Source organism: Haliotis asinina, chromosome 6, assembly GCF_037392515.1.
Source record: "Haliotis asinina isolate JCU_RB_2024 chromosome 6, JCU_Hal_asi_v2, whole genome shotgun sequence".
Taxonomy (NCBI): domain Eukaryota; kingdom Metazoa; phylum Mollusca; class Gastropoda; order Lepetellida; family Haliotidae; genus Haliotis; species Haliotis asinina.
Genome location: NC_090285.1, coordinates 61,207,512 through 61,324,272, shown reverse-complemented (window position 1 = coordinate 61,324,272; position 116,761 = coordinate 61,207,512). Strand labels below are relative to the sequence as shown.

Sequence of the window (116,761 nt, the reverse complement as noted above, 5' to 3'; positions counted from 1 at the left end):
ATCGGCATGCAACTAAAGAATCTAGTCACTATACTGAGCAAATGTTTAGGTGACAAGTACAAAGTATAAACGTAACAAATACATTGATGAGAGCGGAAATGACCAGTTCATTGTTTCTGATTGTTAATAATGATAAACATTTATGAATGAAAAGGAGCAAATGTTCATTAGGCTTTTGAACCTTAAGCCTCATTCAAAAGGAACATTTTTTAATTTCTGGACACGACACGTGTTGTTGTTAAGTTTATTTTTACACTGACGTGAAAGCTTTTTTTCATAGAAATATGTATAATAGCTGAGGCAACTTACGGGGTTATTGCATGATCGTGAAACACAAAATATCATTATAGCTGTATACAAGGTCGATACTCTGAACTGTGTAATACTCGTGTATCAAGTACCCCTGAGGATCCCCGGGTAGAACAGGTCTTTCAGCAACCTATGCTTGCCATAAAGGGCGACTATGCTTGTCATAAGAGGCGACTAAAGGGATCGGGTGGTCAGGCTCGCTGACTTGGTTGACACATGTCATCAGGTTCACGTGCGCGTGCGTGCGTGCGTGTGTTTGTGTTTTGGATTTTTTTTGTGAATCTATGTGAATACTTCTAAAATTATTGTAAGGTCAGACATCATATGGTTAGCATGACGGTAAGATAAATGTGCTGTATGATTCTCCCTGAAGTAATGCCGTCTGATGCACACCTCTTTGTAGCAGTGTTACCCGAGCCAGCAGGCGAGGGTTACGCACTAAAACAAAGAGGCATACATAGTATTGTAATTACCCTCGAGAGAAGCATGAATGGACGTGAGGTAATTTTCAGCATGTTCACGTATGAATCAATAGCTTGCTAATGATACATCGCACATCTAGCTCTTAGACAGTACCCAGTTTTGTTGTCCACGATGGTTCACACCATACTGGTAGTTAGCTCTGATGAGACTACCGGTGAAACTACCTATAATGAACATACTATAGGCAGTCTTAGACAATGATGGGTATATATGCTGCTAAACCCTAAAGAAGGTGTTTCTTAATCGGGACAGACTGATTTCTTTTTCTGTTTTCTTTTCTTTTTTTCTTGCGTTCCACACAGCACTGTCTGGTGAAGTCCCACTTACACTGTTAACTTTAAAAGACACCACGTCCTCCCGCAACAGTTAACCCGTAAAGTCTCGCAAAACCATGGACGTCGTTCATTTATTTGTTTTGGGTTTTTTTTGTTTATTTATTTATTTATTCAGAATACAGGATGCCAAACTAACAAACAGACAACATACACGGCTCGTATTATAAATGAGCAGCCTGCCTCTAAAAGGAGAACATAGCCACATTATCATGACCAACACTCGGTCCAGACTGGCCACCTAACAAGTCTGGAAAATGTTTGGATGGCGCATACACTGTCGTCAACAATCACCATCCTTTCTCAACAAACATGCACGTAGGTATGGGATGGGATGGGATGGAATGGCGTTCTATTTGAAACACGTCTCGTTGGATCTGCGATTGTTTTGAGAGTAGAGGCGCATACAAGCGATATTAATGAGTTCGACTTTACATGGTAAATGACCCGACTAACAATAAGGCACAATCGCCATGGTCGCCTGATCATGACGTTCTACCGCTACTGCACGTTTGTCAGTTGTGCTTGTAACGCACGTTTACCAGTAGGGATATAATATGTCAATAGGTGTGACATCTTACTGAATAGCAGCTACTTTTGATGTAGTACATGTATATATATCCACGTCTATCACTTGTAATGTACTGTATTGTATGCAGGGTGTGTACATCGATGTATATCGTGTTGTATATTGTATATGTTATGAAAACCGCCTGAAAACCACTCTTCCCCCGTGGATCCGGCAATGATATTGTACCAGTTGGTACAGCGGCTTTGCTAGGAGTCAACATGCCAGCTACTGAACTGCACAGCAGCCACCAAACAAGCACTGGTTGTTGGGGACCAGTAATTATTCTCTCATTTCCAACACAGAAATGAATTATTTATCTTTGTTTTTCACAGTGCGTGTCAGCATGGCCCTGTTCATGCAGGTCACACACATCTGTAACTACGTATATGGCTACACGCTACTGTAATCAGTGCATCCTTTTTCAGCTAATAAGGGATGAGGCTTAGAAGCGATATGTGATGATCGCCAGTTCACCAGTGTACATGATGACATAGCAACTGTTACAAAGATATATTCATGTAAATACATCCATTTATCCCTACTATAAATAAATAATTCTACAGTATGTTATATCTGTCTGTACAATATCTATGCTTATTTATCAGTGATGCAATAATTAACATGCCTACCCTAACGGATAAGTACAAACTTTGTGGATAAACAGTTTCTTTGTTCAGGTCATGCGACGTTTCGATACAGATTCCCGTATCGCTGTCAAGCACCTGAACAAAGAAGTTGTTGTGCCATATTTTTTTTTACTTATCTGATTCACCATTTTCTAACTATGCCATTCAAAGAACTTAACCTCATGTACACATATTACGCCAATGAGTCTTTATATATTTATTTGCCAGGGGCCCGTTTCACAAAACGCTCGTAGCCTAAGATCTCGTAAGTTTTCTCGTAGCCATTGTACCTCCTATACTGTAACAAAGGAGCTACGGATGCTACGAGAAAAGTTACGAGATCTTAGGCTTACGAGAGTTTCGTGAAACGGGCCCCAGTATGACAAAACATAACTCTGGATATTATGAGCGAATAAATAGTCTAGAATCAAAGTGTTCATTATATTCACAAGTAACCATACATTCCCATTTACAGTAAAATGTGTGCAATCGACAGGGCTGTGTGTTTCCAAAACGTAATAACGTAATCCCCCCCCCCCCCCCCCCCCCCGTCCGTCATCCACCGCCTCTCATTGAGGGCAACCTTTTTCACAAACTATTTAAGTTTGCCAACTGAAATTTAATACACTGAAATAGGTTGCAAAAATTCGTGTTTTTAATTGTTTGTTATGAAACTTTCTCTGCGCTTGTAAACAGAATAGGAAATAGGGACATACCGAGTGATTGAGTGAGTGTGTGAGTTTAGTTTTACACCTCACTCAGCAATATTCCAGCTATATGTCTGTCGGTCTGTAAATAATCGAGTCTCGAATCCAGTGATCAGCAACATGAGCATCGATCTACACAACTGGGAACCGATGACATATGCCAACCAAGTCAGCGAGTCTGACAACCCGATCCCGTTAGTCGCTTCTTACTACAAGCATAGTCGCCTTTTATGGCAAGCATTGGTTTGCTGAAGGGCCTATTCTACCCCGGACCTTCACGGGTCAGTGGCATATTGAGCATACAGTGCTATCGATAAAGTTAAGAATGGGAACGATCTCGGAAACCACTGTATATGAAGCTACGGGGGATTGATGTTGACAACTGGTGCCGTAAAGTATTTTTACCAGAGAGGGGGCCTGTAGTGTGTATTTATGTCGCATTTATTACATTTCGATGATACTCTTGTAGTCTTAATATGTCAGTTTACACTTACTTCCGCAATATTCATGACTGTATGAACATACCCAATTCAATGTGCTCCGTAGCGAGAAATAGTTGTAATACTGTTCACATATTAACATGTGACCCAGGCTATCAGTTCAGGCTATCACTTAACTTCTAACCCTCGTGTTGCACCAAGCGTAAAGGGGAGTGCGTATTATAAGTTATGATTTAAGTCGCTATTAGCAGTTATTCAGCAATATCACAGGTGTGGACAAAAGAAAATGGTTTCACACATTGTCACCATGTATTCCGACCCTTCGGCGTAAAGAACAAGTGCTTTAACTACTAAGCTGCTCCACAAACAGGCTCAATACTTCACAGTAAATTGGCCTTGTTATGCTTTATTGAACTATTTACCGAAAATGTATAACGCCATACACGTTCGACCGACACTAACATCAGTCGATCTGTTTTGATTGATAAATACAATGTTTTACCACATGTAACGAGAAATAACGACAGCTATTGCGCAGCTTTCGGTCGCGTTGATCTGGAAATGGCATGTCAAGTTGGAGCTTGGAAGCGCCATTCCAAAACATTTTTTTAAAAACTCTCTGTTGTTTACAACCATTTCTTTCAAAGACAAGGCAAACGTACATTTCAGGAAATACAACATACATTTCAAGAAATACAACAGTATATTTAAATAAATCTGTGTAAAACTCCCAGTCCGGTCGCATATTCATTGTGACAAGGAAAATATGACATTTGCTAAGACATATGACGATTTACAAATTCAATGGTACTTGTGTAAATTGAGCAAGACAATGCAACATATGTCGTATTTGGGATTTCACTTTCTTATTGCAAGACAATGTTTCACACTTAGAGATTAAAGGTGCATGTATATTTGTTATTATAATTTAAATAGATCAATGCAGTGGGAGGAAACACATACATCTCTAACAAGCAATACTGTTTCATGGCGTCAATGATGTGTTAGTCCGATCTGCCGATTCGTTCACACATCACTTCGACAAAATTTATGAAAATAATACTAAATGAATTAAAGTGATTTTGGTTTTACGCCGCTTTAAGCAATATTCTAACAATATGGGGTATCGAGTCCAAGTCTTGGGCGTGACGGGCGAACGCTTTAGCCTCTAACCTACCTAATCGCCATTATGACGTTATGCTTAGTTCTACCTGATGATGGGGGCCAGCGCAAGCCCTAAAACGTTGTACTCTAGAATAAAAAGACGTAACCCAGAAAAATCTCTGTTTACCCTCCCACCCCTTGAATAAAGGTAATGACATGGATTACAAATGGAAGTGTAGATACACAATGAACATGGTCACGGCCGAATATCATAACGTGACAAGACTGCCTTGCGTGTTCCGGTATAGATTTCCTGTTTCCAGTTTTATGTGCTCACAATAGCGTCTATGTATAGTGAAACAAAATCGGAGCTCTTTCTAGGCATACATTATGCCCGCATTGGGAATGAAAATGAAGACTTTATTCCCGACTCCTTTCTTATATTCATCTATTTTAGATATTTTCAGGATAAGTTATATAAGAATTGTTTCATAGTGAGATTGTAAAAGCTAAAACATACATACATACATACATACATACATACATACATACATACATACATACATACATACATACATACATACATACATACATACATACATACATACATACATACATACATACATACATACATACATACATATGCAGATGGTATGTCAGAACACACGAGGCTAGTCAACACTTTGGTCAGAAACTATTTGTATTTCCGCATAGCCTTGGTGGTACCACAGGCAAACTGTTGCGCAATTCGCTCGCATATATGAAGACTTGTCATATTTTCTGCTGCGCAGGCCCCATTTGCGCTACAGTTTGCCTGTGGTGGTACTCAAAGTTGTAACATGAAAAATCAATGATGTTGAGTTTGTGGTTCATAACAGTGTGATATCTTGGTGTTCTTGCCAGAAGAACTGCCTCGGTGGACGTGGAAGACATTTCTCAGTTCTGTAATCACCAAGGAAACGATTACTATTTATATTCATCAGTATAATACGCACACTTCCGGGTTGAAAAACGGGTCGCCATTTTCTATATTTCGACCGAATCAAGTGTTGACAAGTCATGCCAATGACAGATAGATAAGCAATGCGTGCAATAATCACAACACTAAAACTGATTCAGCTTATCGCCTCTTCCATTAAGAACATATTGGTGGAGACGGAAACAAACCGCGAATATTCACAGTCTGAATTCAGACAGACTCAGCAGTATTTTAGTAACATGCTTAAAGTCTGTCAAGTCAAGTGGCAGTTCCAGTGAACAGGTATATGAATGAAAACGCAAGTTGTGCTGAGTCTCTCTGCAATCAAGGAACTTTACTGGCAAAGAAACAAATCATGTGCCTATAAAACACATGATTATTATTGAAACAAGTAGGTTTTAAATCAACATGGACACCACAGTAAGATATACCTATCAATCCACTTTCTCAGCACTAGAACATGTGATAGTCTGTGGTGGAGTTAAAATATTTCCAAAACTAAGACTGTTATAAATTTGTGTTGGCACTATTGTGTTCCTAGCATAAAGACCAATGAAAGTCTGTGTTGGAGTAATAATATTTCCAGCTCTTAGATAGATGTAACTCTGTGCTGGAGTTAGTGTTCCAAGCACTAAGACTGATGTAAGTCTGTGTTGGCACTACAGTAATCCCAGGACTAAGACTGGTGTAAGTCTGTGCAGGACCATGACTGGTGTAAGTCTGTGTTGTGGCACTACAATAATCCAAGGACTAAGACTGGTGTAAGTCTGTGTTGGCACTACAAAGATTCCCAGGACTAAGACTGGTGTAAGTCTGTGTTGGCACTACAGTATTCCCCCAGCACTGAGACGGATGTAAGTCTTGTGTTGGCACTACAATATTCCACAGCAGTAAGACTGATGTAAGTCTGTGTTGGAGCTACAATAATCCCAGCACTAAGACTGATGTAAGTCTGTGTTGGCTCCACAATATTCCCAGCACTAAGACTAATGTAAGTCTGTGTTGACACTACAATATTCCCAGCACTAAGACTGGTGTAAGTCTGTGTTGGCACTACAGTATTCCCAGCACTAAAACTGGTGTAAGTCTGTGTTGGCACTACGATATTCCCAGCACTAAAACTGATGTAAGTCTGTGTTGGCACCACAATATTCCCCCGGCACTGAGACGGATGTAAGTCTGTGATGGCACTACACTATCCCCCAGCATTAAGACTGATGCAAGAATGTGTTGGAGCCACAGTGTAAATATTTTATGTTTACTGTGTTTTAATATTAACACAGGAATTCATTCACAACTGATTAATCATTTCAAAGTTTATTGACAAAACAGAGGAAGTGTGAAAGTGATTTTACTTTCATGTTGCTACTGTACCTTATTCATGATACAAATTGTACCTCAATGCCATATACACAACCCAGTGTACAGCTAAGACTATTAAAACTTGAGTGTTAGAGTTGCATGGTGGTCCTATCACTATGCTTTGTACAAGGGTTCTGCTGGTACATTTTGGTAAATTTCCACTTTCAGAAACACAAATATATTTGACAAAAATTAGTTTCACCCTGAGTTAAACTGTGAAATATTCAAATATACATAGAAACATATCTTTCTACAGCAAATGCTTTTGAACACAGCCAACTGATTATCTGGAAAAGTGCTGTCAACCAACACCTGAAAACTCACTCAGGTGACTCCCATGAGATGCTCATATCTCCTCCTCCATCCTGTTATGAATTCACAAAAGCCTGACTATCTTAAACTCTTGTTTACTAGGAAGTAAAACTGATAACTTTAAAAGATGATTGAAAATATCCTCTAATATCACAAATACCTGTTTTGATGAACTGTTTTAAAATATATGTTACAAATGTTCATCCTACAGATGTGGGTTTGAATGCTTGATGGAACTCAACCCCCAAAAAGAACTCAAATCTGTAATTTACCAGAAACTGTAACACAAATTTAACATGTGTTATATGTTACACAAGCTTACCAAAGGTAACAAAACACTAATCAATAACGTTTCATAGGTAGTCCCCTGCATAGAGACTAACATAATCTTGAATCTCAAGCATCAAATTATATTTAACCAATTGAAAACCTTGAAAATTTTAATCAAATCCCAACACAGACTACTATGCAAAAGATTTGTATCATATACTGCCGGCATCCAGGCAGCATTACTGTACCACAAATGCAGGACAATATTGTGAAAATAATGTATAATATTCCTAAAGGAGCAAGAATTAGCTCTGAAAAGTCATATAAAGAGAAAAAAAGTTGTTATTCAGAAGAACCTGTCATGTAATGGTCGTGTACCCTGTTGTGCAACTTTAAAATGCCTTTAAAGAAATTCAATCCATGGTCCCACAATACAACATTCATACTGATAAACTGTAGAAGCAGGAAAATACCACTTGTGAGTTCCTAGGTGAGGCCATGACAGCAACTGCTCACCTGTGGGCAAGAGGACTTGGAATACACACTAACCAAATGCATCATTATTATGTGCTTGTCTAAGTTTTGGCAATGTCCAGAGTTGATTCATCTGTTGTCATACTCATCTATCTGGCTCATTACAAATGTGTTTCATCAGATTTAAGTCTAGGAAACTAGGATGGCCCACATATGACATCAACACAGACGTTATGTAGAACTGAGTAAAATTTTTTGCCGCTCTAGGCAAATATTGCAGCAATATCACAACGGGGAACACCAGAATGGGCTTCACACATTGTACCCACGTGGGGATTCAAACCCTCTGTAAGGTCAATAGCAGAGCTCCAGATAATTTTTCAACATCGGTATGATGCCTTATTCTTTCAATATAAGAGTGGAGGGAAAAGTTAGAGTACTGAATGGAATTTAATAGTGTGTGAGTAATTTCAATTTTCGTGTCATATGCACCAAGACTTTGCTACTCTTGTGCAAACAGGTTAACAGACAATTTAGCAATACTTTTTCAGATAAATACGTCCACAAATGATTCTAAGAACCTACACCATTGCTACATACGCCGATACGGCCCTTATCTGAAGCCTTCATCAATAGTATTGTCATGCTGAAATGTCAGCCCATGTAACTACATAACTGGATGAAGAGCTGAGGTCAATACCTGCTCTAGATATGGTAAGGCTGTAACATCCTTCTGACTCATAAATTGAGATGGACCACTGCCATGAAATGGTCCACAAGCCAGTATGCTGCACCTCCAATGACTTTCCCACCTCCTTCACCACATCTGCAACCTACCATTTGCAAGCCCAATTTAAAGTGTGACTAATCACTGAAAACCCTGTTCCACTGTCTCTGGCTGAATCTGGCATATCTGTGGACCTAGGTTATCATGTGCACGATGATATTCCATTGTAAGTCCCGTGCATAGTCATCCAGCACAGATACCTGCACAGTGCAGTCAGTTACTCAAACTCAAACATCAGCCTGCTACCAGAGGTTGCAGCTACACACTTGCTGTCTCTGCATGTGAGAGCACCAAGGTCACTTACTGCATGATTGTTGTGTTTCACATTTTACGACCATTTTCAAACAGATGACTTGTCATAATGACATCTATGGCACAAGAGGAAACTATGGACTACCCAGACACAACTATTACCAATAGTGATGATGTGAAGTTCCTAATTTTGTTGAGTATATAATAATCCAGTTCCTGCCATGACTGCTCATATTTTACCCATGTTAAATGAAGTATGCTCTGATTTTTCATCTTCATTCTGTCCTGTTGAAAAACACCATGATTCACAACCTTGTGTTTAACAAGAGATTTACTAGAATTGAAGAAATGAAATAATCTCCTTAAACAAACCAGCTGTGCATTTCCCTACAAATCTATAGAATTTCCATAACTATTCACAGGAGTCTGAATAAACATATTAATACGGAATTATCAAACAGACAACAAACAAAACAGACATTAATGTGACAGTTGGGAATAACAAATAGGTATTGTAGAGGTACTTTAGAGATAAGTGAGTAAACATGAATCTACTTTGAAAGTTTGCTTATTTAAATACAACTGTATGTATTGTATGTTTTTAGTTAACATTAACTGATTGACTTCAGTTCCTCAAACACTGAATGAGTAATCAGGGTATGAACTATATCACCCACCCTCACAAATTCAAGAGAACAAATCATCTGACTGTCAGATTGCAACCTGATCTCTCTGTGTGGTGATTCATGAATTAATATCAAGTAGTTTTGGAGATAAAATCTGGACAAAAACCCAATACAGGGAAACCTGTTACCGTGGAGATTGATACAATAAAAAGTCTAAAATGTCCTAAACAGTTTAAGGCACATGCTGCTCTTTGTGTGTGTAAAGTTTCATGAAAGATTTCAATTAGTGTTCAAGATATGATCTTGATGAAAAATTGATTACACATTTCAGATATCCAGAGAAACAGATGGACGGATGGACAAGTGCATTGCTATATGCGAACTCCACCATATTACATACTGGAGGAAGACTGCGGTAGTCTAGTTTTACACATTATTCAGTACTATTCCAGCTTATTGGCATCACTGAAATTGATGAAGACATTCCTGTAATCAACAGCATCAGCACTGATCTACACAAATGGTGTACAATGATGTGTCAACCAAGTCAACGACGGTGACCACTCATCCCATTTTCATAAGGAAAAGAATTTGTAGAACGAGGAAGGAATGTTTAACTTGTGAGCAGAGATAAATGTGATCTTTGTCTTCCTGTGCAATATGAGTCATGACGCCCATGTTTGTTTTCCTGTGTAACTGTGTTGTCTAGCTTCAGCTACTCGTCTCTCCCAGCATGCTCCAGGTTCTACTCGAACAGCCGTATCCACTTCCACCCCATGCTTGGTCATGTCACCACTCACTTCCATCGGCACTTGAAATAAATGTAACCTGGGTGTTCAGTAGATGTTTAGCATTTACAGTCAAACATTGCTGCATCAAACTTGTGAATGTCTCGAAGTAAATCTGTGCTGTCTTTGTATGCTTTCTTTATTACTCATATTTCGTTGTGTCTGACCATGAATAAATCCAAGTATTTAGACAGGACGTTTCAACACAGCAGCACTGGACTGTAATGTAGAATGCAGGACAGCTTGGAAAATCCAGCTATTTACAAATTCTTCTTTCTTTCTTGGACTCTCTCCTTCCGCTGCGCTGATGTTTCATAAGGCAGACATTTCATGTGAAACACGGGACAATCTATGCGGAATTCAGTGCCTGAAATATCACATTAAAAGAGTGGTTGAAAAACAGATGAGCCTGTGGACGAACACTATTACTGAAATGCATTTTATACAAAGACATCTCTGGCACTAGCTATATCAGCAATTAAAATTGGAGTATGTTTGTAGGGAAGGGGCCAAAGAAAAATATTCCATTGACTGCACATACAAACCATCACGCCCATTACACACATGCATGCACGCTCTCACGCACACGCACACTCTATATGCACCATCCCTCTTTAGTCCCCTCTAAACACAAACCACCTCTCTAAAACCCCTGCCATACACACATCCTCTCTATATACCCCCCTACAGACACCATCCCCTCTACACACTCCACCCTCTCTATACAGTCCCCACCACCCCCACACACCAACACCCCTCTATACATACCATCACTCCTATATACACAATCACACAAACCATCTACACACACCACTGCTATATACCCTCTCTCTATACAAACCCTAAATCCACCACATCCCATACATACCACTCTCTCTGTACACCCCACCCCCTTGTCCAAGTGAGTCAGTGAGTGAGTTTAAATTTAAATATATAGTCACATAAGCCATATTTCACCCATATCCTGACTATCTAGTCCAAAAAATTAGAAATAAGGAACCAAAACAAATTATAGGAAGATGGTAAAAGGATTGTTTTCTTCTGAAAGAGCCACAGCATTTTGTCATGGAAACATCAGTTCTTTTAGATCTCACTGTTTCAGTCCTTTTTGATACTTCTTATCACTTTCGTCTTTTCAAATGTCAGACTGAAAATTGTATTAAGACAGAGGACTGACATGCAAAGGTTGAGCAGAGTGTTTGCAATGCCTGATTGTTGCTACATAAAGAACTGTAGTAACTGGATGTCTGTTTTGAGTGTTCTGGAAATTAGGTCCAGTGAGAGGATGATCATGGATGAACAAGCCACAACGAGACTGAGAAACAGGTATATGATATTGATCAAACATCCCTACTCCATCAATAGGAATACATGAGAGGTCTGCTGACCTTCAACTCACCTTTACCAAGATTTATCATAACGAAATGGCCTTTCATGTTGCCATACGTTGTAGGAAATGTTGTTCCACTTTCCCAAGAAAATTCTTCCCCAGGAATCAGAACAGGGTTCTCACCTATATAAAAACAACATACATGTAGGCATGACAAGTGAAGCACATGTAATCTGGAGGGAAAAGAAACAGAGATCATAATAAAACTTTTAAAAACAAGAACATTATCAAGTGTTGGAAACTCTTCTGGGAAACTGAATCAGGTGTTGGGCACTTGTCACAACTGTAACAGAATCAGGTGTTGGGCACTCATGCCATAACAGTAACAGAATCAGGTGTTGGACACTTGTCACAACTGTAACAGAATCAGGTGTTGGACACTCTTGTCACAACAGTAACAGAATCAGGTGTTAGAAAAAGTTTTGTAACAATTTTACAATTTGTAATAGACCCGTGAAGGTCCCGGGGTTGAATAGGCCTTCAGCAACCCATTCTTGCCATTTAAGGCGATCATGTTTGTCGTAAGAGGCAACTAACGGGATCAGGTGGTCAGGCTCGGTGACTCGGTTGACACATGTCATCAGTTCCCAATTACGCAGATCGATGCTCATATTGTTGATTACTGGACTGTCTGGTCCAGACTCGATTATTTACAGACCGTCGCCATATAACTGGAATATTGCTGAGTGTGGCGTAAAACTAAAGTCCTTCACTCACATACAATTTGTAATAGATTCAGAGTCAACTAAGGGAAATAACTCTTTTATTTCCATTGACAGACCAAGATCCTGTCTACCTAATTGATTAACTGGTTGGTTGGTTGTCATATAATGCTGTGCTCAGCAGTATTCCAGCTATATGGCTGTGTCTGTAAATAATGAAGTCTGAAGCAGACAATCCAGTGATCAACAGCATGAACATCAGAGTACGTAAATGGGATATGCTGACGTGTCAACCAAGTCAGCAAACCTGACCACCCAATCCCATTAGTCGCCTCTTACAATTAGTATGAGTTGATGAAGATCAGTTCTAACTGGGATCTTCATGGATTCTACCTACATCTACATGAATAGATAGTGGTTTCTGACTCCATGCAGGATGTAACTGGTCAATATCAACACAAGATTCAATGGTCCTCTGTATCCATTAAAATCAAGTGGCATCCTGTGTGAAATTAGTTAGTTCGAAAATTGTGTAAAATTGCACTTGCAAAATTAACACATGCACAAGTTTGCTATAGGCTGTGACAGTCCTAATAACTTTTTAAGTATAGAAATGATGGAATGATTTAAAAATAACAAGGTAGTAAATATATTACTAGGTTTCTTTCATGTTTTTACGAGATTTCAAAAAAGCTTTCCATAAAACAAAAATGTATTCTAATGCAATGTAGTCGTGGGAATGATGGTGATATTTCTGCAACAATATGAACAAGAGTGTTATTTTATTAAGCAAACAGTATCACAAATCAATTGATTTGTGAAAATTTGGATTCCTGTGGACAGCCACAACTAATAATACTGACCTACAACCCCTGGTCCCTCCATAATTTCCTCATTCCCATCCATGTCGGTGATGGACCAGTACCGCGACAACAGCTGACAAGATTCTCTGCTTGGGGCGTCATCATGCATCTTCATCCTTTAAACAAACACTGTGTGTCAAACAGGCAGCAGTGGATGGCATATGTGAACAGGTACTAAAGAATTTATATAAACTACAAGTGATGTCTGACTGGCAAACTGATTCAAGTTGCTGCTTTTAGCAACATTTCAGCTATACTTGATAAAAAAAGTTAAGGATATTTGTAAATTTTAAAATTATTTATAATGATGTATTTTTTCACTGACATACTGACAAAATGATGAGTCATAAAAATACCAATATCCCTAACTTATTTTGTCCAGTATATATCAGGACAGGGGACTAAAAAAATGTGCTTCACACATTGTCCCCAGGGGAATCAAACTAAAGTCTTCAATGTGATGAGCCAACGCTTTATCCACGATGCTACCTCCCCACCCCCTATTGTAGATGAATCTACAGTGGTTATTAATGTAATGAGGAAACCAGGGAGAAAATGGTGCTATACTTACGTTATTCTATAGATGAAGAAGAAGCTTGGAGGATGTACAGTACTAAGGTCTGGCATGAAGCATGTGCCAACCTTCACTGTGAACATGTCTCTTGTCACTTTCACACAGTCAGGTACATCTAGAAATCTGCAGCACAGACAATACATGCAAAATGTTTGCAGAACAGTTTTTTTTCTCTCATGTTTCATGGCATGAAGACCACATTTACAACAAGTATGAGTTCTGTATCTGTTCTTGCAGTGGATGGTTTTCGGCCACACTTATTTTTGTCTCCTTTACTTAGCATTACATTTTATAATCCCCTCATTATAAAAGAGGATGTAATAAGATATTAGTCTCTTTTTATATAATATATTTTAGGGTTGGCACAATCACTGAACAAATTCACACAAAAATTTGTCTATTACTACATATTCGCAAGTCAAGCACTGCACATTTTAGTAAACTGCACAAACATTCTGCCAAAATGGGCACCACAGACCTGAAATGACATCCCTTTATTCTGTAGAATATTTCTTTGTCCATGAGTTCTGCAAGTTCCTCTAGCCATTCCATGTAGTTGTTACCTGTCATAGAAACAAGTGACCATTCCTAACTTCTGGCCAAACATTACATATTGTTTGTTTGTTCCTAATTTATTCTTCAGCACAGCAATATTTAAGCTACATACATTAGGTTTACACTGCTTTTTCAATATTCCAGCAATATCATGGCAGGGAACACCAGAAATGGGCTTCACACACTGTACCCTTATGGGGATTGAAAATATATTGTAAAAGCTGAGTTTAGAGAGTGTGAGGTTACCTGCAAGTTTGAATAGAATTTCAGTCAAATCGTCACACCTCAGCTTCAAGTTGGAAGAAAGCCTCAAAAGAGGGAAGTATTAGATATTTCACACAGGACAGATCTTGACAAACATAAGGACCTTTCCAAGGTAAATACGTCCATGGCTCTGGGTCTTTATAAAACATGTTTCAATAAGTTCAAATTCTCAAACATAAACATTACAACTCCACACAGCAATTATGATAGCCCAAACATGATATGCAGTAAAACTGTTTTTTTCCACTGTTATATTAGGAACAATGGCAGAGAAAGCTTGTGTGTTTTTCATATAAAAAAGTTAAAAAATACTAATGGTTTAGCCATACTGCTTTTATCAGCAGTCAGTATTTATCAAAGCCAAGACTACAATATCACAGCCTTGGTCATATAAAGCTAATCATGCTGTAGAACGTTTTCCTATCGAGAGTTGCTGCTGTCAGTCTAGTATCACTGCCTCAGTCTATTCAACTAATTTCAAGATATTGCTTATGTTTTCGAACTCTTTCACATCTGCAACATTTAGATCTGAGATGAAATGTTAGACATATGTAAAATCAACCCTAAAACATCAATTCCCACCCTGCGTTACCAAAGACGTATATGTATGTTTTGATAGTTATTTATCTCTGGATAACCATGGAAAAAATACCGACAGCACACTGAAAGGCTTGCATTAGGCCTGTCTCTAATTTCACAATATGAGATGTTTGTTTACAAGTCAAATACATGTACTAGTCCTGCCTACTTCAGCACTGTGGTCACCAAATGTTTCTTGTGTTTTTGCTGAATACAAAAATATTGAAATGTTAGACTTGTCAGTGTTATATTTTGCTGGTTCTGTGGGGATATCTTACACATTTTGTCATGGCAAATTTTTAACTGTAACACAAGTTCAGTTTCACATCTTGGTCAGCATGCAAAATCTTCATGTGGGCTGATATTCACTAAACATAAGTTATTTTCCTAACATAAGTCTTGAATGGGGAGTTAATTATTTTTACTTATAAAGATGTAAAATGAACATACATATTTTCTCCTGGACAAACTTTATAATCAGGGTATATTGTATTCACCTACATACTATGTAAGAAAGGTACCTAAAGACAGAATTCTAAATTATCTAGATACTTTCATTTTTCACAGATGCCATGATGGCGGAGTTGGTGGGATCTCTGACTTTTCGGGCTGGCGATGGGTTCATGACTCTGGGCATGGGACTTTGCTAAAATAAGTACTAGAATCTGGACTTTCAAACCAACCACATATGAATGCATCCAAATCATCTTCCTTGGAATTTCCATCTGCACAGGGGAAAAATATCTGTCCTTTGGGAATCCCATACTCCTCCCTGAAGCTCATCAACTGACAGCGCTGTGTCATGCAGCAGTAGGTGATGGGACTACAGCCTGGGAGGGGGGCATCGTCCTCCACCTGCCAACAAGCATTGTTCGCACATTATATATCTATGTAACAGGATATTGTTTCCATCTAGGAATACATACCAGTGGAAAGTGTTTTCGTATTCATTACATACATCCACATGAGGGCCCTTATAATAGTGTTACTTTATAGCTAATTAAGCAATGGCTTGGCACTAGCAGGAAGAAAAACAAAAAGAAAACACATCTAGCCTTGCAGATTTCTACATAACTTCAAAAAAAAGGCAATGGTAGAGTTTGCACAAAAATAAAGCAAAAACCTGGGCTCACTTCCATCTATGTGTTATGAACAGTCTCATGTCAGACACTGACTATATCATCAGTTGAGTTTGTGTTGTGATATGTGAGATTTATCCTGTTAAATATCAAACTCAAAAAATAAATCTCCACGACTTGCGAACAAAAAGTAACTTTGTGAGATTTTGGTATTTAGCACCCTCACTAGATATATTAAATCTGGAGTAAAAGAATGAGACAAACAAAATGGCGGCTGATTGTGTCCATTTCTATCTGCGAATATACATTGTTTTGATTGATACTATTGCAATCAGCACAAAAAGTTTGGTCTAGAACCTTGCAACAGTTCTAGACTGACATAAAGTATATGTAGAAATGTATATATACATAGCTGAAACAATGATTTCTAATATATGTTTGAATGGTCACATCACGTCATGCACACATTCCATCATAGAAACAGTGCAAATAAACTTTCAAAATCCACACTGTCATTCACTGTCAAACTTTTGTATATTAAGGAACTCTCAAATAACACATAAAAACGTAAGCAATGGTTTAGTCTCTAATTGTGTAAGAGCGAAGTAAGACACAAGAGCGAAGTAAGACACAAAGTCAGCCGCCTAGCCTGCTCAGCCACCGTGACTTTGTATGCTGCCGATTAGGTGCCTGACTCTGAGGGTGCGGGTTCGAATCCCGGATGGAACTAAACCAAAAAGTACTAGAATTTGTACGAAACCCCAGATATGACATATGTTGCATTTGACCACTTTCTCAATGGCATCGTGTCTTCATAGAAAAACATACCTATGGCATGTGATTGTTTTTGACCAATCAGTAGCCAACATTGCTGTCCAAGTTGAGATAAACCCACATGTGTTATGTCAACACTGTTTTAGAGATCTGACTGTATAGGTGGATAGAGAGAAGCAGACCAGGACCCTGTTTCACAGTGCTATCCTAGAGCTACGACTATCATAAGTCAATGTTACAGCATAGCAGGTAGGAATGCTATGAAGGAAGTTATCAGATCTCAGGCTTACGAGTGCTTAGTGAAACAGGTCCCTTGCATAAACCACCAGAACATTTTTGAGTCCCTAAATTTCAATTTTTGTAAGTGGATAGAAAGTTAACAATCCAACCCAAACAGTCAATAAAGGTTCCATAACTGAATACAGGTAGTCTGGAAACCATATGTGAACACCTCTTTCAACATCGAAATAACAGCCTCTGGCAGAATGCATGTCCAGGTAAGCCCTTGATGAAAGTTTTGTCCCGTGACAAGTGTAAAACAAACTAATGCGCTGTTACATCATTTGACAACCTGTGTTATGGAGTCACGACCATTACCAATCTTCTGAACCTCATTTGCATTCAGTATATATATCTTCATAAATATTTGTGGGGATTCAACTGCAAGTGTATACATTATAACAAATCAGTATTGTGTCACTTTTTTAATTCTATAATACATGTACTTGAATTTGGATATTCATTCGTAACAATGTGCAGATTATATTTAAATGTTCAGCAAGCCATTATGTTTGATGTACTAATAGTGTCCACAATATGTATATGCAAATAAATACTATCTCTACGCCAGTTTAGGTATAGGGATACTGCACCACTTGTGAATCAACAGGACACGAAAGGACTCTTTGTTATGATTTAATTCCAACTCAAGCAGAACACGTGCTTGTCCGTGCAACCAGGCCTCTCCCACCTGAGAGTTATCCAAGGGGAATAACTCTCTTGCCTCATTTCACTGCCAAGCAAACCTGCATTGGTGTGACAGTCTTTTTCTTTCCTCTTTGAGGCTTAAGTCGCATAAACTATAAAGGTAATACAGTGCGAAGTGATGTGGGTGTATGGCACATGACGAGCTTGTAATTATCATGATACGAATACACCACACATGGTCCTAAGACCATACCAAACAATAGGCATGACTGCACCCCTTGAAAGTCATGTGGAACAAAACAGAGAAGGATAACATTCAAAAGTCCAGAACATAGTCATTAAATCGACATGGCCGTCTGTGTTCACGAGAAGGCCTTGCTCGTTGGCTGGGAACTACCTCTGGTGGAGTGTCAGAGTCAATGGAAGGCACATTTTCCTCTGATGTATGAGTGAAGCCAGGTTGTTGAATACTGTTGGGCTCCTGATATCCTGGCTGTTGTATAGGTGGAGTAAGGATTTCAAGAGGAATCTGTGGGGTTCAAGGTAGGTGAAGAGGTTGATAAGGTTGGTCTTCTCTGTCTGATGCGTCATCGTATGTGAGTTTGTCGTGAGAAGTCTTGAGCCATTGATTTCTCATCGTGAGTGTGATTTGATGTACGGCTAACATTTTGGTCCATAATCAGCTGTTTGTCGGACTGACAAAGAGTAAACTGATCTCTTTGTGTCCACATCTCGCGAGGTGATAAACCACAACAGCGAATACGTGAGTTTAAGCGAGCTACCACAATAGCAAGGGTAGTCGCAGTGGTTGGGTTACGTAGGGGACCTTGACGTAGAAGCTCGTCATCCAACTCTTGTATGGCCTTCTCAGCAACAGGGTTCTTGTTTCTGTTTTTAGCTCTGCCTATTTCAAGTGACAATCTGTGATGCTGAAATACCTCATTATTCTCAAGAGTCTTGAAACCTGGGGCAGGATCGGTGCGAATAACAGCATGAGGACCATCAACAGGACGGAATTCTATACAAAGGCATATCAAAGCATCGAAAAGGGACGAGCTGCTTTCATCTTCAATAATGAAAGCTGCAGTGTAGGATGTCACGCATTCCCGGAGGACAAGAATGAACTTGTTTTCACGTCGCATGACATCTGATGCAAATGTCAAACCAACACTTTCAGGAGGATCACTGGTGCTTTGATATACCCTAACGTGTGGTGTCTTCCTCAAAGAGGCACACTGATGGCAGGATTTGGTGACATTCTCAGCTGACTTGTCCAAATCTAGAGCAAAGAAGTATCTGTGACATACTTGCTTGAGCTGGTGTGCTGAGGGATGGTCCAACTGAATATGCAAAGCAGTGATAAGTCCATCGAGAACCTGTCTCGGAACGACAATACACTCTTGTGTTTGACGAAGAGGCTCTGTCTGTCGGACCACAAGTAAGCCATCATTGGAGATAGTTGCTGCATTCAAGTATCGCTTGACATTTTTGATATCTGTCAACTTTTTCGAGGGTCTTGTACCTTGGAGAAGATGAGCATGAGTGTGTCTAAGATCTGAGCACTCCTCCTGTAGGAAGCTGGTCTACTGGTAAAGGGAAGTTGACTAGTGTCATTCAAGATGTCAGAAATGGAGACTTGTCTGACAACTGAGTCCTCGGTGAGCTCAATAATAGAGCAAATCTGGCAAGACGGATCGATGCAATCTGGTGCATTTCTGCTTGCAAAATCTGATGGGGCATTGGCCAAGCCAGCAAAGTGTTGATCTGTAGCCTGGTACCGACTGACTGTTGACAAGAAGGTGGAGACACGTGGACTAGCAGAAAACTCTCCTCTACATAATTTCTCAAAAGCCAACACACAGGGTCTGCTGTCAGTCAGGATACATGCTTTCAGTTTAGATTGGATGATGAAAGGACTGAAGTGCTTGGTGGCAATGGCAATGGACAGTGCTTCTATCTCACAGGGTAGCAAGGCAACCTGTTGCCTGCGGAGCTTGGCACTATGTGCAGTGATTGGTCATGAGTTATGTACAGAGTAGCACTGATTCCTGGCTTCCTGACAGCACCATCAGTGACTATCCATAATTGATCCTCAGGACATGTGAGAACTGTTGACCTGTTTGAGAATAAGCCTTCCTGTGCCGTCTTAAAAGCTGCAGGTAGCTGGTCAGTCCATAGTAACCTATCCTTTGATCCTTTGTCCGGCAGCTGCATCATCAAGTGGGGCAAATGGGGCAAGAAGGGTGGAACAACCAGGCATCACACAAGACAGGACCTTGTAGGCACCAATAAACGATCATAGTCCATGCACTGTTACTGGAGGTGGAGATGAAGCTAGAGTAGAAATGTGGTGAGGGCTGACAGCATCCTGGTGCCAGCACCAACCTAAGATGGTAACTGATGTGGGTGAAATGACCGTCTTGTGAGGAGTCGGTCGTATGTTGTTGTGCTTTAGTACCTCTAGCACGCAGCGCCAATTGAACAGCAGGTACTCAGGTGTATCACCTCCACAATAAAGGTTGTCAGCAAGTTTGGCAACAATCCGTTCTTCCAGTAGATCTCCTAACACACGGCACATAACCTCTTCTAAAGCTGTCTCTGATCCTGGCATTCCCATGGCTGATCTAGCATACACCCTAACACCCCGAAATGGTCTACTTCATGGATTCCTTGGCTAAAAGGATTCGAATAATAAAAGGCATTTGTTAAGACTGTGGATATCAGATACTGGTATTTGGCGATTTGTTGGAGAGTTGAGTCCACATTTGGCATGAGTGCGGGTTGTGGCTTATTGTATCAGCCAACATCGGAGAATGCAGTCTGTAACCACCACTTGACTTCTTGACCAAGAAGGAGGGATTGACATATTCCACATGAATGCCGGCATCCTCTGGTCGAACAAACACAACCATATCCTCTAGTTTGTTAAACATCTGTTGAAGTTCAGAGAGTTTGTTTCTTGAATACTGTGGCACTCTGCCTTTTCATTGAGGAGGTTGTACCGGACCCATGTTAATGAAGGCTTCAAATGGTCCTGACGCGTTATTATACCCCTCAATGTGTGGGTCAAAAACCTCATCGAATTCTGTGAGAAGTGATGTCAGTCAACTAAGATCTAGTGGACGCTGGTAGTATGTTGTCTGGGTCTATACGGACTGGACCGGAGAAATTCTTTCCCTTAGTTTGAGGGGGTGCACTGGGTGTCGGTTCAGATACCTCTGAAAGGACGGTAACAGGAACTTCTGGAATGAATACTGGATGTATCTGACAAAAGTGCTCATGTTTCTTGAGCGTTTGTGGCGTAACTGTCACATAAGAATCCGTAGTTTGCCTTAGACACTAGAAAAGACATCTGGTTCTGGCCACATTGGTGACACTGTAGATGCTCCTGATCCGGTATCAAGGAAAACATGTCATCTGATGAGGCATAACTTTCTGGAACAGGTATCTCGATAAATTCCCAGGCCATATGGTTGCAGATTTGTTTGGGGCTCTGAGCACGCAGGCTCTTTTAACAGTATGCTTGTCTGACAGTTTTCCTGAGCCACGCATGTATTGAAACTGAATTCCTTGTTGTCATCGGCATAGAAGCATGCTTGTCTCTCCAACAACCTTAAAGGGTGATGAACCATCCGCCTGATGAGCTGACTGGGAGCTCTTCTTGATAACAACACCAAGATATGTCGCCATGGAGAGGTGGATCAGGTTTCCATTGGCTCCACTATCTATTATCAGATGAGCAGTCATGTGACCACAGAAGGTGTCCATGTGTGGAGATTGTCGAACCTGAACTCGGAATGTTGAAGAGAATCTGCAGGGGGTTCTTCAGCACCCACATTGTCCAGTGTGTAACCAGGATTGATACAAGCCTCTTCGGAGTCATCCAGGATAGTCACTATTTGCCTGGCCTTAAGCACGTACCTGCGATCATGATCTGGAAGGAACTTGCATTCGCTGAGAAAGTGACCATGGTCCCCATGACAAGCAGCTTTGCATACTGGACACGATTTGCTGACCTTTCGCATTGGTCGTGTAGTTTGTTTAGGAAGTGGGAAGGGTGAAGAGTGCTTTTAGTTTGTGGTAGCTCTCATTACCTTAGCATCCTCTGCAGTGTGAATTTCATCCAGTAGTGTGTCGAGAGCCTGAGAGTTTCTGGTTTCAGTGAGGCAACAGTACGTGAGTGCAGGTCTGTACCATAACGTTGTTTAACCAACTTTGGCAGGTCAGCATGAATTAGTCTAAGCAAAGTAAGTACCACAAAGTTTTCCAATGATGGTGAGAGCTCCTCCTCCTCGTCCAGTGCAGTGCCATGGTGTGTGATATCGCCGTCCTAACGAAGTAAATTGTCCTCCACAAAGGCCATGAGTCTCTGATATAAATCTTCAGGTCTCTTGCTGGGCTCGAGCTTAATGTCTGTGAAATCGAGGAAATGGCCACCAGTGGCCTGAAATCGAAAGTGAAGGTGTATGGGGTTCCATATACAGCCTATGGACGTAGAGTTCTTGATAATAGTATTTCTCGAGATGATAGGGCAGAAGTTGGCAATTTATCCAAACACTAGTTCTAAACAGCTTACTTTTTGTTGTGGAGTTCGCCTTTGGGCTTGTTGGACATAGTCACCATCATTTGTCATGCCTCTGAGCAGCGTTGTCCACGTCTTTTTCAGCCATGTATCCCCGCCGATGAGAAATGGAGCGGAGTGTGCATCAAGTGATAAAGTATACATGAGGTTTGCCTCCAACTTTCAAACAAAGTCACTGTTTCTGCCTTGGTAAGACACCACTGTTGCGGTGCCCGCTGAGCATTCGCCATAATGAAAAAATAGTTTCACGCGTTATCCAGCCGCACTACCTGTCAAATCTCAATGAACCAAAGTGACAAACTGTGAATCTGTTTCATGTAAGTCACAGACTAGCGTAGTAGCACTTTCCTTAAAATATTCAGTATACACTAGTAATGTATCAGTGAAATGTATCATAGAAAATTATTAAGCATGTACATAAATTCTTCCTTATTGCCATTTTAAGAAAATATGTATGTACATGCCACAAAAGGTCTACAAGAGAAAGTGCAATAATTAAACAATAATTAAACAATCCTGTAATCTCCGAAACCTGCTAGGGATATAAGGCGTGAATAGCCCTAATTAGTCTCACCACAGCCAGCCAGGCAATCAGCATGGCAGTTCCAGGTGTAGATCAGTGAAGTGACTCTCAGGCTTAATGAGTTAATGTTAAAAACTTCAGCTGAATCCAATCATGCCTTACTTGCACAAAACAATTCCAAGCCTAGTACTGACTACTCAAGTCTGTGCTAGAGCATGGGAGTTATGATCATGATATAGTGGAGACTGCTTTGAGGAAGTAAGCCATGACACATCCTTAAGCTACTTTACCTGGGAAACAATACAATCAACTTACACTGAAATTCTCAGCAATAGTTTTGCAATCCAAGAGCTTTTCTGATCTGAAGTGTGTTGATATTGCAATACAGCCAAGCAGCCTGAAAAGACACATCCTGCTGTACAGTGAGTTGAGTTTTACGCACCCAGCAATAGTCCAGCTATATGGCAGCGTGATCCAGTGACCATCTGCATGAGCATGGATCTGCGCAATCAGGAACCGATGACGTGTTAAACAGGTCAGTGAACCTGACCACCCCATCCCTTTAGTCACCTCTCATGATAAGAACTGTCTACTTTTGTGACAAGTGTGGGTTACTGAAAACCTATTCTACCCCCTGCAGAACAGATATCAGTCGCTCAAACTCAAAGTGTAGGAAACATTCAGTAATATTACAGACCTCTTGGAGCACTGAGGCATCATGACTTGACTGTATACTGTGATTAGGTCTTGGATGGTAATGACCATACAAGAAAATGTTTCAGTTTAACCATGTTTCATTAGTATGTCGTTATGTCTGGGTTCTATAATCACAGTCAATAGTTTGCCTACTGAAGTGATAATGCAGACACCTATGAAGATCTGGGTTAGAATTGGTCTTCAGTAACCCATGCTTGTCGTAAAAGGAGACTTACGGGATCAGATGGTCAAGCTTGCTGACTAGCTTGACACATGTCACCGTATCCTTATTTCGTAGATTGTTGCTCATCAATGCTATTGATCACTGGATTGTCTGGTCCAGACTTGATTTACATACCACTGTCATATATATGAAATATTGCTGAATAAACATGAGATTGGTTGAATGTGGGACCCAACAATTGAAGGGAAATAACTCTTAGATACTTCATGTCACAGGGAAAGTTTTACTTTGTAATGGAGATTAATAAACACGCATTGTCACTGTAGGTATTTTTTATGTACTAGTTTGTTGTAAAATCATAACTTGACAAATTGTGTTAAATGTGGAACGTTTGCTAGGCCAAAATGAATTTAGAGTAAAATTTCAAATTTCAGGCTTTTTCAAGCCTGTTTGAGCCTTTGGCATGTATAATAACATAACAATCTACACAAAAAATGTACAAGTATTTCTTTGTGTGATGTTATATTTGAGTAAATCATTGATTTCTTCAAAGAAACAATTTTGAGAAAGTCATTTCCTGGACCACTTAGAACGTTTTTAAGAAATGAACAATGTTTTAGATGCTGTTTCATGAGTCATGAATAAATTAATATGAATGAGAATTACAGCACCGTTTTTTTACTCATAACAAAAACTCACAAAAGCATATGATACTAGATAATGTCCTTTTCAGCCTGTGATAGAAAAGAAAATTTTTTATGTCAGTCACGTGAACATATATTAATGAACTGAAAAGAATGTTTCAATGTATTACTAAGAGTTCTAGTGCCACAAAGGGCTGTACTTCAGTCATGTTGTGGGCCCAGTTTTACAAAGCAATCTTATCACAACAGCTGCTTTAAGTCCATGTTAGAGTATGGAAAGTATGATCATCTTAGCACTAAAACGCTTTGCACAAGTAGACTCTTTGCAATTTGCATTTGAATTCACTTACCCTGGGCCTGCCCCTTGTTTCTGCCCATTATAAATCTTAAGAGAACACCTCATATCATCTGGGAAACGGCAGCCGAGTTTACTCTCCGCCTCTCGCAACTGCTCCTCTGTGGCAGGAGCTGAGAAATTCAGAAAGTAACATCATGAGATCTGTGTGAACATAGACATTAATAAAGAAAAATCAGCCACATTAGGTGACAGAAGCCTCTATTTTGCCTTTCTTTCAAAGTAAAGCAGGGTGTCACTTCGGGTCATGGATCTGCTGGTGCTGATGAGGCTAGCTCCATGGCATTTCAATGTGAAAACACTTGTGAAGTATACTTGTTTTAATAAATAGTGAATACTACACAAGGTCTCATTAAGTCTTTGAAGGGCATTTAGAAGTGAAATACATAAGAATGAAGATTTTATGGATATCAACTTCTTTATCATGAGAACAACGTTTTGGAGTTAATGCTTACTCCTTCATCATTAACTCCGAAACATTGTGTTCTCATAATAAAGAAGCTGATATCCATAAAATCTTCAATCTTAAGGTCTCACTACATATAAATAACATGAAACAAGTGTCCTCGGTCAGGTACCATAGAAAGGTCATGAAGTCGAATAATTTGTATGTAATGGGACTGAGTGTGGTATTTTATTTATTACCCACGTCTTACATTCATTAAATTGACAAAATGGCATATTTTTGTTATTTTTATGGTTTCAAACCGAAACCAGTTTCATAAAGAAGTTGTGAAAGTATTTGGTACTGCAATAAACTTTTTGCATGATGTCACACTGTAATGACATCACACCACCATTCACTTCTGCCCCCTTGGTAACCAATATCACAATGCATGTCATTTGTCATCACCTTGCACGGCCTCCTACAGTGAACTACTCCGTAGCATCACTATTGGAAACATTGGATTATAGTTGTCAACAGATAATTAGTTCGAGAGAGGTCATCGGTTATCCAATTGAATTGTTACAACTTCAGGTCAAGTCATTACGAAGGAGGCCAGTGTGATACGAAACTCATGTGACGTATGAGATTAGTATGCAACTACTCATACATTGACCATGTGGGTAATAAAGATGTACAGTCTGTGGCCAAAAAATGAGTTCACAAAACTGACTGCACTGATTACACCCTGGATGTCAGGTGAAGAATAATCGTTTCGCATCTCTGTTTATGACCATAAATCGTAATGAAACTCAGTATGGTAATATCATAGGCTCCAAATTCAGTCTAAAAGTAGTAGCAGCAGTTTACAATTATTGTCGTCTGATTCACGATGCCTGCCTACGGCCGTCAAGTGACACCCGACCAGAAACAAATAATTGTTTCTTTGTCGCAACATGGGAAATCAAGCTATAAAATTGCAGAAATAATCAGAATTAACCCTGAATAGTTCAGAAATTTCTACAACGTTTTCATGACACGGGTTCATGTGAAAACAGACCGAGAAGCGGTCGGCCCAGAAAATCGTCACAACGTAGTGGTAGGCAGTTATTTCGTCTTGTCAAACAGAATTGGCGTGGTAGTTTGAGGGACATTACTGACAGTTTAAAAGCTGTCGGAGACAATTGTTTGCCCAGGGCTACAAACGACGTCTTGTTTCAAAGAAAATCACCATATGACCCGTGAACAGAGAATGCCGACTCAAATTTTGACGCACTAAACTGAAATGGTGAAGAGATAAACGGAAACAAATTATTTTCAGTGACGAGACTCAAATATAAATTGGAATGGATCAGAAAGTTTTTGTTTGGAGGAAGAAAAATGAGAGATTACTCCCCCTGGCTGTTCACACCGATCGTGACAACCAGAAAGTGATATCGGTGATGTTCTGGGGCTGCATCACTTATCATGGTGTTGGGACACTCATTTCTGTTAATGGCAATATGAACATAAACAAGTATATTAACATTCTAGATGAAAATTTGTGCCCTGTTATTACTAGACATTTAACAAACAGACCATGGATATTTCAAGAAGACAACACCCCATGCCATGTTTCGTTATGAGCCAATCAGTGGAAAAATGACCATGGAATTCGTACTTTGCCATGGCCACCTCAAAGTCCTGACTTGAATGTGAAAGAAAATGTGTGGAAAACTCTGAAATATTGCCTGAAAAGACGAGTTCATGAGATCAGAAGCAGGGATGACCTAATTTGGATTGTCGGGGAAATATGGAGAGGTATCTCACTTGTGTACATCAGGAGACTGTACGATAGTATTCCCGCTAGAAGTTAACAGGTCCTTAGAGGTCGAGGTCATATCTCAAAGTACTGAAAATTTCATGTGAGTACCATTTCAGTTTACAAAGCTATTGAGCTTTAAATTTGAGATACAAAATCGGGAAATTCTGTGACGTCACACCGCTGCGAACACACTTTTGGCCACTGACTGTATATACAAGTAGATAGTTATACCAACAGACATACAGACATACTTACGCAGGAGAGAGCCTGTGATAACTTTGTCATACTTCTTCAGGTAACCCATGATCTTGTTCCATGCTGTGCGAATCCTTACATAGACACCGAGGACATCACCATAGTTTCCATAATATTTGACAAACAGCTCTTTCCATGTACTGTCCTTTGGGCATCTGTTTTGGAAATACAGAGAGAAGACTCTGAATTCTAAGATGCAGAGGGTGAACTTCCAGAGAAATATAAAAACAGAAGCACAAGATCTGGAAACTTCTATCAGTGGCATTTAGAAGCTGGTATGATGAAGAGGAACACTTTTAATGGACAGATAACTTCTTTATTGCATCTACTGCAATAGAGAAGCTGACTCTCCATAAAAAGTGTTCTTCTTCAAGATCTTGAAATAGAGAGATAAGGAGAAGTTGTATGGAAATACAGAGACAGATCAGGAGGAAGTTCATGGAAGTGATGTCACAAAATCTTTTTTTTCATAAGCAGAAAGTGTTTAGATGAAAACACGAAGGGTTTCTTTTTACATTTTTCAAGGTTCATGCCTTGTTGAAAAGTACTTAATCATTTGATGGTTATCTTACGCCTGTAATGTATGTACATGTGTTATTTCATGTAATCTAGCCTCATGTAAGAATGTCAAGTTTTGATTGGTCCACGTGCCTCTGATAAAATACCATGTACATCCATCACAATCCGCGAGCAGGAGTAAAATTTGTATACTCCCGCTACAAAAGTCATATCACCCCGCTATGCCTTGGTGACGACGCGAAGTGAGAAAAGCGTGCATCGACAAGCCTTCAGTAACGTGCAGTGCATTGAGGTCAAACAGTGGCATCTCACGTATACAAACACAAGTCGATTCAATGCGTGTTGTTTTGTTTTGATTTAGTGAAAACATTCAGCTTGATAAATGCGTTATCACATCATGTCTTGGGAAATACAGGGTTTTACCATTCCTTCATAAGGTTGTATTGGGAATACAACCCTTCTCGGGACTGATAAAACCCTGTATTTCCCGAGACACAATGTGATAACTTATATTGTAATGAGATATTGCAATAACCAGTTAGAGTTGTGTGTTATTGTGACATTACATTGACCATCCAGGAACCAAGTGTGCAGAAGTTTCTACTGATGCCAAATTCATGTGGTCCAAGGTGAAACTTACTCCTGAAGAATGAAGTATTTGTCACACTGTATTTTCCAGAGAGAATCATCAGTAGCTACATTGCAGAACAGGTTGTTGACAAGGGACAGGCTGAAATAAGACAGATGGGGCAATAATTAAGAGCGCTCAGGAATGGCCTTTCTACCTACATGTGAGATTTATATCTTTGATCAATCTCTCAAACCAGTGAATTTTATTTCACCTTGACTGAGTGGGGGCAATGAGCAGCTGACAGTTATGAAATCTGCCTCCTTGCTTCTCTTAGAGCTTGATAATTTTTTTCTTCATTCTGAATCTCTAGTATTATCTTAGTGTCGTCTGGGTGATGCATGACAACCACCCAATAAATGACTCACAACTGGACTTCAGATATAAGCTACCCAAGATTCCAATGGGAAGACAAATATATCAGACCTGTGATACCCTAGATCCCTAGGGGAGACAAGCATGGTTCGTGAGTTACAATATATTGTCACATCAGCAATATTTCAGCCATAAAGTGATGAGAGAAAATTATGCAACAATGATAAATATATTCAACTGTACAAAATCCTGTAGTCAAAGGAGAGGATAACACCTAGAAGATCACATTTTATCTAAAACTAGTTTGAGAGCATGTGAAATAGTAATCTGACACAAAGATGGGTTAAAAGTTGCTGGCAGCCAAAGATTAGGGATCATGGTGCCCTCTGCCTCCTGCACAATTTCCCAGCTGGATTTAAACCATACCTTCAGCTTTTAGTGATTGTATGTAAGGTTAACCATTTATCTAAAATGTAGATATATACTGCATTTAACTGTGCTAGACTATTCTGTAAATGATGTGGGCTTACATACCATGTCATGGGAACAATATTTTACAGTATTCCAAACACTATCAGGGGTATGGTCATTTACAATCTCAGTTAATAATCATGTACTACCCTTTTCAAAATATATAACTATTTACATCACAATTAATTTATTGATTAATCCTATTTCTTTAAAAACATGGAGTACTTCTGACTTAAGATACCCCAGATAGCAACAGGAAGAAAAGATACAGAACGTCTCTGATGATATGAAACGACAACCTAATCCAAAACCTCCCAATCCTCAATTTGAATCATACTCACTTGACCAGATCTTTGTAGTCTACATGTCGAAACACCTGCAGGAGTATCTCGGATGGGAAGTGCAGCAGAGTGGACGACTCACAGGCCATCCTGGAAGGAGGTCCTCAGCCCAGGAGCATGTACTAGTGTTCACAACCCACACACAGTGAACAAATCATTTCATCCATTATGGCACCATCTAATGAACTGCTGCACCTGCAATATACAGAAATTGCAGCTACCAAAATGACTATATGAGAATAAATCATTTCTTTAAATCATAAACAAAATCTTACATATATTAAATCACTTAATGCTATTTAGTTATCAAGAAAACTCATGCCTCTCAATGTTGAAGTTGGATACACACACACGTTACAGACTCATCTTTGAAAATCTGGACAAAACCACAGTTGTCCATGTTGGAATGAGTAAGTTGTATTATAAAGCTGACTTGACAATATCTCTGTAACCAGAGACCATATAATATATGGTCTCTGCTGTAACAATGTGAAACACAAATCTATGGTGGGAGAAGAGTCCAAAATGATTGAGATAATTTGCCTTTCAGACTTCATTGAGTGTGGAGCTTAATACTACTAGTCCAAATGGATCAGAATCAAGGCAACATCTGGACATATTGTCATAGCATTCATGCACATATCAAAGGGACATAACTCTGTAAATATTATTGGATTTGTATGCCAGCATGAAGATAGGTATGTGTTGGTACGTGTTGGTGGTTGGGTAGTGATGGTGTAGATAAGGGGGCATAAAAAAATCACTGTTTCTTTGTCATGATAGAACAGTTTTACTAGCTAACAATTTACCTGTTATTAATGTTCATAACCACATATATATTTTCACATATAGCACTAAAACAATGGAATAAAATACAATGCTGTATAATAAGCAGCAAGACCAAGCACTAAGACGTATATCTTGGCTTCGCATACAGGCTTGTTTTATTTACCACAGCACAGGCATGTTATATCATTTCACACTGAGTGATATCAAATTCATGATACACTTAGGGCTGCAACAAATCCACTATTTGGCAAATACATTACATGAATATTGTGTAATGAATATATAATTTTTCTTTTCATGAATACAATAAAAAGATGGTAATTGATGTTCCATTCATTACACTCGATGAGCTAAAAAGTATATCGCATATATTATTATTTGAACCAAACTATTGGTAAAATGTTTTCTGTATTTTCAAGTGACAAACTTAATGTCTAGAACAAACTTACAACATATTACTTGATTGACATTTAATACCACGTATGATTTTGAACTCTCCTCACAGCCATCATGCGCATAAATGACAGAAGACTACAATATAAAAAAACTGAGAAATGACAACAATCTGATGTTTTCTGGAGAAGCATGGATAATGTGAATGACACCACATCCCCACCTATAAACAAAATATGCAGGGATTCACAGGACACAAATTCCTGCGTCCTATAAAGAAAATTGACAACGGATGCAACGAAATAGATTAGCACATCCACAGGGACATAGAAAAAGTCCAAATACTATTTTTTAAATGTTGATCAAATAACTATAAGTTATCACTGAGTCTGCTACTAGTCGGGTTATGATATCATTTGCAGTTTAATTACTGTGATGACCATGATACACAACACAATAACAGTAACTAAAATGCAACAATATTGTAACATACAGCGGTAGCTGTCTCATCTGGCATTCATTGGGACTGAAAAAATAATCTGTTTTAGACAATGTGCTGGATTGCAGAGGTGATGATAAATCTACAAGCCACGGAAGGGACTTGGATTATATACCGGTGTTGACAATGGATTAGACAGAAGCCGGTTTTGACATCTTCTACTGTAGTATTTATAATAATATTTAAGTGTCTGGGACACCCATTTTGCAGACCAGGTACCCTGAAAATTAAGAGTATGAGTTCCAGAGACCCTCAAATACAGGACTCAGGGTAAATCCCTGAATATGCATTAAGTGACATTCCCTCCCCCTCTCCTCATGTCATGTACAGTACAGTGTTTGCCCTAACACAGAAAACCTACATATTTGGCACACACAGTTATCTCAAATACACAGTGAATTCAAAAACTTGCATCATTGCTGGGTTGTAATTTGCAGTTGTTTATAACTTCTTAGTTTATAGCTTGCCAGTTAACTGCTCATAGTGGATGTCTTCATGAATGTTCCATACTGAAGACGACTCCCCAAAACATGTCCATGACTTCCTCTCATGACACCAGGGAGTCATGATGACTCCTAAACTTTCATGTCTAGGGCAAACATTGCAATATCGATGACACTCCAAGGGTTCAAGAATCCTATCGCCTAACGCCCAGGACAAGTCAGTTTTCATTTCGGGCAATCAAATAATGGTATCTTACTTGTCTGTGGACTACTGGATAATTTCCACTTATGGTTTCAAACTGCAAATAAACTTGGATTTCATTTCATATCTCCTCATAATGTAGTAAAACTGACGGTGGGCCCCGTCAGAGTGGGATAGGCATTTGTGTTAGTAGCAGGGGGGTGACCGGTTTCGTTCTAAGTGAACTCATCAGACCATTCTGCATTAGCTGTGCAGCCCTTTATATACTGTGTGTGTGTGGCTGTTGTGCGATGTCACAGTGAGCAAGTGTTGATGATTGACGTTATGACGTCAGTAACCATTGTGTGTGTTTTGGTAGTGGTTCAACCGCCGGCGGGGTTCTGCTGGTGTCGCTGGCAAGGCTCCAAGTTATTTTGTAGCTCTATGTTTTTGCCGGCGGAGTTATGGAAAGCGGGTGGCTCGACTTGATGATGCTTGGCACATGTATTTTTATTGTTATAAAGACTGGCCGATATATACATCGAAAATGGATGTATATTTTGTATGTAAATATGGTGTTGTAATAAAGTAGTGCAGTGGTGGATTGTTTCGTCTTTTGTGGGAAAGAAACAAGACTGGAGGCCTACCTGTTTGATAGACTTTTAGCACCACCCAAAAGAGGAGATCACTCGAACTTAGGTGGATATTAGACTCCACACGTTCGCCCCGCAAGGCCTCAATGACAAGATAATCGGCTAAGGTATCCCCCTAGTCTTCTTTATCCTCATAATGTAGTTATCATATTTCCCAATAATAATAATTTAGAGCCTTCGTTCTTTGAAACTTATCACTATTCGACAAATAGCCCAGTAAACATTAACATCAAACATGTCATAAAATCAGGGCAAGTGGAAAATTAGTCAAGACAAGTTACTTTCTTGAAGCCACTTGGCCTGTGGCAAGTCACTTTTAAAAAAAAAAAAATTGAACCCCTGCACTCCGTCACTGAGTTGTACATGTGTACAAAACTGATGACACCTCTGCTCCCATACATCCCTAACTAAATCATCATCACCCGGTGCCCCTCCCCACCCCTAACCCTGCCATAAATATTTAACGGTTCCCAAATCCCATCTCATGTCACAATAACACAACTTTAAAAAATTAGTGTTAGGGTTATCCTTATGGTTAGGGTGTGGGTTTAGAGTTAGGCAACCATTGCGATCTTTTGGGTTAGGGTTTGGAGTTCTGGTCTGGTACCCTCTACGATCTTTAGGGAGTGCTCATTACTCGTAAAAAGTGAGCCCGCTAAAGTGCAGTATTCTCTATATGTCATTCATAATATAAGCATTCAGTACTGCGGGGTGGTTTCTGTGTTGTTGTTTTTCACTTTAAAATGTATAATGTATGTCATTTAGCGTAATTAACTGAATGACAATCCCGACACAACACAAGTTTGGTATACAGACTGCTAAATTACACGCATATCTTTCACTGACACTAACGTGGATCTATTTATAGCCAGGCAGACTTCACGCAAATGACTGTTTAGCTGTTGGTACTCTACTGTCTACACTACGTTGTTTACAAATGATCTTGATTGTGTACGTATCCATGCATCTGTATGTTGGCAGGTTTGACTGTTGACTCTTCTCCGAGGTCAAGTCGGTGTCTCGACTGGCCTGAATGGCAGAATACTAAGTTATACATGTTGTGAACCCGTCATCCTCACATACACACCTGAGAAATCCTCGTCGATGATGTGGGGATAAAAATAATACACAAATGTAGAGTTATCTACCCTTGTTTCAATGTCATTTCATTCACAATGACCCGTTATCTACACTCGTCAAGCATGCGCAAATCGAATCTTTGTCTTACATTCTATCAATTATGCATTTCTTCCCACCATAATAACCCCGAATGTGGCGACAATCATTTCAGATGTGGTGTTGTTTTCTCTGTCTAAAGTACTGATGCGGTGATTATGTTTTGTTTTGTCTTTTTTTTTTTTGCACGGAAAAGCATGGAGAGTTTGAATATCAGCTCTCCCCACCCCAACACTGGGGGTACTCGGCAGAGAATAGATTCTATAAGACGTTTTGAGTCCATGCTGAGTTCAACTCCCACCCGATTCGAGCGACATTGTTGGACTCTTTGTTTGTGAAATATGCGGCGATTAAGAACTCTTTCGTCAGCAGAACCAGTGAGCCTGTACAGAGGTGTAGAGTATCCCTGGTAGTACCTAGTGTTGTCGTCTGCATTATTTTCAGCGAATGACATAGGGTGGGCGTGGCCGAGTTGAAAGGGAAAACCCCAAACATGGGAAAGAATGGTTGCCTCATCCATGAAGTTATTCTCAAAGAGAGAACCCCTTTGGTGACATCAGAGGGTGTGGTGTAAAGGCCATCCATCCATGGATAGCAAGAAAATACGGACACTTTAGAAAAAAAAACGCGTAAGTCGTTCGTCCATACCCTAGTTTATAGTGACTGATGTTACCTGTTCCTCCTGAAAATATCACCACAACCCTCACCACTCACCACCATATGTTTTCTAACAATTAGTCTCTTGCAAATAATAACAAATATATCTTAGTTGGTGAAGAAATTGTAACATTTTTCTTAGAAACGGGGCAGTCTCAGCGGCCAGAGCAAGTCGTTGACAGATAGACATGAATACCTTTACATTGTCAGCTCCTTGATTTAAACACGTGTGAAAACCCAGTCTGGAAAAGAATAATTCTTACATTTGATCTTGTCCAAACTGTCGAAAGATTTAAGCATCCCACACTCACTGACCAAAAAAGGTAACGATCATGTTCCATGTGTAGTAGTTTGAACCAGAAGTTTACTACTTTAGCCTATGTGAGCAGGAACGTAGGAAGACGTCCTAGCACACCACGGATGGTCTTGTTTGACACTTATAGTTTCCAAGTTTTAGGAACTTTTTAAAACACGTAGTTTTGATCTGTTCCTTTGTCCAAATAAGTCTTGAAGAAAACACTATGCCGAGGTTATTAATATGTTACAACTTTTATTATAGCATTGGTCCTTCATTTGTTTCTATACAATTTCCATCTGTAACCACAGCATTTCCCTATTGTTTTCTCACATCTGTAACATTCTTAGAAAGAGTTTTTGCATCCATATAGCTGCTCCTATTTTTGTCACATTGAAAATTCCTGAATCGGTATGACGTTCACAGTCCTTATCAAACCAGACTACTTTCTGGAGTCGTTTGCTGAAACTTCGAAGAGCCGGATTTATGTTGTTCAGAGGTTTGCATATTACACGGCATTCTTTGCATATCAAAATGGAGTCTGTGTTGTCGTCCAGTCTGGTGGTCAAGTGGTGGTCGCTAGTGAGCATCGTATGTACCTTTTGGAAAACTAAGGGATAAAGTAATACAGCCTGCAGTGGATTAAAGAGGAAAGTCTGAAAGTATTGTTCAAAACGTGATGTAATGAAATGCTGATGAAATGTGAACAAGTGAATGACATTAATCAATTACACATGCCAAACGGTATACCTGAGGTCACCTCAGACATCAGAGCACCAACCGTATACAAAAGGCTGAGTTCATCATTATTGACCAGCAGCCATATGTATTTTCAACAAATCTTTGTCCCTTTAGCTCACACATCTGTACAGCTTGATACAGTATATAGTCAAGAGTCTGTAGATTAAAGCACAGGTTTATATCCCAGGGACTATTGTCCCTGGTGGGCGAAGCATGGCTGTTACTGTTTTGTATTAATATCTCTGAAATATGTATGATTTCAGTGACTTTGTTCTTTCATCTGATCTGCTTAGTAAAGTAAATGTCACACACGTACTTCTGTGAGAGGTATTTATAGGTTCGAGCAGCAAGGAAGGATCACGATAAGTGGATATCATCACTTGCTCTCATTGTAATAATGAAGTCGTTCCTCCATGAATACACAATACCATTTAGAAAGGGTCAAAATCTGCGTTAGAAATGATGTTGAGCAACCCGTGATTGGCGTAAAAAGCAACTAACGGGATGGAGTTGTCTGGCACTTGGTTAGGACACATGACATTATATTGAAATTGTCGATCCCCATGATGTTGATCACTGGAGTGTCTGGTCCAGACTCGATGATTTACTGACCGCCCCATGTGGCTTAAATATTGTTCAGTGCGGAGTAAAACTAAACTCGCACACTTACTCAAATGCAAAGTTTTATATTTGGGATTAGACTTTGTTCGTAAAATTGGACCCCTGAAGGTCCCGGGGTAGAATAGGCCTTCAGCAACCCATGCTTGCCATGAAAGGTGACTATGCTTGTCGTAAGAGGCGACTAACGGGATCGGGTGGTCAGACTAGCTGACTTGGTTGACACATGTCATTGGTTCCCAATCGTGCAGATCGATGCTCATGTTGTTGATCACTGGATTGTCTGGTTCAGACTCGATTATTTACAGACCGTCGCCATATAGCTGGAATATTGCTAAGTGCGACGTAAAACTCAACTCACTCACTCACTCGTAAAATTGGTGCCTGTCTCTGTGGTTGTGAGTTCGAATCCTGGATGGGACTCAGCCCAACAAAACTACCAGAATCTCCTCTGTACAGTGTAAGTGTAGTGTAATGCCAAGTGTTAGTTGTTCATCCATATATTGCAATACTTCCGTGATGTTACACCCACACTCTATTTAAACACATCGCATAGCTACGAATGTAAAGTGGAACGAAACTAGAGATTGAGAACGTCGTCAAGAACTGCGGTGTCGATGTACATATGTATTAAACCAGGTAATGGAAGGTACGGGTAATGGAAGGTCTGTGGTTCTGAAACATGACATATTTAACCTCATGTCTTCGCCATTTCATTAAACTCAGCTCTAATGAATTTGCATGATATCAACGCCAGAGATTAACTGCCGATCATGGTACGTTAACAGTTTCCATTAGGCGTAGCAATAGTAGTGATGTTTTTGTAACGGTAAAACTCTAAAGTGACAGCAGGTGCTCGGGATGTGCATTGCATTCAATGATTTTGAAAGAGTCCACATATAAAATCATTTGTAATTTTCATTATCTATTTACATACATAAAGAAGAAAGAGGAACAATACAATAATCATATTTATTTTACTAAACATCATACATTTAATGCCTAAACTATGCCATAAATATGTGGCAAATTCGAATACATAAACCTAAAATAAAATGACAATTAATGGAGTAGAAAGAATCTATTAATGAAATTGACAGTCGTCAGTAATAATTGTATTTTAGTATGAAGAATATTTGCTAGATATTTAGGACTGCCAGGTTTCTATTTTCCTTTGCATTTTAGGTATGTGGGTGGACTTTAAAATAGTCAAATGCCATATCAAATCCACCAAGGCTATTTTTCATCCTGTCACTGTACTGAATTTATGTAAAGCGTTGAGGTGGACAACATTCCTGCAGTCACCTAAGCATGAATTGGTACTTTACAATTTTAGAGTGTTGATAGTAGACCCTGTCCACCCACGACTTCATGTTCTTAGCACTACAGATGTATACAACGAAATAAGCGAGAGACAAGTTTTTCATTTATGAACATCAAACAGATCGTGTATCACAATTTATACACACATTTTGTAAAGCTCACACACCACTGCTGGAGGCGCGTCTGTAGACTGCTTTTATATAAGAAATCTGCACCTATCTAATATCTTTGGCTTCTACAATCATAGTTTCATGCACTTTGACCTCCAACAACCATGAAGAAAAGATAATGCATATATATTTATAATAATTCACAGTTTGCATTTCAGTTTCAGATGTTTCCTTATTCTCTAATCCCCGTTTAAAACTATACACTGAATCATCTAGTTGTTTTTAAACCAAACACTTAGAAAATCTATCAAAAGAACATCAATGGTAAATGACAATTGTTTTAAGAACATATATACCATTCGTATAACTGTTTAAACTGCAACTAACTCATTTACGAAGAGAGTAAGGAGAAATGGGTTCAACAGCCTTGGCGAACCCGTGATGATGTGCTAAAGAGATCTCACTTTCTATAATCATATTTCACACAAACCTTTAACATTGAATACATGTCACTTAAATCGTAAAATATCCTCTCTAAATTTTGTGCCCAGATTCGCTATAAGGTTATACTCACTCACTCTCTCACACACACGCACGCAGGCACCCACGCGCACACATGTGTATGTGTACGTACAAAATGTTTCATAATGTAATTGGTTAAAAAATACAGTGTATTTACGCCTCGTGTGCATTAGAATATATATGTGATGTAGGGCAAGTTGACAGTTGCTGTCAAACACTTCTTGCCACCATCCACTTTAAAGAAGCAATATATCAATAAAATCATAAAATATAAGCATTGATGTTATACTAAAGGTGCATTTATATGTCACTATGTCCAAACATATAGACTGAACGCTCAAAGTGCACAATATGGTTGAATATTAACAGTCCGGAGAAACATGGCCGAAGAGGAACGTTTCTGGTAGGGATTTGGAGATGACAAGCTTTGAGAGTCTTTGGCTTCTTGGGGCCGATCACTCCACTCAACTTCTGCGGGATATGCAAGTGATCTTTGGCCACACCAGAGAGTGTTTGTATTGGGGAATGTACGTCTTGAATGCAAACACGTGGATACGTGTACATGGGTTGATGCTTTGTGTGAAAACAACCCCCATCAGTTCCATAATAGAAATATATACATCAGTATAACAAGTCAGTGAACAAACAGCAGTGTCCAGTGTAACATTCAAAACTCTTAAAGTGATTTTCTTAGAAGTCCAATTACGCTGCGAAATTTTCCATGTTAGAAACCATTATATGTATCAGACGAACTAAAACAATGATGCAAGGTATGGCTCCATTACACGTGTGAGCAGTATCTACATTTCCCTATAGTTACTATCTTGGACTTGGATGACAAAAACATGCCTGAGTTTCTTCCTTAAAGAATGCTCACGAAGTTAATATGCTTCATGACTTTCGTCTGCTTCTGATACCAATTGTGAGCACTTGACACAAAATCAATTTCTAAACGATCTTTTGGATCTGTTTCACATTAAACTCCATATCTATGTCACGTGCAAACATGAAAAAAAAGTATAAAATAAAAACTTTCTTGTATTTCCAGTCAGCAAATGCTCTGGGTAACACTTACAATATAAATATAATTCCATAAGAAATATATGCATAAACAAGTCGATGAACAAATATCAGTGTCCAATGTAACATTCAAGACATTAAAAGGGAGAAGTGCAATTTTGCCATTTACCAGCTTCATGTTTGAAAGCATAATGCTGATATCTGACGAACTAAAGCCAGGAGCAGTATCCACAGTTCACTATAGCTATTTGTCTTCTTTGGCATGGCATGGCATAACTAAATTATGTTAAAGAAAGTACAACATGTATACCTCCTAACTATTGATGCCATTTATGTATGTATGTATGTATGTATGTATGTATGTATGTATGTATGTATGTATGTGTGTGTGTGTGTGTGTGTGTGTGTGTGTGTGTGTGTGTATGGATGTATGAGAGAGATGGAGAGAGAGAGAGAGAGAGAGAGAGAGAATGTATGTGTGCATATGTACGTGCGCATGCATGTATGATTGTTTAAGGTTAAGATCGTGATACATAACATACCTATGATACAAATGTGTACAATAATATTCATGTCATTGTGTAGATCCGGATGAACACCTGTTCAGCAAAAATACATAGGAAACAGTACATATGTGAGTTTCTTACTTCACTTGGTATTAATTCCATCACATTAGGAACACAAAGAAAATTCACTTTCAGCGTGTATATATCCGGTTTCTTCAGTATGTCTTACAAGCCCGAGAATGTTTCACACTTTCTTGCCACTCTCTTTCCACATCGTAGTGAAATATACCCATGCATCTGAAGCAACATCGAACTTCCTTCACAGAGAAAATGCCGGCATCAGTGCTTATGTTGTCATGGTATGTGCTACACCTTCACATACTGGTTAAAGTACTCAGTCACAAACGCGTGTTCTTATCTTGAAGTTGTGTGATGTATGGTTTAGACTGTAGTGTCCGGACTGTAATCTGTGGATTTGCAACAGTGTCCTCAAGTAAGCCCAAAAATGCATTGAGGATCATATCAATGCGCTTCTCTGTGAAACAATCTTTCCGGGCATACAAGACAATGCCTATTGTCTTGGACATTTTCCTGTTGAGGATGTCAAAATAAAGTTCTGTGTTAGGGCCAAATAATGCTTTCACCCGAACATTGGCATCAAGGCCACCGCGCATATCGTTTCCTTTACCCATGTTCCTCATCTCATCAGTGCCAAATGTGACAAAAGACGTCATTATATTGTGGTTCTGATCGTCTGAAAGGAAATACTTTAGATCCCCAAAAGGAAATATTCCATTCTCTATGCACTTTTCAAGCATGGTACTGTTCTCTTTGAGAAATGTAAGAACTGACAATTTGTCATCGTTTTTCACTTCACAGGACAGCGGTGTAAAATTCACACCTCTTGCAACAGATGTTGTTAACTTTGGGCTGAAGATTCTTTGATCAACGTATGTTGACATGGCAAATTTCTGACCATTTGCTCTGGTTGACCACAACAATTGAACGAGTCCTACAAGGCACTTGAACCGTGACAATCCTTCTTTGTCAGTGAAAGAGTTTAACCTTTGGTACAGATCAGCTGATAAAGTTTTCTTTACACTTATACTGTCCATTTGTGATGTGGATGACACGCTCCTGTCTGCAAAGGACACGTATGGAACTGTTCCAAGCGTTTTTATCCAAAATTCCTTAATATCTTCATATCTTGGTTGAAGGATTGTCCGTATTTCTGGACCAATGGGCAGATCTGGATCACCTTGTACATCACTCAGAGGCTTTCCATGTGAGAAGGCGTGACCTATATTCACGAAGTCGTTTATGAAGACTGATATTCCTTGGTGGTCAAAACCAATTCTGTGAAAAACAAAGATGAGATGTGGGGGTTTTCCTTTCACAAAGACAAATCGTATTGGTCCTTGGCGGTCAAGATTAAAACGTTCCTCTGTGAGACGTGTTACATCAGGACGATTTGTCAGATCACCAATCCTATAGTCAATATCAGCCTCTGCACTCAGAGTTGATTTTGATGCTTTTCCATTTACAACATGAAAAGTTGTCCTGCAAATTGGGTGTCGTCTGACGTTTTCCTGAAGCATTTTCTTGACAGACGTTGGCTCTGAAACATCAGGCAATTCTGCTTCCACAATCAATAAATGTGATGTATGATTCGGATCTCTCATGTAGTTGTCAAAAACAAACTGTTCTCCTGGGAGAAGAACTGCGTCATATTCTAATGAATCTGTGACCGGAAGCGACTGCTCATGTTTGTGATCACCATTCCCTTTGATCATCCAGTCATCATAAATGTACTGTGCGATTTGAGTCACCGATGCATTTTCAACATTCAGTTTTGTTGATGATAGCTGAACGTGTGTGTCGTCCATGATGTTCCCGGTAATTTGCATGAAATTCATTGAGTCAACTCCCTGGTCTCTGGTTCCTTGCTCCACATCTAGAGAGGAGTCGTCAAGCACAGCTACATCAATAACCACACCCTTCACGTACTTCACAAGTTTGGCTAGTGCATTTTGCTTGGGCATTTGTTTCATTGCCTCAAAGTCAAATGTTTCAACATTACTTGCTGCAGCTGAAGACACTGCTTCCTTAAATGGAGACAAGACCGATCTAAATCGAGACTGCAGTTCAACATTGTGCTCTCTTTTGAGGCTTTGTCCAAATTTTGCCAACTGGAGACCGCACATAATGATCTGTGGCTTATTCAACATGAGGATGTGTGTGAGGCAGTCTGGTATACTTCTCTTGTTTATCAGAAAGTATCCATACGATTCCATTTGTTTTATGTGTCTTTCTTGCAGCATGCCCATATTCAGAGGACCCCAGTTTACAGTCTGACCACACTTGCCATTTTGCCGCCTGACATGAGCTAGGGCATCCATGAATCCGTTCCCAGCACCATAGCTTGTCTGTCCAGCATTTCCAAAGAGAGATGTTACTGATGAAAACAGCACAAAGTAGTCCAGTGGGAGATGCTCTGTCAGGATATGGAGGTTCCAGGATCCAGCAACCTTAGGAGAACAAGCGACCCTGAATTTTTCTCTCGTCATTTCTAAAAGAATTCCATCATTTAGAACAGCAGCTCCAAAGAATATCCCTTTCAAAGAATAGGTAGGGAAACGGGTTCCTAGCCTCTTCAAAGCTGACCCTATTTCCTTGATATCTTGGACATCAGCTGACTGAGATGTAACAATGCATCCGTACATCTCAGACACATGCTTCATTTCATCTTGTTTGTTTGGATCTGGATTACGCCTGCTGATAATAGTAATGCACCCAGCACCTTTGGATGCCAGATACAATACACATTCCCAACCTAGTCCTGTCATTCCACCTACAACAAGGTACATTCCCCTTCTGTCAAACAAGAGAATCTCAGGTACCTTTAACTGTGTTGTGGTGACGCTGGTGTTCTCTTGCAGGTTGAACTCCCACGTTTCTAGGATTTCTGTGATGTTAATAGGAGCACTATGGTGGTGTTTCAACGCAGTGTCGTTGCAGTGCCTGAACGAAACGCAGATCTTTGAGATAGTCTGTTTATATTTCTTTATCCACGTGTAAAGCTTTGGAATATGTTCATCCATTTGAGAGAAGGCAAGGAACTCTTGGGTCCTGACAATTGCTATTTTCAGTCTTGGTTTTGCAGACTTTAGTAAATTTATCACTTTGAGTGATATCAGTTTCTCTAGGGATATGATCTGTTCAAGACAGTCCCATGCAAGGACAATCTGTTGTGCTAGTTCTGTTGTAATTTGAACAGTTGATATCAGAGCATGATGTCCTTTGTGGTTTGGTATTTCCTCTGGAGTCAGTAAAGAAACTGTTCTGGTTTGTTTTGACAACAATATCATTTCCATCACTTCTGCATATTTCCTTGTCTGGTGTGAATAAAGTATCACCACATCTTTCATGCTGCACTCACCACACACTCGCCATAGACAGTACAACTTCAGCATACACCCTGTCCCAAAATGACCTCCTAAGTGTTTGACATTCAGTGCAAACTTCATTGGGACAAAGTATTCATATCTCACTTGTTGTGGATAGCAGGCAATGTACACCTTTCTTCTGCTATTTACGTGTGCAAAGCCAGTTGATTCAAATGTAACTACAGGATTTCCCTTGCTGATTCCCATGTAGCCTCCACTGTCAATAGGTAACAGAACTTGTTCAGACAGGAATTTAGAGTGAACTGCTACACACTGTGCAGAAAGCAGAATGTCATCTTTGCCCTTTTCTTGCACGTTTCTTGACATTGTAAAGAAAGGCTGTGATATTTCTTCCGTAGAAGTTGAATAGAGGACAGTGTCCAGGCTGGTCATCTTTCTGTCCAGTCTAAATTGCGGTGTTGAGTCAGGTTCCTTTTGAAACGTCTGTCCATACAAGCGTCTATGAAGGCTTTCGAATTCAGCATGACCTTTGACCTTCAGGACTTGCGAGATTTCAGACATTATGATCGTTGCATCGTATTGGTCCATGCCACCAACATTGAGATCCAATGATTTTATATTTAGCCTTGTGAATTCCCTTCTAACACTTCTGATGTATGCCCGAATACTTTCGTGAATGCAAGCAAGTGCATGAGATTTTCTATCCGGGCTTTGGTAGTCTAACGGTGTTGCCATTGTGACAACGAGCAACGGTGACTTGATGGCATGTTGTGACATTTTAAGTATAAGAGATCTTAAAGGCATGATCTTCTCCTCCAGTTCTTTCTCCATTTCCATTCCATTGTCAACAAACTGAGGCTTGGATTGAAAGATTAGTACTATTCCAGATGACTCTCGAAGATCTGGAACATAGCTATCATTATGTAAAATGGAAAAATGGTGAACTGTCCATGGATAGTTTGGGGTCTTTGACATAGACATCTCATCAGTAAACATAACAAGGTTTGTTATGCTGTCATTTTCCTGCTCAGGATCTATTTCTTCTGCTTCAATCGTGTATGCAACACTTCTGACATCAAAGGTGTCTATACCCATGGCTTTCAAAGTAAATTTTCCAATGAGTGCAATGACATACCCTTCTGTAGTTAGCAGTGACAGGCTGTAGCGCACGTACCATTCACTTTCATGCAACACTTTCAAATGCACGAGCATCTTTTTTTCTGTCTTTCTCTTGACTACCAAATGTTCTACTGAGTATGGAAGCATATCTTTGATCACACGAGTGACAGTTGCGGGCGTCTGTAGCATGCCATCTAGTATTGCAGGGTGAAGAATTGTGTGATTTGCTTCTCTCTGGAGCTTAGATCCAACTTCAAGTACAGTGAGGCTTTCATTTTCAGTTGTTTGGCTACCTGAAATCACGGACATCATTTCACCATAGCTGAAACCATTGTTTCCCAAATGTTGATACACTTCCTCTCCAGTTAGATGGTGTTTACATCTTTCTTTGATTGGTTCAAGGTCAACTCTCTCTGCAGGTTCATCCGCAGATGTTTGCCTTATTGTTGCTTCTGCATGGACTGTCTTTCCTTTCTTCAAGACAAATGTACTTAAAATGCTGGAGTCAGCTTCACTGTGAGATTGTTTTATATCCAGGTTTGTCACTTTTCCAGATGTCAGATTAACTGGGCTTCTGAAGGCCACAGAAACACTGATTGTACATAGGCGGTACATGTCAATCATTCTGGCGAAAGTAAGTGCTGCCTCGGCATGGACGGCACCTGGTAAAATGATTGCTCCTTTCACTTTGTGTTCAAAAACACTCTTGAATTTCTGAGGGTCAATGACTAAGCTTGCGGACTCTGTGTTGCCCCTGATAAACAAGTGATCTCCTTCAGTTTCCTTTTGGCCCTTTAGCATCTGCAGTTTACTTTCAGACACCACTAACAAGGGCTTGGAATTGAAGACATAAGATGGATAGCTTGTTGTTTGCATCCTATCAGGAAAGAATGTGTCCCATTTGACGTTAACGCCATAGTCATACAACAAGATGAGTGACTGGAGAATGTCATTGTAACTCGATTTGACATGAAGAGAAGGAATGGATGTGACGGAGAGGGTGGAATCTCTGAAAATGTCCCGTAGATGTGATTTTAGTACAGTTCGTGGGCCTATTTCAACAAAAATGTTCATTTTGGATGTTTGTGCGGCACTTTTGATTGCATCACAAAATCTAACAGGACTTCTTACATTTAGGCCCCAATAGGTCTTTGACATAACTGTACTTTCATCCATATCAGGATCAACTGTTGAGACAAATCTGCTTGTCATCTCAGATGTCTTGATATCAGATAAGATTTCATCAAGCTGAACTCTTGCTGAATCCATAAAATGACTGTGGAAGGCACTTGTTACAGGGAGCTCATGAAACAGTGCATTACCACCTGCAAAATGCTTCAAATCCTCTTTGACTAAAAGCACGGACCTCTCATCCCCACTGATAGTGCACGAGATTGGGCTGTAATAAAGAGCTACATCTATCTTACTCTCAACTTTCCTACAGGCTGCCTTTACTTGTTCTGTCTCAACATTTCGGACAAGCATCATCTTGCCTCCTGTGGCTTCAGCCAGGACCCGAGTTCTGTGATAGATGACCCTCACAGCTTCATCCAATGACAGGATTCCTGCAACATGTGCTGCAGCCACCTCCCCAACTGACTGACCTACAACAGCTACGGGCTTCACCCCCCAGGTTTCCCACAGATGAGCGAGAGACACCTGACAGGCAAAAATAGCTATTGGACCAAACAGAGGATCATTCACATCATCGCATTCAAGGAGCCGCTTCATCAGGGACCACTGAACAAACCTGGAGAGGGATTTGTCAATTTCCAAAATGCTTTCCTTAAAGTGGTCATTCTTAGAGATGAGATCATTGCACATTCCTTCCCAGGCAGTCCCCATGCCAGAAAAAACAAATACAGTGTTTCCTTTTTCCGAGAAAGATGGCTGGTTTCTCTTTTGTAACTCTTCTTCTATTTGAGACTTCAGATCAACATGATTGTTTGCAAAGAAAGCTTTTCTGAATGGAAAATGTTCTCTTGCCATACATGAAGTGTAAGCAACAGCACTGAAAGAAGAACTGGTACCATTTTCAGTGAATTTTGCTATTGACTCGTGCAACGTTTTCTCAGTGGAGCCTGAAAAACAAACGGGTAGGGTAATATCATTCATGACCGGTGTCTCCATCTTAAATGATGTTATCACAGCATGGCTGTTGCTACCCCCAAATCCAAATGAGTTGACACATGCGATCTTTCTATGATTATTCCAGTCAGTGTTTTCTGTTGGTACTACAAATTTAAATCTGTCAAAGTCTATTGCTTCATTTGGCCTGTCAAAGTGTAGGGATGACACGATTGTGTTGTGTTTCATCATCAACAGGACCTTGATGAGTCCGGCAACTCCTGCAGCTCCTTCTAGATGGCCAATGTTGGTCTTCACTGACCCGATGTGTCGCTGGCGTGGATACTTCTCAAAGAAGGTTCCCAGGGCTGAAGCTTCTACTGGATCACCCCTTTTGGTTCCAGTACCTGAAGAGTCAATGGTTAGTTGTGACAGCTTTCGATATCAGAGATATATCATAAAGTAGCATATACATAAGTCTATTTGGGATAATGAAAGAACAGATATGTCAGTTATGTTTGTTTATACGAGGTGATATCTCAATAACGAATAAGAAATGAAAACTGATCAAGCCATTGGAACCTTTCTTATAGTTCTTTAGGAATTACAGAATCTTCTTTGCTTGGGGACACACAAGGTATATTTTGAAGCATGCAAGATTTTTGTGAGATGTCCAGTATGCATAATAGTATATGTTTTTTTCTCCTTGACGAGCCCGAAGACATATCTGGCCTGTAGTCTCTGAACAGATTTTGCTGGTTCATACTATGATCGAACTGTTTGTTGTTGTTTTTATCAAGTCCCCTGTTAAATGTCGAACAGTTTTACCCCACCAATAACAATATTCTAGCAATATCACAGTGGTCTAATCAGGTGACTGGCACCATGTATGTATCTGGGATACAAGGAAATGGATGAACCAAATCAGTGATGCCACCATTCAAAATCTCAAATAACTGAAGGCCAGTTATAACTTTGGTATTCACTAGTGTCCCAAGCCTCGAGAATAGACCAAAAATTTGTATTACTACTCAAATTAGGCTGAGACGTACGAACCGCCTTTCTTTGAAACGCCTTACGCATACGTACCATGAGCTTCAATATAGTCTACTTCAGTCGGGTCAATCCCGTGCCGGGTGTATATTTCACTGAGCAGTTCCTCTTGTTGTTTCCCTGATGGTGCTGTGATGGGCGTAACCTGGCGACCATCTTGATTCAACCCTGTGACAATAGTCCCCCAAATGTTGTCACCATCATGCAAAGCCTGAAATATATAATTAACGGGATAAATGCTTCTGCTTTAAATTGAGGATTGTTGATTTATATGGTGGTTTCATGGTTATATCAAACAGATCAGTTAAAGCCACATGCAGGTTATTAATCGGGAATACTTAGACAAGTGTCATACCTGACTTAGGAGTTTGACTATGACAATCCCACATCCCTCTCCTCTGGTGTAACCATCAGCATTTGCTGAAAAGGAGTGGCACTGTCCAGTGGGAGACAACATCTGAGCTTTGCTTAACTTGATAAAATATCCGGGGTGAATTGTCAGGTTCACCCCTCCACAAATTGCCATAGAGCAGTCACCTGAAAATTGTTGATATAGACAAATGTTCAGAAAGAAGCACAAATATACAGATGCAATTGTCAGGCAACATAGGGTGTGAGACTAGTGATTAACACTGGTCAGCGATTTCAATGTCGAAACCCTTAATAAATGTGAAAGAGGATAAATGAAATCAGCTCATAACATGTTGACTGATTCTTTCCCTCACATGTGTGATCTTTGGGAGACTGGATATCACATAACCTATCTATCATGTTGAGATGTATGGCAAAATATGTCTCCGATTTCTTCTTTTTGAATAAGTGAAATAATTCGACTGCCTTCTCTCATATAGTATAGTGTATCGTCGAGTGGTGGTTTGTGCAATGCCATAAATGAGGGAGGTCCAAAAGTTTTGAGAACTTTCTATCTGCTGTTGTAAAACATGCTGCCAGTATTATTGCATACATTGATTATTCATGATTATTCGCACCTCACACCAAACAGTATTAATATTGTCATAACTGCAAGAAAGATACCTAACTGTTATCGTGAAGATTCATTGAATACAGAAATATTATTCATGCCATCGCAGAATGCACGAGTTTTTTCCTGACCTCATCCCTAATGATTATAATCTGTTTCGAAATTTGAAGTTTTGCATGCATGCGTGAAAGACGAGTTGCCAATGATGAACTCGAAGCTACAAAAGAGTTTGGTTTATTGAACAGTCAAATTTTTTCTATTACCAGGGCATTGCAGCACAATTGGGTAAGGTGTATTGAACTGAAGGGAGCTTTACGTCAAAAACCTACTCTGTCAATTCTGTATCACGTTCCCAAAACGTTTTGACCCCCACTCGTTATATGACCACAGTGCTTGATATACTCATGATATTCTATACCAAGCTGCATAGAATACCCATGATGGTATGCTGTACTCGCCTCCTCTGATCAGCTTTAATTATCTACTGTTCACATCTTGTCTGAATGCTAGTCATGTGAATCTTTACCCACCTGCTTTAAGTGCCAGTCCTGCCTGGTGTATGGCCACGAGGGATGAGGAACACGCTGTGTCTATGGTCATGGAAGGTCCTGTTAGGTTGAACACGTAGGACATCCTGTTGGATATTATAGCCCTGGCCTGGCCTGTCACAGTGTGGTTGGTGACGTCTTGTGACTTGGTAGAGATATAATCCTGATAGTCCACCGCCATGGAACCTTTCGTATATATATATATGAATATATATGAACATACACCCGTCAAACCAGAGAAGCGCACGGGGATATTCAACAGTTCATTTTCTATACCATTCAAAAAGTAGGAGATGCTCCATTTTGCAAACATACTGCAAACCGATCCCGATAGTCGCCTCTTACGACAAGCATAGTTGCCTTTTATGGCAAGCATGGGTTGCTGAAGGCCTATTCTACCCCAGGCCCTTCACGGGTCCAATCCACCAGAAATCGTCTGGCATGTCCTGACACGACTACACCAACAACATCCTGACCTGTGGTGCAACATAATACAGGCATGGGAACTGGGGAAGTGGTGACGATGAATTGCGTTTCGCCCTGCAACGACAGGATACAACGTGTCTATCGAACATTTTGTGCCGAACTGCGTTCAACAGGTGAAGAGATTTGGTGAAATGAAATATCTTGGTGTTGGGAGTCATACCCTACACGGGTAGGTCAGAGATGTTGTGGTTCAAGGCAATCTAACAGCAATTCGGCCAAAACCTGCGACCTCACCTCCTCCCACTCTTTAATCACAAGAAGGAGCTGTTTCAACACAACGCTCGACCACACACACCTTATGTAACAACGCAAAAGTAAATAAACTTCCCTGGTCTTCCAAATCGCCGGATCGGCACCTGACCGAGCATCTATACGAACGTGATTGACGCGTCCGTAAACGTCACCATCGTCCTCACAAAAACTCGGAAGAATTTTACAATAAAAATTCCAACGAATTGTGATATTTCTCCGAAGACACTGTCGAACAGTGACGCCTCCCAGTATCGAATTTCTTTCATGTTCAAACTTGTGCGACTTATGTACACTTAAATGCGTTTGATACAGCTCCTTAATTTTGGCCCGTGCATGATGTTATAGGTGTATCTTTATGCAATGCAATTACGATTTAAGCATGTGACTACAACAGATATGATTGTTTCGTATAGAATTAAGGAATGAGTGTTATAATAATCGTACTTCATGACATTTGCTGCTAAGTGGTGGTAACGAAGTGGTTATCCAATCAAATTCATGCTTTCACTCAAAGACTTATCCTTCCATAACTCGGTTCTGACTAAAATCCGATCTCTTTGGTATGAACGAACCTATGTAGACTCCCACTTTCTGTCCTGCTATTTGTTGTCTGGTCATGCCGGCGTCCTCGAGCGCCATGTATGTGCACTCCAACACCTGTCGTTGCTGGGGGTCCATCTGGGCAGCCTCGGCTTCGTTGATTTTAAAAAGTTTGTTGTCGAAGTGATCGAAGCTGAAGGATTATGTATCAGTTCTATATTATCTGCATAATTGTACCGAACAGTGGGTTTATGCTAAGTACAAATTCGTGCAAAAGTTAACCTGGGTTTTACTTTACTTTGAATTAATACATTCTCTCTTAAGTAATTCATGCAAGCGTTTTGTGATTGACCGACATATAATACTTCTTCTGTACTCACTTCTTCATTAGCCCTGCTTTCATAGAATAGCTTTTCCCTACAGCATTGACGTCAGTGTCCAAGAAGGCATCCTTGTTCCATCTCTCATGGGGGATCTCAACCACATGGTTCTCTCCCTTTACGAGCACATCCCAATATTCCTCCAGGCAATTGGCACCGGGAAACCGGCACCCAATGCCAACAATGGCCATTTCATCAGCCATTGCTCATATGAAAAGTTCCAGCTGAAAAAAAATAGAATTCACATTGTTTCTGTGAAGAGCAAACGAGCATATTGTAACAAGCAACAATAGAGGGTCCGAAGGAAGCATGTACTGCAGTATTCATACACGATTCGGTTTGACATAATGCAAATGTGTGATATGCAGTGGTTAGGATATATGATGTCTCTACAAAAGTACATCCGCTGAAGTAAATTTAATCCTAAACTATCCATGTAATTAAATCTGTAGTGCTTCTCTCTAATTTAATCCTGAGCGGTTCATGTTATTAAGTCTGTACTGTTATCCTCGGCCCATCTGGCACCAGACATTCATAAATGAAACCGAAATATCTTTTAAAAGAAACGTTTGAAGACGTTCTTTTTATCTCAGGGGAAACGGTAAATGTTATGCCAGTGTTGTTTCCTGATGACGTAATACTGGCAAACAGTTTACTTAAACTTCTGTTGAAGCTAGGCGTATTATTTCCATACTCTCGTCAATAGGGTATTAAAGATGAAAAAGGTTAATAATGGTAAAATTAGGCATATGACTATTTAGGGTTAATCGTTACCCACAAAACTGATAGGACTAGAGCTTATCTGAGCAAGTCATTAAAGCTCAATGAACAGTTAAGTCTTTCGTAAAAAGTAATGTGTAAGTTTGAAATTGTCCACCAAAACTTTCGAAATATTTGCAGTGTAGAGGACAGTCTGTGGTGGCCTTTGGGGAGTGGCATATTCTGCTTCATGTATGAAGGACTGGATTCAAATGCACCTCAAAACATTCCATTTCAGTGTCTTAATGCGACTGTTAACGGCCGGCAGAAAATGTCCAATGTGGCCAACTTATGTATAACATTTGCTATATCTTTATGGTTTGGGATACGTCTGGTTTGCACAAGAAATAAGTGATATGTTCGGTCAAAGGGTTTATGACCGTGCACTGCAAGATATGCATGTATCAAGAGATAACATCGCACTGAATATGCGCGACTGCTTAATTCAGAATTGATCATGACGCCCTCAATGTCCAGTTGGTCCGCAGAGGCTTAGGAAGCAGTGATAAGGAAACTGTTTTGAGTCAGCATTGTAAAATAAATGAAGAAGAAATACATGTTGTTTATGGCTGTGTAATCTACATATGTACGACAGTAAATGGAGATATTTACATTCCAGAAGAGCAAATGTTGATGATTATATTTTACAAAGAATATCTCATCATGTCCAAGCCTGTCCAAATGTCTCAACGAAAATATACGAACACTAAACTAAGACTTGAACAAAAAAACAAAACAAACCGCACTGGCTATCGGAGTGGCCAGCACAGGGGTTCACAACATCAGCTGACAAGAACCTTAAACTGCAGGCCACCAATAGCACATTGATAAATCAGCAAATGCTGTCAGCAAATAGGCCACACCTAAGACCGTGAAGACCAAACCTCACGACACAGGCCGCATAGAGTTCATGAAGTTCATCCGTTCAGTGTAGGATGAGTCATGGTATTTGTACCCGGTGGATTAAGTCATGAGACTAAACCTTTCCAGCGCCTGATAGGCAGCTTGGGTTATCTATCCGGGTAATGATTGTGCTGTGCTATTGATCGTTAGCGCTATGTGCTTACCTAGTGTGGAATTTGACGTTATATAGATGGACACATTATTGTTTCTAAGGCCCGGGGTAGAACAGACCATCAGCAACCATGCTTGCCACAATAGGCGACTATGCTTGTCGTAAGAGGCGACTAACGGGATCGGGTGGTGAGGTTCACTGACTTGGTTGACACATGTCATCAGTTCCAAGTGTACAGATCGATACTCATACTGTTGATCACTGGATTGTCTGTTCCAGAATCGATTGTTTACATACCGCCACCATATAGCTGGAATATTGTTGAGTGCGACGTAAAATTAAACTCACTCTCTCTAAATGTTTGTAGGCGGTATACCATGCAAGGCAACTGCATGACTGGCATTCCCGAAGCTGACAAGGATATAAGAAAACATGCAAGTTTATGAATAACAACTTTTGACTTATTGAATGTAGCTTAGTCCGTATTTACAGTTTTAAAGTTTGCAAGTTAGCTTACGGGTAAATAATTATGTCAAAATATAATTTTTTACAAGTTATCATAATTGTATCATCACGAGATGGGTCTTTGAATATTCTACACACAGTCGTTTCAGCAGTAGAAGCCCGTGATCCTCGCACAAAGTTCATTGTGCAGCTGAACATAACACCACATCGATAACCAAGGACTGATGGGAGAGCTGTGACAGACAGAACACCGTGTGTTATACCAGAGTTACACTGTCCCCGGCGGCCACGGCAGCCTCGTTTCCCATCTACACAGGCCCGTAAAAGATTAGTGCTGGTATTAGCATATCACCTGCGATACGATATATCTCGATGCTAACATTTTAGTCACGACGATATATATCCAATGTATGGTGCACTGAAGGTGCGATGCGACACGAATCCCGATATAACAGTGCCGAAAGAAACATTAATTTGAAAAACTGCACCTTTTATAAAACAAGTACTAAAACACATGATATTGTTATATACAGAAAACATAGATCAGAAACATATTTAATATCTAAAAGTTGTCACTGTAGTCATACAATGGAGTGAATTTTGGGTTGATTTTAAAAGCGGTATATCTCAGACATCGAGATTCGGTCAACATTGATATATCGTGGCTCATTTAACGTATCATAAAGGGATACACGACAATGTAAAGCTTTGTATCGGCGTCCCATGGATAGATGCAATGGGTAATTTAGGAGACATTCCCGTCATACTGGCGCAAAGTTCACGGCAGAGTTGAACATAGCGTCAAGTCCATAACCGGGGACTGATAACAGAGCTGTGACAGGTGGAACGCAGTGTGTGTACCTGACAATCGGGACCTCAAGAAGGCATTCGTCAATACACAGTGGTTATGCGGGTCTAACAAAACAAATTCCAACTGCACTATGGGGAACAAAGTCGTGAAACCAGCAAGGCTTTTGTGTCGTATAGCTGAGATTGCCGAGCGAAATGTGTCGACAGTGTATCGAAGTAAACAAATCCTGCAACACGGAGATGCCATTTTGCAGTAATGATCACAGAATGGAATAATTCTTATACTTCTGAGGAAAATGTGAATTGATCAGCGTCCTCACGATCAGAAACAAATGTCCGACAGGTTGCGACCCTGTTCCTACTGCCACTTTGACGTCTTTGATGTGAGTATTTGTTCACGTTTAGAAAGAGTGAGTGAGGGAGTGCGTTTAGTTTCACGCCGTCATCACAATATTGCAAGTATTTGGCGACGGTCGTAAAAAATCGCGTCTGGTCCAGACGGTCCAGTGATCAACAGCATAAGCTGATGACGCGTGTCGACCAAGTCAGCGAGCCTGACCACCCGATCTCGACAGTCGTCTCTTACGACAGGCATGGATTACTGCAGATCAATTCTAACTCAGACGATCACTATTGTATAGAAAGATTTGCTGTAACTGAGCGAGTTCAAACATCGATTTTGTAGTATTGGGATTTTGTTGTATTAGGATAACGCACCGTCCGCGGACAATAGAAGAGATGTGAAAAAGGTGAAGATAACAGAAACAAAATGTTTACCAAAAGGAAGTTACAAGTGATTAAATCACTTTCCTGGAAGATGTAGGGACACCACCGAACTATCCCTGTACTGGTATGTGATGCACGTTTTTATATAGTATATGGTGATCCCACCATCTGATAAGGTTAGGTTTAGTAATAATTTGGTGGGTTTTTTTATCAATTTCTAATATCGACTATACTTGTGTACAAATATATATACTCTTCAAAGTGTTCCCTATTTTTTTAGGTTTCTCCACACGCTTTGTATCGCATAGCTTGTGAAGAAACCTGGAAAAAAATAAAGGAACACTTGTCCTTTCATGTGATACCATATTTTTTCCCACAGTATATCTGACACAAACTTATCCATGCTGAATCCCAACATGGTTGTCGACGACAAAACGTTTGAAAACAAGAAACGTGAACAAAAGCATAAAGTTACACTCACGTTTGTAATGTATCATAAGATTGTGTATCGCCATGAGCTGAAGCCCGTAACTACAGGCTCTGAACAGCAACAGCAATGGCAACCCACTAAAAGTGATAGACGACAAGAGAATGAAATGACTGACAGAAGCTCAACGACACAACACAATCCACCGTTTAAATGACGGGCACATGAGGTGGCAAGGCACTTCAGCGTGTCCAGACAGACCACCTCAAAGCTGAGGACCCGATACATCGTACAATACAGGGAGTGTTAATGACAGACCCAGGTCGATCTTGAGTTATCACCGCTGTTCATGACCCTGTTTGTAAAAACAAACACCACGTCTAAACACCACGGCTGCATCATTCACAACTATCCAGATCCCTGGACTGCACCGAATCTCCGACCAGACAATGCCCAATTGGCTGCGAAAGCCAGACTTTTTACCAGAAGACCAGTTCAACGTTACGTCGTTCCTTTAATGAACCTCAAAGGTTCATCTTGGCAGCATGGCAATAGTCGACCTCACGTTGACCTCAACAGGACTTCATTGAGCGAAACAATAGCAAGATCTTACCTTTTCGATCGCCCGATTTGTCCCCATTGACCATCTATATCCACTTTCGCCAGCGCAATCTGCCACCTCAGTCACTTCAAGAAGTGCACAGAGCACTTCAACAAGAGCATCAAAACATGCCTCAAAACAGTATTCACCCTCCTCCTCGTCATCATCATCATCATCATCATCATCATCATCATCATCATCATCATCATTCCCAGTGGGTCACCGCTGCCGCGCTGTTATCGATGCTCATGGTGGTCACGCCAGATACTGACATTTTACTCTCACCGAGGGGCTTTAATAGCCCCTTGTGGTTTTACCAAACACTTTTCTGATAAGTATGTTTTGGAAATTTGTAAAGTGGTGATTTTTACCATAGTTGTCATGTTTGAATCAGTTATATGTACCCAGTATATAAACTCCAAAACACCATCTATAGCTCCGTTTGTCTAGAGTATATAAAGGTATGTAAAGGGATGACATATTATGTCTCTTACGTTTTTTACGTCCTGACTGATAGCAATACGTGAATGCTAAAGATTCGTAAAATCAGTATACCTTTACGATTCTATATCAAGACACTAACAGGGTCCGCATGCCATTATGTGAAATGTACACAGAGTTTGTAATCAAGTACGCAATACACACTAAGTATCCCATTGTGTTTATATGTAAAGATTGTCGCCTGAGGCCATTCGTAAACACTTGTCTCTTTCCATAACGTCCAAGAAGACTTGAAATAAAATATTAGTGAATCAGAATGTATTACACTATACTTTGATAACTCAGGTATGACATAAAAATGATTCTTTGCAACAACCAAGATATACGAATATCATCCTTTTGACGCCACTAAGTACATTTCCATACCAGAAATAATCTATGTGGATTGTAGTTGTTATACAGAGAGGTTCATGTATTATTACAGGTTCAAATCAAGAAACGTGTATATGCAGTCAATGACTCAAAATAACGACATTTTTCAGTTAGCCGATCCATTTCGTTTTGCATACTTTATTATTTTTTTTCATCGAACACTTTATTAATACTTATGACGTAATTCAAACAGACATCATTTTGAAGACTGTATATTCATATGTAATCAATGACGCTTACTGGTTTCATATTTCAGACTATGTGGTCTATATTTTCTAAACAAAAATACATTTTTTTCATTTTCTGTCCATCGATCCACAAGAGGTATGATAAATAAGTTAAGTTCAGACAGCTCGGCTAACATTTTGAACTGAAGACCTGTTGCATGGCTCTATGTGAATTCCCCTGTTCCATATCTCTTAAAAAGCAAATTCTATGAAAGTATCATCCCTAATATTGATTTCATTTGTGGATACAAATATATAGACTTGCTTATTGTTGACATTTTGAATGTTTAGATAACTAGATTTGAGTTAGTAATTTACTCTAAACAGTCATAGATTCTTATAGTACGAGGGGATATCAGGGGAGCCTTGCGAAGAAAAACACAAAATATTGGTATGAACCACATTTATTTTTCAACATAGTCCCCTTGTGAGTCAAGACACTTGTTCCATCTTTTCTGCCAGACGCTGATGCCATCTCTGTAGCAGGCGCCATATCATCCTGAAATCTACGACCACGCAAGTGTTTCTTGAGATTTGGGAACAGATGGTAATCACTTGGTGCCAGGTCTGGAGAGTAGGGGGGATGCGGCAAGATTTCCTGGACAGCAGCGGCTGCAACGCGAGAGGTGTGTACTGGAGCATTGTCTTGATGTAGAAGAATACCACGTCTGATCTTGCCCCGGCGCTTCTCCTTGACTGACTGTCGCACGTGCCTCAACAAGTTAGCGTAATATTCCCCATTCATCGTTCTTCCTTTTGGTAAGTAATCTATGTGGATGACGCCTTTGCCATCCCAGTAGACTGTCGCCATTACCTTCTGCACTGATCTGGAGGCTTTGAACTTTTTGGTCCTTGGAGAAGTGACATGTTTCCATTCCATGGATTCTTGTTTGCTCTCAGGATCATAGTGGTGGATCCAGGTTTCATCACAGGTTACTAGTCTAAAGTGAAACTCTTCTGGATTCTTGTTGTATCTGGTTAGCATGGAGTTGCTTATGGTGACCCTTGTTTGTTTCAATTCATCTGTAAGCATTCTTGGCACCCATCTTGCGCACACCTTAGACATGACGAGATGTTCATGAAGAATTGTCTCGATGGATCCGTGTGAAATGCCTGTGGTCTCCTCTAACTCGTGGAGTGTAATTCGACGATTTTCCAGCACAAGTCTATGCACTCTGTCAATGTTTTCCTGACTAGTGCTTGTTGTTGGGCGACCTGGACGGGGGTCATCTTCAAGACTCTCTCTACCATGCTTAAATTCATTGACCCATCGTTTGATGGTAGCAGATGAAAGGGAAGACTTCCCATAAACTGCTGAATGCCTTTCTTCCATGTTCTTCGCCGAGTTTCCTTCAAGAACTAAAAAGTTAATTACTGCTCTATACTCAATTTTATTCATTTTCACTGCCGTGAGGGGGGTCTCTTTCTGTCAATGTGAGCTGTTCAATAACTTCTGAAAGTAGGATACCAAACATATATATCACATCAGCTACACCTCAAGGTTCAATGTCGTACCACAGGCTGTGACACCTGGGTATGACAAATACTCAAGGCTCAAAACGTATTCACATCCCCTCGTATATACTTTTGGAAACATAAAAAGGGAATTACAAAATGAACAGCCGAGAATGATTACAATTATAGAAAAAATGATTCACATTTGAACTAAATTGCTATTGTCAACGTGAGAAACTCTTTATGGATGACAACTTCTTATTTATTGCAGAGCGACGTTTCGATGGTTTACTATCGTTTACATTTGTGATGTTTGTAACAAGAAATAAGGGTGGCACCCAGGGATTTTCAGGTTGACCGCATTTTGAGAGTACTGGTCACAATCAGTGATAATAAGCAAACGGGTAACATTAAACTGACAAATGGAAAATAAAGAAATTGTACCACTTCGGAAGTGATATACATAACATTAAGCAGATTTTAGAGACTAGTTTACTGTATTCATATTACACATACTTCACCACATAGAGCATCACACAACCCCTCCACTTCTGGCATAAAGCACGGACGATCTCTAATATGTATGATCTGCTTTTATGAATGGAATCATTCACACTTTTCTAGACGTTTTCCGTAATTGTTACTGTCATTAAGAATAACTCCACCCAATTACCGTTATTGTCCCAGTTAGTCGATTGTTTAACGCTGACAGTTAGTTTACCGTCTTCGAATTATAACAGGATTGTCTCCTCACAACGATATCACACAAAGGTATCATTGTACAATGATTTTATATAAGAACGAACTCATATAATGGCGTCGTACAAAGATCACATACCTGGTGTCACTGCTTTTACTTTCATTGGTGTTTTTTTTTTCGAGAACCATTGTTTTCTGGAGATATTTATGAGTTGGTTTTGTTTGGCAATAACTAGTTAGTTATTACAATGCTTTCTTATAAGAGGGTCATCGTACAATGGTGTCCTATGCGTGTGCATCACGATATTCATAGTAATAAAGGGTATCTTCGTACAATAGGTATTACTTCATTAATAGGTATTAATAGGTATTAACAGGGGTTACATAACACAATAAATCAGTAGATAAGATTGACAGTTTTTCACACTACTCACTTTAGGAGTTTGAAGACTTGAAGTGACATTAAATGTTTAGTTTAAACATATTTTATTTCGAAATACTAGAAAAGAGGACCGATGAACAAGCCAGAGACGTATGCAAACTCCTCTATCGTACAACATAGATAGAAGAAAATATTATTGTGATGACATATTTTCATTCATGGAAATGAATTGATCTTGGTGAACACGCTCAAATGCAACATGAGCTACGAAAACAACATGAGACGTCATCGATACTGACTAATGAATGTGTGAAAATACATACAGATTACATCAAATATATTCTCTAAGTAGTCATTATTAAAGGGTCATAATCGTAGAGGGATTCAACTTTTTTTCTGGTGTACTCATGGAGTATTGTTTGTGTTTCCCTCCAAAATGGCACCCAAGTTATAACCGGTGGTGTAAAATGCAAATACAAACACATATAATCATTTGATTGTTGATGGCAAGTGTAATCAACACTGTAATAATTTCGTATACTAGTACATTATGGCAGACTATTAAAAGCTACATGGCAAAATTATGTGATTATGTTTCTTATGGTTGCAGAATGATGGAGTTATATGTTTCATATCGTATTATTTTACAAAAAGCAGGAACCTGATAAAAGTATGAAGCTGTGTATTGATTTTCAACAGTTCATTTTCGCTTTTCAGTCTGAGTTGGAATTACCGTACAGAACAGATTTTAAGTCAAAGCATTTAACAAAGTAATATACATCTGTCAGATCAAGTTCAGAAGAAGCCAGACACTGAAAATCGCAATGTGTGCACAAAACATTTAGAAATCTGGAGACAAATGTTTTTTAAAGAATGTTACCTTCATCCGTTTAGCAAACTTCATGGATGAGCCCGAAGTGTATATAGACATGTGTATCTCTAACTGTCTCAGCATATATATATAAGTATCATTTTGTCACGTGACACATTACGCATCCAATGTACATGTTCTGATGTCAGATGTCACGTGTTCTACAAACAGTCTCTCCTTGATAACATTTTCGAGATGTGATCAAGTCAGGTATGGGAAAACGGATTGGTTAAAAGTAGTAACAACTTACTCAGGAGATTAAGTGTCTTATTTAGGCTACATAACCATGCCGTTATCCACCGAAGTAATGTTTCTTTAGGCAGACTTATGCATTGCATGATGGGTCATTTTGTATGAGTTCCATGACCGTGATGCTGGAAAGAGCATTTAATTAATGGATGACATAGCGTAAACAAATATACATAAAAACAATGAAACACATTAATTATGATAACGGAGCGTACGCGAACTGCTTGTCTGTTGAATGGGAGGAGACCTGGCCGAAGGGTCCTGAAATTTTGAAAAAGCTCATAATGACACTGGGTGTCAGGTCGGGACTGCTGTACACGTGGATCCTGCTTCCGTTGGTAGTATAAAGACATGGACTACAACTCGGTACTCATTTTCAGAATTCCATCACACTACATTTTATCATTTGTCCTTCACATTACATCCGTATTGTGAATGCTTCGCGATGCGATGCTTCGCGATGCGATGCGATGCGATGCGATGCGATGCGATGCGATGCGATGCGATGCGATGCGATGCGATGCGGTGCTGCTCCTATTTTAGTGCATCGCTTTGGAAAACGCGTTGGAATTTCTTTAATGGCGTAATATATTTACAAGTGCTCAAGGGTGATTGCAATCACGTACCTTCTGTTTTAGAGCTGAAATGTTAGTATCCATTCATATTAGCGCATTTCATATCATACACTTAGCGAAACAAACTAAATATGCTTTATGGTTCAACTTCTTTATTATACAAGGTCACAACGTTTCGAGACAGAACTTGAACCATAAAGCATCTTTAGTTTGATTCCTTGATTCCAAAATGCCTTTGAAACAACTTACAATAGCGAAGTAAACTAGCGTCCAAAAGAAACACCACCAAAATAAAAATGATTGTAAATTGTCAAAATATATATTAGTCTGTTTGAAAATAGCTAAAACACATCTCTCCAACACAATATGTCCATTCCCAGTGAACACATGCACTTGCATTTCGTATTTTGTGAAAAAACAAACCAATTTAAACGCGTAAAATGGAAATTGTGGAAGTAATGGAATCTACGTTATTAAAGTAAGGTATAAAAGTGACCAGGTTTATTCCTTTACATCGTGTTATATCGACAGCCAGGAACATGCCTCGTTTAACCGCAGAGCAGGAGGACAGAACAAGCGGTATGCCACAGATGGTGGCAACAGAAGAGCATGTGGCTGAGACCATGGGATGCTGCAAATCCATCTTCATCATCACACATTTACGACAGACTGGCGGTACTACACACAGATGAAAAGGGTGCTAGACTAAAGGTCACTATCCAGCAAGACCTCACCCGGCGAACCGATATGCCACGTGACGTCATCAAGCGCCAACAGATGGAATACTGGATAATGCACATTCATGTGCCATTAGATTACGAGCTGCGTCTTGTTTCTCCTCGTCATCCATTAAATACTGTTGTTAAATGATCGCTTTTTACAATGAAACATTTAATATTACAATAATTTGTTTTTGTTCTGTTTTAGACCAGAAAAATATTTGAATATTTAATATTGTTTGGGAATCAAGTTTATATAGTTAATAGCATTATCTTTTCATGAGTCTGACGAAATCACAAACGACAACTGGTGTGAACATCTCATGAACATGCTTGAGAAAAACCCGTACTGTCCTCACCCTAGTATTTTCTCGTGTAATACATCTTCAATTTGAGACAGGGCATCATGAAACTGTTTTTCTTTAGAAAGGTGGAAATGTCCAAAGTATTTCTCAAGACAGAGTTTCAGTTCATTTTTCAGTCCATAGTAAGAACCCTCCTTGCATTGTGTCTGAGTGGATGCACCCACCATCGTCTCTCTGAAATATCACTATTGTAGTGGAAAGAGATTACACTTCTAAGAGGTTCTTCCTCTGTTTCCTTTTCCTCCTCCACCTTCTCCAACAACGCTGACCCGTGAAGGCCTGGGTTAGAATATCACTCTTCAGTAAACCCATGATTGTCGTAAGAGGCGACTAACGGGATCGGGTGGTCAGGTGTGCTGTCTTGTTTCACACGTCATCAGTTCCCAGTTGCGCAGACAGGTGCATGCTGTTGGTCACTGGATTGTCTGATCCAGACTCGATTATTTACGGAATGCCGCTGGAATATTGCTGGGTGCGGCGTAAAACTAAGCTTACTAACTAACTCCATCGGTGCCACGACAGTGACTAATTTTCTTGGTTTCATCTTAAATCGTGAATGAAAACGCAGTTCATAGACTGGGGAAAACGCGTTTGGTGTGCATATGAAATCGCATGCTTCAAAATTTTCGGCCGTAGTGTGAAGTCCGCCTTTAGCGACTGAAAAACTCCTGAAACGTTGCGATCATTGATGCTAGCATGTGTTACGATCATTGAGACCGAACCGAGAGTGCACTGAGACCTGTGCGATCTTATTGCGACCACATTTGAGACCTATTGTGACAGACATTGGTCGCACAACTTTTGCGATAGCTTTTGACTGAGGAAAACACTCGCAAACCCCTTTGCGACCGATGGAGAGTAATTAGGACCATGAAAGTCATTTTTGAGACTGCTGAACCTGCGCTGAGACTGTGTTGCGTGTCTTCGCCAGTGATGGCAAGCACGCGTATTCTACAAAGATCGGTTTTGCTGTATCAGGTATCAGCATATGTTGAGATCACATATTAATGCTTACGTGACTTACACGATCTGGTATATTATGGAATAGATAGTAAAACGGTGTCTCTATATTTGTCCTTTGTTGCTGTTAATAGTAACATCATTGCGTCACGGTTATATTGTCGATTGGTGAGCTGTATCCGCACCAACATTTCTTTCATCTGTTCAGGAAAAATTAACCACCATATTAATACAAAATACGTGTATTCATCTGTCTTCATCAACATTGATATCTTTCTAATTATAGGTGTTTGTACGTATTCTGGACTATTTTACTGATTAAGAAATGAAATCTACGAGGGGATGTCAATAAGTCTTGAGCCTTGAGCATTTTTCATACCCAGGTGTCACAGCCTATGGTACGACATTGAACCTTGGGGTGTAGCTGATGTGATATATAAGTTTTGGTATCCTACTCTCAGAATAAAACTGAGTATAGAGCAGTAATTAACTTTTTAGTTCTTGAAGGAAACTCGGCGAAGAACATGGAAGAAAGGCATTCAGCAGTTTATGGGAAGTCTTCCCTTTCATCTGCTACCATCAAACGATGGGTCAATGAATTTAAGCATGGTAGAGAGAGTCTTGAAGATGACCCCCGTCCAGGTCGCCCAACAACAAGCACTAGTCAGGAAAACATTGACAGAGTGCATAGACTTGTGCTGGAAAATCGTCGAATTACACTCCACGAGTTAGAGGAGACCACAGGCATTTCACACGGATCCATCGAGACAATTCTTCATGAACATCTCGTCATGTCTAAGGTGTGCGCAAGATGGGTGCCAAGAATGCTTACAGATGAATTGAAACAAACAAGGGTCACCATAAGCAACTCCATGCTAACCAGATACAACAAGAATCCAGAAGAGTTTCACTTTAGACTAGTAACCTGTGATGAAACCTGGATCCACCACTATGATCCTGAGAGCAAACAAGAATCCATGGAATGGAAACATGTCACTTCTCCAAGGACCAAAAAGTTCAAAGCCTCCAGATCAGTGCAGAAGGTAATGGCGACAGTCTACTGGGATAGCAAAGGCGTCATCCACATAGATTACTTACCAAAAGGAAGAACGATGAATGGGGAATATTACGCTAACTTGTTGAGGCACGTGCGACAGTCAGTCAAGGAGAAGCGCCGGGGCAAGATCAGACGTGGTATTCTTCTACATCAAGACAATGCTCCAGTACACACCTCTCGCGTTGCAGCCGCTGCTGTCCAGGAATGCGGGTACGAAATCTTGCCGCATTCCCCCTACTCTCCAGACCTGGCACCAAGTGATTACCATCTGTTCCCAAATCTCAAGAAACACTTGCGTGGTCGTAGATTTCAGGATGATAATGAGCTTATTGCTGCTACTGAGGCTTGGTTTGAGGACCAAAATGGCGCCTTCTACAGAGATGGCATCAGCGACTGGCAGAAAAGATGGAACAAGTGTCTTGACTCACAAGGGGACTATGTTGAAAAATAAATGTGGTTCATACCAATATTTTGTGTTTTTCTATGCAAGGCTCAGAACGTATTGACATCCCGTCGTATGGACTAGGTATTCAAGCTGCAAAACGAGAATCTTACCATAAACAGTGTTGCAAACTCCCCACTCAACCAAACAACTGCTCTAGTAACTCTCAAAAGGTATCAGAGCGGTTGGAGAGTAGCCAGTCCAGAATTTAGGGGATTAAGAAACACAGTAAACAGGTAAATAAGAGGAGGGAAACTGCTTAATGTTTTCAAATCTGTTTCAGTCAAAGCATTAGTCATTACACTCAGATTCGTCCAAGACCACCGCAACTTCGTAAAACAGACTGTCCAGGACGGTAGGGCAGGCAGGTGCTGGCAACGCTGCCATACGTCTAGAACATCGCGTCCTCCTTTATTACCGGTTCCTTGTTTTTAGACACGCTGTGTGGCTTATCGGCTCACAATCACAGCCTCGCTTGCTAAGGGGGTTTGACGCTTGATGGGTTGAAAATGTAACTGACATAACACTGAAATAGTAATATAATCGAGTTAAGACAATAACGACATGGAAGCCAAAGTAGCATATTCCAGACCACCCATGCTATGTGTAGATCCTTGGCTTTATCTCTAGGCTTCAAGTTGGCAATCAGGATTTTGTTGCTCATCTTTCAGAAGAGAACAAAGATTCTTTCTTCAGTTTAACTTGTTTTATTTGACAATTTGACTCGTTTCCTAATAATAAGCAGAACCGTCTGGGCCTATTCATTGTTGCCTCTCTTCACTAAGGCACTCTTGATGATAATAGTTTGATTTGTCTGTCCCTTTTGAGTGCAACGTGATTGGCAAGAAAGAGGAAAAAGCATGCTAAATATGCTGACCTCGCCGTCAGATTCCCCATTGTTCACTGTGTCCTTGGTTTTGTAGCTCCTGATCGCTTGGCGCAGATCAGGAGAGTGCTAGGTCTCTACACCGGGAGCTCAACCCTTCTGACACTATGGGTAAAACAGAAGGCTTCACCCTCAATAGGCTCGCACCAACACGATATATCACGCCACGAAATGAAAATAATACTGGTGTTTTATTTTTGACCAATCAGAGAGCAGGTCGTCGTTGGTGCAAGTCTATTGAGGGTGAAGGACAAACATGGTCGACTCGATCACTCGATACCGCTAATTTCCCAATAAAGTCGTGTATTGCAGGTAAAAGAATAACCTATTTCATTCGAGAAGTTGTACGAAAGCGGAATATCTAGCGATTACGAAAAGTTTATGTTCTTTCGCCGATCGGGTGTTTTTGAGTGAAATGCATAGTATTTCTTCTTCGAGAGGCACTGATTTTCATAGGCAGGTTTTTGGCGTACAACTGAAAAATTTGTCTTTTCCCGAGTGCAAAGCAACGTTACTCGGTACATAGTGCACCTATTTTGATAATTTTGGATTTATTCGAAATGAATTTATCTGGTTTTATCTCAGTAAGAATCGCAGCTGTATATTCCACAATTTCCCACATAGAATTCGCCCATAATCGAGAGTTGGGTGCGTGACAACTTTGTGCGCGTTACATCCCTTTCCTTATATATATAGTGACGCTTGTTGGACCCAGGGCCTATTATTTTCAGCAATACACGTGCACTCACCCACGCCTCCACACGCTCAATGACTTTAAACCTTCACTCTCAAAGTACCCACCCACCCTACACGCACGCACGCACGCACGCACGCACGCACGCATGCACACACACAAATAAATACGAAAGTAAACGAAAAGGAAACATAAACGGGTACACATATTTGAGTTTTCCAGCTGAAAATGAAGACTATCAGTTGTCAGACTTGGAATATTTGAACGCTGGAAACAAAATGAGAGTATGGTTCTAAATCACAGCACAGGTTCCACCCAAATACTATACCAAGTAATCTCTCAAAACGAATTGTCCATCCAATATCAAAATACCATTCCATTCCATTGCTCTTTTCGATGAAACTTTGTATACTGATGTATGAGAATGGTCCAGTTACCATAACCTGTTTGTATAAACCATTCCATTCAACTGCTTTCTTGGATGAAACTTTGTCTATCGATGCGTGACATTTGTCCAGTTGCCATGAGCTATTTGTTTGAACCTTCCCATTCAATGAAACTTTGTATATTGATGTATGATGTTTGCCCAATTTCAATGAGCTGTTCGTTTGAACCAATCTATCCAACTACCCTTTTCGATGAAACTTTATTCTTGTTCGACATTATATGAATTTATTCAATGCACCATTTTTAATTGACATATCATTACAAACATGTAAGACAAAAAGAAAGTGGAATATAAATAACCCCAAAACATCAAAACTGTCATGAACTATATTGACATGCGAGCAGCTACATTATTAGGAAATGTTTATAGCAAATAAAGCAGCTATATGTTATAGTCCATTAAGCTGGCAATCAGTTTTGAGCTTACTTAGTCGACACGTTGCTAGTGGAGTTTAACTCAATGGCAATGCACATTCAGCGGCAAAAGCAAAGAGCAAAGAATGGGGATGTGTATAGGGTGCATTAACCTTACGTTGTTACAGCCTACCTGGCCTAACATTCACACCAGCTATTACAAACTTAAACATAATTAAGGTCTTGCCAAATAACATAATTAATGAGGTAATGTGGGCGTGAAACAAGGTTTGGAGAGTTCGGTGTCGGCGTCATTTCAGGTTTTAGTATACCAGGTAACGCGTCAAACCGGTTCTGTCGGGTATTGCCGGGAAAGCGTCAACGTTATTGTTGCCAGAAAACATCAGATTATCGTAAATGAGTTGGGCGTCGATACTGATAATTATCTGTGTTATTCCTGTTTGCTCGTGTTATACAAGCTTGGGGTTGGTATGTTAAAAACACGTGAGAAGTTCTGGTTGATCAAGATTAACCCCACTACAACGTGAGAAGCCATGTCATAAGTAAATAAAGACTAAAAAACAATATAAAACAATGGCACAAACCGTTTTAATAGTTTCTTGTGTAAACTACACATTGACACTGAGTTCATCCTTAAAGTTTCATACCTTATAGATATGAAGTGAAGGCATGATCGATACTAAAATGACTTATGCAACAGTTCCAGTTACATACGTTTAGACGGTCAGAGGGGGTAAACACTGTTTTAGCAGTATTAGTGCTTTCGTCTCCACTCATTTTATTTGAACAAATTTATAAGCTGCATAATGAGTTCAAAGTCTGTGCGTTCCCTTTTGCGTACTGTCTGCACCTTAAGAAGGCCGAGAACACGTGTGTTAGGGTATTTGAATATCTGAGCAAAATGGCACGTCAGCCGAACCTTGGCTTGAACCCAAGAACTAGACCTCGGACAAACAACAACGTTGAAGGCTGAAAGCACACACTCAACAAACAGGCCAAACAAAATTAAATTCCAAACAGACACATCCCCACACTGCTAAGAAACAGAAACGTCTGAGCACGTCCTACCATATTGCACACACACCAACAACACAGAATAGTTTCACAGAGCTCACTTGACACAAACACACACCTAACACTACAAACACTTCTAAGCTCACTAAATAACACTCAAACCTTCAATGCCGTAGGCATAAGGCTTATGAAAACGGATCTCCTACTTTGCATATACTGCAACATAACCAGACAGTGCTAAATTGAAAACTACAAAAACAAAACACAAAAGAGAAACAAAACAAGTACTAACTTAAAAAATACAAACACAAAACATAAAAATAAAAAAACCCACAAAAACAAATAGTAGAAAAACTATTGCAGTGTTCATTTCCAGTCACTTCAGGCTAATTTCCGAATTCACATTTTAACATCTGGTCTTTCTTTTCAAAAGAGAAAATTAAATATAGCGATTAGTTAACAATAGCTCTAACTATGTCTGGAAGGTCTTGTAACATCATGCACGTGAGATTTTCAAAGATCAAACCCCCCTCCCGCATATAACATTCGGAAAATGGCGTCACTCAAGCAGTTTCATAGGGAGTACATCAATGACTTGAAAAAATTGTCAAAGTAGGTTAAGGTAGGTTGCTGTCGTGTGTTTATCTACAATTACAGACTCAAAAATAAAACATTTATTCTTCGGTTAGAAAAACACGGTCTACGCTACTTCATTCCCTTTCAAAGGTACAGCCGCTAAGATTCAAAAGAATTTCATTCATTCGACCTAAATAAAATTCATGTATTAAGTATATGACATAATCAAAATGTTTCAGTTATGTACATTTCTTTATAGAATCAAATTACATGTATACAATTTTAACAAGTACCGCTAGCAAGATATTTCAAGGATGGTGATCTGAAATATTGATCTCTTGTGAATGAAAAAATCAACGCAATCAAGCAAGACATAATTGATGGTATTACATGGGATACAAAATGGAGGGCCCTCGGCTTTGCAATCTTTTATTCCCTTTCTTAAAAGGCCTTAGACCGAGAGTACACTGTACACATTTACTTTATACACGTTCAAGGATCAATGGGCTTTCGATATACAAATACGTCGAAAATATACACGGACAGTTTTTCAATTTCTTTAGTATTTGAACTGTTCAACAGTAGTGTTTTATTTGGACATGATATTTTTCTCATATATTTACCTCGAAGATTACTGTAGTTAGGGCATACAAGAACAAAATGATACTCGTCTTCAACTGCATTTGAATTAGTTTATTGACAAGTTCTGTATTCTCTATTCATATCTACAGATGTACCTTTCTCAATTAAAAGCTCGTGAGATGAGCATCGGGGTCGTGTTAAACTTATTCTATATTGACTGTACATTTAAATATGATAAATATTTGTTTTTTAATCTGTCACCCATTTTTCCCATTTCAGTCACAAAAAGGCATCATTTTATAACTTTTCTTTGCAACACGATAGGTGTAGGAACTTCATTCAGAACTTTAGCGAATTACTGTACAGGAAGAGTGTGTGTGTGCGCGCGAGCGTGCGTGTGTATGTATAATGAGGGCATTTGCAATGCGCTGGCCTCCACACCACGGAGGAGTAAGCTCAAGGTGCTACAATCTGATTATTATTACCCCGGATAACCCATGCTGCCTGTGAGGCGCTAGAAAATGAATAGTCACATGGCTTATCTCACAGGATACCCATTTTGTTCTGGGTGAACAGAGGCAATTTTGAAGAAACTCACTTAAAAAGGCGACACTACTTGTGCCATGTGCTTCGTTTTGGGGTAGGATTGAAGTCCTAGAAATTCTCAGGAGTCACGTTATCGGTCACCCATCCGAGCACTGTCTGCTCCAATCGTTGGTTTACTTCGCCGGATAGTGACCTGCGCCACCACGCCACCATATGTATGTGAGTGTCCGCGCGTACCTGCGTGTTCGTATGTGAGTGTGTGTGTGTGTGTGAGAGAGAGAGAGAGAGAGAGAGAGAGAGAGAGAGAGAGAGAGAGTGTGTGTGGGGGGGGGGGGGGGTAGAGAAAGATTCATCACATCACAAAGATCATGACATTTGGAGTGTTTTGTCTAACACCCAAAGCTCTACCATTTCTAGGCGTATTTAATACCTTGATGTCTCCGCCTATCTGCGTGGCAAATTTATTTATGGAGCTCCATACACAGCCTTTGGTTTTGGTACTACATAATTATTTCTGACACAAGCTGTAACATTCTTTTAATTTGTCTTACGAGATTATTCGCTTTAGGTCGAAGTCCGCTTGTGTTTAGAAGATTCCATAATCTAGTTAATTCCAAAGGGTCAAACCCTTTTAACAATGTCAACAAAAAACGCATAACATTCCTTCCTTCGACCCTTTAATAGCAAGATATCTCTGGACGATACTTTATAGAACAAACATACTATCAATGGTTATGTAGCCTTGTTTGAAACCTTCCTAATCCATTCGTTCCCCCAGGAATACTAATCTCTTCTGGATAATTGTAAATGAAAATTGTACTGAAAATATTGTGTCCCTCTACAGTTATTAACTTTGTTTTAATCACCAATCTCTTCTCAATCATTCCCTGTGACCATTCTTTAGGCAAGTCATCCTTTTCATGTATGAGGCTAAATATTTAAACGATTCAGGTATCATGTTGTCTATTCCTGAGGATTGTTAGTGAGTGAGTTTAGTTTTACGCCGCACTCAGCAATAATCCAGCTATATGGCGGCGGTCTGTAAATAATCGAGTGTAGACTAGACAATCCAGTGATCAACAAGATGAGCATCGATCTGCGCGATTGGGAACCGATGATATGTGTCAACCAAGTCAGCGAGCCTGACCACGACAAGCATAGTCGCCTTTGTATCAAGCATGGGTTGCTGAAGGCCAATTCTACCCCGGGACGTTCACGGGTCGGGGATTTGTTAAGCTTAAGATTCTGGATGTTGTCTCATATTTCGTCTCTGGTTATAAGCGACTCTGTTCTATGATTTCGCAATTTACTTTGACGTGTAAACAATGATGATTTGGGTTTTTTATTTACATAAATGTGTGTCCATAGGTTTAACACACCAAATGAAGCGCTTATAAATTCTTTTTAACTAATTTTGACCATTATCAAAACATTTTACCATTGGTGAGATATATTATTTTAACATAGACCAAATACCTTCGCATTTTCAATATTCAGGACTAATTTATGACAAACGTATATTATATAACAGTGTTAAATGTTTCAGCTTTCAGATATTTGCGTTCAGAATCAAACCATGGCGGACCTGTCTTTTTAACATCTGATTTTCTTCAGAATTTCCTTCACTACTGATACCGATGTTACGTGACTGATATTAACATGTGATTGTCAGGTGGGGTTATTCTGGCCTAGATTCGATGTAAAAACGTGTCCACCTTGCAAACAATCGCTCGATCCAATGTCACCAAGGGCTGTATATGTACCCCGATGTTCAAATTAAGTGTTAAAGAATACCTCTTTGTAGTTATATGACACAGGAAGTGTTTCACATAAAGAAAATCACACAAATATTCAAGCCTGTCAATAGTTACTGACATGGCATCTTCCACTAAAAACTATATTTGTACCAATACATACGTTAGATTCTCCTCCCACAAACCCACAAACCACAGTGTTGATAAGATGTAAAACTTGCCAGCCTTGACCTGCCCGCAAATAATTTAGGCTTGACAAGCGGCGTAGTTTATCATTCAAAATGAATTCAGCATTCATATTTTGATAAATGAATTGATAGTGATGTATTATCCTGAATTATGATTACTGTCCTCATTTACATGTATACAATTTAACACTACCGTCAGGCAGGTGATTTTGAGAATTTGTCAGTCCGTATTGAAAACAACCCGTCCGAGCCGGTGGGACAGGCAAGTAAATGGAATGCTGTCACAGATACACCCATAACTGATTTTTTTATCAGAGATATCACACTATGACATTCTCTTTTATAATGTACGAGGTGGAGTTGTTACGAGTGTGTATTTTCTGTATATGTATTAATTAAGTAATAATTATTATTGGCTCACAACGTTTAGTGTGCTTCTAAACCTATTTTTCACAATGTTTGGACCAGATTACACGAGAATATGACTCCCAAGTATTTATAGTATGCTGTAGCGACTATTTCCTTTCCGGCAAAATACCTTTTTTCTGAACTTCTTAAGCACCCTCCATTTCTGAAAATTATAACATTTGCTTCCTCAAGATAGACTTCAAAGCCCCACGTTATGCAAAACTTTTTTAATATGCATGTATCTAACGTCTGCAAACAATTAACGTATTCTACTTACCTCAAAGCGATCATTTACAGATATACCATTAGTGTTACTTTCATCAAGTTCTTTCACAAACTGATTCATGAAAAAAGATAAACAGAAGCGGACTGAGTAAACAGCCCTTTCCAACTCAAGCGGAAGTGTTGAGCGGCTGTGTTCTGCACTGGCCTGATCGAATGCATGACAACACGTTAGAATACATACTTTCCGACACCTTATAGAACTTACCATAGACACCGTTTTTCCACAGAAGATGTAACATTTTCCTCCTGTTTACAAAATCAAAACCTTTTTGAAGTCTGTAAAAGCCACGTAGAAGTGTTGTTTAGGTTTCCTCAAGTATTTTTGTACCAGGGAGTCAGTGTAAAGATGTTATCAACAGCGCAGTAATTATTACGGAATCCTGCTTGTCCTTTAACAGTTTACTGAATTCAACGAACTGTCACAGTCTGCATTCTAATATAGATATGAAAACTTTACCTATAACACTTAAAAGAGAAGTTCCTGTATGATTATTTAAATTGGAAGGGTCACCGCTCTTATACAATGGCACCAAGAGACCAGTATTCCATGATTCCAGAAAGATTCCGGTGTCCATGATAATAACAGACAAAGTGTGTACATAATGAGTGGTAAATGAATCTAAAAAAAAATCATGGAATGCCATCAATTCCGACCGCTTTACCTTCTGTCACAGCGAAATGACTTTAGTAACTTCATCTAGGCAGATCTTATCAGATTACTAAACACAATCACTAAATCAGTCTAAACACAATCACTACAGCCTACTGGGTCATGCTGCAATCTGGCCATCGTCATAGTACATCGCATCTGACGTCTCTGGATTAAGCAGATTTCTAAAATACTCATACCGGCTACCAGGACTAATTGTGTTTCCCACACTTTGAGACGAAATGAGAGATTTACTTGTTTTCCAAAACGTTTTGTAGTCTTTACCCGCCGTAGTTGTGTAATGGGATAAATCTTTCTTCGCTTGACAGGCCTTACGAAATAATTTCTTGGCTTCAAGATAATTATCAATATTTTCCTGGGATTTGTAAAAACGTAGTTTAGCTAACACATTTAGTGCGCTTGAGTGTCTCACATTCAAAATCTACAGAAGAGTATTAGGAGACAATAGTCCTACGTGGGAGATAATAAGTCATATGCAGGAGGTAGTATCTCCTACGTAGGACTTACTACTTAGTATCTCCTACGTAGGACTTAATACGTCATAGGACGTAGTATCTCCTACGTTGAAGCTTAGGACTTATTATAACCTACGTAGGACTTACTATCACCTACCTAGGAGTTATTAAGTCCTACGTAGGACTTAGTATCCCCTACATAGGACTTATTATAACCTACGTAGGACTTAGTATCCCCTACGTAGGACTTATTATAACCTGCGTAGGACGTAGTAACTCCTGTAGGAGATGATAGATGTATGTTCTTATACATTGTACATTAATCTGAAATGGTGAACTTAGTTTCCCCCGACACGGAAACCATTTTCTATTTGACTGTTTCAGTCACTGTTTTAGAGATTACAGCCATGTGTTTCATTTACTCTAAGAATCTGCTGTTTCCTTCACCATTAAACTCGTGTGTTGAACTATACTACTCATCAAAAGTTGTGACTCACTAGTGTACATTTAGCCGTATACTTCAGTCAAAAGTTCTAAACTAGATTTTGCAAAATATTCCATACTGTTTAAAGGTACTGTTTACACATGAACTGATGTATAACAAGACAAATTCCTAACGTTGACAAGATTATTGTCATGCTTTCAACAAATGATTAAACTCGGTGAAAAATGGCAAATTCATGAAAAATTATCAATACCTTACACCAAAACACACCAGTCCACATGCACGATATTTGCACAAGCTTTTCAGCAGTTTGATGAATTATCCTCTTGCAAATAATCTGCAAAAGGTTTGCAGTTGTTTCCCCAAAGTTGGTGGAGAAATTCAGCTTCGTTGTAACCATGTATATATAGATAACATATAGTGATGGGTAGTATAATTGTTGCATATTACTTTCATGTGTTGGGCCAACTGTTGTACTTTACTGCCTCGCTTTCAGTTTGCCCTATTGTTACGCGTTGGAGTTAGTTCACCGTTACATGTTGCACTTTGTTATAATTTTCTATCATGCCCCGGATATTTCAGAGGTCGTTGCACATTAGTCATAATCTGCGTGCACAGACGTGTCTGTCGGTGGCAACCTATACGTACTTATATCCTTATACGTATAGCAACGACTATAATGTCAATCTCTTGCAGTTCCGTATTGCTTTACGCCGCATTTAACACTTTTCCATCAGAGTCAAGTCAGCTTGTATACAATTTCGAAAAAATAAATCGCATACGAGGGTTACTAGTATATCTGATGCAACCCATAACAACACCCATGCAACACTGTGTATTAACCCTGTGTGAGTGTCATAAATATGCATTGACGTGCATTTCTACTATCTAACGTCCTGCATAACCAAACATTTCCCAATTTAATAACCACACTTCATAATCCGAACCTTTAAAAGGATATATTAAGTACTACGTGGCAGATAGTAAGTCCAACGTAAGAGATATTAAGTCCTACGTACGAGATAGCATGTGCCACGTAGGAGATAGTGACACCCAAAAACATTTTTCACCGTGGCCCTAATACGCTTCTGTAAAAATCAAACCAACGTAGTTGTGAATCAATCTTTGGTTTGAGAATTAAGCCTTTTTCCTGAAATGACAGCATGCAAAAGCGCCTTAGTAAGTGACTAGACAACAACAATCTGTTTGCAGACGAACAAAATGGATTCCGTGATAAACGTAGCTCACAGAAACACATTTATACACTTATGTATGTATGTACATTGTTGTATTCGACTTTATGGTTGTATGCAAAGCCTTCTTCTTTACTCTGATGATATTGCCTTCACTGCACCCGATGACACTTTCCTTCAACGTATGTTGGACTGTGTGTGGCACCGATGTTAAAATGGCGCCTTAACATCAAGAGTTACATCAAGAAAACAAAAGTCGTTTATTGTCGGTCATGCACTGTTAGAACATTCGTCCACAACCTTTGAATGGGCGAGGACGCTGTAGAGATTAAAACCTCTTCAAGTATTTACGTATCTGGTTACTTGAAAATCTTGACCTAGATTTTACGGCAAAGGATACTGCCAGATCGGTTCGAGAGCGATAGTATGCAAATTTAAACCAGCTGGTGGCGTGGCTTTTTAGTCTTTAAGACGCTGTGCATAACCTAGTTCAACGATTTTATCTGACGGGTCTCATATCTTGGGCACCAGAGAGTTCAGTTGTATACGTGCCGTACAGAATAGAGTCTGAAGTTTCTTTCTTGGTGTTGGAAATAAAGCCCCAAACCTAGCTATCTCATAAGACATGGACTGGACTTTGCCACTTGCAATCTGCAATTCATATGTGTATAATGACTGGCTGCCGCCTCTTTTGAACGACTAATTAACTTAGAACACATCATCTTCTAAAGTCACCTTCATTTCTTGAACCATGCGTGTTTCAATGAAACTGTGCTGCACTCACCGTAGTATTATGAGTAAGTTTCGCTCTTAGCACATTGGCCTTTGAAACAGATCTTGGCAAATTTACTCGCCCGAAAACACCTTTGTCAGCCCACAGTTGTAGACATTGCAGCAAGAATGTGGTTGAACACGAAGTACACTTTCTTGCTGATTGGAGTTTTTATTCAGATTTGCGATATGATTTGTGGACAGGAATAGAATCACTTCACTTGTGTTTTCCAGTTTACGCCAGTCGAGAAAACCGTGTTCGTCATGTAGAATCACCTGTTAGTAACGGATATACTACACAATATGTGTCACATCACTCCCATGTTTAAGATGTATGCTTGTTATCGACCTGTCGTGGACGCTGACGCCTGTCCCTGGGTGGGATGGTGCCCACGACAGCCATGTTAATGCATCTGTTATCGATGTATATGTGTCTGTTTTAATGACAGATATTTTTATAATTATGTTTAGTTCTGTTGTTGGTGGTGTTGGTTTAGTTTTCCGCATTTTAATTATGTACATTAAGGCATTGTTGATGACTCATAGACCATACGACCGCCGGACATTGTCAAAATATGTGTTGCTGTTGTTGATTCTTATAAATTGGGTTGTATCTAAAATAAATAATGATAACAAACTATAAACAAGCTAAGCACTCATAAGTGTGTCATTGGAGGCTTAGCCATCTCATGTGTTCCTCTCACCCCTCAATACAGGTGGACAGTAAACTTCCTGAAAATCCCGATTTCTTTGGTTACATTTATTAACATTACATTCTGCTGCTAGTCCAAGATGGGGTGGAATAGGCATTCACAGAAATGCCTACTTTATTTGAAAATTTGATGTTAAGATTTTAATAGCTTGAAGGCATAAAGAAAGTCAGAAAAGATTGTGTATTGTTTATGTTCAGCGTGCCTTTGAACATATTTAAGAGCCGTTGATATGTCGTTTGCTTCTGCTGTAAAACTAAAGCTGTTATCCGGCATTCAAGAAGATATTGTTCTGGACCCAGTGCTCTGCACCACTGTCCTTGGACCCATCTGTAAATCAGGATATGAATATGTATTTACTTCGTAATTGATTATATTCTTCTTAATATTGTAATTCATTAGGCTGGGATTTCATAGACTTTGTATAAGGTCAGCTTGTGGCCTAATCAGTCACCAAGGAGGAGAAAGAAAGAAAGCGAGGAGATACTTCATCTTGGCGTCTCATCTTTCATAACGAGATTGAATTCATGATATGAATTGTTGATTCGGCGGCCTTGCGCCCCACCCAGCATGACATGTTAAAACGGACACTGCTATATAACACCTGATATCCAATATACTAACACAAGGGATACAAGTGTGTTATACTAGAGAGACACCCATGAAGAGCAACCTCCTCGTGGTGGATACTGGGTAACGCTAACAGCTCTTCGCCCGCGTTCGTCACGTCCCTACAAATTCCAAAAAATAGCTTTTGAATGAGCAAAAGGATTAAGCGTTATAGGTAAAGTGTCTTTGTCCTTAACAAAAAGAAATCTAGCCCATGAGCCAACATGGTACTTCCTGTAGTTTGGTCCTGTTCATCCTAACGCCTTTTCTTACATTTCTTGTTGAACCAGATTGTTGCAGCGCCAGTTTAAAAGAAAATTATTCGGCACCCCTTCTCACCATACACACAGAATGTCAACAAGGACGGTGTCAGATAGAACCGGATCTCCGAGAAGCTGACACCATGGATACAAGGGTGTTATACTCCAGTGAATACGACATGAATAGCGTCATTTATCTACCAATTTCATGGCAGACTGGTTCGGACCTTGAGACAAAAAACAGGAGACATACATCATTCAGAAGTCAGCATCACCAGATTGGCAATGGGGTTGCTTTGGACCTATTCGAATCTGGCAGGGCGAAGAGCTATTAGCGTTACCCAGAACCCATCATGTGGGGACTGCTCTTCAAGCGTGTCGTGTACAATGTGAATGACAACTTTATGTACAAAGTAAGTGATAACAACCCAACTCCGGCATGTCCAAAACAAAATGCGAAATGGGTGTTTGGAAAGTGGAAAGCAGAAAGCAACAAAATACTCAGCAATCATGTCAAAGGAGACAACTCCCGCTGCAAAACGCACCACTCTGTTCATGCGGTTGTATCCCATTAGTCATACGCAAATTTCTCATACAACAACTAGTCATACGGACCGGATATGATTAATTAATGCCAGGGCCAAGCTCCCTACCATACAATAAACCCGTCCGCTATTCTTGCATGAGAATAAATCATTTAAACATATTAATTTTCTGAGACCCGGGTTGCTATACAAGCATTTTATGCTTATATAAATACACACACAGCAACATAACAATTCCAACATCGTGATTGTTACAAATCAACGAAACTAACTGACAACTCATGTGTTCATACATAAATGATACACATGTTCATAAGTAAATGAAGCAAGGATGCAATTAACAACATGATGATACGTGTTGCAATGAAAACAAGTGAGCATACAGGCAAACAACAGTTCTAGCTTTTGCAGGCAGAATGAAACTTACCTAAGGAGTTTCAAATCGATTACTATTAGTTATGAAGTATACAGATTTAAATATATCTATTTCAACATTATTGCTTATAACGTCTTATCATATAAGATAGTATCTAGGTCATATCAGTAGATATAAACGATGGCATTCCGTCTGATTTCACTATATTTATAGTCTGTTCGACTCAAAGCGAACCGATAAATTGTAATCTAACTCGAAAACTAATAAACATAAAATCCTCAGTGAAACGCTGATCACAGTGAAAACATCAGACCATCATCGCGGGCCTTTGCAGAATGTATATTCCACAAATAAAAATGTTGTTTAACTGGTACAGCAGTTCATGCAGCACTTTACCGGACTTGGGTCTTACTCTAGTTGATATCTCTTATCTTTTCCTGGCAGTTTCTATTGAGACCGGGCAGGGAAGTGTATTGCTGTCTCAACACTGACTTGTGTATTTTTGTAGGGTGAAGGACAATTTCCACCCGTACAATTGCCCCCCAGAACAATTGCCTCTCACTTATTTTACTTTGATAGTGAAGGAAATTGCCACCGTAAAATTTCATGTAGTTCTATTTGATGAAATAAATGGAGGTTATCAATAAAACAACTTTAGATGATGAACAGTCAACGGTTTCTTGGTACATTCCTAGGTGGCAAATGTCAGCAAATATAGCATTTAAGATATTTAAGGGTTAGTCTTTTTCACCATCGTTTGTTAAACGTTCACGGCCTGTTGCCACTTCAGGTTGTTATCGAGAAGTCACTTTATAATATGAATGTATGGAATTTAGGTCTTTGCGATCAATGCAAATAGATGAGTAGGTGCGTGCGTACGTGCGTGCTTGTGTGTGCGTGCGTGCTCGCGCGTGCATGTGTGTTGATATAGCTTTTCATTACGTAAATAGTGAGTATACCTATGATGGGCCTCTTAAAGATTTGAAATAATTGTTTTTTGTAACATGACTTAATATCATCTTTCATAACTGTCAACAACCTGCATTGAATATGCAGTCAACATATAAGACTCAATACAGTAGATGGGAAGCTGGCGACAAATAATTCCTATTATGCCACATTGAAAAATGGAAATTCATTATCCCAAAATATCCTGATATTTTGAAACATACAGAGGGTGAGGCCAAAGCAATCATTAATAATGTAAATGTTCCCAAATTTCCTAAATTACTTGATTGACAGTGAAATGAGTTTCATGTCAGAAACCTGTATAAATCATTAAATGGCGCAAACCGATTTCAGTATTCTTAACTTCATAATTGACGTACTTTATTTTCATATTTGTATATTTGTATATTTGTATCGGCAAATATCAGAGCGAAACAAATTTTAAAAACACACACATTTCTGAAAAAGATATTCAATAATGTTCTTCGTAAATTAATCGTATTTACGATGTCATCACACATTTTATTTAAATGAATCATCATTATGTAGATTCTAGCGTGTCATCTCACAAAATTTGTAGAATAAAGCACTGGATCACTTGACCAGTAATTTATTTTTTTCAAAAAAAAAGACATACATCAAACAATGTGCAAAACTATGAATTATTACAATTTTACTCCTACTTGGAGAACATAAGATGTGTTGTTTTGTAGGTTAAATATCTAAAATATAGTACTTATTTTGAGTGAAATGAATTTACACAGACGATGGATATTTCTTTTATCCCACCATTTCAATTGTAAGAAATCCAATTTAATCCATTTAATTCTTACACTAGTTCTGGTTTCATCCATTTCTGTGAAAGGCAAAAATGTTTCATGCATCTGTTCAGTTATCAGAATTATCCTTCTTGTGACGATAGACACAGGACAATAGCAGGTTAATGCTATGACATACTGACATTTTACAATATTTCCCCTTCTCAGAACATTATTCGAAACTTAACGACCGCGAATCATATGTACCGGAGGCAATATTGCGAAGAGAAACTATTCAACATACGAAAATTACAGTTATTTACCAATTGAAGGAGATTAGAAAGTTAATTATACTGTATATTTTGTAATTTACGGGAATTTGAATCAATGTAGAAAATGTATCAATGGTAGTTTTCGTCCATGCGATGTCATACGAGCTTCCGGTTTCATCAAGGGTGGATACAATTACAAATATTGGGATTATTTTTCATGATCTTCATTTTTTAAGTGTTAATTGTTAGAATGTATCTTAGCTACGATTCTGCTTATGAACGCGTATTTTCGAACACCCTTTTTTGTGTTGTCGCCTAAAACGCGAGTTATTTTTACATTATGATCTGTGTTTGCTTACCGCCATTGCCATGATCGTTCCTGTTCATCCTCAGCTGTTGGCAATCCATTTGTATTGTATTGCTGTTCCCTTTAATAATATCGTTTTATGATATCATGTTAGATTTACTTTAATTGTGACACGGTTGTAGTTTTACTGTTCTTTGTCAAAAAGGATTTTAATTTCTATTTTTATTGTTCTCTAATACAGTACTTAATGGCATCTGTGCAAACAACACAAACAGTGCAAAGTTCTTAGTTAGATTATCTGTCTTGCGTCATATTTTTTTGTCTCTGTGTGAGTTTATTACAGGTGTCACATGTTGGTCTTAAATCATGCACAAGTGTTACTTTTGTTGCTTCCAGGTTTGCACGAAAAGATTAGCAAACTGGAGTCACAAGTTACCGAACATTTGTTTGAAAGCATTTGAGCGTGGCCATCCATATCGCTCGTTTTTGTTATCATTTCATTCGAACAAACAGAAATCTGTATAAGTTTGCTGCGTCCACGCAACCACAAAATATTCTGCAATATTCTAACAACCCACAAAGACAAGCAGTAAGTAGTTACTTGGTTTGCTAAAGACTTTCTTTGTGTGTATCAATTTGCCATGCATAGAAATAGTTGGGTCTGGATATAATTGGGTCTGCGCTGCTAGTCTATATAACATGGCTGAGGACTAACATTTTTAAGACATATTGTCTGACAATTTACAATGAACAATTTTAATACGTACGGTATCTCATCCTGCTTAATTGAAGTTCAGATATAAAGCCTTTTGATAATTTACAGAAAACTATGGAATCCGAGAAGGGACATTGTCGCGTTATCGCCCTCTCAAAAACAAGCAAAATGAGGCAAAAATTAACCAAAGTGCGACAATGTGACAATGCGACATTTCGACTGTTTGTAGCATTGTCGCGATGTCGCGTGTCGCGTGTCGCGTGTCGCGTGTCGCGTTTCGAATAACATTTTCTCTGTTCCTCCAAAGTGCGACACAAAGTCCGCAGTTTAGCTTACCAGTCGTCCGACTCCCAACTTTGAGAAAGTCGCGGATAGGTGCCTGACTCTGAGGTTCTGGGTTCGAATCCCACCTGGGACACGGTCCAACTAAAGTACCAGAATCTGTACTTCAATAAGTAAGTGTAATCCCAAATATGCCATGTACACAAGTTACACAAGTCATTGTATATTCATTTATGTATTTGTTTATATGTCATGGTGACTTTGAAGACCATTAAATCATCTGATCTCTTAATGTTGAGCACAAATGTATCATAGACAAGCACAAAGAAACGCAGGGCTCACAAAGAATTCGTGAACGGGAATGGGGACAAGGTATACAACTTAAAATGTCCGCTCCCTAATATTTACATACGTACATTTTAAAATTATATACATCTAAGAAAAGAATAGAGAGAAGAGATAGGAAAATGAAAGAGAGGAAGGAAAGCACTTTATTATTGGATATACATCCAGGAATATATTATCAATGTCCTCAATCCATGTTTGTCTAAATATACTTTATATAACTGACCAGGATATGATAGTATGAAGTGAATTGTTTGAATTTCCAACAGCTATTTAAAAACCCTGCAATATTAACTAACCTCCACCGTCTGACACTGGTGTATTATCGATTGGATTGACAAGATAAACTGAACGAACTAGGCATGCGGGGGTTGTCTCTAAGCGTAATGTTTTGGTGTTTTCCCATCTGTGTTATCTGTCACATAGCAACACCATTTCACAATTTGCCGTGGTATGTTTACATTGAAAAAAACCTGGAGCCATAAGGTCACGTTTTGGTGGACCCCGACTTCGGTAAGTTGTGTATATCTTTTATACTATTTGTATAAATGTGTTTGATATATGAGAGATAATCTGTTATAAGAAAGAGATCTACTTTTTAATCCCGTTTAAAATGTTGTCATTTTATTGTTGGAGGCAATTCCATTTGTCATGGTGTATTATTTTATATGTATGGAATCTTATCATCTTTCAAGCTTAGAGGCACCGGGGTGGCCTCATGGTCAAGACGTTGGCTCGTAGTCCCGGGTTCTATTCCCCACATGTGTACACCTTGTAAAGCACGTTTACGATGTCTACCACCGTAATATTGCTCGAATATTGCTGAAAACGTGAACAGGGCTCCCAAGGGTCAGGGATAAGTTAGGGAGGCTTGGCTTTTCTCTGGAAGTCAAGGGAAAATCTGTGAATATTGATATGTTTCCAAAAGTCAGGGAATAGCCAGGGGTTTAATAGTCAGGGGAATAATTGGAGTTTAAGTCAGTGAAATTTAGGGTTACTGTCAGGGAAAATTAAGACTGGCTAATCAGGTATGGTAGTAGCCAAAGTCAAAGATGCTTATTCACGTTATTATACTTCAGGCCTCTGGCTCATATACTAGCTATATAAGTATACATACAGCAGATGTTACATACATTTCACAAAACAAGACATTGCTTCCAAGGATAACAGCATGTTTTACATAAAGCACCATACAACATATGCTGGGAAATTGGGAGATATATGGGATTGAATCAATGTTGGTACAATAAAAATAATGTTCTGTGAATGCATCGCCACATGGATTTCATTCAAAGCCAAGCTGTTCGTTCTGTTATCCCTTTGTTAGGTGACTGGAGTATGACATGAAAATTTCAGGTTTATAGTTTTCAGTCAGGAGTGTATGATTTGACTCTGAAACCCTAAACATACACACATTATCGGAAGAAAATGGTCTACAGTGATTTATTGACCTGTCTTAAAAACGTCAAGATTCATAATGACACCCCATGCACGTGAAGGCGGTTCCCAAGCTGTGCACGTGCTTCCTATACATTGTGTTTGCGTGTGGCGATAACGTGAAATCATGCTGTATACACAAGATGAATGTCATTGTAACGTTCCTTATTGGGTTTTCTTTCTACCAGACTTCAAAGTTCAGGTTCCCATGCTTTTTAGAATTTTCATTTTTGGAGGATGGCATGACAAAGGCAGTTACAGGATATTTTAACAGAAAACCCACCGTATAGCTTGAATATTGTTGAGTGTATAGCTTGAATGTTGTTGAGTGTATAGCTTGAATGTTGTTGAGTGTATAGCTTGAATGTTGTTGAGTGTATAGCTTGAATATTGTTGAGTGTATAGCTTGAATATTGCTGAGTGTATAGCTTGAATGTTGTTGAGTGTATAGCTTGAATATTTCATCTTCTACAGCTGGGTTACACACATAATGGACATATTTTTTCATGAAACACAATCAGTTGGGTTTGTGTATGAAACAGTTTGGAATATATGGGTCAAAATGCCAAAATTATGGGAACTGACATAAATGTAATACGAGTCTTCTCAGCACGTGATTTCAGACTCCCTTTTTAAATGTTCATTGCATGGGGAAACACTAGTTCGAGATAGGCATAGTTATTAGCAATTGTTTGTCATTCAAAACATATATTTCATTAGAGACAACAAATCCAACGGACAATTGTCCATTCATTTGTAAACCGTCCCAAAATGTAATTAATAGTATCATGGCTATGGTGTGTGGATGCCTATTTTGGTTGAACTCATCTTTATGTTTCATTGTTAAAGTAGATAGGTTTATTTGATATGATCTATGTTCAGACATTTGCTGTTTATTTATTCACAAAACTGATAATGGTTGAATGGCGTTCATTATCTAGTTGTCATGCTTGTCATGGTATGTATTTATGATAGTAAAGTTGACGTTGCATATTTCTTCTTCCCAAAAGAGCCTTTGATAATTAATCATAACAGTTTTGGATAATGAAGAAATGTGTTCCTGAATTTAAGTAAAACATTCTTATAAAATTGTTTATGATATAATATAGTATTGACATTACCTTTATATATGCACACAAACACACACACACAAACACGCACACACATCACAGTCTGGTGTGATGCCGGTACGTTTTATTGAAATTCGATCAATTACATTCTTTGAATGTATATGAGTGATTTTCCCCTAGAGTATTCATTAGAATTGAACTGTATAAATTAAAACACAAACATTATCAAGAAAATCAGCGTTGATGTATGATATGTTTCACGCTATATGTTCCGTTTTTGGTCACGAAATGGATTCTACGGATTTAAGAGGAAACCAATCTGTTTATATCATGTCGTGTAATATAAGTGTTTAGATTGTCTCTTAATTCCATCAACTTATGGCTGGTCCTAAGATGGACATGTTCTTATATACGAGGTTAAATTATCCATCATACGTTTCTTATCAGTTTATGTATACTTCGTCTAGGTATACACCTTATATGATTCGATCTGCATTACCACATAAGCATTTGTGTTGCTCATTGTGAACCTGATAGGTTGAATTGTCCGTGAGTGAGTGAGTGAGTGAGTGAGTGCGTGAGTGAGTGAGTGCGTGAGTGAGTGCATGCGTGCGTGCGTGCGTGCGTGAGTGAGTGAGTGAGTGAGTGAGTGAGTGAGCGAGCGAGCGAGTGCATCATCGTCGCATAGTGAAGCATATGGCAAGCATAGGTTGCTGGAGGTCTATTTTACCCCGGATCTTCACGGGTCTGAATTGTCCGTAAGGGTTACTGTCCGGGTGATTGCTTACGAAAGGGTGACAATATAGTCTCATTGCGCCTTGTCCTCAAAACGTCAAGGGCAGACTAAGTCATTAGAGAGTTCATTCGGAATTGTTGAGATGTCCAAAGACATTTCCCTGACTAGTTTTACATGTGTGTTCAATAACATGACCCTGACTGATTTGGGATTGTAAAATGTGACGTATTATGAATAAATAAGAGCTCCATCAGATTAAAACTAATATTTTGTTACACAATCTGACTTCCGGTATGCGTGACCTTTCGCTATAAAATGTCACTGTATGCCGGAATTTTATTCTGATCAAGATCAGTAAGAAAATGAAGTACAAATAGAACACATAGCTCTTTTAATAGAAATTATTGATTCCATTTTCCCGTGACTAGGACAAACTGCCAGTTTTGTTCGAAATGATAACCATGTTATATGGGTGATAACCATGTTACTAGTATATGACAAGGAAAGGCTAACGTCGAATATGCATGTGGTTCACAAATATCTATTTCCCTTCTGTTGATATATGACTACCTTTGTTACACTACCAGATGGTGAATAAAAAGCCGTAAAGCTCGAATATATCAATAGCCATTTGAAACGAACTATTTCACGAGAGATAAGTGTTAAGTTATAGGGAATTTACATGTTGACTGGACTTGATTCATATCCTTCTTCAGAATCCCTCAACATACTTTCATTGAAGGGGACATTATCTATCAACCTCTTCAAGGCAGAACGACGCTATGGGTGAGTGAAGCTGTCTCTAAATAGGGACTACGTTTTGCATAGTTTGGGAATTTAAAAAAAACCGAGTGCCCTTGAGGTGTTTACATTAAAATTTAGGAGAGACACATCGTGTGTTGGCCACTTCCGGGTGTTATTGAGTGTTTGAAGCACGGGAATACATTTGGAACCGACGGCGTCAGTCGGAGGTTTCAAATGAAATATTCCCATGCTTCAAATACTCAATAACACCCGGAAATTGGCCAACACATGATGGTTATCGGCATTTTAAACAAAAACGGAAACCAAAGGGTATTACTGCACTCGTTTACATCGAGTACGGGTACAGCAGTGAAGTGTCATCAGCTGGCCGTTTCAGCTGGTTCCCATGGTAGCATCTGGAGCTGTTCATTTGTGACGTCATTCTGACTTAACGTCACAATATGATTTGAATGACGTCAAGACTGCTGATGACACAAAGAGACAATTGTCTACGTGTCAATACGCAGCGAATAGTCTAGCAGTTTCCAGGAATCGAATATCATTTGGTCATGTCTTTCAACCATTCAGATTACGGAACACCGTGACTTTTGGTTTACAATTAAAAATATCATCTCTTATGTTTCTAGGCCGTTTACATTGCTTGCTGACCTTTACAAAAACACAGCCCACTCTCCCCTAAGTTACTGATAAACCCTTAACTAACCTTATTCTATAAAACTTAAATGATTCAAAATCTGAAATAACTAAAATATTATTGCTGTAAAAGATGGGCAAACTGTGTAAAAAATTATAAGGGATCAGTGTAATCAGGTAGGTTTTCACAAAAAGGGTATTCGAAAACGTTAAAATAGACCCTGCTTTCACTGACTTTATTCACGGTTTATTAGTATTATTATAATTGTTATTATTTACTAATGGTAAACACATATTGTACATTTCAATTACAGGTGAACAAGGAGGAGGTTCAAATAATAAGATGGCTTGCCATGTGCGAGTCTCGAAATGGTTCAATGACCAATTCAGAAAGCTTGGAATTCTAATTGGTTCCCACCCTATCAAGCTCATCGCGTTGTCATTAATCGTGACTGCTGGTCTGAGCTGTGGGATGTTGAAACTGACGTCGGAATCGGACACTGAAACTCTATATACTCCAGTGGGTAGTCAGGCCTCCAAGGACAGACAGAAGATTCAGGCAGTATTTGAAGACGACTCTGGCAGCAATTACTTCCCTCGCTCATTGACAAAGTCCGATCTGTATGGGGATGTTATATTTTCAACTGTAAATGTTATTGATGATGCCTCAATGTCAACAATACGATTCTATATTGATTACATCAAGGATATAACTGTTACGCTCAACAATGTCCAGTATTCCTACTCTGATGTATGTGCCAGACGAGATGGAAGATGCTACAGATCTGGTGATACTTTCAACGGTTCTATTACTGTCGGTGTAACATATCCAGTATTCAACGATATTGATTTGTCTTCAGTCTTAGGAAATGTCAAAGCAAAGGACGGTAAATTAGTTTCAGCAGGGTACCTGAAAGTAACCTTCCACCTGAGGCAGGATTCGGTCATTCTCCGTGCTGCAGCGATTGCCTGGGAAGATGAATTCATCAAAGTAATGTCAACTTTGAAACCTGAAAACATTACAATGAGCTATGCTACATCGCAGTCTCTGAACAAAGAACTGAATGCCAACACCGGAGGGGACATCACTTACTTCTCAATAACTTTCACGTTGATGATCACTTATGCAACAATAATCGCTGGTGGTGACATGGTGTCATCGAGGACGTGGGTTTCCTGGGCAGGTGTTCTAGCGGCTGGAATGGGGATAGCTTCTTCCATTGGTCTTGTTAGCCTGTGTGGAATGAAGTTTGTCGACATTGTTGGGACGATGCCATTTCTTGTCCTAGGTAGCTGCAGAATTTCAAAATACACGTAAAACGCTCCTTGTGTTCACAAAGTAAAATAAAAATAACAGACCAAACTTTTCATTAAAGTGTCGTTAGATGAGGTTTTAAAACTGATATTTCCTAACAGGTATTGGTGTGAACGACATGTTCCTGCTGATGTCAAGTTGGGCGGACACCTACCCTCACCAAGACGAGTCTGTGGCAGACAGAATTGGGATGACGTTTGCTTCAGCTGGCATGGGCATCACCATAACATCACTGACGGACCTTCTTGCCTTCATTACTGGAACATCGTCCGTTTTCATCAGCGTCCGCAACTTCTGTGTTTATACAGGTGTGGATTATCTTGAATGTAATCATAAACTAATATATTCGCATTCCTCCTATAAATGCTTAAGCATTGAAAGTTGATGGGGAGAGAATGTTCATTCATACTAAGGGGGGGGGGGGGGGGGGGGGGGGGTTAGTTATGCTCATCGTGCCACACATGAGACTACGTGCTAAAATGAATGGTGGAATCCATATTCCTCTTTTTATGAACGAGATGATTCGTGCTTAAATATGTAATGTCATATATTGTGTATCATTCTGCAAATGTTCCCACATCTGTTTCCCTAGGGGTGGCCATCATTTTCTCCTACCTGTACCAGTGCTTCTTCTTTGCACCTTGCCTGAGTCTTCACGGCAGCCGAGTAGACGCTAGCCGACACTGTGTGACCTGCCTCAGAGTGAAAAGTCGGTCGGAATATAAGGAAGAGAACAAACATTGTCTCTACGTGTACAGTTGTGGCGGAAGACGTCCTAAAGAAAGAGAGCAAGATGAACGTATATGCGAGACTGGTCCAAGAAAAATACTCCCTGTCATACTCCTTCATGTTGCTGGTATAATATCAGTCATAGTTGTGTTTTTAGCATACCTTGGTGTATCCATATATGGTGTTATCAACCTAAAGCAAGGTCTTGATCTAAAGAATCTGGTTTCACCATCCTCTCATTTCTACTCATACACAGATATCAAAGACACATACTTTTCCAATACTTTCCCAATTCCTTTCATATTTGAAGGCACAACCAACTATTTGAAAAAGGACACCATAACACAAATTTACAAGCTGCTCGCAGAAGCACAATCAGACAGCGGCGTAAATTCACAGTCTTCAGTGTGTTGGTTGACGAATTACATAAATTCTTCCTATTTTGACGACACGAGTTTGACACAGTTTGCATCGGGAGCGCAGTACTTTCTAAATAAAACTCCGGCATTCAAAAATGACGTGGCTTTTGACGGTGATCATATTATTGCTAGTCGCTGTTACGTGTTCTCTGATGACATCAAAGATTCTAATAAGCAGGCTCGGGTGATGACTCGGATGCGAGAGCTGGCAGATGGCTGTCCCCTATCAGTTTACCCTTATTTCCCTGCCTTCATCTTCTTCGAGCAATATGTCGCCATTCTACCCAGCACTCTCCAGACTGTTGGGGTAGCCCTTGTCGTGATGACTGTGGTCACGTGTATCTTCATGCCACACCCACTCATGATAACACTAGTTGTTTTCAACATTGTGTCCATATTGGTCGGAATATTCGGCTTCCTGTATTTCTGGGATCTTAGCCTCAGCTCTGTCACTATGATCCATCTCATTATGTCTGTTGGTTTCTCTGTTGACTTCAGCGTCCACGTCTGCTCAGCCTTCATGCTTGGAGAAGGCAGCACCCGTCGTGAAAAAGCCAAATATGCTATTGTTCATGCTTCAGGTCCTGTACTAAATGGCGCCATCTCCTCTTTCCTTGGCGTCATTGTCCTCGTCTTTTCCGAGTCCTACATCTTCAAATCCTTCTTCAACATCATGCTCATGGTGACATTGTTGGGTATGCTGCATGCAGTGTTTCTTCTTCCCGTTGTCTTGTCCCTAATTGGACCAAGGGGGTCCCTAGTTGGACCAACGGAATCACCAGGAAAAGCCACTGAAGCAAGTCGTCCAGCTAATTCACAACAAACTAAAACAACACATTAACATGCTTAACTTTCTGGAGTTCATATCTTGCTCTGAATTATGTATTTGATGTGTGTGATGCTCAGATACACACTGGCAACAAACATATACCTAAGAACAAACGGTACATATTATTCCTACAAGTACTGAAAGTCTTTCATTTTTTGGCTTTTGTGAGTAGTCTGGCAGGTGTGTTCTGCCATCAGTACGTCATGTCAAGAAAACTACCATATTGGTTGGTGCATCTACGGTATGGGTATCAAACACAGAAACTGCTCAGACGAATCCTGAGTCGAAATCAATTTGTGGGTGAATGGGTGCAATACCTGACCTTAACATCCAGCAATACGCCGAATATTTCTTCAACCTCACTGACTGGACGCCTAAGTTAGTACATACTTCTAATGAACTTAGAACTAACTTTAGTCACGTTATGCGTGGAATATTGCCGATGTGACTTAAACGCTAAACTCACTCACTCACCCTAACTTGGTACAGACAGTATCTATGGACAAAACTATGGCAGTACCCTGTTCCAAAGATCTCCAGACGTCCAGGAGAACTTTTCTTCGTGTCGTCGATGTCGGGATGAAAATGTAATAATATGGGGTGGCATTACGTATCAGTGGCTTATGCTACCTGAAAGATATTTGTGCAAAAGCAAGAATCGTTGAAGCATTAGATAATGTGCGCATTTCAGTTATCGTTGAGCGTTTTCATACTATTAAAGAGGGTGTTAAAAATCTTTTTCGTCGGTTCTTGACAGAATTAACATAATGTGAAGCTCACCTTGCGTTTATAAACATAGTCATATAACTAACACGAACAGCTTACACACGTGTGTAGACAAACCTCAAACGCCTTCCGTTCGGTCAGTACTAGTGGAGTGACGATTCCTGTTTTTATGGACCCGCGAAAAGCAATATTAACCTCGGACTTGGTCCTCGGTCAGTAATACTTTTCACAGGTTCATAGAAAGCAGGTATTGACCTCATCACCAGTTTATAATTGTATAATATACCGACACGATACTTCAAATTGGCCACTATGCACCAATGTTTAACTTTTAATATTGATGAACCTCGTTATCTGTCAAGATATACCGTTTTCTCAAATCAGCCAAAATTTCATTCCATGATGAGACTACAGTGACAGATATAAAAGATGTCTTTTTATCCATGTCTTTTGTTTATAACAGCATTGCGTTTTATTATCTGTGATAAACTGTTTACTTTACTGTCGTTTGTTTGACAGGGTTTTATAATTTACCTTTATTTATTATAAAATTATAACGTGTTTCGTCGCGACATGGCTGAAGTAATACCGATGTGACTAAAAATATCACTCACTCATTTCTGTATTTTGTGCTTGTTTTTTCAAGTGCCTGATGTGACTTTTTTCAAATTAAAGTTTCTTTCATGCAAACATTCCTTTTGTTTGGTTTTGTTCTAAGGTATTTTATACATGGTGGTAGAATTAAAGATTTTACTATCGTGATGCATATCGCATCGTAACAATTATACCGGGATTCATATCGTATGTATCGTAGCTTCAATGCACAATACTTTGGCAAAATATCGTCATGACTGAAAAATTAATATCGTGATGTATCGCATCGCAGATTGTATGCCAATACCAGCACTAGCTAGGAGACTACGTGTCATACTTTTTCCTCTTGAAAACCAATAATTAGTATTAACATTGGCGAGGAGAATATGAATGACCCATCCCCGATTGATTTCTGTTAACACCTAGCATCCTACACCTGGAGAGCGGACATTTGTTTTGATGTGACTTGTAAAGTTGACCATTTACTCAGATTATGTTATCATCATTATTATTCTTGCTTCGCTAGCAGGATGAGATGAATGAATTGTGACGTGGTTTTATCCAGTGGAAATTTTGTTTACAGTGCCGACTGCGATGCCCAAATTGCATTTGAGTATTTTATTTCTGATTACTAAACTAACAGAATGTTTTGAACCTTCCAGGTAGAGAAGATACAAAACGTTTCAAGGAATCATTAAGTGATAACATAAATATTATATAACCCTGTTCGTCAAATGTTATTTTATACAAATGATGTTCCAAATATGGTGAATTAAAATAATGATAAAAAATCAAAATAAGTAAAACATGAAGCATGCGAAATGTTATATGGATGCTAGCACAGTTGGTACCATAAATGGCAGAAATTAAATGATATTCAAGTATACAAGTACATACGAATATAGCATATTGGCGAGCCGAAAAAAATCTACCGATATCGGGAGCTTTGTTGCTCAACCATGCTATATTCAGGCCTAAACCTGGTTTCGATTCTCCTCGTGATGTGACGATTGTAAGGTGATTCTTGTTATACATCAAGTCTCGAAAGCTCAAACGCATTGACACAAGTATGACTGATAACTGCTGTATATCCTTTTAATAGCTACAGCATATGAAATTATATACTCTTCAAAACAAGTAGGGAACTTCAGGTTTCTTATTTACGATTAAAAAATATTTAGGAGATTTATCGGAGTCAATGTATGTTAATATGATAATATTGAATGTTTTGAGAGTGCATCACCATTTGCACTTCCTTACATAGCTATTTGGTATGTAGTCGCTCTTTCATTCTAAAACAAACGACTAGAAACAAACACTAACAAATGTGTGATGCAAGATGAGTGTCAAAATTAATGTTCCAAATGATTTCTCGACCTTCCTGAAAAGTCGTCAAAATCAAGAATGGGACGCCATGCACGTGTATGGGGCTACTGCGTTGTGCGCGTCCATATCATGTGTTCTCTTTAGGGGTGGTAATAGAGGGAATTGGTGCCTGTACGTGACACGTTTCTAACGTTTACACTTCCTATCCAAACTGAAAGTTCAGGTTTCCCTACTTTTTTTAAGAGGATAGATTGAAGATATTCTGCTTGTATCAACTTTTAAACGCTTTGAAATCATTTCGTCATTTCAGTCACTGCCTCTGAACCATATGTCACCGCTCCCCTCTTTCCGTAACCTCCAAGAATATTCCTGACAAACACGTGTTATTCCGGGACAAGCCGAATAACGACTCATGGCACTCTGAAAGGATTTCATACTGTGTAGGAATGTCAGAAATACTTCAAACAGGAACGATAACTCTATTCCTGTTTGATTCCAATGTTACTTATATCACCGAAGTAATCATACATTGTCTTGGATTTTTAGTTTCTGCTTTTGTGTTTTAAAGAATTAAACGTCCTCGATGCAATTAAACGAAGGAGAAAAATATATATATTAAAGACATAATCTGACGTTATTACCAGATGTTCACATTATATTTCCAATTAAATTTCCGGAAAGGATTTAATCATCACGAATGGGGTTTGTTTTACTGAATGTGCCAAAATAAATTTATAAAAAATCAAAGGTACATTAAATTCCACCACAGAAATTCAAAACTTACAAATATTTCTCAAACTGAACAGTCTCGTGTAACCTTGCCTCGGGGATTTTTTAATGAATTCGCTGAAAAATATATGGATGACCATAAAAAGTCTAAAATATTCCCAGAGATGTGAAATATTTGCCAAATGATAAGGATTAAAGTTGATTAGTTTTGAAATTACAGTACCTAAAACTGTTGGAAGCGCAAGTACAATTACCACAACAAGCCGGCATTAGTGTCAGACCTACATTAGTAAGAGCCGTTATGTCAACAAACCCACGAGCGTTCTTCGTACTTCAATATGACGATATATACTTTTCATGATTTTTTAAAACAATAATACAATGCCATGAACGAATTAAGTAGTCGGGATTAATAAAATCAAAGCTCTGCAATCAATAGACGCGTTCTGATTGGCTTATCGTATTTTCGCACATAACACGCATCGAGAGGGGGGCATTCGTCACCATTCCCATCTTTCCGTTACCTCCAGGAAAACGGGTGCCCCTACTGCATGCTTGTTATGTGTGAAAATAGCACAAATTAATCAGCACGCACGTAATGGTTGCGGTGCTTTGCCAAAGAATTGTTAAATGTATCAGTTTAGAAAGGTGGCTCCTAAATGTTACGAGGCAAGATGTTCATGAATAACCTGCACCCAAACACCTTTCCATCTTTTAGAAATTGTCATGCATCACAGTAAAAGTTGATAAACAAGCTGTCATTAAAATAGTTCACTATTTGTTACCAGGGAGGAGGGCCAAGAAGGGGCATGTTTCTTCTTTATATGATGAACTGAGGACTTGAGCTAGTTCAACATTTATAGTTTCTCCCCCGCACAAAGCCGTTCTGAGTAGGACTCGTCCACAAGTACTACGAAAGCCTGATGCTACAAAAGTGGCAGCATTAGGCTTTCGTACAAGTACACACTATGCACCAATGTTTAACTTACAATATTGATGAACCTCGTTATCTGTCAAGATATACCGTTTTCTCAAATCAGCCAAAATTTCATTCCATGATGAGACTGCACTGACAGATATAAAAGATGTCTTTTTATCCATGTCTTTTGTTTATAACAGCATTGCGTTTTATTTATTTTGTGAAATCTGTGATAAACTAGTTATTTTACTGTCGTTTGTTTGACAGTTTTTTATAATTTACCTTTATTTATTATAAAATTATAACGTGTTTCGTCGCGACATGGCTGAAGTAATACCGATGTGACTAAAAATATCACTCACTCATTTCTTTATTTTGTGCTTGTTTTTTTTTTAAAGTGCCTGAATAACCTGCACCCAAACACCTTTCCATCTTTTAGAAATTGTCATGCATCACAGAAAAAGTTGATAAACAAGCTGTCATTAAAATAGTTCACTATTTGTTACCAGGGAGGAGGGCCAAGAAGGGGCATGTTTCTTCCTTATGTGATGAACTGAGGACTTGAGCTAGTTCAACATTTATAGTTTCTCCCCCGCACAAAGCCGTTCTGAGTAGGACTCGTCCACAAGTACACTCTCGTTAGCCCCCCACCCCCCTCCCCGGGTTCTCCACCGGGAGCACAGCCCTTCTGACAAGGTGGGTAAAGCAGAAAGCTGCAGTGTTGGGGAGCCTCCATATTCTGGGGAAGGTTCTTGGTGGGTTCGACTAGGCAGCGTTTCCTGGGAGAAGTCCCATTCGCTGTCTGGGCTGGGTGTAGAAGGGGCGAGGGAACTGAGCTGATGATGAGCTTTACCATGCTGACTGTGCCAGGATCACCGAAACCCTCTCTGCTGCATATTAATCTTAATTTGTAAACGTAATACATATATCTGTATATGGCGCAAACCTGCACTGACGCATTCTCATAGCATACTACAAGAAGTAGCAGTGGCCCCAGCCCCAGCCCCAGCCCCAGCCCCAGCCCCAGCCTTGACATACACTCGACTCACACCTTTATACGTTGTCTATTTCAAAGGAGGTTATTCCGAATGTGAAATAAATAACCCTGTCCCTAGCCCTAAACCTAACACTAACCTTAGCCCGAACCCGAGCAGACAGCCAACCCACACCAATGCATCATATATTGAAAAAAAGTTTTATAACATTTTACATATATAAATGTCCTAAAGCATTTCTGTGAGCATCCCGCACACGTTGGTGATATATCTGATAAAACCCCAAGAGTTGTCTCCCTTGCACTGTACTTGGAGGGAGGGGTGGTTATACTTTCATGGTTATACTTACTTTGCAGTCCTCGACAAAGAAATACATATTTTCCATATTTTCTTTCAGCATACAGTATAAAAGCTGACTGATAATACAAAGCATGCGCCTTATTAGGTGGAGGGGAACAATGGTAACCATTGTATATAGCTAGAATTTGGGTCTAAGATAGGGTTAGCTAGGGTTAGGTGTTAGAAGGTGTTAAGTGACCAAGTGATTATCGTGGTTGTTGGTGTTTTAATCTGGGTCGACCTGCACATGCACTCACAGACACCTGCAAATCCGTACTAGTCCCGATGTGTGAAGAGAAAATGATGCAGTTTACTTCTCTGTGTGTGTACGTCTGTCTATCCCTCTATCAGTTATTTATCTGTGATTATCCGTGATTATCTGCTATGCTATGCTATGCTATGCTATGCTATGCTATGCTATGCTATGCTATGCTATGCTATGCTATGCACATTTCTATTGAGTAAAGTAGTGAGAGAGGAATAGGGTTGTATTGTATACTTAAAAAAAGTAGGGGAACTGTACTTTCAATGTACGAATGTCGAAACTGGGAGATATATGGGATTCATAATGACACCCCGTGCACGTGTAGGAGGCTCCAACGTTGTGCACGTGCTTCCCATAGCGTGGAATGACGCAGCATACACAAGATGAATGTCATTGTAACGTTCCTCAGTGTGTTTTCTTTCTACCAGTTCCCGTTCCCCTACTTTTTTGAAGATTATAGTAAGGTGAAGTCAGTGTTTCAAACGGAAGGATGCATACGTGTTATATCGTTGAAGCTTATTGCAAATTTAGAATTTCTGTGCATAATTTCAGTGTAAATGAACTTCGCAGGTCTAAAATTAGTGATATCACGGATGCTATTTGTAGAAGCTATCCATCAGGAGAACGAGAGGCCATCACTTCTTAATATCTGAAATATATTCTAATTTAAGGTATGTAATTCTACCTTTGGTGCAGGATAGATTTACTACACTGCCACATAACTTTTAAACTCGAGTTGCTGTTGCTGCATTCTATAAAATGTGTTTACATTGTTATGAGTGTGTATTTTCTGTACATTTTATTGTTAATTCAGTAATAATTATTATTGGGTCACAATGTTTAGTGTTTTGAATAATAATTATAATGGGTCACATTTCGTATAATAGATGGTCAGCATTTTAGGATTTTGGCAGCAGGCTTGTCCGGGAATTATCTGCCCTTGACGTCCTGTTTGTATACTTCCGGGAGACATTGTTTCGAGGGCATTCTACAGTGTTGGCGATGGTCGTAGGTGCTCGTGCTTTCGAGAAACGACTGAAAATGTATATGTATCCTGGCTGCCGTGTGGTGAGCGACACACATTCGGACATTCACCGGAGTTACATTGCCAACGCTTTATCCCTCAACGCCTGATCTACTGCTGTCAGACCGCTCACTGTGTTCATTCAACACGACTGTTTCTCTCTCACATTAAGACTTTGGTGAGTTTGCTATACACTATATTTGGTGACCCATTGCCTTAGATTTTGTCTCACCTGTACTGTATTTGAAATGGATATTGTGATATTGACTTGTGACTTTGTATACCTTGCTCTCGCGGTAAATTTTTAACCGTAACAGCATTAAGAAACCTGTAAGCATTCACCTGAAAAGGGGGCAAAGGAAAATACGAGAAACATTGCTTATACAATAAAGACGGTCACAACCATAATACTTTGTCTTATAGTGTAAACATTAAGTCATGAAATTACACGTGGCAAATGTTAATATAGGTTATCATGCGAGTGTGTTTTGGGATCGGTAATATCCTGCATTGGGAGTAAACATTGTATATAGCGAGCTTTGGCGTGCGCACGTAGTTATGCACGTATTGTCAACAAATCGTATAACCAGGCATGACTTTTCTGCGACCAAAGCACTGATAGTACCGCAGACCGCCTCTCAATCCGGACACGACTGCCGACCCTTGACGCCATATTTGTTTACACTGTAAAAGTAGTCCCTAACATTTGCATATGGCCTCTCTAATTTGCATCGATATCCGTATATGACCCCAACGGATACTTCAAATATCCTCTGGCTTTATCCTTCCGTGAACACTATTTGTTGTATGATAAATTTTGTTGTCGGCATTTGTACAGGGGCCTTGAGTCTGAAGTACTAAAATAAACTGTTTGTGCGACTGTTGAAGAATAGTGGTCCAATAGTAGTCGCTACTGAACATCGTATGTGCCTTTGGGAAAGTAAGAGATGAAACTAAACGACCTATTCATGTAATGATGATGAAACCGAGTTTACTGTCCTGAGGATAGAGTTGGAAAATGTGAGCCAGTGAATGAAACCAGGAAACACATTCTTAACTGTGATGTAGTAGAGAGTCTTTTCGGGTCGGTGGTTCTCAAACATGACATGCTTAATCCTATCTTATTACACTCAGCTCTTATAAACATACATGAAATCAGCGCCTTTGAATAGCTGCCTTTAATGATCCTCGAACAGTTTTCATTAGGCATAACAGTAGCAATGAACATTTCATGCATGGAGCAATAAAACTCAAAAGTAACAGCAGATGCTTCTGTCATCACAGCGATCCGCTACTTCATTGATTGTTGAACAGTTGGAAAGAGTCCATATATTTATATTAAAATATTATTAATGTTCATTATCTATTAACACATAAATATATAAGAAAGAGGAACAATACAATTATCATATTTATTTTACCAAAAATCATACACGTTAAACTTGAGACAACATTTACTAGAATGCGCCTCCTATTTCTAATGTTACAAAGTAGAAATGTATTTGTGTGATTTTATGCACGTACGTTTATGACAATATCCATATTTCAACAAACGAGGGTTCCGTGGATGAACATGAACATACAACTTTACCTGATACTTGATAAGGTCAAATTGAATTCCAAGAATATGCAATCAGGTAAACCAGTCTGAAGAGTAAACAAACGCATGAGCGTATGGATTCAATTGATGTTCAGTATGTCCAGTGTCGTCCCTCTAATTAGAAAATGAATGTTGATATCAACACCTGAATGAGATGGATTTAATATATTTGTCATCAAAAATATGTGTTATCATAGAGCTACATATAAAATAAAACTAGGATTGCCTCCTGGGCAATACTCAACTTCAGATTTCCGCCGTACACCCACCGTGGCTATCTTCACTTGAACAGTTTCTTTGGACGCCAGCTGGATCATCCATTACAGAGTAATTTGACACTGAATCCACACTGCTGACACAAACACAAAATTCAAAGACAGAAAAAGCTGGAAGGCACAATCAAATATACAAACTACTGGAAAGATTAGATCCTGACATTTCTAGAACACTAACTGGTTTGACTGTAGACCAAAGAACAGAGGAGGTACGGCCTGTCATAGGTTCCCAGTTGCGCAGATCGATGCTCATGCTGTTGATCACTGGATTGTCTGGTCCAGAATCGATCATTTACAGACCGCGGCCATATAGCTGGAATAGTTCTGAGTGCGGCGTAAAACTCCACACACTCACTGTTACAGAATCGACTATGTCCTTAAAGCTCATGTATTTCCGTGAACGTTCAGCGCTAACCCAGAGTAACGCATGTGAGAGAAACTCGAGTTCTAATTAGACTGTGCCGTAGCGGCGTTAAAAATAGAAATCTCTCTGTCATTGCGGCGCGGGAGCATTTTGTTAAAACTTGAGTTGATTCTGGCTGGCAATGTGAAAATTTTGTTTCCGTCGTAATTGTGACGTAAGTATTGTATTTTTACATGACCATAATGTGAAGCAAAGATGTTCCCCATTCAGTTATCTATAGTTTGATACAACGATGAAATCCATTGTGTTTTCGCAGAGTTATCACATATTTATGAACCCTATGAAAACGCGTCGATAACTCCGAAACTATTTAAGATATCACGATGCCTTGAACAAAGTAAGCTTTCCAGGGTATAAGCTTTCTAATGGTGTATTAAACTTGATTGTGCTATTTGCCGTTCTGGAGAAGACGATTTTCAAAGACAGGCACTGTCAAAACGCGAAAGTCGGCGAAAATCGGCTGACCTTTTTGACATGTTGAATCGATGGGGAAGAGGGAGCAGGGGAGTGGTGGCGGGGTTGTCTACATTGAGTGAAAATTTGGTCCATTTATCTCTTATAGTTTTCGAGATATTCAGGGTGAAAAATTTTCACATTTTGGTTGTCTGTCCTTAGCGGAAACCGGAAGTCGGGATTATTTTTTCATGGTATACCTTTCAGCATACAGGCTATATCCTCCCTGAAAGTTTCATTGAAATCCATCCAGCGGTTAGGCCAGGGGAGCTGGCACATAATTCGTACAAATAATAATAATAGTTCGGATAATAACAGTAGGTCTTCCAGAATTTCATCTGAAGACCTAATTACACTTAATGAGGTGGACGGAAACAACCGTCCGTAATAATAGTGTTTTAGTATGAAGTAGTTTTTCTAGGTATGTAGCTATAGGACTGCTTTGAAACAGTACAATAACTTGTTTTGTAAGTTGTTCAATTTCAATTCATTTCGGTTTATTGTATTCACAGCCACAGGCCCATATACAAATAAACATAGTGTCATAGATATATACATTGGTAATGGAAATATAACACATTTGGCATATATGGTTTACATTTGGTCTTTCATCTTTTCGTATCAAATAGAAATGGCGTACTTACAAAATGTACATAAGTTCCACACAGTTTCACTTTTACAATCAGACATAAGTGTACAAAACATTACAAGATTACAATTCTTGATGTATTTCTGAGGAATATATCGCCTCCAGTTCTTAGTAAAGCTAAGTATCGCCTCATTGCTGAAAGTTGAAAATTTGTAACATATTTTTCTGGGAACATATTGTTTTTATATAAAGAATAATTGTCGTATCTAGTACTATCGGTTAAAAATGAATGCCACTCTTGTAAGGAAACATCTTTAAGCCTCATCTTTATCATATTCAAAAATAATTGGCAATGGCCAACTTCTTGATATATCCATGCATATCCAAGACCCAGCTTGAAAAGTGATTCTCTAATAAATGATACCCAGCTAACTCTTTTCTGTATATCTGAACAAAATAACATATTGTAAGCTTTTTGGGGAAGTCTATTATCTGACATGTGGAGTAGTGATAACCAATATCTAATGCATCTAGTAAACGTTTCTACATGGACTGGGAATCTGCCACAATCACCAATAACCATTGCATTTGGTGTATTAATTGGAACTCCCAAGAATCTTTCGCAGGCTGTTGTTTGTATTCGTTCTAAAACATGAAACTTCTGGTAGCCTCACAATTTTGCCCCGTACACACAAGTAGGTTTTATCTTCGTATCGAATATTTTAAAATACAGCTCGTTTTTGTAGACCAATAACTGTATCTGAAAAAGTAGTATGTCATCCGCAAAAAGTAAAATGAGTAGTTCTATATATTCCGGGAAAAGTTGAATCCCTCTGTGACCAGTAGACTCAAGGGTATATATCAATTCGTTTATATATAGGGAAAACAACAAAGGGCTCAAGACACACCCTTGGCTTAGTCCTCTGGACGATTCAAATACCTGTGTGAAAGAATCGTTAGACTTTTAACTCTTTCATAGATAGCCTGTAAAGCACCCAAAATGTTTCCTGATAACCCTATCTTATTTAATAACATAAGTAAGCGTCTTCTATCAATGGAGTCAAATGCTTTACGAAAATCTATAAATGCTACATAGAATCTGCCTTTCCGTACAGATAAAGAGCATTTAATATAAAAATATTGTCTGTTGTTGAATAACCCTCTCGAAAACCTGCCTGTTCTTCTGATATTTTTACAAATTGTTTTACCCATGTAGTCAATCTCTGGTTAAGAATCGATGTATATATCTTCCCAAGTACACTCATTAAGGTTATTCCCCTATAGTTGTCAGGATTCATCCTATCACCAGATTTATAAATAGGTAGTATTATGCCCATTGACCACTGAGGTGGAGAAAAACCATTCTTAAATATATGGTTAAACAACAATTGCAAATAGCGGTTAATATGCTTTTTCCCTCTTTGAAAAATTCATCAATCAACTGGTCGAATCCAGCAGCCTTACCTCGCTTGAGTCTATCTGTTGCCTTGTTTATTTCCTGTTCTGTGATATCATCATTGATATCTGCCGTTTTCTCTCGAGTTTCTTGATTTAAAGATTCCTTTAAAATGCAGAAAAGTAGTCAAACCATTTCTCAGTACTAATATTACACACAGTACGGGGAGTATCCTGAGGCTTCTTTAATCTACGCCAAAGGTGCGTTAAATCCCTTTTTAGTATATCGTTCAGAGACTGTGAGATTTTATGCCTGTAATCATTCTGTTTCTTTCATATCATAGATTTATATATGTTTCTTGTGGCTCTATATGATGTAAAAGTTTTTCTTGACTTGTTACTACGTAATGCCTAACTCTCCTCCCGCCTACCCCGCCTGCAGTCCCCATCAAACCATTTCCCTTGAAGTCGTCTGCCAGAACTACCTCTGCTGAACTCAACCTGGAAACATTTTGCCGCTTCGTACTTGTGAATAAATCTATAGATTCCTTTGTGTTTTCAGGTATCATATTTTCTGCATATTTGATTGCACTGGTACTGTCATCTGAACCCAAGTCCGTTACAGATATTTCTTTCATATCAATATCCCAGACGGCCTTGTTGAATGTTGAACTATTTTCATCCTTGCATACACTTGCATTATAGACACATAATAAAGGTAAGTGGCTTGATTCCGATCCTTTCACATTAACATCAAGTACCTGGTCACTCACATCTAAAGATATTAGACAGTAATCTATCAGACTCGCACCCGTACTGCCGAAGAAGTTCATTGCGCCTACATGTGTATCATTTCCATAGCGACCATTAACAATATGTAAGCCAAACACGGAGCAGAGGTCTATTAATGATTTGCCGAATGTGTTGACATATTTATCCTCGCTTTCTCTGCTAGAAACTGTTTTGACAACGTCAACATCTCTCCTTGATGTTGGAATACTTTCCTGTAGATCGCCCGATCTTGCATTAACATCGCCACCAATGAATATAAGTGGATCAGATGTAAAACAATCTGGCTGTTCTACAGTTAGATGTTCTAACTGTATGACTCCATTACGCTCAGTCGCATTGTCATAATATTTAGGAACATGAAGTTAGATACGGATTCGGGATTCGAATATCTATCTATGTATCTATGTATGCATCTCTGTATCTATCTATTTATCTATATATCTGTCTATGTATCTATGCATCTATGTATGTATCGATGTATCTACGTATCTCAGTATGTATCTATGTATCTATATATTTATGTATGTATCTATGTATCATGTATGTATCTGTGTATCTATGTATATATCTCTGTATCTATCTATGTATCTTTATATCTCTGTATGTATCTATGCGTCTATGAATGTATCTTTGTATGTATCTATGTATCTATGTATGTATCTATGCATCTATCTGTGTATCTATCTATGTATCTATGAATCTATGTATGTATGTATGTATGCATGTATGTATCTATGTATGATCTCTGTATCTATCTATTTACCTATATATCTGTCTATATATCTATGCATCTATGTATGTATCGATGTATCTACGTATCTAAGTATGTATCTATATATTTATGTCGGTATCTATGTATCATGTATGTATCTCTGTATCTATATATCTATGCATGTATCTGTGTATCTATCTATGTATCTATGTATCTATTTATATATGTATCTATCTATGTATCTTTATATCTCTGTATGTATCTATGTGTCTATCAATGTATCTTTGTATGTATCTATGTATGTATCTATGCATCTGTCTGTGTATCCATGTATCTATGTATCTATGAATATGTTATTTTCAGATTCGGGATTAAAATCTTAAAGCCATGAACACCCAAACCTACATTTTTCCATATTTCAGACTCAACATTGACTTATCTTAATATTCGGGTTTGAGCATTTGAATCCCGAATCTGAATGTTTTGTTCGGATTCGGGATTCAAATCCCGAATCTGAATATCTTGTTCAGTGAGTGAGTGAGTGAGTTTATATTTACCGTCACATCGGCAGTATCTCAGCCATATCGTGACGAGAACATTTAATTCTGAAATGAAGTATATGCCTATTATAAAACCTGTCAACGAAGGACAGTAAAACAACTAGAATATCACAGAGTAGAATATAAAACTAGTAACTATACCTAAAACAATTTATCTATAGAGGACAATACAATATAAAAATGGGCTATAGATTGCTAACAACTGAAGGTAGATCACCATACTAGGGACCATGGGGACTTACAGTACCTTTGCTACCTGCATGGACCCTAGCTGGATTTACATCATCCCCTCAGCCGTCAGCAATTCGTGAAATCTAGCCATTAAGTAAAAGGACACTTATTCTACGATTAAAAACATGGAAAGTTTGTGGGCTTACGTACCCTCTCAGGAGGACAATAGTTTTACGGTACTTCAACCCCCTTTGAGGATACAGCCACTAACAAGCACAGTTACCAATTTAAACTTCCAGTAATAAAAAATATCTATTTACAATTCATTTAATAAATCTAATTCTTTTACAAATCCAATGATTAAATGACAACTGATATTAGTAAAAAGGTCCTTCAAACTACGTGATTTAAAATAGGTATCCCTTGTGATGGAATATTCCACGCAGTCAAGCAAGACATGCTTGGCCGTGATTCTTTCATCACAAGGGATACAAAATGGAGGATCCTCACCTTTCAATAGGTATTTATGCGTATATCTGGTGTGACCAATACGACATCGTCTCATAATGACCTCTTCAAATCTGGACTGACAGCCCAAGTAGGTGTAACCAATATACGGTTTTATTTCATGTAATTTATTTATACCTACTTGAGTGTCCCACTTCTTTTGCATCAGATCACGGATAAACGTTCTAATGCTCGCTTTGTAATTAGTGTATGGAATAAGAAGTAGCGTCACAGATTTGTTGAGTGCTGCTTTAGCAGCAAGGTCAGCCAGTGTGTTACCAGAAATGCCCACGTGGCTGGGTAACCAACAAAAGACAATGTCGTATTGGCCAGTAGCAAGATCATTATACAATTCAATAATTTCTATTAAAAGTGGATGTTTACAAGAAATATTTTTAATCGCCTGAAGACAAGAAAGAGAGTCTGAATAAATTATATATTGTTTACGTTTAGGGTGTCTTTGAATATATTTAAGAGCTGTTAATATGGCGTTTGCTTCTGCAGTAAAAATAGAGCTGTTATCTGGAATTCTAGAAGATATTGTTCTGGTTCCAATGACAGTGGCACAAGCTACTGCACCACCGTCCTTGGAACCATCCGTAAATAAGGGTTTATGATTGCTATATTTAGTTTTTAATTGATTATATTCTTGTTTATATTGTAATTCATTTGTTTCTGATTTTTTAAATGAAGTTAATGTTAGGTCCACCTGTGGTCTTACCAGCTGCCAAGGAGGAGAAGAAAGTAGACGGGAAGGCGATATACTTTCCAGCTCAATGCCGGCAGAAGAAAGAAAGGGTTTAATTCTGTGCCCTAGAGGCGGGACAAGAGAAGACTTTTTGTTATACAAATCCTCATAAAGCGGATTGAAAACACAATTATGGGCAGGGTTAGATTCATTAGAATATAATTTAGTAATGTATTGTAAAGACAGTTTTATACGACGTTGTGTAAGAGATGGTTCATCAGCCTCAACGTAGAGACAGGGGAGGTTCTAAAGGACCCAAGACAAAGCCTTAAGCCTTGGTGGTGGAATCAAGAAGGTTAAGGTTGCCTTTGCAGGCTCCACCATATACGATGGAGCCATAATCAAGTTTTGAACGGACGAGTGATCGATATAAGTGTAAGAGGGTAGTTTGATCCCCTCCCCACTTTGAGTTGGAAACAACTTTCAACAAATCAAGTGCCTTCAGGCATTTAGCTTTAAGGGATTTAATGTGCGGTAAGAAGGTTAAATGAGAATCGAAAATAAGTCCCAAGAACTTGGCCTCCTTTACAACTTTGATGGGAGTGCCATTTAAAGATAGTTCAGGGTCCTTATGTGGCTTATATTTTCTACAAAAGTGTATGCAATTAGTTTTAGACTGAGAAAATTTAAAGCCGTTTTCAAGACACCATTTATTTATTCTGTTTAAACACAACTGCAATTGGCTTTCAATAGTATGCATATTTTTACCGCGACAAGAAATATTAAAATCATCCACAAAAAGTGATCCATCAATGGATTCGTTTAAAACCTTGGATAAACTGTTTATCTTAATACTAAATAATGTGACAGACAATATACTGCCTTGTGGAACACCCTGATCCTGATTATAATGGTCAGACAGGGTTGAACCCACTCGGACTTGAAACTGTCTGTCTTTTAAAAACTGAGATATAAAATGAGGTAAACGACCTCTCAACCCAAAATCATGTAAATCCTTTAAAATGCCATGCTTCCAGGTGGTATCATACGCTTTCTCGAGATCAAAGAATATCGATACAGCATGTTGTTTATTTACTATAGCATTTTTGACAAAGGATTCTAAACGTAACAAATGATCAATGGTACTTCTATTCTTCCGAAAACCACACTGGATATTTGTAATGAGGTTATTGGTTTCCAGATACCAAATTAATCTGTTATTTACCATTCGTTCCATGGTTTTGCAGACACAGCTGGTTAAAGAGATCCGTCTGTAATTGGAAGCATCAGTATGATCCTTACCAGGTTTGGGTCTAGGGATTACAAGGGCATTACGCCACGAAGGAGGAAAGTTTCCAGATGTCCATATTTTGTCAAAGATATCTAAAAGTGTGACCAGACATGGTTCAGGCAAATGTTTCAGCAGCTGATAGTGAACATTGTCATCACCCGCTGCTGTGTCATGTGCTTGTTCAAGAGAAGTATATAGCTCATGCAATGAAAACATTTCATTATAGTCTTCACCGTTATCCGATTCAAAATGAATGCTTGTCTTCTCCTGTTGTTTCTGATATCTCTGAAACTCAGGGACATAATTTGCAGATGAAGAATTTTTGGCAAGAGTTTCGCTAATTTTATTTGCAATTTGACATTTGTCAGTAATTAAATTATTACCATCTTCGAGATGGCGTACGGCAGATTTTGAACCTTTACCTTTAATTCTTTGAACCATGTTCCATACTTTGGACACTGGCGTGAGTGAAGTAAGTTTGGAGACATAATTTCTCCACGATTGTCGTTTGTTTTGTTTAAAGGTACGACGCGCCTTTGCATTCAGTATTTTGAATTTGTCTAGGTTATGGACAGTTGGATGACGGCGAAAATAATGTTCTGCCTTTTTCCTCGCTTTTCTGGCCTGTCTACAATCTGCATTAAACCACGGTTTTCGTACATATGGAGTCGTAGAGGACTTTGGTATACACTCATCAGCTATTTTATTTTAACAGAGCAATCAAATTCATTGAGGAGGTTAGAATCGGCAAGAGATAAATCCAGAGAAGAATAAGTGCCAGTTGCAGGGTGCAGATAGGTGCTTGAATCATCATTAAATATACACAGGTCAGTATTTGAAATGAAATCTTCAATTATTATGCCTTTAGTATTAGTGTTAGTACTGCCCCAGAGTGGGTTGTGACCGTTTAGATCACCCATAATAACACATGGTTTTGGGAGTTGGTCATAGAGTGATTGAAGGTCCGTATGTTGAAGAAGGCGGAATATACAGAGAACATAGTGTAAATGCTACACCTAGAGTCAGTCGCACTGCAAGAGCTTGGAGATTAGTGTTTAGTATAACAGGGCTATGAATAACATCTTGCCGTATAAGAATAGTAGAACCTCCAGTGGCCCTATCACCCGGAGGGGAAAGAGAATGATAGGCGTTAAACTGGCGTAAGTTACAATTATCTGTCTGTTTCAGATGTGTTTCATTCAAACAGAATGCGGATGGTGTGAGATCCTGGACTAAAAGCTGTAGTTCATTGAAATTAGTTCTTAGACCTCTACAATTCCACTGTACGATATTAGTTAAATGGGATATCTTTTAGATGGATAGTCTACCCCTTGCTTTTTTTAGGGCGACAAGCTATGTGCCCTGGGATGGATGTTTTCTGACACATCCATGTCCTCCAATGAACCGTATTTGTTAAATAATTGAAGATGGTTCTCCGAACCCTTTGAAGCTGTGACACCTTTTTTCACTGTTTCTGCCCTAGTCTTGACTGTATTTTTAACTGTTTTCTTTGAACTTGTTTCTGGACGAGTCTTCTGAGTGGACTGAGGCAATGACTGTGATTCATCCTGAACTTGGATCTGGCTGTTTATACATGGTTCCGAAGTCTGAGTAGACTGTTCTTCAGGTATAAGAAGGTGAGGGGTGTCAGCTGTTACCCAAGTCAAATCTGTTTGACATTCTATGGAAAAGCTAGTGACTGCCGAATTTACTCTTGTCAAACTTTCAGACGGTGTCTTAATGACTGATGCATATGAAACATTGTGTACTGTTGATTCAACAATCTTTTTAGCATCAGCGAAGCTAATATTTTGAGTAAATTTAACTTTGTTGATTTCCATTTGTTTTTTCCATACTGTACAGTCTTTGGAAAAGGATGAATGATTACCGGAACAGTTTGTGCATTTTTTGAACGTACTTTCACAATCTTCAGTTACGTGTGAAGTCTCGCTACAGTGAGCACATGTTATTGGCTTTGTGCACGTGTTGACACCATGACCATATTTTTGGCATCTGAAACATCGCAAAGGATTTGGAATGTAAACATCAACTGACATAGTGCAGTAACCAACCTTGACACACTTATGAGGATTTGGTGAAGAGAAGGAAAAGAGGTACGTATTTGTAGGAATGACATCATTATTTTTGCGGGTGGTGAATTGCTTGACATATGTGACTCCCTGATCCTTCATTTCAGAAACGATGTCCAGTTCTGACATTTCGGCCAACAAACGATCTCTGTCTCTAATGATACCTTTGCTGCTGTTCAGTGTTCTGTGTTCAGTAACTGAAACCTGGATTCCAGCAAACGTTTCTGTATTCATCAAGTTAGTGGCTTGTTGTTTCCTGCTGCATTCAATCAGAAAAGATCCTGAACGCAAACGTTTTATGTTCTTCACCTCACCTGCAATGCCATATATGCCCTTAGAGATTACAAAAGGGTTTAGTTTCAATGGTGTCTTGTCTACAGTACTGAGAACCAGGAAACGTGGCCAATCGTCTGTTGAGTTGGATGACCTCTGTTCATTATCATTGTCGAGCTGACGTTTGGTCTTTTTTGTGGGGGTTTGGTAGTCCATGGTAAGATTATTTTGATTCATCATCCGGGCTCCCCACCCACCACGGAGTATCACAAGGACAATGCTATTTGCAAGTGGCTTTCCTACTTGCAGCACCAAGGATACCCGGATGATATACTCCAGCAGAAAAATTAATAATTAATAATTCTACCAGATTGGCCCATGAGCCACCGCCTTCTGACACTGGCATCTAGGCAAATTTTCTCAATTTAAAACAAAACACATGTATCATAGCATATGTATATATGTATATTTAAATATTCTGTTGAAATTAATACTAAGCCAAACAATGATCGAGCAATGAAATTTAGTGCTCAGGGCTCGGCATGACCAGCCGATTGGTTGAACCGGGCCCATTCAACCACCCGTCTAGGCGAAGTCAGGGCCAAAGTGGTGTATTGAGCAACAGGAACACGGTTACAGGCCCCTATTGCCCTCAACCACCAGGATCCCTTTCTCCGCCGACACAGGGCCGCAACCCACGGCAAAGGGGTTGGTGGACCAAATATCCCCCCGGGTCCACTACGGGGGTGTCGGCGAGCTCTTGGCGTTACCCAGCACCCACCACGAGGAGGTGGCTCGCCACGGGTGCCATCTTGTTCAGATTCGGAGTTAAGAACACCAGTGTCAATATACATTATCTCACCCCTTCTAAGGTACTAGGGACCACTAGTAAACCTGGCCATCGTAAAAACATGAATACCCAAACCTACATTTTTCCATATTTCAGCCTCAACTTTGACTTTTCTTCAGATTCGGGTTTCGGCATTTGAATCCCGAATCTGAATATTTTTTCAGACCATTCATAAGAAACAATGCATCAGCTGTCTCAACCCACGTTATAGATGCTTTGTGGGCATAATGAACGAATAATATTTTTTATATGTCCTCTTTCATGTTTCTATGACAGTGTAAGTGCATCTGTATTTACATTCTTCTCTTGTCAGCTGTTCTACAAGTATTTAAGAAATAATATGTTATTGTGTAACAAGTCAATGAATTGGTAACAACAAGAAATATTACAGATTTTAGCTAGACGTTCACAATATTTACGCCCGTTAAACATGGCTGACCTTCCCCAAATCGGTTGCTTTCATTAATGTATTTGCGCATTTCAGTGATACGTCGTTGTTCTCAACTTGGCATTCCCATAATTAGAATAAAACATTTCTTACAAAAGAAATTTCGTCATTAGTTCCGTGAAAGATATTTTTAAAACAGAAACGACGCGGTTAAGAGGATACATTTTCAAATCATAGTAATATCAAAATCGTGAAATCGTGAAATCGTGAAATCGTGATTGTAATTACTAACAACAGACACCACAAACCATACGCCCATATACATACATAACGTTAGTAAGCTGGGACGACTTGTGTCCTCACAAACACAAGAACATAATATATGATTTCTTAATGTTGCGAGTGAAAACTATGATGAAATGAAACGTTAATGAAATAACTCTAAATTCATACACATTTGTAGACAGTTAAGAATGATTTGTGATGACTATCAAAACACTGACATACTTTTTGAAATGTGTTTACTTTCTTTTGTTAACTCCATCTTCACTATGTTTCCTAAATGTTATATCAGATGACAGTCCCATTGCTCAAGGCGTCTGGGAGAAGGAAGAAAATATCATAGATTGAATACGTGTGGTAGAAAGCCATTGATGGTTTTGTGCCTGGCGCATTTATTATGGTATGCCGTGATACTGACCAAGCTTTAGACAACGATACAGTGATAGATGTAAAGTCACTATATGCGAGGACTATGTATTTATCTCACTTCTTTGTATCGCCTTCGTGTGTTCATAAAATTACTACATGTTGCAAGTGAAAGCGACAGGTAGTATTTGCCAAATGGTCTATTTTTAGGAAAGCATTCGTTTTGTCGTTGAAGTATTTTACTTTAGTGTCATGTTTAGCCATGTGTAATTTGGAGGCACTGATAAACCTAGAAGTCCTTCGTCTATAAATGGTCGATGCTGACAAACGTTGACAAACGAAAAGCAAAAACTGAGGAACAGTGGTCAATGGTTAAAAATACGATACATTCCAACTCGATTTTTTTCTTTGCAGTATGATATGTTTATTTGTTTACATCTATTGTAATCGCATTTTATTACATCTACTGTTTGGAAGCAGTGTCGCATAGATGAATGGCAAAACGAGAAGGATAGGATATACGTGATGGGATTGGTTTGAAGCCACTTATTAAAACAAAGCTTGGAAAACTCACATGCAGGCATGTACCGTCACTGGGGGTGGGGTGGTTTGGGGATATTGATGTTAACATAGTGCTGGATATTGTCTTACAAGAAATATTGCATTTTATGGTCAATGTCAAACTAAAGATAACGGATATTTGGTTCCAAACTAACCGTATGTTAACAAGGAAGGAACTAAATATAAAATGCACCCATTAATCCACTGCCCAGACAGTTCCTTTAGCTGTCATGATTCTTGAAAGGAGGCGTAAAAGAAGCAAATGTAAGTTGATTTTTTGCGTCAATATTTGGTTTGAACATATTATTATAGATAAAATTGAATTGACATTAGTGAACAAGGTTTACAATTTATATCAACACCGCTTCCATTTCAAATGCCGAAACCCTAATATGAAGAAAAGTCAAAGTTGAGGCTGAAATATGGTAAAATGTAGGTATGTGTATTCATGTGTTTACGAAACCCAGGTTTACTACATACATACATACATACATACATACATACATACATACATACATACATACATACATACATACATACATACATACATACATACATACATACATACATACATACATACATAGAGAAATTCAAATTCAGGATTTAAATCCCGAATCTGAAAAAAATATTCAGATTCGGGATGCGAAATCCCGAATCCGTTTCTAACTTCATGTTCCTGTGATATTTCGAATATTGGGAAGGGCGGTCATATAGGATATCATTTCCATGGTCAAATATTTCATGATTAAATTTAAGGAATATACCAATGTGTGACATATTTAGAAGTGTTACAAATCTATCATTGTAGTTTCTAACTAAAACCGCAATGCCACCTGCATACCGGCCTTTCTGGCTGCCTGATGACAGTTTATCAACATCCTTACAATAGATAGGGAAATCTGCAAAATGTGTTGATAATTCAAATTGGTGAAGCCATGTTTCTGTAAGTCCTATTACATCATAAGATTTCACGTAATCCATAAAGTCATTATCCTCAACTTTATTCAGAACACCCTTAATGTTCCAAAATCCAAAAGTTAAGTAAGGGTTTTACGCCTCTTTATTGTGACCCGGCCACATTCATATTTACGAGTTGTGTCTCTACCCGTAGACTTGCTTCTAGTCTCTCTGATTCCGTCTGTGTGCCCTCAGTATAGTGCGTGAAGATGAAGCTTCTGGTTCCGACTCCTCTGTACTCGCGTGCAGAACACCATTCCTGTAGTAACCTCGCTGTCCCTGCTCTCTGAGTGCAGCTAACTTTTGCCTCTGTCTCTTGGTCAGATCAGCACTGAACTTCACACCATTACTTCTAAACTTTTCTCTTTCACCTCTTATCAAAATCTAGTCATCGGTGTGAAAAATCTATAATTGGTCTGTCTTTGCCAGCTTGGCCTTTCCCAAGTCGATGGGCTCTCTAAATATCCCTTGTGGTCAATTTAATGCCTGGCAAGAGACTATTTATCAGTTTAAACTTGACGCTCAGGGGATCATTGTCATCTGTTTCCGTAATGCCATAGAATATAATATTGTCCCGTCTGCTCTGTGCTTCGAGTTTGTCGAGATCCTCCTCTAGGTGATTCCATAGCATCCTCTATCTGCTTCACTCTGGTCTCTATGTCCCCCTGCTGGGCTGACAGAGCTATTATATCTAGTTTCAGGATGTTCCTCTGTAAGTCGTTTAACGTCATCATGAATAGACTCAACATCTCTCCGCAAGTCTGTTATTTCTTTCTTCACATCCTTCACTTCGTTCATGACATCCTCTAGTGTTACGGGACCAGGATTACTCTCGATATCTCCTGCTAACAACAACATCTGTTTGTTTATGTTTACAACGTTGCCAGGTATCAGGTCACAGATATCGGTCACTGTTATACCTGTCACGCCGCACGTGGGTTTCAAGAGTGGACATTCATATATGAGTGGAGCTATTTTCTGTGCAAAATGTGTTCTCGCCTCTATAGACAACATCCATAGCTTTGATCTGTTTGCACATAATTGTACTTACAAAGAATGCTTCCAGAATTGTAATGAAGAACACACCGCAGATCACTAGCCTGTAAACAAGCTCCATCGAAGATGTCCACGTCGTTTCCGGCATGTAGGTCTCCATCGTGTCGATTTGTTTATGGATGTTTAAAGCACCCAATTCTGTTTCTCCATACCCCAATAGAGACCCCCATCGTTGTAATGAGGTGAAATCCAAGTTTGGAGGACTTTGTTGCCAAGCGTATTCACAGTGTTTATAAAGGTGTGCTGACACGGACAATATTTCTGCAGACACGTAAAAGGTATTGTTTAATAAGATTTTTGATACAGGCGTTTTTCCCATGGCTTGGACGAAAGCAATAGTTATTCCTTTACATAAAAAGGGCGATCGCAAAAACCCAGATAATTACAGAGGGATTTCAATACTGTGCATGTTAAGTAAATTATATACGTCCATTTTAAATGTCCGCATCAGAACCTGGGCAAATATAAGGAGTAAAATTCCCGAAACACAAGCTGGTTTTAGACAAGGGTACTCTACGATTGATCATATTTTTACTTTACATGGTGTTATAGAAAAATGTCTAATTAAGAAAAGGAAAAAGTTATATGTTGCTTTTATTGATTTTAGAAAAGCCTTTGACTCAATTGACCGTCCTAAGTTATACAAGTGCTTATTCAAATCTGGTCTTCAGGGGAAAATGCTATCTGCTATCATGAGTATATATAGTTCAGTAACAGCCTGTGTAAGAGGTTATAATGGGTATACTGAATATTTTGATTGTCCAATTGGTTTAAAGCAAGGTTGTGTTCTTAGCCCCGTATTGTTTTCCTTTTTCATTAATGGATTATCAGATGACATATCTAGATATGGCAAATATGGAGTGCAGTTATTTCCCGACCTATTAGGAATAATGTTACTTATGTTTGCAGATGATGTTGTTCTTATATCTGATACAATTACAGGCTTACAGAATCAACTTAATATACTGCACAAGTACTCTGAATATTCAAGTCTAGAGGTAAATTTAGACAAGACAAATATAGTTGTTTTTAGAAGGGGAGGGCGCTTAGCAAGGAATGAAAAGTGGTTTTTAAATGGCCAGCCAATAACAACATTAAGTACTTATAAATATCTGGGAGTTGTATTTTCGTCAACATTCAAGATGAGAAATTGCATCACTGATTTAGCATTGAGGGGCAAGCGGGCCTTAATGGAAGTAATAAGTAATTTAAATGGAATTGGAATAATAGACCCCAGTGTGTACTTCAAAATTTTTGATGCCCAGATACAGCCGATATTACTGTACGGAGCAGAAATCTGGGGAATGCATAGATTTTATGAAATAGAAAAGGTCCATTTAATAGCCTGCAAACGTTTCTTGAATGTCAGCCCTCAAACACCTACTGCTATTGTATATGGCGAATGTGGAAGATATCCTCTCTATATAAACGCATTGTGTAAAACTTTGAAATATTGGGTAAAGGTTATTCATATGCATGAAGATAGAATCCCCTTGAAAGTGTACAAAATGCAAGTGTATTACGATAACTGTGGCTACAAGACATATGCTTCTTACATAAGAGAAATACTTTTTGCACATGGGTTTGGTTACGTCTGGATGTCCCAGACAGTTGGTGACGCAGCTTTATTTTTAAGTAGATTCAAGACTGTTGCAATCAATATATTTCTTCAATCATGGAACAGTACATTGAATAACAGTTCACGATACCATATGTACCGTGAGTTTAAAAGTCTGTTAACTCCAGAAAAATATTTATCATGTATATTGGACAAAAAGTTTCGAAATATTTTGACCAAATTCCGATGTGGATTATTAAGGCTAAAGTATAATGAAGGTAGATGGTTGAATGTCGAGGTTGCTGAACGTAGCTGCCCTTTGTGTAATCTAGGTGTAGAAGACGAGTACCATTTCATCTTTACATGTACTGAATATAACGCACTAAGATTAAAATACTTGCCATGTATATATCAGAAACAACCAAACTACTATAAATTTAAGTCTCTGTTATCAACGAACAATGAAACAACTTTAAGAAATTTATGTAAATATATCTATCATGCTTATAAAAGCAGGACAATCAAACTTCAATAATTCTTCTTCAAACCACAGGTGCGCACATTTTAACCATATATTTACATTTGTGTGTATATATGTTTATATCACAATGTTATATTTATAGTGACAAGAATCTGTTAATACAATCCACATGTACCATTGATATGTATACCCTGTAATAATTAACTTATATTTGTAACAATTGCGTATATACTGTATATGGGCCTGTGGCCTACGTACGGAATAAAAATACTTGACTTGACTTGAATGGGTAGTTTACCATTTTCGAGTGTCGACAGTAGGAACTGTCCACCCACCACTTCAGGTTCGTACAACAAATGTATAAGACGATATAAGAGGAAAGACACGTTTTACACTTATCAAACTCGTAATCAACAGAGAATTTTTAACAATTGTACACACATTTTGTATGGAATCATCATATGCTTTAAACCGTTCATATTGTACTTTCAACTCACGAGATGCAATTTGCGCCAAATCCTTTGAAGAGAATGACTAGACTTAGCATATGTTCATGACGGGTGCCACTGGTTGAGTAGGATACGCTCACATTTTCGCGAACACCTTGGAACATTACCATTTCATAGTAATTCATAAACACATAGTCTCTCACCGTATGGCATGGCGACAATCACTGGATTGTCTGATTCAGACCCGATTTAGTTAAAACACCATCATACACCTGTAATACTATAATACTGAATCAAATATAAATTCATCAATAACTCCAATGTGCAATCGACTCTGCATTTGGCTGAGATTTCTTATGAATATTGAAAGGTTTTTATCACATCTACTGTAATTCTCTTTGAAACTGCAATCCTGTTTGTTAAAAAGATAAGAGGGAGAGGGGTATCCGGAGTGAGTGAGTGAGTTAATATTTGAAGTCACATCTTCAATATCTCAGCCATATCGTGGCGAAACAAATTTATATATGAAAACATTTTGAAGAATTTAACCTGTCACGATGGATAGTAAAACACTGGGGTATCACAGATATGGGTATAACACTAGCATGGTAAGGTAAAACATTCTAGTAATTAAAGCAGACAATACAATAGAAAACACGGGTTATAGATCGCCAGAGAGAGGGAAACACGATGTCTTATCACGTCATTTCTCCAATTCTCCAACTATAAATTTTTTCATCACTTTGGCTTTTACAACACCAGAATCCTGAACGATCCACACAAGTATGATGCCAGTTACCAATAATACCTTACTGGAGTCCCATTTTACCATTATCATTAAAAGCGGTCTGAAATACACAACAGCATGCCAGCGGATACCTAGATTTTCAGCGTGAAGAAATCTGCACCGCGAACCTATACATTGACTATAGTGATATTATGCATAATACAGCACTGCTGTGTCTTCAGACACCTTTAAAGGACTAAATCTGCTTTATCAAAAGAAGATCATCTGTAAATGACAGTAAAATTGTTCCATTATATTTACCCGTCGTATAACTCATTTATAACGAGAAGAAATAGATATGAACTCAACTTGCAATCTTGGCTAACTACTGACGATGTGCTAAATACACTTGACCTTCTATCATCAGATTTTACACAAAGCTTTTACTTCGAATATATATCACTCACATCGTTAAATATCTTCCCACCAATTCCTCTACTGTGCACAATGAATAAGGACTTCTATTCTGTTAAGACTTTCTTCCCATTTTTTTGACATAATGATTGAAGGTAAATGTTTTATCCACAGGATCCTGCCGGACAATCAAAAATAAATCACGTTCATCCCAATTCTAATCTCCAAAATATAGACGGGTTAAAGATGTGGACGTAACTGATAATTGGAAACATACTATCCCCAAAAAGAAACGCATAGTCGATTTGTATTGTTCAAATCTATAAAATATATAATCTGCTTTTGCCTGGTGTCTGAA

At 39.0% G+C, this 116,761-nt stretch overlaps 4 protein-coding genes and 1 pseudogene across 4 annotated transcripts; 2 read left to right on the top strand and 3 right to left on the bottom strand.

Moving 5' to 3' along the window:
• Positions 1-9,321: 9,321 nt before the first annotated feature.
• LOC137286536 (F-box only protein 3-like) lies at positions 9,322-33,897 on the bottom strand. Its single transcript, XM_067818456.1, has 12 exons — positions 33,837-33,897; positions 29,792-29,986; positions 28,677-28,766; positions 27,518-27,672; positions 25,069-25,186; positions 23,510-23,591; positions 15,993-16,164; positions 14,390-14,474; positions 13,909-14,034; positions 13,338-13,453; positions 11,822-11,935; positions 9,322-10,789 (listed from the first exon to the last, which is right to left on the bottom strand). The coding sequence occupies exons 2-12, from the start codon at positions 29,878-29,880 to the stop codon at positions 10,683-10,685; spliced, it is 1,254 nt and encodes a 417-aa protein (XP_067674557.1). The 5' UTR covers positions 29,881-29,986; positions 33,837-33,897; the 3' UTR covers positions 9,322-10,682.
• Positions 18,677-22,114, bottom strand: LOC137286682 (uncharacterized; annotated as a pseudogene).
• Positions 33,898-40,111: 6,214 nt separating the features above from the next.
• On the bottom strand, positions 40,112-52,736 carry LOC137286608 (mycolipanoate synthase-like). The gene is made up of 7 exons (XM_067818556.1): positions 52,674-52,736; positions 50,552-50,775; positions 50,204-50,364; positions 48,876-49,079; positions 47,719-47,900; positions 47,400-47,574; positions 40,112-46,717 (listed from the first exon to the last, which is right to left on the bottom strand). The coding sequence occupies exons 2-7, from the start codon at positions 50,752-50,754 to the stop codon at positions 40,116-40,118; spliced, it is 7,527 nt and encodes a 2,508-aa protein (XP_067674657.1). The 5' UTR covers positions 50,755-50,775; positions 52,674-52,736; the 3' UTR covers positions 40,112-40,115.
• A 1,069-nt stretch (positions 52,737-53,805) lies between these two features.
• LOC137286607 (patched domain-containing protein 3-like) lies at positions 53,806-90,989 on the top strand. The gene is made up of 5 exons (XM_067818555.1): positions 53,806-53,983; positions 85,604-85,673; positions 86,600-87,574; positions 87,702-87,908; positions 88,193-90,989. Exons 2-5 carry the CDS (start codon positions 85,670-85,672, stop codon positions 89,587-89,589), a joined length of 2,583 nt encoding a protein of 860 aa, XP_067674656.1. The 5' UTR covers positions 53,806-53,983; positions 85,604-85,669; the 3' UTR covers positions 89,590-90,989.
• A 22,884-nt stretch (positions 90,990-113,873) lies between these two features.
• LOC137287990 (uncharacterized) lies at positions 113,874-114,867 on the top strand. Its single transcript, XM_067820352.1, has one exon. It carries the CDS (start codon positions 113,917-113,919, stop codon positions 114,865-114,867), a length of 951 nt encoding a protein of 316 aa, XP_067676453.1. The 5' UTR covers positions 113,874-113,916.
• The last annotated feature ends 1,894 nt before the right edge of the window (positions 114,868-116,761 follow it).

What these genes read in the sequence shown, in the direction of transcription:
- LOC137286536 (XM_067818456.1), bottom strand. Translation starts at nt 29,880, where the DNA reads ATGGCCTGTGAGTCGTCCACTCTGCTGCACTTCCCATCCGAGATACTC. An exon ending in AAACAAGGGGCAGGCCCAGG is followed by an intron (nt 23,592 to 25,068) that starts GTAAGTGAATTC and finishes GTGTCTTTTCAG; the next exon opens with GCTGCTTGGCTGTATTGCAA. An exon ending in ATAAAGGGATGTCATTTCAG is followed by an intron (nt 14,035 to 14,389) that starts GTCTGTGGTGCC and finishes TCTGTGCTGCAG; the next exon opens with ATTTCTAGATGTACCTGACT.
- LOC137286607 (XM_067818555.1), top strand. An exon ending in GATGCCATTTCTTGTCCTAG is followed by an intron (nt 87,575 to 87,701) that starts GTAGCTGCAGAA and finishes ATTTCCTAACAG; the next exon opens with GTATTGGTGTGAACGACATG. An exon ending in CAACTTCTGTGTTTATACAG is followed by an intron (nt 87,909 to 88,192) that starts GTGTGGATTATC and finishes CTGTTTCCCTAG; the next exon opens with GGGTGGCCATCATTTTCTCC.
- LOC137286608 (XM_067818556.1), bottom strand. Translation starts at nt 50,754, where the DNA reads ATGGCTGATGAAATGGCCATTGTTGGCATTGGGTGCCGGTTTCCCGGT. An exon ending in GAAAGTGGGAGTCTACATAG is followed by an intron (nt 49,080 to 50,203) that starts GTTCGTTCATAC and finishes TATATACGAAAG; the next exon opens with GTTCCATGGCGGTGGACTAT. An exon ending in AGACTATATTGAAGCTCATG is followed by an intron (nt 46,718 to 47,399) that starts GTACGTATGCGT and finishes TTGACTCTTCAG; the next exon opens with GTACTGGAACCAAAAGGGGT.
- LOC137287990 (XM_067820352.1), top strand. Translation starts at nt 113,917, where the DNA reads ATGAGAAATTGCATCACTGATTTAGCATTGAGGGGCAAGCGGGCCTTA.